Source organism: Microcaecilia unicolor, chromosome 1 (assembly GCF_901765095.1).
Source record: "Microcaecilia unicolor chromosome 1, aMicUni1.1, whole genome shotgun sequence".
Lineage (NCBI taxonomy): Eukaryota > Metazoa > Chordata > Amphibia > Gymnophiona > Siphonopidae > Microcaecilia > Microcaecilia unicolor.
This window is the reverse complement of record NC_044031.1, coordinates 7,806,600-7,950,778: the sequence shown is the minus strand read 5'-3', so window position 1 is coordinate 7,950,778 and position 144,179 is coordinate 7,806,600. Positions and strand designations below refer to the sequence as shown.

At 45.6% G+C, this 144,179-nt stretch overlaps 3 protein-coding genes and 1 pseudogene across 3 annotated transcripts; 1 reads left to right on the top strand and 3 right to left on the bottom strand.

Annotated features, from left to right (window-relative positions):
• The window catches only part of LOC115460714, a 2,222-nt pseudogene extending 1,949 nt beyond the window's left edge, over positions 1-273 (top strand).
• Positions 274-63,927: 63,654 nt separating this feature from the next.
• LOC115460712 (gastrula zinc finger protein XlCGF49.1-like) lies at positions 63,928-64,479 on the bottom strand. The gene has a single exon (XM_030190479.1). It carries the CDS (start codon positions 64,477-64,479, stop codon positions 63,928-63,930), a length of 552 nt encoding a protein of 183 aa, XP_030046339.1.
• A 128-nt stretch (positions 64,480-64,607) lies between these two features.
• On the bottom strand, positions 64,608-122,205 carry LOC115460711 (oocyte zinc finger protein XlCOF6-like). The gene is made up of 5 exons (XM_030190478.1): positions 122,150-122,205; positions 97,256-97,382; positions 77,042-77,170; positions 75,954-76,928; positions 64,608-65,484 (listed from the first exon to the last, which is right to left on the bottom strand). The coding sequence occupies exons 1-5, from the start codon at positions 122,174-122,176 to the stop codon at positions 64,646-64,648; spliced, it is 2,097 nt and encodes a 698-aa protein (XP_030046338.1). The 5' UTR covers positions 122,177-122,205; the 3' UTR covers positions 64,608-64,645.
• A 14,557-nt stretch (positions 122,206-136,762) lies between these two features.
• LOC115460710 (gastrula zinc finger protein XlCGF26.1-like) lies at positions 136,763-139,741 on the bottom strand (the record flags this gene model as incomplete). Its single annotated transcript, XM_030190477.1, has 3 exons — positions 136,763-136,795; positions 137,393-138,862; positions 139,355-139,741. Coding segments are annotated over 3 exons (1,890 nt in total), but the record flags the coding sequence as incomplete, so codon positions are not given.
• Positions 139,742-144,179: the final 4,438 nt, after the last annotated feature.

Genomic DNA, 144,179 nt, shown 5'->3' with positions numbered 1-144,179 from the left:
AGAAAATCCATACAGGAGAGAAGCCATTTATATGTAATCAATGTGGTAAAAGCTTTAGTAAAAAGGGAACACTGACCATGCACCAGAGAATCCACACAGGTGAGAAGCCATTTACATGTACTGAGTGTGGTAAAAGCTTTATTGCGAAGGAAACACTGACCACACACCAGAGAATCCACACAGGTGAGAAAGCCATATAAATGTAGTGAGTGTGATAAAAGCTTATTCGTAAAAGGAAACACTGACCACACATCAGAGAATCCACACAGGTGAGAAGCTATTTCCATGTCCTAAGCCCATCTAAGCTCAATCACTCTCAGACAATGGACTAGCAGATGTCCAGGCAGGAAGTCTTGTGATGTCATTGAGAATGTGACCTGTTGCCATGCTCCATCTCAAAGCCAGATGCCCAGAATTCAGCTACCCAGGAGCTTTCTAATTGGACCAAGGGCAACCACCTGACGATAAATGCCCAGTTCAGACACTTTAAAAGCAGGGGCTCTTTCTTTAGAAGGAGAGTTCTTCCTGGCTGTTCCTGATGCTCCTGTCCTAGTCGCCGCTGCCCTGAAGTGATTAAATCTAAAAGCAAGCTAGAATCTCCTGGAATCCTGACTTCTCAAGCTGGACATCACATCCACCTGAAAGAAACGGCTTCAAGCTCCATCAGACAGCAAATCTACAAAGAAACTTCCTGTTCCAGCAAGGATCTCCTGCATCACTCTCCATAGCAGCCTCCATCAATGTGAGTTATCCAGCTTCATTTACAATCAAGTGCAATTTATTTAAACAATACAACAATATTTATATGAGTACAAACAGCCCGACACAGGCCGTGTTTCGCCCAACTGGGCTGCTTCAGGGGCTATAAAAGATATTTAAAAATTAATTAAAATTGGTGAGTAATCTGTTATTTTGTAGCATACTTCCATTGGTAAAAGATCCTCTCTAAAATTGCCTCTCTATTGTAAATTTGTTATCTTGCCTGTATTAGAAATAAACATTTTCTTTTTAAAGTTAACTATTTGGCCTTTATATTGGTGAAAAGCACATGTCCTCACATGTGCAAGCTCCAAATGCTTTAAGCACATGTTCCAAAACGTACAGTGCAGGTTAATGTAATTAATTCAAATTTAGTGTATTTATTGGGGAATAATAAAACAGAATAGAATCAAAATATAAATACAGCACATGTTGCGACCACATGCTCTGAGCGATCCCCTCTATTCTTAAACATCATTTTGGAACTGTAACATTTCCAGTAACACCTCCAGCAAATGTTCTTTCTTTTGAAGAAGCTTAAGTAAACGGGTTACCTCCTTTGTATAGGTCTTGTGGTGCTCCACTGAGGCTAGTTTGCACAGGGCTTTTGCCACCTTAACCTGCTTCCCCAACTCCACCACCTCCTTTTCTGTACTTTTTATCTTCCTCAACCCTTTTAATCAGGCCACTGGTCGGGTCCTCTGGATCCTGAAATAGTCCGTGAAATCTTCCTCCTCTGAAGAGTCACTGTCCTCCTCCTCTGACACCAGATCTCCATTACCTCTTTTCTCTCCTCCCTCTCCTTCTCCGACCTGCTCTTCTCTGGGGCCTCCCCCAGCTCTCTCCCCCCCTCACCTGCTAGATGGTGTTTGTTTACTGTAGCCCCTGACGCAACCCTTGGTGGGCGAAACACGGCCTGTGTCGGGCAATTTGTTTACATGTGGTATCTTCAATAAAATCTTTCTGATGTTATATTGATCTGCTGGCTTCTTTTTCCATAGTCCTCCAGGTTTACTTAATGGCATCAACAGATCCCAGTTCACAAAGGGTATTAAAATATGAAAGAAAACCTCCAGAATCCTTTTGACAAGTAGAAGGAGTGGGTGAAAATCTATCGGTGCCAAAAGGGATGGAAGCAACAGAATTTGTGAAGAGAAAAAAACTTTTCAAGGAATTGGATCAGCAGGGGAGAAACAACCAATGGGATAATGTCATACCAGAGTTCAAATTATATTGCAGTGATAGGGCGGATTAAATTGGTGGAGTTATAGCACTGTATGTTAAGGAAGATTCTTGAATTGAATAGATTAAAAATTCTGCATGTCACAACGGACTTTCTCTCTTGCAGCTTTGGTCCCAGGGGGGCATTACGTTTTGTTGGCAGTCGTTTTCTCCAGATGCCTGTACTACCGGGGGTATCACTCCTCCTGTTACTGCTCCTGTTGTTCTCTCACACTGCAGTCTGCCGGCTCACTGATACTCTCTGAGGGTTCTTGTAATTTCTGGCAGTCTGCTACCCTGAAGGTCTCTGGTTTTGTGGCAGTGCAGTTCCTGCTTTCTCTGTGGAGGGGTTTGCAGTTTCCAGGGTTTTATTTCTCTCCTAGGGGAGATCACGTGATGTGCTGAAGAGAGCGGAGGTGGAATTGCTCTCCTCTCGAGCGGACCCCTCCCTGTCGCCATAAAAACGTCCGATTTAACCTCAAAATTATAAACCGAAAGCGTACAGATAGTAGGAGTGCATGGACAGCTTTGTTACACGCCTAGACACAAGGATGCCGCCGAAAAATGTAAAGAAAGAAGCTGAGAGGCCCCGCGCTGCGGAAAGCAAGATGGCGGCGTGCCCGCCGAAAGAGACGCCAGAGCCGATGTTCACAAATCAGCAACTGATACAAATAACAGAGGCGGTAAAATTGGCGCTGGATCCCTAGTTAAAACAGTTAGCCACTCAATTAACTTCAGTAGAAAACCTACTCGCCAATACGACCAGGCGCACAGGCGAACTAGAACAAAGAGTGTCCGCCATAGAAGACGAAGGAGCCGGAACAACAACACAGCTTCAGGCACTGAGATCCCTGGTGCAAAAGCAATCTCAACAAATCGACGACCTTGAAAATCGCTCGCGACGAGCCAACCTGCGAATAGTAGGCATACCTGAGAATGTATCAGAGCGCCTACTACCTTCAGTGCTAGAAAAGTGGCTGCAAAACGAGTTTGCGTTGTCAGACGGAATGGGTGCCATTTGCCTCGAGCGAGCACACCGAGTGGGGCGGAAAATGGACAATAATCAGAAACCCAGGATGGTGATGGTAAAAGTGCACAACTTCGTGCACAAGGTGGAAATTTTAAGAGGTGCCCGGCTGAAACGAGAAACCTTGGCCTTCGAGGGCTCTCCGGTGAGGATCTACCAAGATTACTCCTACGCACTGCAAGAACGGAGAAGGGCCTACAGCCAGATTTGTACAACATTGGTGGAAGCGAACAAAAAGTTCATGCTAATATACCCCGCTACGCTACGAGTCAACCACCAGGGCAAATGGCAAGTGTTCATGACCCCCAAAGAAGCTCAAGAATGGGCGGCAGAGACACTTCAGTCACAGCAAAGCAGAGATAAATAAATAAAGGACTAAAGAGAACAGACTCTGGATTTAAGCAGCAGGCAAAGCAGAGGCCCAGAGCCATCTAAGGAGGTATTGGAAAGGGGCCCACAGATAAAGTAAATGGCGGGGGAGGGGGAAACCCCACATCATTGATCTCACTATTTCTCTCCTATGTTAGGTGGGGGGAATAGAAGGGTTTGTACGGGGATGGGTAAGGAGTTAAGGGAGGGCGGGAGGGAAAGGGTGGGGCAGAAGGGTAGGAAGGGGGGAAGTAAACAAGCGTTGACCATGACACCACACATTTCTAAGAAGTCCCATAGCACAACAAGAGAGACCTGGGTAAATAGAACAACTCACAGTGTCTCGGGTGAGGCTGGGCACCTGAGGCAGACATATAAATACTATTTGCCATATAGAGTCCCACAGTCAAATGCACATTAAAACCATCAGATTTGCCTCCTGGAATGTGGGAGGTATAACGACCCCGATAAGGGCAAAAATCTTATCCAATCTAAAGAGACAGAAAGTAGATATCGGATGTCTCCAAGGGGTAGATGCATCAAGCAAACGTAAAAAAATCAGAAACGTAAAAACCTTTACCGAATCTCAAATAACGAAGCATGCTCCAAAAACACAGCCCCAAAAAGTTTGGTGCGGTATTGGAAAGAACGATGCACTAATCCCCGTCGGTAATCGGCTCGTAAAGCATGCGCAAAGCATGCTTTTTCTTCCTGTGTCCGCCCTCCTCTGACGTCAGTTATCTACGTAGATAGCTGACGTCAGAGGAGGGCGGACACTGGAAGAAAAAGGAGACATCGGAGGAGACATAAGAGCTAAAGAATAGCTGATCCATCCTGTGCAGCGCCTTCAAACATAGGTGAGAGGCGCTGCACCGACCATTATGGTGGAGGGGGGGGTCCGGTGGGGGGGGGGGGGAGCGGCGGGGACGAAATCGGGGGGGTGGGGCACGGAGGTGGAGGAGGGCAGGAGGCGGAGCATTGCCGACTAAAGAAGAGAGACACAGGAAGGGAGGGGGAGCCCAGCAACTGCAAAGGTTTCATTTTTAAAAGCTTTTATTTCACAAACGGAGCAGCGGGGAGCAGCGGGGACTTCGGGGGGGGGGGGCACAGGGAAGCAGGGAGCCACTTTTCTTGTAAAACATGCCCTTTCATCGTGCAGGGGGCAATGGGGAGATGACAGCTCAGGCTTTAACGACAGGTCTGAGCTGACGTTAAATTTCTGGTGGTAAGTGAATCGTTGCTATCATCGGTATGGTTAGTGCATTCCGAATTGTCTACATTTCAATGGTAGTTTCTCATTTGCATTCCAGTTTCGTTAGCTGCTACTGCCGTCGAAAAATAGGCTTTAGTGCATGGAAAGGATAGGAAATTCTTCCTTAAGGGCTCATTTAACGATGAAAAACGTTTAGTGCATCTGGGCCCAAGAGACAAGACTTACGCCAGAGGAGCATAACAAACTAAAAAGGCAGTGGGTGGGAGAGGTGCACTCAGCATCCTCTGGGGATCGGAAAGGCGGAGTGGCAGTGCTGATAAGAAAAGGGAGAGGTACAAAATCTGAATTAGTGAAAGCAGATCCGAAAGGGCGATATGTTTTGGTACGGGTATGGGTACAACAGAGAAACTTCCTAATTCTGGGAATATATGGACCAAATATTTATGAGGCACAATTTTATCCTAATCTTGCTCAGATGTGCCTCCCATACAAACCCGAGCAGCTTCTGGTAATGGGAGACCTCAACCTAGTGGCAGATCCAAATGCAGACTGTTCAAACCCGAGAGTTGCTTCGAGAGGAGGACCCAGAGCGCATGTACTTAATTCTTTTAAGCGCTCACTCAATTTGGTAGACACTTGGCGTAGCTTACACCCTGGGGAGAGAGACTTTACTCACCTTTCCAGAGCACATGGCACACTTTCCAGAATAGATTACATATTAATAGCCCAGTCCGCGTTTACGTGGGTGCGGGCCGCTGAGATAGGACCAGAGGAGATATCAGATCACTCCATAATATGGATAGACGTGGAAGTACCAGGGTTTTATCAGCAGGTAGGAGCTGGAGATTCCCAAACTATTTGTCCCAGAATAGTGAATTCCAAGAACATATCAAAAAGAAATGGGAGGACTATGTTCAGAATAATAGGGAACATATGGATCAGCCTGGTCTGTTCTGGAGTGCAGCTAAAGCCGTACTCAGAGGAGAGAGAATAGCCTTTGTACACGCTCACAATAAAAAACAAACAATAGCAATAATGAGACTGGAACAATCCTTAAAAAAAGCAAAAGCCAGATATATTAAGCAGCAGACTCAAGAACATAAAGACCAGCTTCGAGCAATGCAAGTGACGCTAAATGCCTTACTTCATGACCGAAGCAAGAGATACCTAGCATACCAGAAATTTAAATTTCGCAGGTTTGGAAACAGACCAGGGACGATGTTAGCAAACTTAGTTTCGGCGTGGGGACCACGCAAACCGATAATAGCCCTCCAAGATGAGACGGGTCTCCTGCAGAATAAGAGTGAAAGGATAGCCGAGATATTGACAAAATTTTTTTCTAGACTGTATAGTTCACCTGAAGACCCAGAGGAAGGAGACATACAAAAAATTTTGGAACAGGCAGAGCTCCCGAAATTAACAGACAGTGAGCGAGAAGTCCTAGAAGAGCCACTAGAGGCTAGGGAGATACAGGAGGTGGTGAAGTCACTACCACTTGGATCCGCGCCGGGCCCGGATGGGTATACCGGGGAATTTTATAAAATTCTACCACTCTCATTTTACCCTGTTATTAGCGATTACTATGAACAAGTAGTTGGGGAGGGACAGTTCCCACATCATGCAAACACAGCCTTGATCTCCCTGATCCTAAAACCTGGGAGGCCAGAGGGCCAGGCTGACTCATATAGGCCCATCTCATTACTCAATGTTGACCTAAAAATACTGGCCAGAATACTAGCAAATCGCTTGGCCGGAATTTTGCCCAGGTTAGTGGGAGAGGAGCAGGTGGGATTTGTTAAGACCAGACAAGCAGCCAAAAACGTGCGCAGATTACTATTAGCCATGGCGACCGGTCAGCTGACAAAAACCCCTACAGCCATAATTTCACTCGATGCTGAAAAAGCATTTGATCAGGTGGGGTGGACATATTTGTTCCAAGTACTGAGGCATATGGGATTTGGGGGCTGGTATTACAGAGCTATAGAATCCTTGTATGCAAATCCGTCTGCTTCGGTGATAGTAAATGGAGTTAAAGCAGAACCATTTGGAATATCCAGAGGCACCAGACAGGGATGTCCCCTATCCCCTACATTGTTTATCCTATCATTAGAACCCCTACTGAGACTTATAAAGAGAGCAGATGGAATCCCCGGGGTGAAAGTTGGGGGGATACTATAAAGGCCCTAGCGTTTGCAGACGACCTGATGATAATATCAGCCTGCCCGATGAGCTCATTGGACCAACTGCTGAGCCTAACAAAGGAATTTGGACAAATCTCTGGTTTCAAGCTAAATAAAAAAAAGTCTCAAATAATGGATGTATATCCGAGTGGAACCCAGCAGGAGAAGGAAAGTTGCCCCATAGCCAGAGTGGAAGAGAAAATTAAATACCTTGGAACCAACATACCGCAAGATCTATCTAAATTATACCAAGAAAATGTCGAGCCCTTGCTTGAGACCACTCGCATAAAACTACAGTTGTGGGAGAAATATCCGCTGTCCCTTATGGGACGAATTGCTATTTATAACATGATGATAGTGCCAAAGTGGCTCTATAAATTTCAAACCCTTCCACTTTTTCTCAAGAAAGAAGATGAAAAACGCTTGCACCGGTATAAACAGCGCTTTCTGTGGAAGGGAAGGAAAGCACGCCTCCCAGTATGGACGTTGCAAATACCAAGAGAATATGGAGGATTGGGATTGCTCAGCATCAGGTATCTTACAATAGCAAGTGGCATGCGACATATTTCTGATTGGTACAGATCAACCTCAGACTTCTCAGCAACAAATCTGGAAACAACATTAACACAGGGAATACATTTCAGTAGCCTTTTGCATGTGGGAGGCGGTCAAGCTCCTAAAGTCCTACAACAATCGCATATAATGCCCACGGCAAGGGCGGTCTGGAAGTGGGTTTGCCGACACCATCAATTTTCTGGACGAATTACGCCTTTTCAAGCAATTTGCAATAACCCACAATTCCTACCAGGAACTCTACACCGTAGATTTAACCAATGGCAGCAGAGAGGACTGGTATACTTACATCAGGTCTTGACATCAGAGGGGAGAACCAGGCCTTTCGTGGAGCTTCAGGCCCAGTTTAAATTTGATGAAAGAGATAGATTCTACTACTGGCAATTGAGACATTATATAAACAGCTTGCCCTGGGAATGCCTCACGGAAGATGTGCAGGAGGAGATTTCCTCAGCCTTTTCATTTAAGGCACAGGGCAGGGTGTCATTGACGATGCATCACAGACATTTAAGAGACATGACAGAGGAAATAGATTATGTAGCTCTGGCCCAGGCGTGGACGGAGGAACTGCAAATGACCTTAACGCCTCAAATACTACAGGAATACATTTATTCGACGCAAAAATCATCAAAGATGATCCAATATTGCGAAATGGAATACAAATTTGCATTAAGAACTTACATTCCACCAAGAAGAGCCTTCCATATGGGCATCTCTCCAGATGGAGCATGCCCAAAGTGCGGGACGCAGGGCGCGACACTAGGGCACATGTTCTGGACTTGCTCAAAAATACAAAGATTTTGGACCAGAGTAATACAAATGTCATCCAGTATGTGGGGCGCCACATGGAAGAAAGGGCCGCTGTTGCTGTTCGGAAGACCAAGGATAGTTCAACCAACTACAGCAGGCTTCAAGGGATTTACTGGTAGAGCTGTACTGGCAGCGAAAAAACTTATTCTCACAGAGTGGATTACAAACAAAGAACCGACTCTGCAGAAGTGGCGTGAGTTGTTGATGGATTACATGAAATTCGAAAAGAGATTAGCAGATTATAGAGGAGAACGGAGATTCACAGACAAAGACTTTTATAGACTATGGACCCCATTTTGGCAATCAATACCCCCAGGGGGTAGAGGACATATATTAAATATATGAGAAATGGTCAATGCTACAATCAAGCAGAATAGTCATTACTTAAAAGGGACGAGGGCGGGAGATGGGAGGAGGGGAGGGGGGATGGAGATGGGGATAGAGAGGGTGGAAGGGGGGGGGGTAAGATTTAAAGAGTTAAATTTAAAGTTTGTGACTACACAGAATACTGTACTGAGACTGGGAAGGGGGAATTTCTCTAACCAGACCTATGTATAACTTTTAGAATAGATTCGCATTGGAGAGAGAGAAGATTTTGTTAAATGTTTTATTGTAATCACATGCAAAACAATAAACAAATTTTGAAATATTTCTCTCCTAGGTACCTCTTCTGGTCTCTCTTCTTTTTGCATAGTCTCCTTCGCAGTTTTCCAACGATATTCCATGCCTGTGATGCCATTTTCCATGATTGGTTCCTATGAACCTAACCTGTACTTATATTGTCTTTAGATGAAAATAGTCTCTGTTAATGTACAAGGTTTAAATAATCCTATAAAACGTAAGAAGGTTTTGATGTATTTTAGAGGGCTGCAGGTTGATATTATTCTAGTTCAGGAGACGCATCTTCTTGCATCTGATGTGGCGGGATTCCAAGACCAGTTCTATTCTCTTGTTGCTGCCTCCTCTGCGGTGCATAAAAAGAATGGAGTTGCAATTCTTGCTCGCACCTCCCTTCCACTTTCCATTATAAAACAGTGCTCCGATACTGAGGGGAGATGGATATTAGTGAGCTTAAAACTGCACGATTCTAATTGGTTATGCACCAAATTCTGACTCTCCCTCGTTTTTTCATAATATAATTACTGAGATTGTTTCCTTTGGAGCCAGCAATATTAGAGTGGTGACTTTAATCAAGTGCAGGATGTTATCCTGGATAGGAAATCCACCTGTCCTCCCAGGCTGTTGAAATCATTGGATAGGATCCGGGATCTTAAGACCTCTCTGGGATTGGTGGACCCCTGGCGTCTTTTTCATCCCACAGAGAAAGACTTTACTTTTTACTCTCCTCCGCATGAGAGTTTTTCAAGGATTGACTACTTTTTAATCTCCTCCAATTTATTGCCACATATATGTAATTCAGAAATACTGAGTAAGGTTTTCTCAGATCACTCGCCAGTGTGTCTTAGTTTAACTGCGGTATTGCCTAGTCGGAGTGCACCACCTTGGAGATTTAATTCTCTGCTGCTGCAGGATGATCGCTTTGTTCAATTTATTAAATCCAAGATGGATGAATTTTTTCATTTTAACCCATTGGAGGAGGGTAAAGCACTCTTGTGGTGGGATGCTTTTAAAGCTACAATTAGAGGGCATATAATGAGTTATTCTGCCATGCACGCTCGTCAGCGTAGACGAGACCTGGAGGTTAAAACTGCTCAACTTAAGCTATTGGAAGACCAGTTTGTCGTTGATAATGATTCAACAACTCTTTTGTGCTTGCAGAATTTGAGGTACGATTTTAATACCACTCTTTCTAAAGATGCGCAGGAATTAATTCATGCTCATAAGTTGACATTCTACGCTGAGAGTAATAAGGCCAGCCATCTTCTTGCGCAATACCTTAAAACTAAGAGAAATAGGATTAGGGTCTCGCAAATAGTTGACTGCGCACAGGTCATATATACCTCGGATGAAGATATTGCCCAGCAATTCCAATCGTACTACCACAAATTATATGACTCTGAGGTACATTTTTCATCAGGATCCTTTGGGGACTTTGGGAACCATCTTGATAGGCCTCTACTTGATGGGTCTCAACAGCACGCTTTGGAACAACCCTTCTCCCAACAGGAAATATTGGAGGCTATTCATTCCCTCTCTAAAGGTAAATCACCAGGTAATGATGGTCTCCCTGTGGAATTTTACCGGATGTTTGCAGATCTTCTGGTGCCCAAGTTACATATTATCTATAATTCGCTCTTACATTATGAAGGTCAAACTGGCTCTTTCTATCAATCTAAGTTCATTGTTATACCCAAGCCAGATAGGGACTGTAGAAATATAAAGTGAAAAATACAGAAAAACTGTTGAAGCAGGAACTGCTGACAGTAAGTAAGACAACCTCTCATGGGACAAAGAAAGATTGTGCAGAAGTATGAGTAACACATGAGCAAGGCGCCTGACTGTCTGTGAGAGAGGAAAGGGGAACAAAGGGAAACAGATGCAGCAGGTTCTGTGCAAGATTATAAAAAAAAAAGATTTGTGGCAGAGTGTAGCTAGTGGGCCGTATCATGAGAGTATGAGTCATAGACACAGAAAAACAGTGTATAAAGCGGGATGTGAACTATGTATTGTAAGCATTCTTTTTGACTTGCCGGTATGTGTCTGCTTCCTGTGTAAACCATTGCTTTTGCACAGTATAACTTGTACAAGCTATAATAAACTATCATTGCTTCATTAGATTTTACTGTCCAGCCTTTTCTTTCCTACAACGTGGCGACCGCGGCAGGACGGGTTTAGCCGCACCTGGACTGAGGAGGAAGGACAAGGCTGAATAGTTGAGGTTGTATTTTTTAATGAGACTATTTACAGGATTCGTGAAGGTAAGCGTTGTTTAGCCTGACATTGTGTTCTCTGCTGAAGTGGGAGTGATCAACCCACTGACGCGGACATACAGGCGATAACTCCTGGGCTTACCAGAAGAAAAGGAAAACTGAGACGAAGACGCGTGAGTATTTAAGGGTGCACCGTGGTGTTTTTGTTTGTTTATTTGTTTTGCTTCATTGTGCTTTTTTACTTATTCATATTCTTTTTGGGAATTATTGTATACGCTTGCCAGTTGTTGTTGCATGATAGATATAGAAAGCCGGTAAAATTGTCACTTATAATGGAGGAGACAGGGGATAGTAAAGCAGATAAAAATCCTACTCATACGCTGTATCTTGACAGTGGAAAGAAATGTACGCCATTACAACATGTTTTGGAACTTTTTCCACTAGATAAAAAACAAATTGAGAAAACTCATGCAAAATGGGTTAAATATGACGCAAAGGACTCATTTCTGAGCTGGTCTCGAAATGGCTCTTTTGATCGTCCGAAATTATTATCTCTACTGAGGTATATTCAGGAAAATAAGAAAAAACAGAAAAGTTTAGAGAAACATTTAACTATTTGGAATTTATTCTCTGTGGCGGCTGATTTGTTTCATGCCGACGTTGATAGGATACAGCAGGAAGCTGAGATATCTAAACGAGCACAGCCTCCGCCTTATAGACAGATGGAAAGGGAGGGACAGTACCCCTTTAGGCAGGGTGACAAGGGAGGTGAAGGCAAACAAAGTACCAAACGCCCTAAACCATGTGAAGGGTTTGGCGCTTTGGATGATCCCCCTAGTAGTGAGGAAGAGGAAGAAAGGGTTGGGTGTGAGCCGCAAACGCCAAAAGTCATGGGATCCCGTCAGAAAATAAAGAATCCCGTGGCCATGTACCCAAATAGTGGCGAGTACCCAAAGATAGAGGATCTTGTTACCTCTGAAAGTTATGATTTGGCCACTCAATTTGAGGTGCAGGGGCGACTGCGGCTCTGTACTGAACCCTTAAAACCCCCCCGTGGAACAAGAAAAAGAAAGAGAGCAGACTCTACAGAAAAATAAGGAAGAAAGTAGCAAACCCCTGTCTTGGAAGCCAGCAGTGTTTAAGGGCCAGTTTGTGAGAGAAGAGTTAGAACGATTAGGGACTTTACATTTTGCCGATGAATGGTGGGGGGCAACGAAGAATTTGTTTCAGGTTGGAAAAGCTGGTTTGAAAAGATAGAGCAAGCTGCGAGTGAAGCCCGAGAAAGTTTTCAGTCTCATGGGGCAGATGTAGGGGGAGACCATAGTGTATTGGAATTACCAGTAATGACGCGCATCGATGCCACAGGTGCCCGAGTGCGCCATTACAAGCCCTATATCCCTGTGGATGTCACCACTCTAATAGCTAAAATCCCCAGCATAGTGAAAGGAGCCCGTATGTGGTTAGATGGAATAGAACAAGCAACGGCAGGGACTCAACTGACCGTTGGCGATTTTAAAGCTTTGTGTACTGCGTCTGGGATAAGTATATCACAACTGGCAGTACAATGTGGGTATCAGCGTTTGACAACCCATGGGATTGATGGAGACATATATGCAGGGAATATTAAGGCCACACTATCAGCAGCACTACATGTTATATATCCAACACCTATAGACTTTTCAGCAATAACGGCAAATAAGTGGGATCCCAAGACAGACTTTTCAGCGCATTTAACAAAATGCATCAATTTGTATAAGGCTCAAACAGGGCAAGATGTGGATGTAGACCATAATGTAGCAGTATTTTTACACCTATTCATGTCCACACTGCCTGATAATATGCGTAAGAATTTAGATGCCGTCATTGCTCTGTCCTCAAAGCCGTGGCCAGAAATAAGAGAGACGTTGATGCATTTTAGCAATGTGCATCGTAAAATGATAGAGACCCCTCAGAAAGAACATGCTAAATTAACTTCTAAGTTAATGACTATGCAGTTAAAGGATTTGGAAAGCAAGGAACAGGATAGAAACAAAAAACAAGAAACAATTATGACGCCCTCTGCTCCACCTCCACAGGTCATTTACTATGTACAACCGGGATATAGCCGGCCGTACCAACCAAGGGAACGCGGCATGGCTAGAGGAAGGGGTAGAGGTCGAGGGATGCAAGGATCAGGACCATCACCTAATAGGAGGGCACATGTACAATGTTGGGGATGTCAGCAATATGGTCACTATGCCTCAGAATGTTATCAAAATATAGGAATGCCCCAAGTACAAATGCAGACGCAGCAAGGATTGATGCCCCAAGTAGTAGGGATACCTGTGAGTGCCCCGCAGACTGCAATACAGCAGCCGGCGACGCAATCGCAGGGACCAGGGGTGGCAGTACAGGGACTGGGCACTGTAAATGCCTTTCTAACTTGGCAGAATACTCCAGACCAATGCTATTGACTGGAAGCGGACCCGTGTCAGGAAGAGGGAATGATTTTCAGGTTAGACACAAGGGAGCCCTTTATTACATTGACAATTGGCAAATATGGAACTCCTGTGAGATTTTTGATAGATACAGGGGCGAGTACCTCTGTGTTATGTGCAAAACCACAGGGAGTTAAGCTCTCAAATCAGTATAGAACAACAGTGGGATTTACGGGGATAGAACAAAGAAAAAGATTGACGGAACCAACTCTGGTGCGTTTGGAATGCCAACCGCACGGTTCAAGGGAGGTTGTGGTACCCTTCCTAGTGGCACCTGATTGCCCAGTAAATTTATGTGGTAGAGACTTGTTGTCCAAATTAGGATTGTGTTTAGATTTTGGAGATAAAGAAATACCAAGTTTGCTTACCATGGTCCAACAGCTGAATAATGAAAATAAAGTAAGGATTATGGACGGATTACCGCAACATATTTGGAGTACAAGTGATTCACCCTATGGACTAGCTGTAAATGCAAAACCCCATAAGATAGAATTGATAGAAGGGGCACAGGGGCCGAAGCAAGACCCTTACCCCATACGACCAAAATTAGTATCCAAAACCTTGGAACATCTTGGTAAATTATTGAAATGTGGTATTATTGAACCTTCAGTGTCCCCGTATAATACCCGAAAGGAGAAAACAATGTAAGGATAGTATATGATTTAAGAGAGCTAAATGAGGTTACAAAAAATCAATTTCCGATTTGTGCAAACCCTGCTACACTTTTGCACACCCAAAATATATATGCATATAACACTGTTATTGACTTATCTAATGCATTCTTTTCAATACCTCTTCATCCAGAGTCTAGGGACTTGACGTCATTTATAGTACAGGGAGAAGCATACCAGTGGACTAGGTTGCCGCAAGGCTTCACTGATAGTCCAACGGTATTCTCGAAACAAATAATGATGGATTTAAAGGATTTTATGAGTCGATTGCCTGACACGGTGTCATTGTTTGTCTATGTAGATGATATCCTACTGTCTGCTGAGACTGAAGCAGAATGCTTAGAGTGGACTAGAAAATTATTTTTGTTGTTGGGAGAGTTAGGATATAAATGTAACAAGGAGAAATGTGTTGTAGCTCAGTCTACTGTCACCTTTTTAGGACAAAATGTTTCAGCAGAACATAAGGTCATTATACCGGAAGTTATATCTATTTTAAATGAGACCCCGGTACCGCAAACAGTTACCCAGTTACGTTCTGTTTTGGGAATGTTAAATTACTGCAGACAATGGATACCAAATTATACACAAAAAGTAATGAGACTTTATAAACATTTGAAACTGCCCGCAGCCACACCAAAGAATACTCTGATTGTGTTAGAAGAGCAGGATAAGATAGTACTAGCTAAGATAGTGAAGGATTTATTATCCCCAGGACCCTTAGCAGTAATTGATATCCAGTCGCCTGTGCATTTGTGGGTCAAAGACATGGGAAACAGTTGGGCAGCCATGATTAATCAGAATAATGAGGTAAATACTCCAGTAGCCTTTCTATCAGGCTCTTTTAATCATGTGGAAAAAGGAATGGAAGAAATACCAAAGTTACTGACAGCTATAGTGGCTGCGGTAGGCAAATGGAGGGCACAAATGCCTTTTGTTCCTATTGTAATACATACCAATCACACCATTAAAACGCTGTTGAGCCCTAGCCAAACGGGATTGACCGCCACTAGATTTGGAAAATATCAAGCAGTACTCTTAGGACAAGATATAAAAATAATACCATTAACCAAAGAACAGAGAAATAAGATAGATTTGCTTTTTCCTGTTGATCAAGAGGTTGAGATCGATACTGTAGAAATCCCTACATTTCACTGTCTGACTTTTAAACCCTTATCTGATGGGTTGATATGGTTTACAGATGGAGCTTGTGAAAGGACTGTTGCAGGCTTTGCCTGCGTGCAGGTGGATGAGAATCTAACAAAGATAACACAAGTACAATATAAAACCCCTCCTGACCATACTGCACAGCATGCTGAACTTTTGGCCGTTATTACGGCCTTACAACAAACTGATATGACTCAAAATGTCACCATATATACTGATAGTGGTTACGTTGCAAGTTCACTACAGTATCATATATTAAAATGGCAACGTAGAGGGATGATAACTAGTGCAGGTAAAAATTTACAACATTACACATATTGGAATTTGCTGTTTGAAATTTTGGCAAGAAGGGAACGAGAAGGTAGGAAAACGGCAGTCGTGTGGACCCCGGCCCACACAGAGAGGCCAACATTTGAAGCGCAAGGAAATGCAATGGCTGATGCAGCAGCAACGGAGGTGGTTAAGCCAAGTGAAAAGATTTTGTATAATACTAGACAGACACAGGAAGGGCCACTTACGAATGTAGATAAGATTGAAATGTGGCAGCCGGAGGGACAGGAAAGTGAAAAATGGTTGAAGAAGGGATGTATGCAATTGGGAAGTGAATGGTTTAATGAGGAAGAAGGATTACCTTGCATGCCAATGAGTCAGGTAATTAAGGTATTGACTGAATGGCATGCAACCATGCATTGGAACAAGGACACTATGAAACAACAATTTGAGCAAAGATTTTGGACTTTAAAAATTGATAACTTGATTCAACAGGTTGTGCAAAATTGCATGGTATGCAATATTAACATACCTAAACGAGGTCCTAAAATATCACCTGGGACCCTTCCAATACCAGAAGGCCCAGCTAAGGAATGGTACATTGATTTTACTGATATGATTGTTTCAGTGCAAGGAAAAAGATATTTGTTAGTTTGGGTGGATGCTTTCTCAAGGTGGATAGAAGCATTTCCATGTAAAAGGGAGACAGCACATGAGGTGGTACAATGCCTGGTAACTCACATTATGCCAAGACATGGGTGTCCGTCTAGAATAATTTCTGATAACGGGACACATTTCAATAACAGTATTTTGAAAGAAATGGAAATGATTATGGGTTTAACACACAGGAAAGTATCAGTGTATCGCCCCACCTCCAATGGTAGTAGTAGTAGTAGTAGTAGTGGAGCGCTATAATGGCATTTTAAAAACAAAGTTAAGAGTCTTACTAAAATCTCTCAATAAAGAAATGGCGGGAAATTATATACATGGCTTGATGTATTGCCATTAGCATTAATGACAATAAGGGCCCAACCCAATGGGCGTACAAAATTGTCCCCATTTCAGATACAGACGGGACGTCAATTCTTTCCCATGCAAACTGCAAATGTGGATAGCACTATGCAGTATTGGCAAAAATTACAACCAATGCTAAATTTGACCAGTGACATGATTCGTACCAATGTGTCACATCAGGTAGGGAATAATAATGATGTTTGTGCTTTTAAAGTAGGTGATCTAGTACTATGAAAGAATTTTACACACAAAACGTGGAAAGATCCTGTGTATGTGGGACCTTTTGCTATCACGGCCCTTACTCAGACTGCTGCTCTTTTGGAAGGTCACTCCACCTGGATACACCTGGCAGATTTACGGGTGTTACCTAATAGTCTGAGCCAGGAAACAGAGAAGCTGTAAAATACAAACAGGTGTCCTCATACTTTGTGGATACATATAAATATTGAAGTGGACAAAGTATAAAACAAATACCCACGCCCCCGGAGAGACTGGAGGCAAGTCTCTATCCATGATATTGGGATGTTGTTGCTTGTTGATCTTCTCAATAGGGTGAACAATGAATACATATGAGAATAGACTTGTTACAGCGGCCAAAATATTGAATTTAACTGATTGTATCATATGTGGTCGCCGACTGACCTCATCCCTGTCCTTGCCAGCTATGATGTATGGGACTACCATGATAAAGCTGGGAGGGCACCATGCTTGTTTCCTCAATAACACTTGTACCCGGGGTGATGGAAACCTTCACTGGACCAATGAGACTATTTATAAGCACGCCTTGCTTACAGACAAGTATCCACAGACGTCATTTTGGTGTCTGATGAATAGTACAAAGACTGGAAACAACCCCCCGATAAAGTGTAATTATACATACGACATTGTGACAGGTAATTGGTCAGTGGGGGAAAGTACAATGATTATAAATACAACTGCTACCAAAGACAAGTGTGGTAATGGTACAAGCTGCAATAAGACTTTAACTCAGTGGTATGTGACAACAAATGCAGTGAATGTTAGCAGACTGGAATATGCTTTTAATCTGTGTAATTTTAATGCCACATCAGCTAACGCGATTGGACATTACCCGTATAACTGTTCATGTATGAAGACTAAGAATGATAGTGTATTTCCCTTTGATGAGGCTCATTGTCCCTACTCAAATATTACCTCTTTGGGTAAATTACGATTGGGAGATTATTTGTGGTGTGACTATAAATTATATACCTCATTGCCAAGAAATTATAAATTTTGTACTTTAGTACAACTGAATTTGTTTGATTTAATCATTCCTTTGCATAATACAAATGTAAATACCCACAGTAGAGGAAAAAGATCTGTTTCCTCATTAACAGGTGAAGAAGAAGATGAAAAAACATTGAAATTGGCTTTAGAGTATATCAATAGTACATACCCCATGACAAAGACAAGATTAGATGCTTTATCAACTACAGGGTGGCTCCCCTTTGCGGGGTCAGCTATAGCTGCAGAAATGGGTATGTCTATTCGAAGGTTACAAGCACTACTACATGTAGTGACCCACGAGTTAGACATAGCATTAGGTGCATTACAAGAAGAAATAGATGATACTGCAAGATATGCTATGCACACTAGGATGGCAGTTGATTACATGTTATCTGAATCGGGCGGTGTGTGTGGTTTGATTAATGAAACATCCTGTTGTGCAGTCATACGCAATCAATCAATAATTGTGAAAAATGCAATGAAACGTATTGTCAATTTGGCAAAACTCTCACATTCAGATTATGAGGGAATTTTAGATACCTCATGGTGGGATAACATTAAGAATTGGTTTGCAAGTTTAGCCCCAGGATTGAGAGGCCTTGTTATGGGTTGTATAGTTTTTATATGCATTGTAGGACTAATACTATGTTGCATACCATGTATGATGTCATGTTGTAGAAAAATATGTCAGGATGCATTTAAAATGACTATGGTAACTCAAATAAAGAATGAGCAGAATTATAATATGTTAGCTAGCAACATAGAACAAAGAATGATGGAAATGATTAAAAGACAGGGCCTGCAAGCGCAGTCTGCCACAAATAATGAAGGGGAGGAATAGGGATGAGTATCTAAATTGTTCCACCTGGCCTACCCATCTGACAGAAAAAGGCGCCAGCAGTGTATGTGGAAAATACAGTAAGCACATGTGAAGAAGGTGAGACCTAGCATCTAGGTCTCAAGGGAGGATTGTAGAAATATAAAGTGAAAAATACAGAAAAACTGTTGAAGCAGGAACTGCTGACAGTAAGTAATACAACCTCTCATGGGACAAAGAAAGATTGTGCAGAAGTATGAGTAACACATGGGCAAGGCGCCTGACTGTCTGTGAGAGAGGAAAGGGGAACAAAGGGAAACAGATGCAGCAGGTTCTGTGCAAGATTATAAAAAAAAAGATTTGTGGCAGAGTGTAGCTAGTGGGCCGTATCATGAGAGTATGAGTCATAGACACAGAAAAACAGTGTATAAAGCGGGATGTGAACTATGTATTGTAAGCATTCTTTTTGACTTGCCGGTATGTGTCTGCTTCCTGTGTAAACCATTGCTTTTGCACAGTATAACTTGTACAAGCTATAATAAACTATCATTGCTTCATTAGATTTTACTGTCCAGCCTTTTCTTTCCTACAGGACCCGTCTAAAGTTGAGAATTATAGGCCTATTTCTTTGATTAACATTGATAACAAAATCTATGCCAAAATCTTGGCCTTGCGCCTTCAACATATTGTGCCGGATATCATCCATAGAGATCAAAATGGGTTTACGATAGGCAGGTTGGCTAGCGATAACTCTAGACTCTTTTGGAATGTCCTTGCACATGTTGAGGGCTCAAGTGAGCCGTTTATAGCGGTCTCACTTGACGCTGAGAAAGCCTTTGACAGAATTGAATGGGATTACTTGTTTCACACTTTGGCTTGGTTTAATTTTGGTCCATCTTTTATTAAAATGGTCAAAGTTTTATATACTGATCCGATGGCTTCAATCTCAGTGAATGGTACAAATTCTCAACTTTTTCCTCTCCGGCGGGGTACTAAACAAGGCTGTCCATTGTCTCCTCTCCTTTTTAATATTGCCTTAGAGCCATTGGCTCTGGCTATCCGGGCTCATTCCAATATCTCTGGGGTGTCTGTGGGAGGAGAGGTATTCAAACTTTCTATTTATGCTGATGCTATTTTACTCTATACCACCCCAAACTCCCTGCCAATTATTTTGGATGTAATCAATTCCTTCTCCTCTCTGTCTGGCTATAAACTAAATTGGTCTAAATCAGCCATCATGCCGTTAAATTCCCTGGTGTATAGATCTCAGATATCTCAATATCCATTTGCCTGGGAACCTTCTAAACTTAAATATTTGGGAGTTTGGTATTCCAGGTCGGTGGATCAGACCATGTCTCTTATTCAGAATCAAATTTTGAATTTAACCACTTCACTCCTGGGTTTATGGTCTCCGCTTTATTTGACGTGGTGGGGACGGATTGGGGCTATCAAGATGGTTCTGGCTCCGAAGTTGAATTATATATTTAGTATGACTCCCTTCTCTTTTCCAAATTCTTTCTACGCCAAGATTGACTCCTTGTTACTTAAGTTTCTTTGGAGACAAAAACCACCTCGCAATGCACTGAAGAAGCTTAAGATGCTGACTCATTCGGGAGGTCTTAATGTCCCTGATTTTAAAAATTATCACATGGCTTTTCGCCTATCACAGTCTTTAATGTTGTTCCAAAGGGAATTCTCTCATCTGACGCCTAGGTGGCTGATTTTTGAGGCCGCCTTGGTGCGCCCTTGCCCTTTATAACTTTTACCCTTTGCAGATTTGTATCCATATACCAAGCACTTGTGGTTGTTGAAGGCCTCTGCCTCTAATATCCGTTTAGGGCTGGTCTTGGAGGTAGTGCTGCCTCCCTGGAGGATGTCTCCCTCTTGTATAACTCTAGCTTGCAGTCTGTTCACCTGCAGTCCCAAAAAGCTGAATGGTCTCGTAAAGGTATATGGCTGTTATCACACCTTTATATTGCAGGTACGTTGTTGTCACCGGATGCTTTGGCTGCACTATACGATGTTTCTTTGCTGGCCTCTCCCGTGTGGAAGGATATCTCTGCCTTTCTCTCGACCTTTCAGGTCTCTAATTCTCTGCTCACTACTCCTTCAGATTTTGTTGCCCTCTGTCTCAGTATTGTAACTGGTAAGAAGAAAGCATCTGTCCTTTATAAAAAAAACTTCAGGATTCGTGTGTTGATGCTGTTGCTCCTGTAAGAAATATAAAGTGGAAAGAGTTGAAAAGTTCACAGCAGCAGGAAGTGCTGACAGTGATTAATGCAACCTCCCCCCCCCCATGTCTTGAGAAAGAATGTGCTGAAGTATGAAGGAAAATGGGCAAGGCGCCTGACTGTCTGTGAGAAAAGGATGGGGGAGTGGTGAGGGGAACAGACGCAGCATGTTCTGCTCAAGATCAAAGATTTATGGTATGGTACAGCATGCAAATAAAATGGAAGGGAAAGGGGCAGATAAGAAAGAAAAGCCCTCTGTATACACTGTGTATTTAGATTTAGATAGTTAAAAAAAATGCACCCCTTTGCAGCACGTCATAGAATTATTCCCGTTAGACAAAAAACAGATTGAAAAAACACATGAGAAATGGGTCAAATATGATGCAAAAGATTCTTTTTTGAGCTGGTCTCAGTATGGATCGTTTGATCGCCCAAAATTGTTGTCTCTACTGAGATACATACAAGAAAATAAGAAAAAGCAGAAAAGTTTAGAAAAACATCTTACTATTTGGAATTTATTTTCAGTCGCGTCTGATTTATTCCATACAGATGTAGAAAAAATACAGCAAGAACAGGAAAATTATAAAAAACGGCCACCTCCTTATGAGTCAGGTGGAATTACATGAGAAACCCTTTGCCCAATAAGGGACAAAGGATTGAAAGGAGAGCAGAAGCGCCCTAAACCGTGTGAGGGATTTTCTGCTTTAGACGACCCCTCCAGTGATGAAGATGGTTCAAAGGGAGGGGATAATGAGGACAGCGATGTGGGGACTAGGGAACAGAAAAGAGAAGCAAAACGAGTAAGACAAAAAGAAAAGGGGAAAGGTAGCACAGAAGAAGGCAAATATCCTGATTTGAAAACTCTGGCTACGTCTGAAATGTATGATTTGGCCACCCAATTTGAAATTGAGGGACGACTGCGGATGTACTCCGAGCCTCCCATGACCACGTCAACCCCAACTCATAAGCGAACAAAAACTATGCCAACATCTTTAACTCCAGGGCCCCCCAGGCCAATTTTTCGAGGCATGCATGTGGCTGCAGAACTTATGAGACTGAATAATACTAAATATGGTGAGGAATGGTGGGGGGCTACTAGACACTTGTTAAATGTAAAACGGCTCCCCTTGCCGTGCGATGAAAATGGTCCTAGTACACATGAGGACATTCAGGAATTATTAAAGGTTGTCAACAAATATTGCCCGGGTATAGGGAGTGGAACATTTGTAAAAGAGGGATTAGAATTCTGGGATAATTGGTTCAACAAAATAAAATGTGATTTGGAAGAAGAACAAAAGCAGGAAGTCTGTGGGGCGATGGCCTCCAGCTTCAGTGAACAGGTCATGCCAGTTATGACACGGGTGGACGCGGCTGGCAACCGAATACGCCATTACAAACCATACACCCCCGTAGATGTTACAACGTTAGTTGCAAAAATTCCCAGTATAGTGAAAGGAGCTCGTATGTGGTTAGATGGGATAGAACAGGCAACTGCAGGGACTCAACTGACTATAGGAGACTTTAAAGCTCTGTGTGCGGCATCGGGCGTCAGTATACCTCAGCTTGCGGTACAATGCGGGTATCAGCGTTTGATGTCACACACAGCAGATGGGGATGTATATGTAGGAGATATCAAGGCTGCTCTTTCTGCAGCCCTGCATGTGATGTATCCAACCCCGATTGATTTTTCAGCCATAACGGCAAATAAATGGGACCCTAAAACTGATTTTTCGGCGCATTTGACAAAATGTATAAATTTGTATAAGGCTCAAACAGGGCAAGATGCGGATGTGGACCATAATGTAGCAGTATTTTTACACCTATTCATGTCCACACTGCCTGATAATATGCGTAAGAATTTAGACGCTGTCATTGCCCTGTCCTCAAAGCCGTGGCCAGAAATAAGAGAGACGTTGATGCATTTTAGCAATGTGCATCGTAAAATGATAGAGACCCCTCAGAAAGAACATGCTAAATTAACTTCTAAGTTAATGACTATGCAGTTAAAGGATTTGGAAAGCAAGGAACAGGATAGAAACAAGAAACAAGAAACAATTGTGACGCCCTCTGCTCCACCTCCACAGGTCATTTACTATGTACAACCGGGATATAGCCGGCCGTACCAACCAAGGGGACGAGGCATGGTTAGAGGAAGGGGTAGAGGTCGAGGGATGCAAGGATCAGGACCATCACCTAATAGAAGGGCACATGTACAATGTTGGGGATGTCAGCAATATGGTCACTATGCCTCAGAATGTTATCAGAATACAGGAATGCCCCAAGTACAAATGCAGACGCAGCAAGGATTGATGCCCCAAGTAGTAGGGATACCTGCGAGTGCCCCGCAGACTGCAATACAGCAGCCGGCGACGCAATCACAGGGACAGGGCACTGTGAATGCCTTTCCAACTTGGCAGAATACTCCAGACCAGTGCTATTGACTGGAAGCGGACCCGTGTCAGGAAGAGGGAATGATTTTCAGGTTAGACACAAGGGAGCCCTTTATTACATTGACAATTGGAAAATATGGAACTCCTGTGAGATTTTTGATAGATACAGGGGCGAGTACCTCTGTGTTATGTGCAAAACCGCAGGGAGTTAAGCTTTCAAATCAGTATAGAACAACAGTGGGATTTACGGGGATAGAACAAAGAAAAAGGCTAACGGAGCCGACTCTGGTGCGCCTGGAATGCCAACCGCACGGTTCAAGGGAGGTTGTGGTACCCTTTTTAGTGGCACCCGATTGCCCAGTAAATTTGTGTGGTAGAGACTTGTTGTCTCGATTAGGACTGTGTTTAGATTTTGGAGATAAAGAAATACCAAGTTTGCTCACCATGGTCCAACAGTTGAATAATGAAAATAAAGTAAGGGTTATGGAAGAATTACCGCAACATATTTGGAGTACAAGTGAGTCACCATATGGACTAGCCGTAAATGCAAAACCCCATAAGATAGAATTAATAGAAGGGGCACAGGGGCTGAAGCAAGACCCTTACCCCATACGACCTAAATTAGTATCCAAAACCCTGGAACACATTGGTAAATTATTGAAATGTGGTATTATTGAACCTTCAGTATCCCCGTACAGTACCCCATTGTTTCCAGTCCCGAAAGGGGAAAACAATGTAAGGATAGTACATGATTTAAGAGAGCTAAATGAGGTTACAAAAAATCAATTTCCGATTTGTGCGAACCCCGCTACTCTTTTGCATACCCAGAATATATATGCGCACAACACTGTCATTGATTTGTCTAATGCATTCTTTTCAATACCTCTTCATCCAGAGTCTAGGGATTTGACGTAATTTATAGTACAGAATGAGGCATACCGGTGGACTAGGATGCCGCAAGGCTTTACTGATAGTCCATCGGTATTCTCAAAACAACTAATGATGGATTTAAAGGATTTCATGAGTCGATTGCCTGACACGGTGTCATTGTTTGTCTATGTAGATGATATTCTACTGTCTGCTGAGACTGCCTAGAATGGACTAGAAAATTATTTTTGTTGTTAGGAGAGTTAGGATATAAGTGTAACAAGGAGAAATGTGTTGTAGCTCAGTCTACTGTCACCTTTTTAGGACAAAATGTTTCAGCAGAACATAAGGTCATTATACCGGAAGTTATATCTATTTTAAATGAGACCCCGGTACCGCAAACAGTTACCCAGTTACGTGCTGTTTTGGGAATGTTAAATTACTGCAGACAATGGATACCAAATTATACACAAAAAGTAATGAGACTTTATAAACATTTGAGAGAGGGTCACGTGATGCACTGAGAGAGCAAGACGTGTGTCTCTGCTCTTCGAGGCCCCAACACCCGATATCGCTATTAAAACCTCAGTAAAACCGTCTGTCGGTGAGAAGCGACCTATTACTTACTTAGTGAAGGGTTCATGGACAGATTCATCGAAACCCCGCTGAAAACGATGCCGGTAAGAGGCTCCAAAAAAGAAAAAGAAAAACCGCGGGGGGCGGAAGTCAACGAAGAGCGGGCCGCACAGCGGGTCTTCACGGCGGAACAATTATCACAGCTGACGGAGGTGGTGACAGAGGCAGTGACAAAGGCCTTGGAACCGCGGCTTGAAAAGATCTCCACACAGATCGCGGATTTTGAGACACGGCTGACAGACACGATCCATCGGACAGGGGAGCTCGAGCAGCGGATGTCCAATCTTGAGGACGAGAATACCCCAGCACAGCAGCGCATGGAAAAACTTCAAGCCACCATTGAGGCCCTGAATAACAAAGTGGACGACCTCGAGAACCGGGCCAGACGCAGCAATTTGCACATTCTGGGCATACCGGAGTCGGTGAGCGACGGGGCGTTAGCAACAGTGGTGGAGAAATGGCTGGCCTCAGAATTCGCCCTCTCTGATCATGCAGGGGCGCTGTGTTTGGAGAGAGTCCATCGGGTGGGCCGGATCCAAGATGGCCGCCAGGCTCCGCGTGCGGTAATACTGAAAGTGCATAATTACCTGCACAAGATGGAAATCTTGAGGGGCTATCGCCTCAAAAGAGATGACACTAAATATGACGGCCACCTGGTTTGCATTTTCCAGGACTTTTCAGTGTCTTTTGTTAATAATAATGAACATGCTACAGAAATATAATGAGAAACTGTTGAACAGTATAAAGTTCCTATGGTCAGTGAAGTGCAAGGCAAAGAAAGAGATATGAGTCACAAACCTGTGAAAGCAATGGGGGAGTCATAGAGCTGAGCAGCCTGGTGTAAAGCAGAGAAAGTTTGTGCTGGGAACAGAATGGAATGTTGATTGCAGACATTTGTAGATAAGGAATGAATGTGAGAACAAGCTTCAAAGAGAGAGGGTTGGTGACGTGCACACATTGGGTGCAGTGTGAATGTAAGTGTATTTAAACTGAGGAGAAGATAATTATCTTGAGCAAAGCAAGAGCCAAGCTGAGCAAGCATATATCTCTGTATTACTGCTAAGCAAATATATATCTCTGTATTATTGCTAAAAATATATTATATAAGCAGACTTTGCTCCCAGGGTGGTGTTCCCCCCCTGCCTCTGTTCGACGGAGAACAGTTGAAAAAAATAAAAATATTTTGATTATTCTTTTTATAACAGGTGTCAGTTTCTTTGTTTACACACATATAGGGTGTAAATCAACAAATTGGCGACCGCGGCAGGACGCGGCTGCCGTCGTTTGGATTAAGTTTTTGGATTTGTTATCGTGTGACTTTCTTTCCTATGATTTCCAGAAATGGCCAGCCTGGATTGAGTAGGTTATAGACTGTCAATCAGTTGAACCGTGAGTATATCTTGAAGCAAAGTCTTTTGAAAAATTGCTTCTTTATTTTTATTCTTGTATCTTTCATTATTTATATTATTGTTTGCTGTGTATTTTGCTAGCTTAGGCATTGTTTGTTATTATATCATGAGACCTTTTCAGTCTAAGAACGAACCTTCCCCTAAACCCGCTGCAGAGGGTCAGGGAGAAACATCTATCACTCCTTATGTTTTGTATGTAGATAGCCGAAAGAATTGCTCACCCCTTGTGCATGTTAAGGATACTTTTCCCTTTGAGGCACCCGTTATTCAAAAGGTCTGTGAGAAATGGGCAGGATATGCAACTAAAGGCCCATTCCTGGCATGGCCAGGCACGGGTTCTTTTGCTCGTCCCCAAATATTGTCAGTTCAAAAGTACATTCAACAGCACAAAAAGGGTAAATCCCTTCAGAAACATCTGCATGTCCTTAATCTCTTTATGGTAACAGCAGATTTGTTTCACTCTGATAAAATGAAAATAGATACACAAGCACGTGAAACCGCACGCATGCAGGCAAACGAGGACAGCCATAAGCTGCCCCCACCTTATCAAACTTCGCTGACTACACATCTTTTCTATCCCTTTACATGAGGATTCTCGTGATCTTACCTCCTTTGTTTTTCAAAATCAAGCATACCACTGGACGCGTATGCCTTAGGGTTTTACTGATAGCCCTACTGTCTTTTCAAAACAGCTCATGTCTGATCTCACTGACTTCATTTCACTTTTACCTTCAAATGTTTCCCTGTTTGTCTATGTTGATGACATTTTATTATCTGCGCCAACTCGAGAATTGTGTATCAAATATACACTTGATCTTTTTCTTTTACTGTATTCTCTCGGGTATAAGTGCAACAGATCTAAATGTCAGCTAGCCTCTCCAGTAGTTACTTTCCTCGGTCAACAAATTGGCAAAGATAGACATATGTTAGACAAAGAATTGTTAACTAATGTACAGGCTGTCACAATGCCCACTTGTCTTAAATCCCTAAGATCCATTCTTGGTTTACTAAACTATTGCAGACATTGGATACCAAATTATTCAGCACAAATTATGCCTCTTTACTCTTATCTCCAAGTACCTGCCGGTTCCTGCTCACATACCCCAATTGTTCTTACCCCGAACACCAATCTCTGTTATCCTCCATCATTGCTACTATTTCTGCTTGTGATCCCTTATCCACTGTTGATCCATCTCAGCCCGTGCATGTCTGGGTTACTGACCATACAAATACTTGGGCTGCTTTTATCAATCAAGAAAATGATCTGACTTTCCCAGTCTGCTTTTTGTCAGGGACTTTCTCAGCAGTTGAAAGGGGTTTTCCTCCCTTTTCCAAACATCTAGTTGCGGTTTGTGCTGCAATTTCCAAATGGAGATCTATTATGCCACATTCATCTATCATTCTTCACACTCAACATTCAGTTCATCATATGATGTCTGCTAGTCAGGCCGCACTCACTAGTACCCGGTATGGAAAATATCAGGCTATTTTACTAGGTCAAGATATTACTACAAAGCCAGTAACAGAGCAACAGTCCAAACAATTAGCATTGTTGTTTCCCCCCTCAGTACTGTTAACTCATCCCGACTCTAAGCCACCGTGGCTCACTTTACAGTTTACCCCGGTGGAGGGAGGATTTATATGGTTTACAGATGGTGCCAGCCATGAAGGTATTTCTGCACTTGCAGCATTACAAGTCAACACTGATTTAAAAATAATACAGAAACACCAACTATTGTGCCCACACCAGCACACAGCACAGCATGCAGAATTACTAGCAGTTATAACCGCCATACAACACACGCCGCGGCAAACGTCAGCTACAATATATTCTGACAGTTCTTATGTTATTAGCTCATTGCAGTACCATCTCCTGAAATGGCAACATAGAGGTTTTATTACATCTAATGGTAAAACTTTACAGCACCTCCGTTATTGGGAATTGCTTTTTGATTTACTTCAGGCTCGTGAGGCTTTAGGGGTTAAGACAGCTTTTATTTGGGTCCCCACACATACAGGTGCTAACAGTTTTGAAGCCCGTGGTAATCAGCTTGCTGGTACAGCGGCTACGGAAGTTGTTAGTTCTCAGGCTATTCCCTTATGCATGGTTGTTACACGCACTGGTAAAAGTACTGCCCAGACTATTTTACCCCCCACACCATTGGAGCAAGCAATCTGGAAAAATACAGGGTGTATCTCTACTTCTACCGGATGGATACATCCTTCCGGAAAAGCTTGTTTGTCCACAGCTGAAGCTATTACTAAACTTACTGCAATACATGGTGAGCACCATGACTCTATTTCAGCTTTGGTTGATTCTTTATCTTTACTGTATTGGAACCCCAATCTTAGAGAATTGGCGGAATCTAAAACATGTCTTTCTTGTGCTGTGACCATTCCCCGTAGAGGTCCAGCCATACCCACGGGATGTTTGCCTACTCCAACAGGACCAGGTATTGAATGGCATATTGACTTTACTGATATGATTCACCCCATACAAGGTAAACGCTATATCCTTTTATGGGTCGATGCTTTCTCAAGATGGGTGGAAGCATTTCCCTGTACTAAGGAGACAGCTCATGTGGTTGTACAATCTTTAATTCGACATATCATGCCAGCACATGGTTGTCCAGATAAAATTGTTTCAGATAATGGTTCACATTTTAACAATGTACTTATGCAGGAATTGCAGACTATCTTGAATATTACTCACCGCAAGGTGTCAGTATATAGCCCGACCTCTAATGGTCTGGTTGAACGATACAATGGTATACTGAAAACTAAATTGAGAACATTGTTGCATGACTTGGAGTCTGTGGCTCCACATAATAAGTACAATTGGTATGATCTACTTCCAGTGGCTCTAATGTCTATACGTAGCTCGCCACTGAGTAAATTAAAAATTTCACCTTTTCAATTACAAACAGGCAGACATATGAGAACGCCTGTTGTTACTCCGTTGCATTCGCCTCAAGTCTACTGGCAGCAATTGCAACCTGTTATGGAACTGTTTCAGTCTTTAGCTAACCCAACTCAGAAACAGTCTCGTTGGAACAGAGGTGATGATCTCTCTCTTTCCTTTTCCATAGGACAGCAGGTCTTAAGAAAAAACTTCACTCACAAAACCTGGAAGGATCCAGTTTATGTGGGACCATTCACTATCACTGAGTTGTCAGACCATACCACCTGGATACATCTATCTGATTTACGCAAGGCTCCTGATCCAGGACCACCTGAGCAAATAGAAACCACCATTGTACCCCCAGAAGGCATTGATTAATAACATTATCAGTGCAGAAGAATTATGAAGGTTTTTGTAATCTGTTTGCTGGTAGGACTTATTTATGGACTCAATACATATGTTGAAAGAATTCAACATGCCTTAAAGACTCTTAATCTGACTAACTGTATTGTTTGCACTCCACTTGTCACTTCTGTAACTACCATTCCAGCACATGTTCACCCTTATTCTATGATTAAGTTGCAAGGTATTCATAACTGTTTCAGTAATGGTACCTGCTATTTGGGTCTGGGTCATGAGCACAGGCAATATTGGATCAATGTTACTGGTCAACGCCTGCCTTCCTTATTTGCTCATACTATTCCTGCATTAAACTATTGGTGTCTGATAAATTCTAGTTCACTTCAGGGTGAGAAACCTAATGTTTTATGTAATTATACTTATGACATACAATCCCAGAATTGGACTGTGTTACAGGGATCCTATGTCATAAATCAGACTGCAACGTCTGTGGCCTGTGCTCACAAAACAACTTGTAACCAGACACTGACAACCTCTTATGTTACCTCTACTAACCTTACTCTCACCAATTTGACTTTCTTCTTTTCATTATGTCAATTTAATGCCTCTTCCATGCAAGCCATTACTGCTGTGCCTACTGCTTGTTCTTCAGTTAAGGAACCAAATAATCCTATTTTTCCTTTTTCCTCAAACATATGCTTTATATCATAACCTAACTTCTCTACAGTCTTTACGGTTAGGGGATTATTTGTTATGTGATAATATCCTGTACACTTATCTTCCTTCATGTTATAAGTTCTGCACTCTTGTTCAACTAAATTTATTTGATTTGATCATTCCATTAAATGCCACATCACATGGTTCTAATAGTCAGAAACGACGTAAAAGAGATGTTTCCAGTACCTCCTTTAGTGCTTTAACAGGAGATGATCAAGCTTTACAATTAGCATTAGATTATATTAACAGTACCTATCCTATGACCAAGAAACGTCTAGATGCCTTGTCAGCCACTGGATGGATTCCATTTGCAGGATCTGCCATTGCAGCTGAAATGGGTATGTCAATCAGACGCTTACAATCACTACTACATGTTGTAACACATGAATTAGACATAGCTATAACAGCAATTCAAGAGGAAATTGATGATACAGCGAGATATGCAATGCACACACGCATGGCAGTTGATTTCATGTTAGCCCAATCTGGAGGAGTATGCGGAATAGTGAATGATACATCATGTTGTGCAGTTGTTAGAAATCAATCAATAATTGTGAAAAATGCAATGCAGCGCATTCTTTCTCTAGCAAGAATTCAAGTAAGTGATTATGAAGGGATATTGGACACGTCATGGTGGGATACCATAAAAAATTGGTTTGGAGGATTAGGTCCATGGTTAAGAGGGATTGTGACTGGATGTATTGTTTTCATATGTGTTGCAGGACTCTTATTATGTTGTTTGCCTTGTTTGCTTGGTTGCTGGAGACGAACATGTCAAGATTCATTGAAAATGACCATGGTAACTCAGATACAAAATATAATGCCTGACACCAGTGACTATGAACCAAACTGTCCTGGGTTACTGATGACTCCCAAAAGTTCTGTGGTTTGATAGAAAATGTTTGTCATTGCCAGGACGGCCTGAGGTGTTACCTATTTATAGGATGATGCCCAGTCTAACAGTGATGAAAACTATAACCATGAAATTTTTGGTGAACCTTGCTCTACAAGGTTCAAGGGAGGATTTGTTAATAATAATGAACATGCTACAGAAATATAATGAGAAACTGTTGAGCAGTGTGAAGTTCCTATGGTCAGTGGAATGCAAGCATTAAAGGCAAACGAGATATGAGTCACAGGCCTGTGAAAGCAATAAGGGAGTCATAGAATTAACCTTGAGCTGAGAAGCAGCCTGGTATAAAGCAGAGACAGTGTAAGAAGGGGGAGGGGAGACAGTCTGTGCTGGGGCATAAGGAATGTGCTTGCAGACATTTGTAGATAAGAAATGAATGTGAAAACAAGCTTCAAAGGAAAGGATTGATGACGTGCACACATTGGGTGCAGTGTGTTTGTAAGTGTATTTAAACTGAAGAGAAAATAAGTATCTCAAGCAAAGCAATAGCAAAGCTGAGCAAGCATATATCTTTATATTACTGCTAAGCAAATATATATCTCTGTATTATTGCTAAAAATATAAGCAGACTTTGCTTCTAGGTGGGTGTTCCCCATCTGCCTCTGTTCGACGGAGAACAGTTGAAAAAATAAAAAATTTTTGATTATTCTTTTTATAACAGGTGTCAGTTTCTTTGTTTACACACATATAGGGTGTAAATTAACAATTTGTATCCCACATTTTCCCACCTATTTGCAGGCTCAATGTGGCTTACATATTTTCGTAATGGTGGTTACCAGTTCCGGAAATACATAGTTAAGGTAGAGCAGACAGAATGGAGTAAGTATTCAGGAAGGAAAGTTCATCTCTATATATAAAAGGCACCACCAACGTTCTAATGAAGCCTCCAGCCGGAAGTGTGAAGCGCCAGAGACATCCGGTTTCCCCATGAGTGAAGGAAAACAGCACAGCACGAAATCCCTCTCTCTGTAACAGTGAAGGACTCAGAGGGGGGAGGAGAGAGAGACGCCCTCACTCTCTCTGTAACACAAACAGAGAACAGCAGGAAACTTAACACTGGACTCGGAGGGGGGAGGGGGAGGACAGAGGGCAGGGACACACACACTCCCACATGCACACTCTGAAGAAAACCTTGCTAGCCCCCGTTTCATTTGCATCAGAAACGGGGCTTTTTTACTAGTCTTATAATAAAAATCGGGATAACTTAGCTTGAAACAATCATGAATATTAAACGTCAAAATAGGAGTGGAGGAGTGGCCTAGTGGTTAGGGTGGTGGCTTTTGATCCTGAGGAACTGAGTTCAATTCCCACTTCAGGCACAGGCAGCTCCTTGTGACTCTGGGCAAGTCACTTAACCCTCCATTGCCCCAGGTACAAATAAGTACCTGTACACAATATGTAAGCCGCATTGAGCCTGCCATGAGTGGGAAAGCATGGGGTACAAATGTAACAAAACAAAAAAAGAATTAGATACTGTGAAAGTCTAGTGTACATCTTCTAAATTGACAATTAGTGTGTGTTATTATGGTAAGCTTTCTTGAATAAATTGGTCTTCAATAATTTACAGAAATTTATTATGTTGTGGGTTTTTATGGTTTTTGGTAGTTCATTCCAGATTTGCGTGGCTATGTAGGAGAAATTAGATGCATATGTTAGTTTATATTTTAGTCCTTTACAGTTGGGATAATGTAGATTCAGGAATGTATGAGATGAGCTAGTAGAAACCTCTACTCCTCTTGGTCAACAGAAGTTGGATTCATTTGTGCTTCCGTAGCCGGCAGGAAATGAGGGTGAGATCCGGCTCGGCGTTGGACAAAGGGAGAGTCCCAGCTTTTGGGAGGGACATCTTTGACCCCTCAGACCAGGTTGCTCCACCACTTTGACAACACCATGGAGGAGGCTGTGAGGACTCCGAAGTAAGATGCGACATCTTCAGCAGCCACTGTGGGGGATTCTCCTGGGTGAAACCACCAGGCCTTGTTTCTGACTATCCCTTTTTGCTGGATGGATATTTTGGTTTGTTCACCCACTAGCACCCTTGGATCGTGTGATTCCTTTTACCTTCAGGTGGGTCTCCCCACTGGATAACCTGAGACAGATTCTGAGATATGGTCACCCTTAGGGATCTCACTTTTTAATTAATCTAAATAGTCATCTAAAGGAGGGTTCCACTCACCCTCCTTGCTCACAAAACTCACAGAGTCTGTATTATGATAAAGACAGTGCTCTTGAAAAGTGTCAAGAACCCTGTACAGTTCTGACCTGCATTCGCAATTATAAAAGAGTAACCACAGAAAGGCAGTATATCAAATCCCATTCCCTTTCCTCTCCTACACCTCAACATTAAAATTGTTTCAAATTCCCTTCCATTACAACCATTTTTTAATCTGTTTTCTACTCCTGCACCTTTGGCCTCTTCATTTTGTGAATGTTTTCAAACTCTGTCAAAACAATGTAGTATTTCTTCTCAAAAAGCATGGGAAAAAGATACTGGTGAACATTTGTCAAATAAAGAATGGTCTCTCTCCTGGTTAAATAGCCCGAGATCCTCCCTGTCCTGTTTTTTTTACAACACAGAGCTCATTGGACTCCTACTAAATCCTTTAAAAGTAAATTATCTCTCAATGATTTATGTTGGTCTTGCTGTATCAGAAAGGTACAATAATGTCTATACATTTTGGCTGGATATTTGGCCTAAAATATTAGATATCGTACAACTTTCTAACTCATTTCCTGTATCTTTTAAGCATTTAGGGGTCCTTTTTAAGAGCGGGGTAAGCCCAGTGTGGGCTTACTGCTCACCCTTCAGGGACTACCACCAGCCCAACAGTAGCTCTACCCTGAGGGCACACCATTTCTTGGGGGGAGAGGGGAAAGAAGACCCTCAGAAATGGCTTGCTTGGTGGTAATCGGGCTTAGCGCGCTGCTACCGCTGGGCCCCTCGTCCCGCAGCTTAGTAAAAGGACCCCTTAGTTTGGAAATGTATTGCCCTTACAAACTCTCTTTCTTTCTGATGAAGTTGCTTCTTTATTTGATGTTTTAATTTGCATTGCTCTTAAATTGACCATTCAACATTGGAAGGATAATTCCAGTTTATCCATTTTCATCTGGTGGAACACAGTTTTATTATTTAAGAGATATGAGGATATTTCATTACAATTTCCTGCTACACGTAAATGCAAGTGGGGTAAATTAGATCAATATTTATCTGTTTATTCATTAATGAATCTTTGTAATTGATGCTCAGATGTTTTATTGGGTTTATTTTGATTTTGCTCACACCTTTTTCAGTAGGTAGGTCAAGGTGAGGTCAAGGTGAAGGCGGTAATTGGGAAGCAAAACCGGTGCTGGGCAGACTATGGTCTATGCCCTGATTGTAACTGAATAGAGATGGGTGGGCTGGAGTGTAAATTTTAAGGGGCTTCGATGTTAGCTTCAGAACTTTTAGTACAAGAACAGTGCAGGACAGACTTTTACGGTCTGTGCCCTGAGAAATGCAAGGAGAAATCAAACTCGTATCACATACAGTGGCTTACCGAGCACGGGGCGGTCCGCCGTGTGGCTGTCAGCTCCGCTGGTTCCCTGCCCCCTCTGCCTTGGAACAGGTTGCTTCCTGTTCTAGGGCAGAGGGAGCAGGGAACCAGTGGATCCGACAGCCGCGCGGATGCTGCCAGCAGGTAAGAATGCAACCAGGGGGGGGGGGGGGACACAGCTGCACCCGTTGTGGGTTTGTGCAGCGGCGATCTGCCCCGGGTGGCTGTGGCGTTTCTAGGGGGGCTGACACCCGGGGCGGATCACCGATGCGCCCCGCCCCCCAGGTGCAGCGCCCCCCCTCCCAGTGCAGCACAACTCCCGGCGAAAGAACCCCCCCCCCCCCGTGTGCACGCTGCTGGTGGGGGGGGGGTGCTGCGCGCCACTCAGCTTCGTAATGTATAATTATGGTACAGCCAGAGACCCCCCCCACTGGAATGGTGGCGGGCCCAGTCATAGAGCTCAGGCTATTACAGACCTTGGCTTGAGGCAGCCTGGACAAAGAAATCATATTTGTTAATTCTATTTTAACTTTTCAGTCCTGCAAGTGATGGAATGCCATCTGGGTTTAATTTACTCAGAAGTCTAGCTTTTGCTAGACTAGAGGTTAGAAAGGTCAGAGAGAAGTAATTATTTACCACATCTGGATGCCATTATAAGCAAGGCATACTGGACAGTTTCGCAGGCAGTTTAAAGAATTAGGCTAATGCTGGTTAGAAGGAGATAGTTTAGATATAGATATTCTAGATGAGTTAGAATTTGTCTTATAAGGAATTCTGATTTCTGCTTATTTTAGAATATGTTTTATTCTGTGTAATTAATAAGTTCTATTTCTATGTAGAAAATCTTTTCAATTCAGTGTTACATCTTTGCCTGACTTTTCAAGTGAGCTTTGTCTGCAGTTTGAATTATCCACAGTCCTAGCGAGTTCTGTGTAGGAAGCTAATAGGTGAAAGAGGTCAGGGAAAGTCTTGATTAATTATAGCTAAGTGTAGGACTGGCCCCTTGGCCCTTGACCCCTTAATGAATGCCAGAGTCCAGTTAGCAGTTAGTATGAAGTTAGCTGGGAACCTAAGAATGTAATAATAATAATAAAATGCAAGAAATAGGTGCCACATTGTCTAGTGTGAGAGGCCCCAGGTCATAGGTCAGTTTAGGAAATATCTCAAACCTATGTAACTGATATTTTGGAGTAAATGTATAGAGATAATTAGTTCAAGACAGGGTAATCAATCTATTCTTTACCATCTGGTGAGAAAGGGGGGCTAGAGAGGTGTAAGACCCTATATAACTGAGAGCAGAAGCAGCTTACGTCAGAAGAAGAGAGGACAGACAGGAGACGCAGGATCCAGAGAGCTGAAGAAGAGAGCTAGAGCTGATGTCCTACTTTGTTTGCTGGCAAATAAAGAAGATTTCTCTCTCACTCTGGTGTGTGGTGTTTGACTCCTGAAGTACCACAGATTCTGCTAACAATAGTGGTAATTCCTGCAATAGGCTGAGTCAGAAATCTGATGGGTGACATAACTGGGAGCTTACTGGAAAAGTATGGCCTAGTTTGTAGCCCGGATTGAGGCCTAAATAAGCTAAATTAGGAAAAGTTAGGTCAATAGATATGGAAACAAAATGGAGGATTTCAGCACAAAATGGAAGCCGTATCTGTTGCAAAGGTAAAATTATGTATAATCATACCTGATAATTTTCTTTCCATTAATCATAGCTGATCAATCCATAGACTGGTGGGTTGTGTCCATCTACCAGCAGGTGGAGATAGAGAGCAAACTTTTGCCTCCCTATATGTGGTCATGTGCTGCCGGAAACTCCTCAGTATGTCGATATCAAAGCTCCATCCGCAGGACTCAGCACTTAGAGAATTACACCCACGAAGGGACACTCTGCCCAGCTCACCACCGCCGAAACGGGGGAGGGGAATTAACCCAGCTCATCCCCACACAAGTGGGGGAGGGGAATCCGTCCAGCTCATCCCCGCGGAGCGGGGGAGGGACACCACACCCGCCGATGCGGGGGGATCTGGCTTATCCTGCAACCGCAACCGCGGGAGGAGCTGACTGACCCGAACACCGCCGAAGCGGGAGGGGTACAAAGCTGCCCTACAGCCGCACGAAGCGGGAGGGAGTGCCGGCAGAATTTTAAGTCTCAATCCAGCCCCGTAAAACGGAGGGGAGAGGAATGCAGCAGCTCACTGTAACACAAACTCGTCTTAACTCTTGAAGAATCCAAGTGAAAAAACTTGAACACGAAGTCTTTCTGAAGTAACTGAAGACTAAACTTGAACCTGAAATGCAACCAGAATAAAACAATACAGATATCTGGGAGGGGCTATGGATTGATCAGCTATGATTAATGGAAAGAAAATTATCAGGTATGATTATACATAATTTTACCTTCCATATCATCAAGCTGATCAATCCATAGACTGGTGGGATGTACCGAAGCAGTACTCACCCAGGGCGGGACATAGAAATCCCTGACCGCAACACTGAAGCTCCAAACCGGGCCTCCGCCCGAGCAGCCACAGTCAAGCGGTAATGCTTGGAGAATGTATGGGCCGAAGCCCAAGTTGCCGCCTTGCATATCTCTTCCAAGGAGACGGAACCGGCCTCTGCCATCGAGGCCGCCTGAGCTCTTGTGGAGTGAGCCTTCAGCTGGATAGGCGGCACCTTCCCCGCGGCCACATAAGCCGCTGCAATGGCTTCCTTGACCCATCTTGCCACTGTAGGCTTAGCAGCCTGCAGACCCCTACGAGGACCTGCAAACAGGACAAACAGATGATCCGATTTCCGGAAGTCATTGGTCACTTCCAAGTATCTGATGATGACTCGCCTCACATCCAGATATTTAAGAGCAGAGTACTCCTCTGGGTAGTCCTCCCTACGAAAGGAAGGGAGACAGAGCTGCTGATTCACATGGAAGCGAGAAACAATCTTGGGCAGAAAGGAAGGCACTGTGCGAATAGTCACTCCTGCCTCAGTGAACTGCAGAAAAGGCTCTCGACATGAGAGCGCCAGGAGCTCGGAAACTCTTCTGGCTGAAGTGATAGCCACCAAAAAGACTGCTTTCAACGTCAGGTCTTTCAGAGATGCCCTTGACAAGGGTTCAAACGGCGGCTTCTGCAATGCTCTTAGCACCAGGTTGAGATTCCACGCAGGCACCACTGAGTGCAGAGGAGGGCGCAGGTGATTAACTCCCTTGAGAAAGCGCACCACATCTGGCTGCGAAGCCAGGGAAGCACCCTTCAGGCGGCCCCTGAAGCAAGCCAGAGCCGCTACCTGGACTTTAAGGGAACTGAGCGACAGGCCTTTGTCCAGACCTTCTTGCAGGAACGCCAACACTGAAGAAATTGGAGCAGTGAAAGGAGAAAGAGAGCCTGCTTCACACCACGCTGCAAAGATACGCCAAACCCTGGCGTAAGCAGTAGAAGTAGAGCGCTTCCTCGCTCTCAGCATAGTGGCGATGACCTTGTCTGAGAAGCCCTTCTTCCTTAGACGCTGCCGCTCAATAGCCAGGCCGTAAGACCAAAGGGGGAGGGATCCTCCATCACCACGGGACCCTGATGCAACAGGCCCTGCTCCACTGGCAGCCGCAGAGGATCGTCGACTGAGAGCCTGATCAAGTCCGCATACCAGGGACGTCTGGGCCAATCCGGACCCACCAGGATTATCCTGCCGGGATGCTTTGCCACCCGGTCTAGCACCCTGCCCAACATGGGCCAGGGCGGGAACACATAGAGAAGCTCTTGTGTCGGCCATTGTTGGAGAAGAGCATCTACTCCCAGGGATCGAGGGTCCCGTCCTCTGCTGAAGAAGCGCGGCACTTGGCAATTGGCCGACGACGCCATCAGATCTAGGCTCGGCTGGCCCCAGCGCTTCGTGATGTCCAAGAACGCCTGAGCAGATAGCTGCCACTCTCCGGGCTCCAAGGTATGGCGACTGAGAAAGTCCGCCTTGACATTCATGACTCCGGCAATGTGGGCCGCTGACAGCTGTTCCAGGTTCGCTTCCGCCCACTGGCATAGACTCATAGCCTCCTTGGCTAGAGGGGCGCTCTTGGTACCTCCCTGGCGGTTGACATAGGCCACAGCCGTGGCATTGTCCGACAGGACCCGTACAGGCTTCAACACCAGTACCGGGATGAACTCCAACAGTGCCAACCGAATGGCTCTGAGTTCCAGGAGGTTGATAGACCACTTTGCCTCTGCAGGAGACCAGAGCCCCTGCGCTGTCCTTCCCAAGCAGTGGGCTCCCCAGCCCGACAACGAGGCGTCCGTCGTGACGACAATCCACTCTGGGGTCACCAGAGGCATTCCCGCAGACAACTTGTCTGTCTGCATCCACCAGCTCAGCGCCTTGCGCACTGCTGGATCCAAGGGAAGACGCACCGCATAATCCTCCGACATCGGAGTCCAGCGCTGCAGCAGAGAGTGTTGTAGCGGTCTCATATGAGCCCTGGCCCAGGGCACTACTTCCATCGTGGCCGTCATAGAGCCCAACAGCTGCACATAGTCCCAAGCCCGAAGAGGAGAGGCTCCTAGGAACTGTTCCACCTGAGCCTGAAGCTTGACAATCCGATTGTCTGGCAGGAACACTCTGCCCACTTGGGTGTCGAATCGAACTCCCAGATACTCCAGGGACTGAGTCGGGCGCAGCTGGCTCTTCTCCCAGTTGATGATCCATCCCAGGGAGCTCAAAAGAGCAACTACCCGGTCCACAGCTTTGCCGCACTCTGCATAAGAGGGGGCTCGGATCAACCAGTCGTCCAGATAAGGATGGACTTGTACTCCTTCCTTTCGCAGGAAGGCCGCTATGACCACCATTACTTTGGAAAAGGTCCGCGGAGCAGTAGCCAACCCGAACGGGAGGGCTCTGAACTGGAAGTGTCGTCCCAGGACTGCAAAACGCAGAAAGCGTTGATGAGGAGGCCAGATGGGAATATGCAGGTACGCTTCCTTGATGTCCAAGGATGCCAGGTACTCCCCTGCCTTCACTGCCGCTATAACAGAGCGGAGAGTCTCCATGCGAAAGTGCCGCACTTTCAAGGCCCGATTGACCCCTTTGAGGTCGAGGATAGGCCGGACAGAACCTCCTTTCTTTGGTACCACAAAGTAAATGGAGTAACGCCCCTTGCCAAGCTGACTTTCTGGCACCGGAACGACCGCCCCCAGGCGGATCAGATTGTCCAAAGTCTGCTGCACTGCCACAGCTTTGACCGGAGACTTGCAGGGAGAGAGTACAAACCCGTCTCTTAAGGGTCGGCAGAACTCTAGCTTGTAGCCGTCTCTGATGACTTCCAGCACCCAAGCGTCTGAAGTGATTGTGGTCCACTCGCCCAGAAACGAGGACAGCCGTCCTCCAATCTGTACTGGGGCGTGGACCAAGACCCCGTCATTGGGTACGAGACCCTGGGGGAGGACCGGAGGGAGCACCTCCGGGACGGCGGTCTCTGCGAAAGGAATGCTGCTTGGGGGAGAAATTCCTCTTAAAGGAAGAGGGGGCAGAAACACCCGACCTGCCCGGGCGGTACCGACGGGCTTCCTGAAACCGTCCTCTGGAGGTACCGGGACGAGCACTAGCCCGAGCCCTGACCTCCGGTAACTTCTTGCCCTTAGACGTGCCGAGATCGGTCACGATTTTGTCCAGCTCGACCCCAAAGAGCAGCTTGCCTTTAAAAGGCAATTTAGCCAGGCGGGATTTAGAGGCATGGTCAGCAGACCAATGTTTCAGCCAAAGCCACCGCCGCGCAGAGACTGTCTGAGCCATGCCTTTAGCTGAGGCTCTCAAGACATCATACAGCAAGTCTGCCAAATAGGCTAAGCCCGATTCCAGGGCTGGCCAATCAGCCCCCAAGGAATGGTCCGAGGGGGAAGCCCGCTGCACCATAGTAAGGCACGCCCTGGCCACGTAGGAGCCGCAAACTGAGGCCTGCAAACTTAAAGCAGCCGCCTCAAAGGACGACCTTAAGGCCGCCTCCAATCTCCTGTCTTGGGCGTCCTTCAGGGCCGTGCCACCTTCCACCGGCAATGCCGTTTTCTTAGTCACCGCAGTGATTAAAGAATCCACGGTAGGCCACAGATAGGCCTCACGTTCACTCACAGCCAAAGGATAGAGGCGGGACATAGCCCTAGCCACTTTAAGGCTCGCTTCTGGGACATCCCATTGAGCTGAAATTAAGGTGTGCATGGCATCATGCACGTGGAAGGTTCTAGGCGGGCGCTTCGTCCCCAGCATAATGGCGGAGCCAACAGGGGCTGAGGGAGAGACGTCCTCCGGAGAGGATATCTTCAAAGTGTCCATGGCCTGTAACAACAGGTTGGGCAGATCCTCTGGGCGAAAAAGCCGCGCTGCAGAGGGGTCATCCGCTCCATCCGAGCGGGGATCCGTCTCCTCCAAGGAATCCGCAAAGGACCGTTGGGAGACCTCAGACACGCTGCCCTCATCTACATCGGAGGAGACAAATTCCTCCAAGGCCTGGGAATCAACCCGAGGGCGTTTACCTCTGGGGACCTCAACCTCTTACCAGACGAGGGAGCAGGGGCAGCGTTGTGCATGAGGAAGGCCTGATGCAACAGCAAAACAAACTCGGGGGAGAAACCCCCCAGACTGTGCACTTCCGCAGCCTGGGCAACAGCCCTAGGCGCACTCTCAACCGGCGCTCGCAACAGCGGGGGAGAGACATGCTGCGCATCCAAAATGGCGTCCGGCGCGAAACTCCGCGAAGGAGCCGCGCGGGAAGAACGGCTCTTAACTTTAGCCGCTTCTGTGCCGTCGCCCAAATTAAGGGCGTTCATGGCATTAATGTCTCCAACCTCAAGGGCGGCCCAAGAAGAAGCCGTCCGAGCCGCGTGGCCGGCCAAGATGGCGGAGGCGAGGAGCGGGGGATGGGCGTTTATGGCGGGAAAAACCGCCACGCCGGAGGAAGGACCAGGACATTCATCGGTCGCGAAACTGTCACCCAACAAGGGCGAATCAGGCTTTAAGACCCCCGCATCCCTAGAAGCGCTCAAGCGACCCGGGGAGCGACCCTTTGCGCCCTCGCCCTCCGACGCCATGTGCCACAAGGAGAAGAATCGGGGAACCCCCGCCCGCTATAAAAAGGTAAAATTACCTGCTGTCCGCTCCGAGTTGTAACGACCTGGTGTCTCAGTGAGTAGCTGCAATAGACGCTTAAATAAACGTCGAAATAAACGCCTTTGAGGCCGTTCAAAATTTTTTTTTTTTTTTTTTTAACGGAGCCAGCGGGAGGGGGGAGAAAAGGAGGGACCTGGCACCACCAGGTTTGCACTTGCTCAAAAGAGCCCTCAACCCCAGGCACTCAACAAAACCTAAAAATTAGGCTTGGAGGCCTAGCCAGAGCTGCTGCTGTGTGTGACCACCACCTGCTGAGATAGAGAACATACTGAGGAGTTTCCGGCAGCACATGACCACATATAGGGAGGCAAAAGTTTGCTCTCTATCTCCACCTGCTGGTAGATGGACACAACCCACCAGTCTATGGATTGATCAGCTTGATGATATGGAAGTGGAATTTTCTTTAATGCAAGTTAGAAAAACAAGTTGAGAAATGAGTGAGTCATGCCAGGAGTAGCTGGATGCAGGGTCTTGCTTAAGATTTGTGGTTAAGCGAGCTAAAGACAAAACCATGTTAGCAAGATAGAAGCTACTGATTAGCATGAGCCAATCAGTGGTAACCATGACATTAGCATAGATGCAATCAGGTATATCTACTGTCATATTATCCATATCCTGAGGGCACCTATAAAAATCAGAGTATTTCCTGGTTTAAGTTAGAGAAAAGGGTTGCCACTCTCTCTCTCCAAAGGAAACCAATGTGTCCAGCAGAATTGACAAATTACCTAATTGCTTTCCCTTGTAAAACCTCTAATTGGTAAAAGAAATTATAAAAGATTAGAAACTAATTAACACCTGTTTGCAGCTGGATTATTATATTCCTATAACTAATTGATTGTACGTGCCTGTTGTCAATCACTGATTTGACTTGTATCTTGGCAAATAAACTCCACATCCCAAATGATGCTGTGGGCTTCACTTAATGATGAAAGGCTGTAAGTATAAATGCTTTTGCTGTATCAGGCTATCTTTCGCTGCATTGTATAACCTGTAGCCTAAATCCAGTTTGTCATAAGGCTGGTATCTATTCCTTGCCAGTGCTGAGAGGCGGACTAATGCGGGTCCCTTAGACCTAACGTCTCAGTGGCAATTCCTTTCATAACTCCTTGATTACCCCAGTACTAGTGCTATTTAGAGATGGAGTCAGATTTAAGGTCACTTCAGCCTTCTTGGGTGTCTCTGAACCCCTAAATTTTTCAGAGTGGGGTAAGCCCAACAGTAGCTCTACTGGGAGGCGGGGCTGGTGTTTGGGAGGGGGGCCTGAGGGCACACTGTTTCTGGGGGGGGGGAAAGAAAACCCTCAGAAATGGCATGCGTGGTGGTAATCAGGGTAAGGGCTCCCCACCGCATGGCCACTTGGTAAGAGTTCTCTCACTGTGTGGCCATTTTTTTTGAGAGGGGGCTTTTACCGGCTGCAGGATAAATGCCCCCCCCCCTCCCCCGCTGCTACCGCTGGGCCCCTTGTCCCGGAGCTTAGTAAAAGGACCCCTTAGTTTGGAATTTTATTTTTTATTTATTTTTGTTACATTTGTACCCCGCACTTTCCCACTCATGGCAGGCTCAATGCGGCTTATGTGGGGCAACAGAGGGTTAAGTGACTTGCCCAGAGTCACAAGGAGCTGCTATTCCACTAGAAGTCGGCCCTTGCAGATCACCAATGTGGCTGCGCAGGCTTCTGCTTCTGTACGTGCAGGACGTCAGACTCACAGAAACAGAAGCCTGCCCAGCCTTCTACATGGAATGTTGCTAGCAACATTCCATGTAGAATCTCCAATAGTAGCAACAGAATCTCAATAGTAGCAACATTCCATGTAGAATCTCCAATAGTATCTATTTTATTTTTGTTACATTTGTACCCTGCGCTTTCCCACTCATGGCAGGCTCAATGCGGCAGATTGTAAGCTCTTTGAGCAGGGACTGTCTTTCTTCTATGTTTGTGCAGCGCTGCGTATGCCTTGTAGCGCTATAGAAATGCTAAATAGTAGTAGTAGTAGTAGTAGTAGGTTAAGTGACTTGCCCAGAGTCACAAGGAGCTGCCTGTGCCGGGAATCGAACTCAGTTCCCCAGGACCAAAGTCCACCACCCTAACCACTAGGCCACTCCTCCTCCTTTTATTTTATTTATTATTTAGATTTTGCTCACACCTTTTTCAGTAGTAGCTCAAGGTGAGTTACATTCAGGTACACTGGATATTTCTCTGTCCCTGGAATTTTGCGGAACGCAGTGGTATATTATAAAAATGCACCCGATATATTTTATTACTATTATTTAAAAAAGACAGATATTGACAGATGAAGTGAAGATGTGTTAACATTTCTAGAGCGCTACTAGGGTTACAAAGCGCTGTACAAGTTAACAAAGAAGGACGGTCCCTGCTCAAAGGAGCTTACAATCTAAAGAACGAAATGTCAAGTTGGGGCAGTCTAGATTTCCTGAGTACTGGTGGAGTGGTTAGGTGCCGAAGGCGACATTGAAGAGGTGGGCTATGAGCAATGATTTGAAGATGGGCAGGGAGGGGGCCTGGCGTATGATTCCAGGTGCCCCAATGAAAGGAACGTTTAGGAGTCCTTTTATGAAGACGCTCTAGCAGTTTTAGGATGCGGTAATAATTAGTGCTCGCTAATCGCTAGCACCACCCATATAAATACATGGGAAGCTGTTTAGCATAAGTACATAAGTATTGCCATACTGGGAAACACCAAAGGTCCATCGAGCCCAGCATCCTGTTTCCAACAGTGGCCAATCCAGGTCACAAATACCCGGCAAGATCCCCAAAATGTACAAAATATTTTGTACTGCTTATCCCAGAAATAGTGGGTTTTCCCCAAGTCCATTTTCTAACAGTCTATGGACTTTTCCTTTAGGAAGCCGTCCAAACCTTTTTTAAACTCTGCTAAGCTAACAGCCTTTACCACATTCTCTGGCAACGAATTCCAAAGTTTAATTACAGGTTGAGTGAAGAAAACGTTTCTCCGATTCGTTTTAAATTTACTACATTGGAACATCTTATTGGTTGTGTTTTTCGCGTGACTCTCAAGTGTTTGGTGTCTATCAATGGTGACTCCAATAATTTTTAAGGAGTCCGAAATTGGAAGATTCAGTTTTGGTGTGTTAATGGTGGTGAATTTGTTCGTGTTATGTTGAGAGGTGAGTATTAGGCATTGGGTTTTTTCTGCATTGAGTTTCAGCTGAAATGCATCCGCCCATGAATGCAAGATATGTAGACTTTGGTTGATGTAATTGGAAATTTCCTTTAAATCATGTTTAAATGGAATGTAGATCGTTACATCGTCTGCATATATATGTATGGGTTGAGGTTTTGGTTTGATAGTTTTGCCAAGGGTATCATCATTAAATTGAAGAAGGTCAGTGAGAGGGGGGATCCCTATGGAACTCCGCATTCAGGTATCCGTGTGGCTGATATAGTCGAATTAGATGTCACTTGCTATGATCCTGTGGTTAGGAACCCCTTGAACCAATTGAGAACATTGCCTCCAATTCCGAAGTACTCAAGGATATGTAATAATATTCCATGATCAACCATGTTGAAGGCGCTCGACATGTCAAATTGAAGAAGTAGTTTGTTCTTGCCAGTTTCAATCATTTGTTTGAATTAAGTCATGAGAGTAACTAGTACTGTTTCAGTTCTGTGGTTAGACCGAAATCCTGACTGGGAGTCGTGTAATATTGAGAATTTGTTTAAATAGTTTGCGAGTTGTTTGGTCACCATCCCTTCCGTTAGTTTGGTTATTAAGGGAATGGATGCTACTGGCCTGTAGTTGGTTAGTTCACTAGCATTTTTCTTTGCATCTTTGGATATGGGGGTGAGTAGAATTTTTCCTTTCTCCTTCGGGAAGAGTCCATTTTGTAACATATAGTTCAAGTGATTCATTAGGTCTGTTATAAATTGTTTAGGGGCATACAGTGGTGGAAATAAGTATTTGATCCCTTGCTGATTTTGTAAGTTTGCCCACTGACAAAGACATGAGCAGCCCATAATTGAAGGGTAGGTTATTGGTAACAGTGAGAGATAGCACATCACAAATTAAATCCGGAAAATCACATTGTGGAAAGTATATGAATTTATTTGCATTCTGCAGAGGGAAATAAGTATTTGATCCCCCACCAACCAGTAAGAGATCTGGCCCCTACAGACCAGGTAGATGCTCCAAATCAACTCGTTACCTGCATGACAGACAGCTGTCGGCAATGGTCACCTGTATGAAAGACACCTGTCCACAGACTCAGTGAATCAGTCAGACTCTAACCTCTACAAAATGGCCAAGAGCAAGGAGCTGTCTAAGGATGTCAGGGACAAGATCATACACCTGCACAAGGCTGGAATGGGCTACAAAACCATCAGTAAGACGCTGGGCGAGAAGGAGACAACTGTTGGTGCCATAGTAAGAAAATGGAAGAAGTACAAAATGACTGTCAATCGACAAAGATCTGGGGCTCCACGCAAAATCTCACCTCGTGGGGTATCCTTGATCATGAGGAAGGTTAGAAATCAGCCTACAACTACAAGGGGGGAACTTGTCAATGATCTCAAGGCAGCTGGGACCACTGTCACCACGAAAACCATTGGTAACACATTACGACATAACGGATTGCAATCCTGCAGTGCCCGCAAGGTCCCCCTGCTCCGGAAGGCACATGTGACGGCCCGTCTGAAGTTTGCCAGTGAACACCTGGATGATGCCGAGAGTGATTGGGAGAAGGTGCTGTGGTCAGATGAGACAAAAATTGAGCTCTTTGGCATGAACTCAACTCGCCGTGTTTGGAGGAAGAGAAATGCTGCCTATGACCCAAAGAACACCATCCCCACTGTCAAGCATGGAGGTGGAAATGTTATGTTTTGGGGGTGTTTCTCTGCTAAGGGCACAGGACTACTTCACCGCATCAATGGGAGAATGGATGGGGCCATGTACCGTACAATTCTGAGTGACAACCTCCTTCCCTCCGCCAGGGCCTTAAAAATGGGTCGTGGCTGGGTCTTCCAGCACGACAATGACCCAAAACATACAGCCAAGGCAACAAAGGAGTGGCTCAGGAAGAAGCACATTAGGGTCATGGAGTGGCCTAGCCAGTCACCAGACCTTAATCCCATTGAAAACTTATGGAGGGAGCTGAAGCTGCGAGTTGCCAAGCGACAGCCCAGAACTCTTAATGATTTAGAGATGATCTGCAAAGAGGAGTGGACCAAAATTCCTCCTGACATGTGTGCAAACCTCATCATCAACTACAGAAGACGTCTGACCGCTGTGCTTGCCAACAAGGGTTTTGCCACCAAGTATTAGGTCTTGTTTGCCAGAGGGATTAAATACTTATTTCTCTCTGCAGAATGCAAATAAATTCATATATTTTCCACAATGTGATTTTCCGGATTTAATTTGTGATGTGCTATCTCTCACTGTTACCAATAACCTACCCTTCAATTATGGGCTGCTCATGTCTTTGTCAGTGGGCAAACTTACAAAATCAGCAAGGGATCAAATACTTATTTCCACCACTGTATGTCATAAGGCTGTTTGGGCATATGTCTAATTTGCAATGAGATTTGGCAAATCTTTTGAGCGTTTGGGAGATGAGTTTCTCCGATACTATCTCGAAGTTGGTCCAGGTTCTATCTCCTGGGTATACACCAGGATCTGGATCTAGACAGTCAAGGATTACGGCGTAGTCGATGGTACTGACAAGTATTTTAAGTCGTAGTTGTACGATTTTCTCATTAAAGTATTTCGCAAGATTGTCTGCTCCTGGTGTATCTTTGCTGTATATGATAGAAAAGTGGAGATCAGGACAAACTGACATAACTAATGGAAAGGAAGGTGGTTTGGAGCAGCAGAACTTTAGCTAGGCATATTCCAGATGACAGTTTGTCACCTGTAACAGAAGTGTCATGTGGTAATGTGTCATCTGATCATGTATTTTAGCCAGCCCCTTAGCTTGTATAAACATGTATGATTTCTGCATAAGGGTAGGTAGTTCCTTCTCTAGCCAAGGAACTGGCTAGTGTGGTCGTATAAGTCTCTGGTGAGGCCTCATTTGGAGTACTGCGTGCAGTTCTGGAGACCGCACCTACGGAAACATATAAACAGGATGGAGTCGGTCCAGAGGGCGGCTACGAAATTAGTAAGCGGTCTTGAATGCAAAAATTATAGGGACAGGCTTATGAACCTCAACATGCATACGCTGGAAGAAAGGAGGGAGAGAGGAGACATGATAGAAACGTTTAAATATCTCAAGGGCATTTATGTACAAGAAAAGAGCATTTTTCAAATGAAGGAGATCTCTGGAATGAGGGGGCATATGACAAAGTTAAGAGGGAATAGGCTTAGGAATAACCTAAGGAAGTATTATTTCACAGAAAGGGTGGTGGAGGTGTGGAATGGCCCCCTGGTGGAGGTGGTGGAGTCTAGGACTGTTCCAGAATTTCAAAAGGCATGGGATAAGCATGTGGGATCGCTTAGGAACAGGAAGAATTAGGGGTTACAGAGGATGGGCAGACTGGATGGGTCATATGGCCTTTATCTGCCGTCATGTTTCTATGTTTCTAGGATGCCCCACCTAAACCACCTAACCTGTGTGCTTTGTTATGCCTCTTTTGTCTCTGTATTAGTATCTACCCACTATTAAAGTAGAAATATTTCTTTTTCTTAGCAGCACCTCGTGTTTCATTAGTTTTTGTTTCTTAGGTAAAAAGTAAGTTCTGATATAAGAATTGGTGAGTAATATATATGTATATAAGTATTGTGGTACCTCGGTGAGTGAGTCTTGTGGGTGTTAGGGACATAGTGTGATTTCTCCTCCAGTTGGGAGACTCACTGCTGCCCCCTAGTGCTTACAGTTAGTGGCAGAGGATGGTTTGTTAGTCCCTCAGAATACCCGTCGTGCGCACCCAGGCGAAGTGTTTGGTTTCTGAACCATTGGGAAGTACTTTTCGGTCCTAGGTGAGTCCGAGAAGAGGTATAAGGTCCTAGGAGAGTCCAAAGTTGTGGTTCTGGACTCAGGAGAAGTCCAAACAGTGTGTGGCCAACACAGAAGTGGTCCCCAAGTCCTGGTGAGTCTGGAAGAGTGACATATTACTGGACTTTGGTCCCAAGTGAGACTGAGGAAGGGTAAATCACTGATTTGTGGAGTGGAGGAGTGGCCTAGTGGTTAGGGTGGTGGACTTTGGTCCTGAGGTACTGAGTTCGATTCCCACCTCAGGCACAGGCAGCTCCTTGTGACTCTGGGCAAGTCACTTAACCCTCCATTGCCCCATGTAAGCCACATGAGTGGGAAAGCGCAGGGTAAAAATGTAACAAAAATAAAATAGATACTATTGGAGATTCTACATGGAATGTTCCTATTCCACTAGCAACATTCCATGTAGAAGGCTGCGCAGGCTTATGTTTCTATGAGTCTGATGTCCTGCGCGGCCACATTGGTGATCTGCAAGGGCCGACTTCTACATGGAATGTTGCTAGTGGAATAGCAACATTCCATGTAGAATCTCAAATAGTAGCAACAGTGGAGGAGTGGCCTAGTGGTTAGGGTGGTGGACTTTGGTCCTGGGGAACTGAGGAACTGAGTTTGATTCCCACTTCAGGCACAGGCAGCTCCTTGTGACTCTGGGCAAGTCACTTAACCCTCCATTGCCCCATGTAAGCCGCATTTAGCCTGCCATGAGTGGGAAAGCGCGGGGTACAAATGTAACAAAAATAAATAAAAAATTTTGTTTTTAAATTTTACTGTTTATGTAATGGCTTTTCCCTGTATTTTCCCCTTGCCACTGTATGGGTTCTGTTGTTTATTTTTAGTGAATAGTGAATAGCAGTGAATAGCAGGTTAGAAATTGTTGAAAAAGAGAAAAAAATGGTGTAAGCTATTTACCATCTTAGAAATGCATCACTTCATACGATAGTGATTCTGCCCCAAAGTAGAAGCCATTAGTGGCCATAGAATATAACATCCCATATTCAAGTCCCCTAAGAACAAGAGTAAGTGGGTGGTAGCCACTGGAATACAAATATGAAAATAAACCAACTCTTAGCTGTTGTCTATTATCATTACAGCTAACTTTGGTTCAGGATTTAAAAATGACAAAAAAAGTTTACAGGCCTGTAACTTTAATTTGAACTCTGGCGGTCCAGTAAATCTCCTGAGCTATTGGGACACAACCATGCAGCAAAATGAGGAAGGGGCTAGGGTGCAAAAACCTCAAAAACAGGATGGTGCGGTTTACCAACAGGGCAGAGTCAGTTACACCCAAGAAGATATGGTCAGAAATGTAGAACTGAGTGGTCTCGCAAGAAGATGACCAAGCTTTCCGAGCAATGCTAAAAAAAAAAAAAAAAAAAAAGCCAAGCATGTACGGTAAATGGTACCATATGTGGTCACTAAGGTGGTGACTACAATATATTATATCCAATAAGGTGTGTTACTGTCATTTTGTCTGTATCCTAAATGGGCATATAAAAATGAGTGTACTTCCTATTTCTTTGGCGAGCCAGTACCTTTGTGCAAGCAGGGCTGCTCTCTCTCATGAGAAACCAATCAGTTGTATCTGCATTGGCAAGTAATCCTATTGCTTTCTCGTAAGTAGTTTTGAATCTTTTATACATATATTTGGAGAATAATAAATAAAAGCATTTGATTGCGTGTATATTCTTTGGAGTCTCAGATATAGCAGTAATTTTGTGCAGCAATGTTCTGTACTCCCAGTGAGATATCACTGATCTGCTAATTGTACAAATACTTGATAAGAAATAAGGTATCTAAATAAATTCCTAAAGAGACGCAGCCTTGGGTGATTTATTTCTTCCTAGGTATTGGTGGGTAAACCACCATATTGGGAGGGATAAACTGACCCTAAAAAAAATACACTGTTCATTAGTTTTAGTTTTTAACATTTTTATTAATGACAGAGAGCCAAACATAATATGCAACAGTAACAAAATATAATTGCCTGACATCAACATTTTACTATTTTCATCCCTGCCCTCACCCACCCACCCACCCTCCCGAAACTTGCATAACGCAACAGTAAGAACATGCATAAAGACATACCCCTCCAACCCCCCCTTCCACTTCCAATTCCCCACCCTCCCAAGGTGTGATGGTCAAACTTCCATTAGTGGTTGCAAACCCCAACCTCACCTTCACACTGACTACAATAAATATGGAGACAGCCTGTGTCTTGTACTCTCCCTACAACTCAGTTTAGGAGCCCAACCTCCAGAGCACCAGTACTGTCCAAGGAAAAAACATTCTCAACCACCCATAGCCTCCAAGGACCCCAAATCCACACAGAACTTACATAGGAGATAGTGTTTGCAGATGTAGGCCCGAAGTTTGTAAATACCATTGTTTGTGTTTAGGTGAGGCCCTAGCGTCTTTAGCCTCCCACACCGTCAGGAGGTGGATTTGATTTCTACAGTGCCAAAAATTAGGTGGATCATGGGAGGTCCAGTATTGCATAATACATTCCCACGCTACCAAGCAGAACTTCCTCAAACATAAACTCACCTGTCCTTAGAAACCTATAAAGGCCCCCGGCCGACCTAGGCGCACCTGATCAATAGTACCAATGTCCCCTCTACCCAAAACAAAGGAGGAGTATTCCACCAGGTAAAAAATCTGCACCAAAGGACACCTCCAAAGAGCATGATTATAAGAGTTATCCTTGGAGCTGCACTTCACGCAGAGAGGCAAGTGTGCTCCCTCTGCATGATACAACTGCGTTTGGGCAAAGTAAGTCCATAGAAGTATACGATAATAGCTCCCCTGCAGCCAGGCGCACCACACCAGGACAGGTATTCTCCGAAGATTAACAAACATATCCCAACCCGTGAGGTCTCTCCCTGTCAGGAGCCAGCGCTCCTGAATACCTCTTAAGTCTTCAGGAGGGGTCAGCTGAAGGAAAGCCTAATGTGCTCCCGAAACACTGATTCCCCTATCAGAGATGGCATCAAAAAAGGTCCGCAGTTTCCTTCCCAAATACATACGAAGCGACTCTGCAGCCAAGGAGGCTATATAATGTTGAATCTGGTCCCCCAGACTCTCCCAACTCTCCACTGGAGTATCTCACATTCAAGGAGATGTCCCATCTCTCCCAACAGGTGTTCCAGACGTGTCACCCCCCCCCCCTACTTTCTCAAGACCTAAAAATGGAGTTGTCTCGCCCCAGCTGAAAGGAAGCATTCCCCCTAAGCGGGAGCTGGTTGGTTACTCAGCCCAAACCCCTCACCAACAACTGCCATATAGCCCGCATTAGGGATAACAACAGCCATAAAAGGCTCTTTCAATGTCCACAGGAGTAAAACAGAACTTCCCACATAACCAGTCTCGCAAACGACGAAGGAGACATGCCCGGTTCTATCATTTTAAATTTGGCATTCCGAACCCCCCTTGGGCCCAACCTCCCATCAGCATATGAAAATTTTTTTTACATGTATTTATTTTACGCAATTTACAAATTTAAGTTCCAAGAATAAATCTTGATACAGAAAAGATGAATATTTCCAATTCGGATTTCTAAATCACCAAAAGAAAAAACAATCAACATATTCTATTTCTCATCTTTAGTACAAGTAAGAGGGGGAAGCAAGTCGCAATGCCTGCAGAAAAAAAATAAAGAAAAACTCTACAATTCAGAGATTAAGAGGCTGGAAAGGAGAGGGTCAGGATTATTACTGATTAAAATTACGGAGTAGATGTAACTACAACTCTTGGCTGTGCGGATGGAGTTACAACAGTCTTAGAATCTAAGAAAGAACTTAATTGTATAGGATCATAAAAAACATATTTCACTGAATTTAGTTTCAACACACGTTTACAGGGGAAATTCAACCAGAAAAGTCCGCCCAGTTGTATAACTTGTGGGCCAAGTTTAAGGAAAACTTGGCGCCTCTTTTGGGTCGCTTACTTTACATACATCCGGAAACATTCTAACCTTACAGCTCAGAAAAAGCTCTGCTCTGGCAGAAAAATGGTTTCAGTCTCTATCAGGCTGTAATATGTCACTATCAATGTTGCAGGTTTTAAACCCAAATTATCATCTTCAAGTGTCTGTGTAAGGTCTAAGCTCGCAAAGGATACTTCAGTCCCTTCAGCAACAGGCTGTTCAATATTCTTCTTAATATAAGGTAATACATTTTTGAAACTGGAGGATAAGCTTGTTCCGGAATCATCAATATTTCAGACAGATGTTTTTTTAAGGTTATAAGAGGGGTAATTGAAAGCTGTCTAGGATAGTTTATTAATAGCAATGTGTTAGACCTCTGTTGACTTTCCAAATTCTCAATCTTATTCTGAAGCAGCGAATTCTCTTTAATCATATTTACTTGTATTTGTTGAAGAGATTGGACATCCTTTTTTTTTTTTGTTACATTTGTACCCCGCGCTATCCCACTCATGGCAGGCTCAATGCGGCTTACATGGGGCAATGGAGGGTTAAGTGACTTGCCCAGAGTCACAAGGAGCTGCCTGTGCTGGGAATCGAACTCAGTTCCTCAGGACCAAAGTCCACCACCCTAACCACTAGGCCACTCCTCCACTGTTGCTACTATTTGAGATTCTATGTTGCTATTCCATGTAGAAGTCGGCCCTTGCAGATCACCAATGTGGCCGCGCAGGCTTCTGCTTCTGTGAGTCTGACGTCCTGCACGTACATGCAGGACGTCAGACTCACAGAAACAGAAGCCTGCGCAGCCTTCTACATGGAATGTTGCTAGTGGAATAGCAACATTCCATGTAGAATCTCCAATAGTAGCAACATTCCATGTAGAATATCCAATAGTAGCAACAGAATCTCAACATTCCATGTAGAATCTCCAATAGTAGCAACATTCCATGTAGAATATCCAATAGTAGCAACAGAATCTCAACATTCCATGTAGAATCTCCAATAGTAGCAACATTCCGTGTAGAATCTCCAATAGTATCTATTTTATTTTTGTTCCATTTGTACCCTGCGCTTTCCCACTCATGGCAGGCTCAATGCGGCTTACATGGGGCAATGGAGGGTTAAGTGACTTGCCCAGAGTCACAAGGAGCTGCCTGTGCCTGAAGTGGGAATTGAACTCAGTTCCTCAGTTCCCCAGGACCAAAGTCCACCACCTTAACCACTAGGCTATTCCTCCACTGTTGCTACTATTCCATGTAGAAGTCGGCCCTTGCAGATCACCAATGTGGCTGCGCAGGCTTCTGCTTCTGTGAGTCTGACGTCCTGCACGTACGTGTTACTAGTGGAATAGCAACATTCCATGTAGAATCTCCAATAGTAGCAACATTCCATGTAGAATCTCCAATAGTATCTATTTTATTTTTGTTACATTTGTACCCTGCGCTTTCCCACTCATGGCAGGCTCAATGCGGCTTACATGGGGCAATGGAGGGTTAAGTGACTTGCCCAGAATCACAAGGAGCTGCCTGTGCCTGCAGTGGGAATCGAACCCAGTTCCCCAGGGCCAAAGTCCACCACCCTAACCACTAGGCCACTCCTCCACTCTCTTGGGGGTACTGAGTACCGGCATCTTTTCCATTGTCTGCTAAAATTGACCCATGGAACACAAGTTTTAATGAAAGAGCTCAGGCGGTACACACCAATTCTGCCTTGTCATAGATTCTCTGACTGGTTGCAGGGGGCCTGGCTATTGTGGGATGGGTCCCTCAGTGATCACCCCACCCCTGAAGGGTGGCCTCGCATTTGAGTACCGGCACCTTTTCCATTGTCTGCTAAAATTGACCCATGGTCTCCAAGTTTTAATGAAAGAGCTCAGGCTCTACACACCAATTCTGCCTTGTGATAGATTCTATGACTGATTGCAGGGGGCCTGGCTATTGTGAGGTGGGTCTCTCAGTGATCACCCCACCCCTGAAGGATGGCCTAGCATTTGAGTACCGGCACCTTTTTTGCTAGAAAGAACGCACTGGTAATAACCAATTCAGGTAATAATTAATTGTTTGAGATATGGTCGTTCTTTGTGAGGGTTTGCTTGAATAGGAACAATTTGAGGATTTTGCGGAATCTAGCATATTCCTGGTTCCTAAGTAAGTGAAGTCTGCAGTTTTGTAGATCATTTTTTTTTTTTTTTTTGCAATTTGGGAGGTGTAATCCGAGATAGTTTCTTGCCTCATATTTAGAGTTTCTTTGAGGTAAGCTTATTAATGGTACCATATAGTCTGGAGCTGTGCCATTTAGGATTTGAAAGATAAAGGTACATAATTTGAAGGTGATTCTCACTTTGATGGGAAGCCAGGATTAATAAAGGGGAGGCACTTTCAAAACGAGTGGAGGAGTGGCCTAGTGGTTAGCGTGGTGGACTTTGGTCCTGGGGAACTGAGTTCGATTCCCACTTCAGGCACAGGCAGCTCCTTGTGATTCTGGGCAAGTCACTTAACCCTCCATTGCCCCATGTAAGCCGCATTGAGCCTACCATGAGTGGGAAAGCGCGGGGTACAAATGTAACAAAATAAAAAATAAATATATGAAGCTGACTGCAGTGTTTTAAGCTGTTTGGAGTTTTTTTTCAACAGGTACTCCTTACAGCCAGCATATATGGCATTACAGTAATCGAATTGGGATAATGTTAATGATTGCACCAATAGTCTGAATGTTTCTGATGAGATATAGGGTCTGATCCTTTTTAGTTTCCAAAGAGAACTGAAAGATTTTGTGATTACTGAGGAAACTTGAGTATCAAATGTTAGATATACCTAGAATTTTCAGATTATTGTCGATGGGGAATGAAGTGTTGCCAGTTGTGAAACTGTTGAAGTTGTTTTTGTCAAATAGGTTAGTAATGACCATGAATTTAGTTTTTTCTTTATTTAGCTTCAGTTTGGATCCTGAGGCCCAAGTTTCAATCAAATTTAAGCCAAGTTTTGCCTTTTGTAAGGAAGGGATCCTCAGGAGCTTAGCCTTGAATGGGTGGCAGAGATGGTTGGGAGGCGGGGCTAGTGCTGGGCAGACTTATACGGTCTGTGCCAGGGCTGGTGGTTGGGAGGCGGGGCTAGTGCTGGGTAGACTTATACGGTCTGTGCCAGAGCCGGTGGTGGGAGGCGGGGCTGGTGGTTGGGAGGCAGGGATAGTGCTGGGCAGACTTATACGGTCTGTGCCAGGGCTGGTGGTTGGGAGGCGGGGCTAGTGCTGGGTAGACTTATACGGTCTGTGCCAGAGCCGGTGGTGGGAGGCGGGGCTGGTGGTTGGGAGGCGGGGATAGTGCTGGGCAGACTTATACGGTCTGTGCCAGAGTCGGTGGTGGGAGGCGGGGCTGGTGGTTGGGAGGCAGGGATAGTGCTGGGCAGACTTATACGGTCTGTGCCAGAGCTGGTGGCGGGAGGCGGGGATAGTGCTGGGCAGACTTATACGGTCTGTGCCCTGAAAAGGACAGGTACAAATCAAGGTAAGGTATACACAAAAAGTAGCACATATGAGTTCATCTTGTTGGGCAGACTGGATGGACCGTGCAGGTCTTTTTCTGCCGTCATCTACTATGTTACTATGAGGCTCATTTTCAAAGCACTTAGCCTCCCAAAGTTCCATAGAAACCTATGGAACTTAGTCTCCCAAAGTGCTTTGAAAATATGCCTCTAAGTCTTTAATGTTCTTTTCGAAGGTTATGTATATGGTAAAACACCATCAGCATATATGAATGTTTTGAATCCTGCTGTTTCTAGTCTGTTGCCTAATGGTGACATCATTACATTAAACAGAATGGGCGATAATGGAGAACCCTGAGGGACGCCACAGTCCGGTGACCAAGGAGAGGATAAGGTTCCTTTCATTTCCACTTTGTAAGATCTTGATTTCAGGAATCCTTGAAACCATTTGTGGACTGTGCCACATATACCAAAGTTGTCTCGTATGTTTAGTAGAATAAGTACATAAGTAGTGCCATACTGGGAAAGACCAAAGGTCCATCTAGCCCAGCATCCTGTCACCGACAGTGGCCAATCCAGGTCAAGGGCACCTGGCACGCTCCCCCAACGTAAAAACATTCCAGACAAGTTATACCTAAAAATGCGGAATTTTTCCAAGTCCATTTAATAGCGGTCTATGGACTTGTCCTTTAGGAATCTATCTAACCCCTTTTTAAACTCCGTCAAGCTAACCGCCCGTACCACGTTCTCCGGCAACGAATTCCAGAGTCTAATTACACGTTGGGTGAAGAAAAATTTTCTCCGATTCGTTTTAAATTTACCACACTGTAGCTTCAACTCATGCCCTCTAGTCCTAGTATTTTTGGATAGCGTGAACAGTCGCTTCACATCCACCCGATCCATTCCACTCATTATTTTATACACTTCTATCATATCTCCCCTCAGCCGTCTCTTCTCCAAGCTGAAAAGCCCTAGCCTTCTCAGCCTCTCTTCATAGGAAAGTCGTCCCATCCCCACTATCATTTTCGTCGCCCTTCGCTGTACCTTTTCCAATTCTACTATATCTTTTTTGAGATACGGAGACCAGTACTGAACACAATACTCCAGGTGCGGTCGCACCATGGAGCGATACAACGGCATTATAACATCCGCACACCTGGACTCCATACCCTTCCTAATAACACCCAACATTCTATTCGCTTTCCTAGCCGCAGCAGCACACTGAGCAGAAGGTTTCAGCGTATCATCGACGACGACACCCAGATCCCTTTCTTGATCCGTAACTCCTAACGCGGAACCTTGCAAGATGTAGCTATAATTCGGGTTCCTCTTACCCACATGCATCACTTTGCACTTGTCAACATTGAACTTCATCTGCCACTTGCACGCCCAATCTCCCAGTCTCGCAAGGTCCTCCTGTAATCGTTCACATTCCTCCTGCGACTTGACGACCCTGAATAATTTTGTGTCATCGGCGAATTTAATTACCTCACTAGTTATTCCCATCTCTAGGTCATTTATAAATACATTAAAAAGCAACGGACCCAGCACAGACCCCTGCGGGACCCCACTAACTACCCTCCTCCACTGAGAATACTGGCCACGCAATCCTACTCTCTGCTTCCTATCTTTCAACCAGTTCTTAATCCATAATAATACCCTACCTCCGATTCCATGACTCTGCAATTTCTTCAGGAGTCTTTCGTGCGGCACTTTGTCAAACGCCTTCTGAAAATCCAGATATACAATATCAACCGGCTCCCCATTGTCCACATGTTTGCTTACCCCCTCAAAAAAATGCATTAGATTGGTGAGGCAAGACTTCCCTTCACTAAATCCGTGCTGACTTTGTCTCATCAGTCCATGTTTTTGTATATGCTCTGCAATTTTATTCTTAATAATAGCCTCCACCATCTTGCCCGGCACCGACGTCAGACTCACCGGTCTATAATTTCCCGGATCTCCTCTGGAACCCTTCTTAAAAATCGGAGTAACATTGGCTACCCTCCAGTCTTCCGGTACTACACTCGATTTTAGGGACAGATTGCATATTTCTAACAGTAGCTCCGCAAGTTCATTTTTTAGTTCTATTAATATTCTGGGATGAATACCATCAGGTCCCGGTGATTTACTACTCTTCAGCTTGCTGAACTGACCCATTACATCCTCCAAGGTTACAGAGAATTTGTTTAGTTTCTCCGACTCCCCCGCTTCAAATATTCTTTCCGGCACCGGTGTCCCCCCCCAAATCCTCCTCGGTGAAGACCGAAGCAAAGAATTCATTTAATTTCTCCGCTACGGCTTTGTCCTCCTTGATCGCCCCTTTAACACCATTTTCGTCCAGCGGCCCTACCGACTCTTTGGCCGGTTTCCTGCTTTTAATGTATCTAAAAAAATTTTACTATGTATTTTGCTTCCAACGCTAATTTCTTCTCAAAGTCCTTTTTTGCCCTCCTTATCTCCGCTTTGCATTTGGCTTGGCATTCCTTATGATCTATCCTGTTACTTTCAGTTGGTTCTCTTCTCCACTTTCTGAAGGATTGTTTTTTGGCTCTAATGACTTCCTTTATCTTACTGTTTAGCCACGCCGGCTGACGTTTAGTCTTTTTTCCCTTTTTTCTAATACGTGGAATATATTTGTCCTGAACCTCCAGGATGGTGTTTTTAAACAGCATCCACGCCTGACGCAAGTTTTTTACTCTGCGAGCTGCTCCTTTCAGTCTTTTTTTCACCATTTTTCTCATTTTGTCGTAATCACCTTTTCTATAGTTAAATGCTAGCGTACTTGATTTCCTAGTTTCACTTCCTTCAATGCCAATATCAAAACCGATCATATTATGATCACTGTTATCAAGCGGCCCTCGTATCGTTACCCCCTGCACTAGATCATGAGCACCACTAAGGACTAAGTCTAGTATTTTTCCTTCTCTTGTCGGCTCCTGAACTAGCTGTTCCATGTAGCTGTTTCTTATTATTTTCAGTCTTTTCCTTCTTCCATTTTCTGAAGAATTTTCTTTTAGCTCTAATAGCTTCCTTCACCTCACTTATTAACCACACCGGCTGTCGTTTGGTCTTCCGTCCTCCTTTTTAATACACGGAATATATTTGGCCTGGGCTTCCAGGATGGTGTTTTTGAACAGCATCCAAGCCTGATGTAAATTTTTGACCCTCGCAGTCGCTCCTCTTAAGTTTTCTTTTCACCGTTCTTCTCATTTTATCATAGTCTCCTTTTTTAAAGTTAAACGCTAACGTATTTGATTTCCTATGTATACTTACTTCAAAGCTAATATCAAATCCGATCATATTATGATCACTGTTATCAAGCAGCCCCAGCACCATTACCTCCCGCACCAGATCATGCGCTCCACTAAGGACTAGGTCTAGAATTTTTCCTTCTCTCGTTGGCTCCTGTACCAGCTGCTCCATAAAGCTGTCCTTGATTTCATCAAGGAATTTTACCTCCCTAGCGTGTCCCGATGTTACATTTACCCAGTCAATATCGGGGTAATTGAAATCACCCATTATTATTATGTTGCCCAGTTTGTTTGCGTCCCTAATTTCCTTTAACATTTCTGCATCCGTCTGTTCATCCTGGCCAGGCGGACGGTAGTACACTCCTATCACTATCCTTTTCCCCTTTACACATGGACTTTCAATCCACAGTGATTCCAAGAAGTGTTTTGTTTCCTGCAGAATTTTCAATCTATTTGATTCAAGGCTCTCGTTAATATACAATGCTACCCCTCCACCAATTTGATCCACCCTATCACTACGATATAATTTGTACCCCGGTATGACAGTGTCCCACTGGTTATCCTCCTTCCACCAGGTCTCAGAGATGTCTATTATATCTAATTTTTCATTTAGTGCAATACATTCTAACTCTCCCATCTTATTTTTTAGGCTCCTGGCATTCGCATATAAACATTTCAAACTGTGTTTGTTGCTCCTATTTACATGATGCGTAGTACTTGACAGTATTAATTTGCAATCTTTTGTTTGATTTTTAGTTTTATTTAGGGACACCTGATCTACTACGGCCTCTTTTGCAACCTCACTATCAGGATACCCTATCTTCCCTGTTTTAGTGATATCTTTGAAAGATACCTTTTCCCGAACCATGCGCTTTTGAGCGACTGTCGGCCTTCCCCCCATTTCTAGTTTAAAAGCTGCTCTATCTCCTTTTTAAATGCCGATGCCAGCAGCCTGGTCCCACTCTGGTTAAGATGGAGCCCATCCTTTCGGAATAGGCTCCCTCTTCCCCAGAATGTTGCCCAGTTTCTAACAAATCTAAAACCCTCCTCCCTGCACCATGGTCTCATCCACGCATTGAGACTCCGGAGCTCTGCCTGTCTCTTGGACCCTGCGCGGGGAACAGGTAGCATTTCAGAAAATGATACCCTAGAGGATTTGGATTTGAGCTTTCTACCTAAGAGCCTAAATTTGGCTTCCAGAACCTCTCTCCCACATTTTCCTGTCATTGGTACCCACATGTACCAAGGCAGCCGACTCCTCCCCAGCACTATCTAAAATCCTATCTAGGTGACGCGTGAGGTCTGCCACCTTCGCACCAGGCAGGCAAGTCACCAGGGGATCTCACGTCCACCAGCCACCCAGCTATCTATATGCCTAATGATCGAATCACCAACTACAACAGCTGTCCTAACCTTTCCCTCCCGGGCAGCACTTGGAGACATATCCTCAGTGCGAGAGGATAGTACATCCCCTGGTGGGCAGGTCCTGGCTACAGGCGTACTTCCACTTCACCAGGGTGATGCTCTCCTTCTAGGAGACCTCCCTCCTCCAAGGTAGCACAGGGGCTACCAGACTGGAGGTGGGACTTCTCTACAACATCCCTGTAGGTCTCCTCTATGTACCTCTCTGTCTCCCTCAGCTGCACCAAGTCTGCTGCTCTAGCCTCAAGAGAACGGACACGTTCTCCGAGAGCTAGGAGCTCTTTGCATCGGGCACGCACATATGCCATCTCACCAACTGGGAGATAATCATACATGTGACACTCAATGCAAAAGACTGGATAGCACCCTTCTCGCTGCTGGACTGCTGACTTCATCTTAGTGTTTTTGAGTTTTTCAATAATTTAAAACTTGCTTCAGTATTAAGGATATTAGCCTAATATCGAGTGAGCTAGACATATCAAACTGCATTATTAAGATCTTAGACCCTATGCTAATTTATTTTCTGAGATTTGATACTAGGGTAGTAAGGCCAGTCTCGGTGCTACAGCACGGTCTGAAACCTGATTGTGATTTGTATAGTAGGGAGAAATGTGAAAGGTAGTTTGTGCTGCTATTATTCTTTCCATCGCCTTTATCATCAAAGGAATGGAGGCAACTGGTCTGTAGTTTGTTACATCAGTTATGGTGATTGAATTGCCTTTTGGTATTGGTGTTAGGATAATAGAACCTTTATCATGGAAAGTGCCGTGGAATACTAGGAAAGAGATATGCTGCTGAAGCTGATTGATGAATGTATTAGGAGCTTCCTTCATAAGGTAACCGGGACTAGGATCTAGTATGCATTGTGAGTTTGAATGTTTTAGGAGGTAATGTTTTACTGTGTCATGGGTTGGTAGTTGGAAGGAAGACCAGATTCTGTTGGTGGCTATTCCTGTATGTGTGTCTGACTGTTTTTCGTAAATATCTTGATGGTTGACTTTTAATTTGAGGACTCCTCTGATTTTAACTATTTTTTTGTTTGAAAAAAGTAGCTAGGTGCTCTGCTGTTGGTGGAGACTCTATGGTTGTGGTTATTTCTTTTGTGGATAATAGGCTTTTTATCAGATTGAAAAGTTTACTGGTATTAAGGAAATTACCACCGATTATTTTGTTATAATACCATAGTAAATGATGGCAGCTAAAGACCTAAACGGTCCATCTAGTCTGTGCAACAAGATAAACTCATTTTACATGGTATGTGATACTTTATATGTATAACCAAGTTTGATTTGTCCCTGCCTTTCTCAGAGTACAGACCGTAAAAGTCTGCCCAGCACTGTTCTTGTACTAAAAGTTCTGAAGCTAAAGTCGAAGCCCCTTAAAATGTACACTCCGGCTCATCCATATCTATTCAGCCACGATCAGGGCGCAGACCGCAGAAGTCCGCCCATCGCTGGTTTTACTCTCCAATAATTACCAGCCCTCCTTGGTTCCCCCCTGACCAGGTTGAATGTTTTCTTTCCTTCAGCAGTTCGTTTGCCTTTCTGGTTGTTCCCCAAAGGGAAAGGAAAGGGACGGGACTCCATATACCTCTTTTTGTGGTTACAGTCAAAGCAGTTTATATATTATATACAGGTATTTATTCTGCACCTGGGGCAATGGAGGGTTAAGTGACTTAACCAGAGTCACAAGGAGATGCAGTGGGAATTGAACCCAGTCCTCCAGGTTCTCTAGGCTATGAGAGTACAGGAATCGCAAGCTGGTTGGTTCTGGTATCTTATTCTTTGATCTTAAAGCACTTTTCAATATCAATTTTTATCTCCTGTAATACTGCTGGTCTCTTCTCTCGGTGCTTTATGCTGGATTGTTGCTCCTTCCACGACTCCTAGTTCTTTATATACACCTTCCTGTTCAAGTTCCTTGATGGCAAAGTCATCAGTCAAAAAGATGCTTTTAGTTTTCCTCACGTCTCCTCCTAAAAATGTTACCTTAGCTCATTTGTAGATGCCAAAAGTCATCCTGATGTCTTGATTGCTAGGATTGTAAAGCTTCCATTCATCCACAAATAGAAGGTGTGATGTTACCTCAGGATCTTTGCCGGTTCTAGGATTAAGGTTAAAACCATAACCCAGAGGAGTTTCTCTCTGGTGTAATTAAATTAATTCTTAAAAAAAAAAAAAAGATTTCCACTCAAAACGCTTGATAAGAATCTTTGTGTAGCCATTAAAAATAACATTACAGTGATCCAAACTGGACAGGATCAGTGCTCGAAGTAATAGTCTGAACTTGGCTGGTTCAAAATAGTTATGAATCATCCTTAATTTCCTCAGAGTGTGAAATGATCTCCTAATAATGATTCGACATGGCTAGAAAAGGTTAATAGGCTATCTACTTCCACCCCCCCCCCCCCAAAATTCTGGAACAGAATTCGAAAGTGAAAGTGTTTGATCCAATAAATAAACTACAACAGGAATAGACCTCACTCTTAAGCCAGGGTATGTGGAGTATGTGTAGAACATGATCGTGCTTGACAATTTCCCTGTGGCGTTCATAAGATGTAACATGTAGGCAACCTATCCAGGTGTGCTTGCAAATTCTTTTTGACCAAACCTGTGGTACCCAAAAAGGATGAGAAATATTTCAGTATCTTTCTGACTCAGATTCTTTGCCTTGCACTGCATTTCTGGGTACTTGAAGATTTTCTCTCTCTTTCTCTAAATTATTTTTACGAGGGTAAGTTTAAGTAAAGTTTTTTTTTCATAATTCTGATTTCCCTTCAGTGTGAATTTTAACATGGTTTCTTAGACAAGATTTTAAAGGGAAACTTGTACTTCCTACAGAACATTTTAAACTGTTTCTCTCAGGGGCAGTTTTCTCCAAATGGGTTGGGTTTGTGCATACTACGACAGAAATGAATCTCACTCCTAAGCCAGAGAAGGTGGAGTTTAATGTCAGTCTCTCAAATGTACTGCTAACGTTCACTGTAGTACTTGTAATTTGTCTAAGAGCTTCTCTCTGGAGTTCATAAGCTGTAAAATGTACAGGCAGTTTATCCAGGTGCACTTGGAAGTTCTTTTTAATCAAACCTGTGGCACCCAAAATGATGGGAAACATTTCTGTATTTCTCTGCCACGTTTTCTTAGTCTCGGACTTCATTTCTTGATACTTGAGGATCTTCCCTCTCTCTCTCTCCAGAGTGGCTTATTTCATGCTTTCTTACCTCATATTTTCTGTGGAAATGTTTATCACAGTGAGAACATTTAAAGCGTTTCTTTCCACCGTGAATTACCTCATGCTTTCGTAGATCAGAGTTTGTGTAGAAATATTTGTCACAGCCAGAACATTTATAGCGTTTGTCTCCAGTGTGAATCAGTTGGTGTGTTTTCAGATATGGCTTGAGCCGAAAGCATTTTCCACACTCAGAACATCTGAATGGTTTCTCCCCTGTATGGGTCGTACGATGGTCCTCCAGCTGTGACTTAACTGAAAATTGTCTTTCACACTCAGTACATTGAAATGGTTTCTCTCCCGTATGGATCCTGAGGTGCTTTTCCAACTGTGATTTTACATAAAACTTTTTATCACACTCTGTGCACGAATAACATTTCTCCTTTAATGATGGAATCGTTTTATGATTACTTAGGTGTAATAGTAATAGATCCTTACGAATGAACTTCTTCCCACATTCCATGCATGGAAATGGTTTCTCTCCTGTGTGATTTCTCAGGTGATACTCTAGGCTTGTTTTCCTGGCGAATTTTTTATCACATTCTGTGCACTGAAAGGCTCTCTCTCCAGTGTGGGTTCTTTGATGTCTAACTAATTCTGTGCGTCGAACAAACTGCTTCCCACATTCACTACACTGAAAGAGTTTCTCTCCCCGTGTGGATTTTAAGATGGTCTTTTAGGCGTCTTTCCCATGAGTAACATTTACCACATTCAGTACACTGAAAAGGTTTTTCTTGCAAGGCAAGGTCTCCAGATGGGTTTGCATTCTCTCTCATGTGGCTCCTACTATGTTTCACTAGTTCACACTTCAAAACAAAACATTTCCCACATTCGGTGCATTCAAAGGGTTTCTCACCTGTGTGGAGTTTCTGGTGAGTTCTCAGGATATACTTATGCCGGAAACATTTCCCACATTCAGTACATTTAAATGGTCTCTCACCTGTGTGGAGTTTCTGGTGTCTTCTTAGGTTACCAATATGACTGAAAGATTGACCACATTCAGCACATAGACAAGACAGCAAAGATCTTTCTGGGGTAATGTCTCCAGACCTTGCTGCAATGTGTGTTTTCAGGTGTGCGGTTAGTGAATACTTATAAGAGAAATGTCTTCCACATTCAGTGCATTGAAGAGACCTAGAAAGCCCTTCCAAGAGGCCAGTCCTCTCTGCTCCATGAGGTTTCTTCCATTTCCGCTTTCTGTGATTTTGGAAGGGTGTCTCTGCTCTCTGCTGATTGTGGTGCTCAGGGATGTTCGTTTGCTTCTTGTCACTTCTCTCACTCTCATTAACTCCATCCAGTGACTCTCCTACAGGGTCTCTCTGTTGCTTCTGTGATTCCTGCTCACTTCTCCCAGGTTCTCCGCCCTCTGTCCCTTGGGAAACAGTGGCACGTCTTGGTCGCAGGTTACGTTTTAAACGACCTTCTTCTCTAGTCTCCTCTTTCCCGTCTTCCTCTGTCACCTCATTTTCTGCTGGACATGAAAAGATATTAAATATATTTTAGTAACCAGGAATAATACTTTATCCAGTGCCAGCCCAACTGCCCAAGCTCCCCTGTTTTCAGCACTGGCCTGACTTTCCTGACTCCTGTTTTCAGCCTCTTGTGCCAGATCGACTCCCTCCCTCCCTCCATGTCTATCTAAAGCTCAATTAAATTTGTTGTTTATATCTTGCCTTTTGAAAAACTTGTCCAATGCGGTTTCAGTATACAAACACAAAACAATTTTGACAACATTCATGACTGTAGCTAAGAGAAAGATATAATACGATTTTTAGAGCCCTTCCCGACAGAGAAAAAAAAAATCTTCACAAATATGATGAAACTTTAACTATACAGGAGAATGGAGCTATTGAGCAGTGAAAGGCACATTGCTGACATAGCCAAGGTTGCAGGAAAGCAAAAATAACTGAAACAACAACTTCAGAAACTGGGCCTTGTCTAAAAACATTTTTTTTTTATTACAGCCGCTAACAGCAATTTTCTCTAACCTCCACCCTGATAGTTTTTAGAATAGTGGCCCAAGCAGTTTTACTTCCATGCTCAGATTACGGCAACTCGCTTTAGAAATGACTAATAAAAAAGGCCCGTTTCTGACACAAATGAAACGGGCGCTAGCAAGGTTTTCCTCGGCTCCCCTGCAGCCACCCATGTCCAGCGACCCTCCTCTCCCCCCGCGCCCACTGCAGCCACCCATGTCCAGTGAACCTCCTCTCTCCCCTGCCCCCCTCCTGCCACCCATATCCAGCGACCCTCCTCTCTCCCCTGCCCCCCTCCAGCCACCCATGTCCAGCGACTCTCCTCTGGACATGGCTCAGCTGCGAGGCATGTTTCCCCCCCCCCCCCCCCCCGGGTTCTGAAGTTGACATCATAATGGCTACGGTGATGTCAGCCTGATCTACGGAGCCTAGCAGACCAACTTGGAATGAGCCACGGTCCCAGGCAAGTCAGAACGTTGGAGGTGAGAATTATTATATAGGACTAGTAAACAAAGGCCAGTTTCTGAGAGCAATGAAACGGGCGCTAGCAAGGGTTTCTTGGTAGTGTGTATGTTTGGGAGAGTGTGTGTGTGAGTGACTGTGTGAGAGAGAGAGAGACACAGAGTGAATGCGGTAGTGTGTGTGGTTGTTTGACATAGCATGAGTCTGTGTGTGTGAGAATGAGAGTGCGTGGCAGGGTTCCCCCTCCTTCCTTTCCCCCTCTGTGTTCCCTCCCCACCCCCGTCATTCCCCCCCCCTTTCCTCCCCTCCCCCCTTCCCTGCCTGAGGGTGGTGAGTGCCATTCCCTCAGCCTTTCAGGGTCATCCGTCGCATTGTGTTGTTCAATCTGGCTCCCTCCCTGCTGCCACTGCCAGCATGATGCATCTGGCTCCCTCCCTTCTTCCCTTGCACCACGTTGAGGCTGGCTGGCTCCCTCAGAAGTTGAGGCTGGCTGCCTGCTCGCCTGCCTGCCTCCCTCTGACCTTTTGGATGTCTCCGTTTCAGGGGGAAGATGTGTTTGTTTTTTGCAGGAGCGGGGTCATGTTGTTTGTGAGTGTCGTGTGTGGCGGGGGGAGGGAGCAGGACCGTCATCCGCGCCGCTGCTGTTCCTTGGGGGGGGGGGGGCCCGACGTGGTTCTGGCCACGGGTGGCTCATTTCTGGTGAGGGGCAGGAGCGACATGGTTTGTTAGCCCTGCATGGCTCGTCGCGGTTTTACCTGGTTCATGCGCCGCTGTTGTTTCCATTGTCGTAGCTCTGTGTGGGTGGCGGTTTTCATGCCCCGCCCTCAACGTCGTCGCGTTTTGACGCGAGGGCGGAGCAGAGCTACAGTGTGGAAATCCGGAGTTTGTGGCCTAAGTAGAACGTTGGAGGTGAGAATCTGCTCCGCCCTCAACGTCATAACGTTTGACGCGAGGGCGGGGCCCAGAGACTGTGATTTTCGTGGCTTCAGAGCTTCGAACTTACGAACCTTGGCTTCAATGACGTCAGACAATAGAACGTTGAGGGTGAGTTTTATATATATAGATAAGTAGTAGTAGTAGTCTTACTAAAAAGTTGCTACAAAGGGTTCAGTTTCTGCACAACACAGTAGCAAGATTGGGGAACATACGAAAGAGCGTTCCCCTTATTAAAAGAATTACATTGGTTTCCTGTCTACTCAAGATTATAATTTAAGCTTGCTTGTACAATGCATAAATTGTTGTTTCCTTGTCATCAGCAGCAGATGAATCCATTAACTGATGGGTTGTATCCTCCTACCAGCAGGTGGAGATAGAGAACACTGAAGAACCACAGTGACCCATGGACGGCTAAGCCCCATCTGCCTTCAGTATTTCTCTATCTCCCTGGACGTAGCTTGATCAACTCCTGGATTTCTGCCTGGGGTGGCTCCTGTGCTTTGCCAGTTGAGCAGGGGTGTTGTGGTTGGTGGTGCCCACTTTAAAGGCATATAGGTTTGCCCTTTCCCTGCCTTACCCATTCCCCCCTCCTCCCGGAGTCCCTCTGTTGCTGCCTGCATCCAACTTTCCTCACAGCGTTAAAAAAAAGGGCGCATTTGTACAGCGTTGCTATTTCTGAGGCTTTCTCCAGAGATTCTGGTGCAGTGCAGCTTGACCGGAGCTCGTTGACTCGGTCTTCTGAGGTGAGAGTGGTGCCCAGCTACTCCGGGGAGGTTCCCGCGGACAGCGTTCCGAGCGGGGTAAGTTTTGGTGCAAAGCTGCCATTTTGTTGCTATATTTCCGTCCAGTCGGGACGATGGCTGCTGAAGGAGTTAAGCGCTGCTCCCGCTGTGGTAAATGCAGGTCAGCAGCGGGGCTTTGCAGTACGTGCTCCTTAGACACTTGAGCTAGTACGAGCATGGCGAGCGGTGATTCTTCCCGCTCGATGGAGCTGGCAGCGGGTGCCATTTTGGAAGCGCCGCATGACTCGACCCTCGCGGTGGCGGAGGAGTCTGAGTGCAGGGGGACACCTTGTTTCGAGGCTGCTAAAGGAGCTCCAACCTCCATTTCTCCTAATTCGGGGATGGAGGGTCAGGGTGAGTTTTTCTCCCCTGAGTTTGTGCTACTGATGCATAAGGCCTTCATGCTGAAAAGAGCTCTGCCACAGGTATCTGACACTGCGTTGCATTCTGGATTCCCTCCGGGTGTCGATGGCCCAGGGATGGCTACAGATGTTATTTCTTCCCCTGAGCGTTAGAAAGACGCTATACATAGACGGGTAAATTCCCCGTCTGAAAGTGGCGCATCTCCCTTTTCCCCCCCGTGGTCAGGCTGTGGGGAGTCTGAGGGATCTGGTAGGCCCTCATGGATGGATGATCCATAGGAGGGTGCCTGTTTGCCACTGGATTCGGATGATCCCAATGCGGTTCGGATTTTCCACCGCGACGAGCTGCCAGCTCTCATTGCTGACGCCTTGCAGGCCCTCTCGATTGATGATCCTGCCGAGGGCGATGCCTCCTCTGTTAATCTTAGGATGGCGAGTACTAAGAAGCCTACTCGAGCCTTTCCTGTGCATGACTCCATCCAGGAGCTTATTTCAGCTCAATGGTCTGACCCCGATGGGCCTTTGAAAGTGGTCAGGGCTATGGGTCAGCTTTACCTTCTGAGTGAGGATCACTTGGCCCTTTTTGGGATGCCTAAAGTGGACGCGTTGGTCACGGTGGTGACTAAAAAGACCACTCTCCCAATAGAGGAAGGGGTCGCTTTGAAAGACATGCAGGACCGGCGGCTACAATCCGCGCTGAAGCGGTCCTTTGAAATATTGGGCCTTGCCTTAAGGGTGTCTAGTTGCAGTTCCTATGCAGCCTGGGCCTGTCTTTCCTGGTTACAACAGGCAGTGGATCAGCCCACGGATGGTGCGGGGTCCCTCTCCGAGGTTGCCCCACAGATGGAGTCGGCCCTGTCATTTTTGGCTGACGCCCTTTATGATCTGGTCAGAGCTTCGGCTAAGCAGATGTCTGTGGCGGTTTCCGCCCGCCGCCTTCTTTGGCTGCGCCATTGGGCGGCTGACATGGCCTCTAAGCAAAGGCTGGTGAGGTTACCCTTTCGGGGCCTCCTGTTATTTGGAGAGGATTTGGAGAAGATTGTTAAAGACCTAGGGGACTCTAAGCCCCAGCGGTTACCTGAGGATAGGCCGAGGCCTTCTTCCAAGGGTCCTGTGTTTCCTTCCTCTTCCAGACCTCGCTTCCATGAAGCTCGCAGGTATCGCCCGGGGCGCTCTGCTGGGTTTTCTCATCATGCCCGTTTTCAGCAGAGGAACTCCTTTCGCTCGGACAAACGCTCCGCAGCAGCTGGGTCACGGCCAGGAGTTCAGGGGCGTCCTCCACAATGATGGGACACCGGTCCACTCCTCAATTCCTGCAGTAGGAGGACGTCTTTCCCTCTTTCTCGAGGAGTGGACCAAGATTACTTCAGATCGGTGGGTCCTGGACCTGATCAGAGAAGGTTACCAATTGGAATTCGGTGCCCCGGTGAGAGACGTGTTTTTGGAGTCCCGATGCGGCACTGCCGTCAAACGGGCAGCGGAGGAGGAGATCTTGCAAGTCTTGCTGCACCTCGGAGTGGTGATCCCAATGCCTCCCGCCAAACGCGGCTGCAGCTGCTACTCCATTTATTTTGTGGTGCCTCGAAAAGGCGGGTCTTTCAGACCGATCCTCGACTTACGGAGAGTCAACGAGGCTCTAAGAGCGCGTCATTTTCGCATGGAAACCCTGCGCTCTGTCATTGCGGCAGTACAGCCAGGAGAGTTTCTCATGTCTCTGGACCTAAAAGAAGAGTATTTGCACATTCCTATTTGGCCCCCGCATCAGCAGTTTCTCCGGTTTGCGGTGTTGGGTCAACAATTCCAGTTTCAGGCCTTGCCTTTCAGCCTAGCCACAACTCCCCGTACCTTTTCCAAGGTAATGGTAGTGGTAGCTGCCTATCTCAGGCGAGAGGGTATCAGAGTTCACCCTTATCTCGACGACTGGCTCATCAGAGCGGATTCGGCAGATGAAAATCATCTTGTCACAGCCAGAGTGGTTACAGTCCTACAGACGCTAGGCTGGGTGGTCAATATACCCAAAAGTCACCTGACCCCCTCTCAGTCTCTCGAGTATTTGGGGGTCTGGTTTGACACAGCCTCGGGGTTTGTCTTTCTCCCCGACCACAGGCGGTGCAAGCTTCAGAATCAGGTCCGTCTGCTCCTGCGGATGCCTCGCCCTCGAGCTTGGGACATGGTCCAGCTGCTGGGGTCGATGACGGCTACCTTGGAGGTGGTTCCCTGGGAGAGAGCGCATATGAGGCCACTGCAGATTGCACTGCTCCATCAATGGTCTCTGATTTCCCAGGAATATTAATGCAGACTAATGTGGCTCCCTGCGGCCCAGCATTCCTTGTTGCAGCATCCTGTTGGAGAGCCACCAATCCATACTGCTCGCGCTTCCTTCTTGGTGTCTGGTGATAACGGATGCCAGCCTTTTGGGCTGGGGAGCGCATTGTCAGAGAAGCTATGCTCAGGGTCAGTGGACACCCGTGGAACTGAGAGTGATATTCCAGGCTCTTATGGCTTTCCACAAGTCTCTGAAGGGGCTTGCTGTCCGGGTTCTGTCAGACAACACGATAGCGGTGGCCTACATAAATCATCAGGGCGGCACTCAGTGCAGGGCCCTGGCCACGGAGGCCGCTCAGATTTGCCACTGGGCCGAGCTCCACCTGCAGCTTCTGTCAGCAGCTCGCATAGCAGGTCAGAGCAACGTGCAAGCCGATTTTCTCAGCAGGCATCAAATCGACCCAGTGGAATGGGAACTGGCAGAAGAAGTTTTTCTTCAGATTTGTGCCAAATGGGGGACTCCCGGAATGGATCTAATGGCGTCAAGTGCAAACGCCAAAGTCCCTCGCTTTTTCAACAGACGGAGAGATCCTCGCTCGGCGGGGTTGGATGCTCTGGCTCAACCCTGGTCCTCGGACCTCCTGTATATGTTCCCTCCTTGGCCCTTGATAGGGCGAGTCCTCCTGCGGATTCGACTGCATCGAGGATTGGTGATTCTCATCACTCCAGATTGGCCAAGGTGTCCATGGTATGCGAATCTCCGTCAGATGCTGGTGGAGGCTCCACTTCCTTTGCCTCTGGTGCCAAACCTGTTGGTTCAAGGCCCGGTGAGACTATGGAGGATCCCTGGCACTTGAGAGGGCGCAATTGAGAGATAAGGGCTACTCTAACAAGGTCATCTCCACTCTCTTGCAGGCCCGCAAGCGGTCTACGTCCGTAGCCTATGCTCGGATATGGCGTAAGTTTGAGGAGTGGTATGTCCCAAAAGAGGTCACACCCGCGCGGGCTACGGTCTCGCTGGTCCTGGACTTTTTGCAGGATGGTTTACAAAAAGGCCTGGCTTACAATTCCCTTCGGGTGCAAGTGGCAATGTTGGCATGCTACCGAGGGAAAGTCTCTGGCTTGTCCCTTGCTGCTCATCCGGACATTGCCTGATTTCTCAGAGGGGCGCTTCGGCTCCATCCTCCCGTGCGGTTGCCTTGTCCGGCCTGGAACCTGGGGCTGGTATTGAAGGCTCTCCAGCGTTCGCCGTTTGAGCCGCTTTGGCGAGCTTCTGAGAAGGATGTGACTCTCAAGACAGTCTTCTTGGTGGCCATTACATCGGCTACACGCGTATCTGAGCTTCAGGCGCTTTCCTGTCGGGATCCTTTTCTACAGTTTTCGGAGTACAGAGTAACGGTACGTACAGTGCCTTCCTTCCTGCCCAAGGTGGTGTCAGCGTTTCACCTGAACCAGCCCATTTTTCTGCCCTCCTTTTCTAGGGAGGATAATCCAGATTCCTTTGGGCAATTGCGTCTTTTGGATGTCCGCAGGGCTCTGTTGCAGTGTCTGCAGATGTCAAATTACTTCAGGACTTCTGATCACCTTTTTGTATTGTTGACAGGTCCTCGACGCGGGTGCCTGGCGTCTAAGGCCACTATAGCCCGTTGGCTCAGGGAAGTCATTTTTTCTGCGTATTTGCTGTCAGGACGGTCTCCGCCTGAAGCGTTTAAGGCGCATTCCACGAGAGCGATTTCCTCCTCGTGGGCTGAAACGGTTGTGTCCTTTCTCTTCAAGAGATCTGTTGTGCGGCTACTTGGGCTTCTCAGCTCTCGTTTGTGCGACATTACAGGCTGGATGTTGAAACGAGCAAAACGCGCACGTGCTGGCGCGCGGCGTGGGCTGTTCCCACCCTATGTAGGGATTGCTTTTGTACATCCCATCAGTTAATGGATTCATCTGCTGCTGAAGACAAGGAAGGGAAAATTAGGTTCTTACCTTGGTAATTTTCTTTCCTTTAGTCACAGAAGATGAATCCATGATCCCTCCCTGTCTGACTTTGTTTTGTTGTTCAGATCTTTCATGCACATATTGTATCTCATCAGGAGGAGTTGAAGACCAGCTCTCAGAGCTTCTACATGCTGTTCTATTGCAGGAGGTTGAGTTCGTCCCTCCTTTGTGTGGTTATTGCTCTGGTTCTGGGGCGTTTGTTCGCTATGAGAAAAGTTTATGTTATGTTACCTATCTTCTTCACTCTGCTTTGGAAATTTCAAATACTGAAGGCAGATGGGGCTAGCCGTCCAAGGGGGTCACTGTGGTTCGTCAGTGTTCTCTATCTCCACCTGCTGGTAGGCGGATACAACCCATCAGTTAATGGATTCATCTGCTGTGACTAAAGGAAACAAAATTACCAAGGTAAGAACCTAATTTTCCCATGGTGATGGTTCTGGTAATTTGATTATTTGGATTTTCCATCATCTTTTTCTTTGGCTAGGTCAGAACGTAGTTTGAAATTAAATTATCCTTCTTTTAAGGGTGTTTGAAAGAAATCCATGTTACAGTTGTCCTTTTTACATCAGGGAATGGAGCTTCGGAACAGATGGCTTCTCGAAATCCGGAGAATACCATTACAGTATTTTATTTATTTATTTATTTATTTGCTTATTCATGCATTCTTGTATCCCACATTATCCAAAAACAAGTTTCAGTTCAAGGTGGCTTACAATTATCAGTTAGAAGGTGTTACATTCTTTTGTAATTATCGTTTTCCAAGGACAAGCAGGCTCCATTATTCTCACAAGTGGGTAGACGTCGATCTACGTCACCCAGTCCGGCATTTATGCCAAAGTAAAAAAGCAGAACTTTGTGAAGCATGAGGTGTCCTCCACCACTCATGGGCGAGTGCCTTCCCGTCCGTCGCGTGAACGCGATCTCAGTTCTCTTTTTTCCATGTGAGGTGAAACTGTGTCTTTTTGGTCCTCTCCTCACTCACCCGGATCAAAGAACTTTTAGTGCCTTTCAGGTTTTTTTCTTTCCTATTTTCATTGTGTTTTTTTATTTTTTTACCTTGTAAAACACATCCTTTATTCTACTACCGAGTTTTGTGAACTAGGGAGAATATTTTGAACATGATGCGTTCTTTAAGTGGGAGCCAGTGTAGTTTTTCTTGTAGGGGTTTAGCACTTTCATATTTTGTTTTACTGAATATGAGTCTAGCTGCAGTGTTCTGGGCTGTCTGAAGTTTCTTGATTATTTGCTCTTTACAACCAGCGTAGAGTGCGTTGCAATAGTCTAGATGACTGAGCACCATTGATTGTACCAGGTTACGGAAAACAGTCCTTGGGGAAAAAAGGTCTTACTCTTTTTAATTCTTGGTTGTGTTTCTCGCGTGGTTCTCGAGTGTTAGGTGTCGGTCGATGGTAACCCCAAGAATTTTTAGAGTGTCTGAAATTGGAAGGTTCAGGTTTGGTGTGTTAACGGCAGTGAATTTGTTCTTATGTTGAGAGGTGAGTATTAGGCATTGAGTTTCAGCCGAAATGCATCCGCCCATGAATGCATGATCTGGAAACTTTGGTTGATGTCATTGGAAATTTCCTTTAGATCTTGTTTTTCATCAAGGAATTTTACCTCCCAATCGTGTCCCGATGTTACATTTACCCAGTCAATATCGGGGTAATTGAAATCACCCATTATTATGTTGCCCAGTTTGTTTGCGTCCCTAATTTGCTTTAACATTTCTGCATCCGTCTGTTCATCCTGGCCAGGCGGACGGTAGTACACTCCTGTCACTATCCTTTTCCCCTTTACACATGGAATTTCAATCCACAGTGATTCCAAGAAGTGTTTTGTTTCCTGCAGAATTTTCAATCTATTTGATTCAAGGCTCTCGTTAATATACAATGCTACCCCTCCACCAATTCGATCCACCCTATCACTACGATATAATTTGTACCCCGGTACGACAGTGTCCCACTGGTTATCCTCCTTCCACCAGGTCTCAGAGATGCCTATTATATCTCATTTTTCATTTAGTGCAATATATTCTAACTCTCCCATCTTATTTCTTAGGCTCCTGGCATTCGCATATAAACATTTCAAAGTATGTTTGTTGTTCCTATTTACATGATGCGTAGTACTTGACAGTATTAATTTGCAATCTTTTGTCTGATTTTTATTTTTATTTAAGGACACCCGATCTACTACGTTCTCTTTTGCAACCTATCAGGATACCCTAACTTCCCTGTTTTGGTGATATCTTTGAAAGATACCTTATCCTGAACCATGCGCTTTTGAGCGACTGTCGGCCTTCCCCCCGTTTCTAGTTTAAAAGCTGCTCTCTCCTTTTTACATAGTAACATAAGTAAATAACGGCAGATAAAGAACTGAACGGTCCATCCAGTCTGCCCAACAAGATAAACTCATTTTACATGGTATGTAATACTTTATACGTATACTCGAGTTTCATTTGTCCCTGCCTTTCTCGGGGCATAGACCGTAAAAGTCTGCCCAGCACTGTTCCTGTACTAAATGTTCTGAAGCTAACGTCGAAGCCCCTTAAAATTTACACTCCAGCCCATCCATATCTATTCAGTCACGATCAGGCCGTGTGACTTCACCAGTGATTTTCTAAGCCTTCTGTTCTTGCAAATTTTTATGGTATTCTGTGCATGGAAACTTTCTCTCTCCACTGTGGGTTCTTTGAAGCCTATCTAATTCTTTGTGTCCAACCAACTGTTTCCCACATTCAGTATTCTGAAAGGCACATTTTGTTCCACCTCCCCACCGCAAACCCCCAGGACCCACCAGCGCTGTTTTGATGCTACGCCGCCTGACCTGCTTCCCCAACCTATGAGTGAATGCTCAGTTTTAATAAAATAGCTTGCATGAAGACTTACGCATGCTCAATTTCACTAAATCCAAGCATGCGGGCGTGGGGTGGGGAATCAGGGCAGGCAGTGCGCCCACGAACAGCGCTGGAGGTAGTCTTCTGCTGGTGGGACTTGGGGACCTTCATCAGCCAAACTAGCAGACCTTGGGGGGACCCAAATCCAAGGTCCCCCCTCCCCCCCCCATTGGCTATACCACAGGGGTTCTCTGATGTACCACTAGTTGAGATTTCAAAAAAACAAAACAAAACCAAAAACTCACTTTCACTACATTGAAATGGAATCTCACCTGTGTGGGTTTTCTGGTGGTATCTCAGATAATTCTTCCGACTGAAACATTTTCCACATTCAGTACATCGAAAGGGTTTTTCTCCAGTGTGAATTGTTTGATGATTTTGCAGGGAATGCTTATGAGTGAAACATTTCCCACATTCAGTACATGGAAAACGTTTTTCTCCAGTGTGGATTCTAAAATGTTCTATTAGTTTTGATTTTGAAAGAAAGCCTTTTCCGCATTCAGTGCACTGAAATGGTCTCTCACCAGTGTGAATTTTCTGGTGAGTTTTCAGGTAATGCTTCTGACTGAAACATTTCCCACATTCAGAACATGGAAAACGTTTTTCTCCAGTGTGGATTCTAAAATGTTGCACCACTTTTGATTTTGAAAGGAAGTCTTTCCCACATTTAGTGGATTGAAATGCTCTCTCTCTTGTGTGGATTTTCTGGTGTCTTCTCAGGTTACTAACATGACTGAAAGATCGACCACATTCAGTACACAGACAAGAGATCAAAGATGTTTCTGGGGTGATGTCTCCAAATGCTGCTGCTGCAGTGTGTCCTTTCAGGTGTGCCATTAGTGAATGCTTATAAGAAAAATGTCTGCCACATTCAGTGCATTGAAAAGACCTAGAAAGCCCTTCTAAGGGGTCGGTCCTCTCTGGTCCAAGAGATTTCCTCGGTTTCCCCACTCTGTGATGGAGGACAGAGGTTGTTTGCTCACTGTTATTATTTTGGGAGTGTATCTCTGCTCTCAGGTGTCTCTGGGGCTCAGGGATGTTTGTGAGCTCCCTGTCATTTCTCTCACACTCGGTGACTCCATTCAGCGTGTCTCCTGCAGGGTCGCTCTGTGATTCCTGCCGACTTCTGCCAGATTCTCCCCTCTCTGTCCCTTGGGAAACACAGACTTGTCTTGGGTGCAGTTTCCATTTTAAAGGATGTTCTTCTCTATTTGTCTCCTTCGCCTCTTCTTCTGTCACCTCATTTTCTGCTGGATATGAAAACAAATATTAATTACTAGTAAAACATGCCTGTTTCTTGCGGCAATGAAACGGGCGCTAGCACAGTTTCTGTCCGGACCCCCACCCCCTCCGTACTCACCCCGTCGGCCAGATTCTCCCCTCTCTGTCCCTTGGGAAACACAGACTTGTCTTGGGTGCAGTTTCCATTTTAAAGGATGTTCTTCTCTATTTGTCTCCTTCGCCTCTTCTTCTGTCACCTCATTTTCTGCTGGATATGAAAACAAGTATTAATTACTAGTAAAACATGCCCGTTTTTTGCGGCAATGAAACGGGCGCTAGCACGGTTTCCGTCCGGACCTCCCCCCCCCCCCTCCGTACTCACCCCGTCGGCTTTCGTTCGCCATTGTTGCGGACCTCGGCATGCCACCGTGAATCTGCTGACATTGTTGCGCCCGGACCTCCCCCCTCTCCCTACTCACCCCGTCTGCTTTCGTCCGCCGTTGTTGCGGACCTCGGCACGTCGCCACCGTCAATCTGTTGACATTGCTCCGCCCTCGACGTCATCACGTTTGACGCGAGGGCGGGGCCCCAATACAGTGTTTTCGGTGGCTTCACCACCACGAAGGCTTCGAACCGGAAGGAAGTGCCCGGAGGACCTGACAGTGACGTCAGTGTCCTCAGAACATTGAGGGTGAGTTTTATTATATAGGATTATTTAGTAACCAGAAATCAGACTTTATCCAGTGCCAGCCTGACTCTCTCCCCAAGCTTCCCTGCTTTCAGCGCTGGCCTTTCTACCTGTTTGGTCACCTTAAGATTCATCACATACGATCACAACCAAGTCCTCTTTCGTACACAAACGTTCTTCACCCCCTAAACTGTACCTTTCCCTCAGGTTTCTGCAGCCCAGATGCATGACCCTGTACTTTTTTTAGCATTAAATCTAAAATTCCAGATCATTCCTCTAGCTTCGCTAAGTCCTTCCTCATGTTATCTGCATGTGAAAATGGGACGACTAGGAAGGTAAGCAGATGTAGAGGGAGTGAGGACTGTTGGAAGAAGGAGAAATAAATTCTAGCTATAGGGTGATGAAAAGGTAGACAAGAGAAACGGAGGAAAAACCAACAGAAAGATCTGTGTCAGAGACAGAGGCCAAGAAAAGGTTTCTCTCCCGTGTGACTTCTCTGGTGATTTTCAAGGCCTTCTTTTCTTGCAAATTTTTAATGACATTCTGCGCATGGAAACTCTCTTTCTCCAATGTGGGTTCTTTGATGTCTAACAAATTCATTGTGTCCAACCAAAGTATACTGAAGGGGTTTCTCATACAAGGTTATATCTCCAAACAGGTTAGGGTTCTGTCTGATGTACCACTAGTTTGTTTTTGTTTTTTTAAATCTCATTTCTCATATTCAGCGCATTGAAACAGCATCTCACCCGTGTGTTTTTTCTGGTGATTTCTCAAATAATCCTTCCGACTGAAGCGTTGTCCACATTCAGTACATCGAAAGGGTTTTTCTCCAGTGTGGATCTTCTGGTGGGTTCTCAGGGAATGCTTCTGACTGAAATGTTTCCCACACTCACCACATGGAAAACGTTCTCCAGTGTGGATTCTAAAATGTTCCACCAGTCTTGATTTCAAAGCAAAGCATTTTTCACATTCAGTGCATTGAAATTTTCTCTCGCCTGTGTGGATTTTCTGGTGAGTTATCAGGGAATGCTTCTGACTGAAACATTTCCCACAATCAGCACATGAAAAGCGTTTCTCTCCAGTGTGGATTCTAAAATGTTGAATCAGTCTCGATTTCGAAGCAAAGCCTTTTTTACATTTAGTACACTGAAATGGTCTCTCACCTGTGTGGATTTTTTGGTGATTTCTCAGAGAAGACTTGTGAGTGAAACGTTTCCCACATTCAGTACACGAAAACCGTTTTTCTCCAGTGTGGATTCTAAAATGTTTCACTAGGTTTGATTTCCAAAGAAAGCCTTTTCCACATTCAGTGCATCGAAATGATCTGTCACCTGTGTGGATTTTCTGGTGAGTTCTCAGGGAATGCTTCCGACTGAAACATTTCCCACATTCAGTACATGGAAAGCGTTTTTCACCAGTATGGATTCTAAAATGTTTCACTAGGTTTGATTTCCCAAGAAAGCCTTTTCCACATTCAGTGCATTTAAATGGTCTCTCACCTGTGTGGATTTTCAGATGTGTTCTTAGGGAAAGGTTATTATTGAAACATTTACCACATTCAGCACATGAAAGAGAGACCAAAGAGCTTTCAGGGGTAACGTCTCCAGATGTTGTTGCTGCTGCTGTGTGTGTTTTCAGGTGACCTGTGAGTGAATCCTTAGACAGGAAGCCTCTTCCACATTCAGTGCATTCATGAGACCTAGAAAACCCTTCTAAGGGGTCTGTCCTCTCTGTTCCAAGAGATTTCCTCCGTTTCCCCTCTCTGTGATGGAAGTTAGAGGTCGTTTGCTCACTGTTATTATTTCGGGAGGGTATGTCTGCTCTCGGGTGTCTCTGGTGCTCAGGGATGTTTGTGAGCTCCCTGTCACTTCTTTCACACTCAGTGACTCCATCTGGCGAGTCTCCTGCACGGTCTCTCTGCTTCCTCTGTGATTGCTGCCGACTTCTGACAGATTCTCCCCTCTCTGTCCCTTGGGAAATACTGACACGTCTTGGGCGCAGTTTCCATTTTAAAGGACGTCCTTCTCTATTTGTCTCCTTCACTTCTTCCTCTGTCACTTCATTTTCTGCTGGATATGAAAACAGACATTAAATAATTTTTAGTAACCATAAATCAGACTTTATCCAGTGCCAGCCTGACTCCCCCCAAGCTTTCCTGCTTTCAGTGCCGGCCTGAGTTTCCTAACTCCTGTTTTCAGCCTCTTCTACCATATCAACTCGCCCCCACCCTTCCATTTCTACTTCTTTTACCCTCCTCTGTCAGCTTCATGTTTAATTTAATATGATGTTTATATCTTGCTTCTTGAAAAACATTTCCAATGTAGTTTCAATATACAAAACACTTGACAGCACCCTTGAGCACAGCTAAGATAAAAACATAAAACACAACTTCTAAATCGTTTCCCAACAACCAGACAAAAAAAAAAAAGAACAAATATCTTCCCATATATAAAGCCAGACAAAACATAGTAACATAGTAGATGACGGCAGAAAAAGACCTGCATGGTCCATCCAGTCTGCCCAACAAGACAACTCATGTGTACTACTTTTTGTGCATACCCTACTTTGATGTGTACCTATGCTCTTCAGGGCACAGACCCTATAAGTCTGCCCAGCACTATCCCCGCCTCCCAACCACCGGCTCTGACACAGACCGTATAAGTCTGCCCAGCACTATCCCTGTCTCCCACCACCGGCTCTGGCACAGACTGTATAAGTCTGCCCAACACTATCCCTGCCTCCCACCACTGGCTCTGGCACAGACCGTATAAGTCTGCCCAGCACTATCCCCGCCTCCCAACCACCGGCTCTGACACAGACCGTATAAGTCTGACCAGCACTATCCCTGTCTCCCACCACCGGCTCTGGCACAGACTGTATAAGTCTGCCCAGCACTATCCCCGCCTCCCAACCACCAGCCCCGCCTCCCACCACCGACTCTGGCACAGACCGTATAAGTCTGCCCAGCACTATCCCTGTCTCCCACCACTGGCTCTGGCACAGACCGTATAAGTCTGCCCAGCACTATCCCCGTCTCCCAACCACCAGCCCCGCCTCCCACCACCGACTCTGGCACAGACCGTATAAGTCTGCCCAGCACTATCCCCGCCTCCCAACCACCAGCCCCGCTTCCCACCACCGACTCTGGCACAGACCGTATAAGTCTGCCCAGCACTATCCCCGCCTCCCAACCACCAGCCCCGTCTCCCACCACCGGCTCTGGCACAGACCATATAAGTCTGCCCAGCACTAGCCCCGCCTCCCAACCACCAGCCCCGCCTCCCATCCACCGGCCCTGGCACAGACCGTATAAGTCTGCCCAGCACTATCCCCGCCTCCCACCACCGGCTCTGGCACAGACCGTATAAGTCTGCCCAGCTCTATCCTCGCCTCCCAACCACCAGCCCCGCCTCCCAACCACCAGCTCTGGCACAGACCGTACTAGTCTGCCCAGCACTATCCCCGCCTCCCAACCACCAATTCCACTTCCCACCAGCGGCTCTAGCACAGACTGTATAAGTCTGCCCAGCACTATCACTGCCTCCAACCACCAGCCCCACCTCCCAACCACCGGCACTGGCACAGACCGTATAAGTCTGCCCAGCACTAGCCCCGCCTCCCAACCACCAATTCCACTTCCCACCAGCGGCTCTAGCACAGACTGTATAAGTCTGCCCAGCACTAGCCCCGCCTCCCAACCACCAGCCCCGCTTCCCAACCACCGGCTCTGGCACAGACCGTATAAGTCTGCCCAGCACTATCCCCGCCTCCCACCACCGGCTCTGGCACAGACCGTATAAGTCTGCCCAGCACTATCCCCGCCTCCCAACCACCAGCCCCGCCTCCCAACCACCTTTTCTATACAGGAGACAGGAGTGGCAATCAATTATAAATTAATGAGAGAAAAGATAAGTAAAAAAAAAAATATTACAGGTAATTAAAATTGATACTGAAAAGTACTTTTATGTAACGGTAAACTGGCTTCTTAAAGATCGTGAAAAACTGCACGTATGAAGAAGAAAAGTTCTCCATTACCCAGTTATTCAGACACTAGACCCAGGTCTAATCCTCCTTGGAATGCCTCCATAGCATTTCGCTTATCAGCCAAAGTTTGCACTGCACAGAAACGGAAAGACCCGGTTTTTACCTTCCAAACGTTTTTGGTTAAAGTTTGGAGAATTGCTGGAATGGAAAGATTAGTCCTCACTCCCTCCCACTCCTCTCTAGTCCTTCCATTTTCACATGTCTCTAATTTCTAGACATACAGAATTGGTTATTGGTTCCATCTTGCAGCCTTCCTGAAAACACTTGTACAATTTTTTCTTTATTTGCTGCATTATCATTGTTCTGGTTAGTATGATAATAAATACAATTATTTGAAATCATCATTTGCAAATACACAGAAAAAGGCACATTTTAGATACTTTGTTTATGTGCTGGGATCCAGAAGTGTCCACGTAGAGACCGGCTGCATTGTTTTTGAAGAGCAGGGTTGAACTTGTAGTTACGATGTAAAAATCAACCTCTCTCTGCTCCCTGGAGTACATAAGTAAATTAAAAATAGCAAAAAACAAGTCCAGCTGAAGGCAGACGTGAAAGGCGTCCATAATAGGATCATTTCCACATATAGAATGCTGAGGGGGCTGAGGCCGAATGACTAGTACATTCTTTCACTGGGTTTCCGATCTGACGAAGAAGGGCAACCTTCGAAAGCTAATCAAGAAATGTATTAAGTTATGTCCAATAAAAAAGGTGTAATCTTATTTTCATTTCACTGGGTTTGAAACTGGGGCTTGGGGATGACGCTGGGGCATGATGCTGGCAAGTGGCAGTGGGAGAAGAGTGGTAATGACGCAACAGGGACTGAGAAAGAAGAGGCGTTGCAAGCAAGGGCATATGGAGGGGACGATGAGTGGAGGAGTGGCCTAGTAGTTAGGGTGGTGGACTTTGGTCCTGGGGAACTGAGGAACTGAGTTGGATTCCCACTTCAGGCACAGGCAGCTCCTTGTGACTCTGGGCAAGTCACTTAACCCTCCATTGCCCCATGTAAGCCGCATTGAGCCTGCCATGAGTGGGAAAGCGCAGGGTACAAATGTAACAAAAAGAAAATAGATACTGTTGGAGATTCTACATGGAATGTTGCTACTATTGGAGATTCTACGTGGAATGTTGCTACTATTGGAGATTCTGTTGCTACTATTGGAGATTCTACATGGAATGTTGCTATTCCACTAGCAACATTCCATGTAGAAGGCTGAGCAGGCTTCTGTTTCTGTGAGTCTGACGTCCTGCACGTACGTGCAGGACGTCAGACTCACAGAAGCAGAAGCCTGCGCGGCCACATTGGTGATCTGCAAGGGCCGACCTAGTGGAATAGCAACATTCCATGTAGAATCTCAAATAGTAGCAACAATGGAGGAGTGGCCTGGTGGTTAGGGTGGTGGACTTTGGTCCTGAGGAACTGAGTTCAATTCCCACTTCAGGCACAGGCAGCTCCTTGTGACTCTGGGCAAGTCACTTAACCCTCCGTTGCCCCATGTAAGCCGCATTGAGCCTGCCATGAGTGGGAAAACGCGGGGTACAAATGTAATAACAACAACAACGATGGAAATGAAGAAGAGGGATGGATGCTAGGGCAATGGGGAAAGGAAGAGAAAATGAATATTTGGGGAGGAAGGAGACGTGTAGATGCCATGGAAGGGGGTATAAGGGAAGAGCTGGGGCATGATCACTGGATGCTAGAGCAGAAGAAGAAAGGGGATGATGGCGATATACATAAGTACATAAGCATCGCCATGCTGGGACAGACCAAGGGTCCATCGAGCCCAGCACCCTGTCACCGACAGCGGCCAGAAGAACAAGCAATCTGTCCCACCCATCCTAGAAATACTGCATTCCCTCGTCCATTTAATAACATTCTATGGCTTTTTCCTCCAGGAAGCCATCCAACCCTTTTTTGAAGTCCGCTAGTTAACCGCCTTAAACGCTGGAATTCGCTGCCGGAAAAGGTGGTTAACTACGCGTTGAGTGAAGAAAAATTTCCTCCGATTCGTTTTAAATTTACCACACTGCAGCTTCATCGCATTCCCCCTTGTCCTAGTATTTTTGGAAAGCGTAAACAGACACTCCACATCGACCTGTTCCATTCCACTCATTATCTTATAGACCTCTATCATACGGTATCTCCCCTCAGCCGCCTTTTCTCCAAGCTGAAGAGCCCCAGCCTCTTCAGCTCATCCTGATAGGGAAGCCGTCCCATCCCCTGTATCATCTTTGTCGCCCTTCTCTGCACCTTTTCCAATTCCACTATGTCTTTTTTGAGGTACGGAAAAGGTGCATATCTTTGAAGAAGGTTTGAGGGGGTAAAAATGCCACATCCCCACTGCTTCCTGACACAAGGGGTAGGATCCTGTACCCCACTGCCTGTTCACACAGAACATTGCAACCTGATTGTCAGAGTGAATGAGAACAATTTGGTTCTGTAGCTGATCGTTGAAAGTCCTTAGAATGTTCCAAATGGCCCAGAGCCCGAGGAGGTTGATGCAGACATCTGTTTCCCAAGCAGACCAAGTCCCCTGGGTGTGAAGCCCATCCTCATAAGTTCCCCATCCCAGGTGGGGTGCATCCATGGTCAAAACCTTTTGAAGAACAGTTGGAATTTGGAACAGTAGTCCCTCTGTCAAATTGGTTTGTAGTGTCCACCAGAGAAGGGCATGAGCCTAACTCTGGAGGAATCCGGATTACATCCGCCAGATTCTCAGCTGCCTGAGACTACTGGGAAGCTAGGGTCCACTGAGCCTCTCTCAAAATGGAGATGTGTCAAGGGAGTGCACCGTGGAGGCTATGTGGTCCTTTAATCTCAACATTGGCCAAGCTGTTACCTGCATGCTGACCTGGACCTGCGAGGCGAGTGTCATTAAGGTCTCTACTCTTGCCTAAGGAAGGAAAGCTTGAAGCTGCAACGTATCTAGCAGGGCTCCTATGTATTCCAACCGCTGGACTGGGAGAAAGAGGAACTTGGGTAGTTTACGATGAAACCTAGTCAACACCCAAACAGGCTCATCGACTTTTGTCATCATCCCCCTCCTGTGATGTGATCTTGATGAGTCAATCATCCAGATAGGGAAACACATACACTCCCAGCCTGCATAAGTACACTGCTACTACCACTAGACATTTGGTAAACACCCTGGGAGCTGACGTGAGGCCAAACGGCAGAATGCGGTACTGGTAGTGGTGTTTCCCTATCTGGAATCTGAGATACCTCCTGTGACAAGAAAGTATCGAGATGTGAGTAAAGGCATCCTTTAAATTCAGAGAGCATAGCCAATCATTTTCCTGATCATGGGCAGAAGGGTGCCCAGGGAAATCATATGAACTTTGCTATGACCAGGAATCTTCCCATCTTCTTGGACACAAGGAAGTACCTGGAATAGAATCCCTTTCCTTCTTCGCCTGGTGGCACAGGCTCGACCACGCTTGTCTTTAGAAGAATGGAGATTTCCACTACAAGTACCTGCTTGTGCTGAGAGCTGATGAACGATGGTTTCGGTGGACAATTTGGTGGTCTCCGACGCCAATGCAAGGAATAACTGAGACGGGCTATCTGAAGAACCCACCGGTTAGAAGGAGTGGAGGAGTGGCCTAATGGTTAGTGCAGCAGGCTTTGATCCTAGCAACCTGGGTTCGGTTCCCACTGCAGCTCCTTGTGAACTTGGGCAAGTCACTTGAACCTCCATTGCCCCAAGTACAAAAAAAATTAGATTGTGAGCCCTCTAGGGACAGAGAAACTACCTGCATATAATGTGTACAGCGCTGCATACGTCTAGTAGCACTATAGAAATGATTAGTAGTAGTAGTAAGCTGTCTGGAAGGGCTACTTTGAATGTGAATATGCTCTCCTAGAGCCAGTCAAAAGCTCATCCCCTGCTGGATGTGGCTGGAGAGGCCTAGAACGCTGTGCCTGAGAGTTCTGGGTAGACCAAAGCGGAGGAAGGGTACCTACACCTGTATGAATAATAGGGCCGCCACCTAGGCCCACTCATAAACCTCTGGGAGGAGAAGGTTGCAGCTGGAGAGTGCCGAGAGAGAGTTTGGAGGGTGTCTGTATGCTTTTTGATGTGGTCAGTGACCTCCTCCACCTTATCTCAAAACAAATTGTCACCTCGGCAATGAATGTCCAATAGCCTCGCCTGAACCACTGGTTCCAGGTCAGAGAAACATAGCCATTAAGAGTCCGCACATCCCCACACCCATGGTGGAGAGCCTGGATGCCATATCAAAAAAATCATATGCGCCCCTGGCCGGATATTTCCTACACTCCAGCTGCTTATTGGCCAACTAGCGAAGCTCTACCGCCTGCTCCTGAGAGAGAGAATCCGTAATAGTAAGTGTACTGCGGAGCAAAGTCTGTAAGTAGAGCTAGTAGAACTGGATGTTCATTAACTGGGGGGGGGGGGGGCAGGGGGAGAAATCAATACCACAGCTTTGTAAAAGGAGCCCTAAATGTTGGCTCCATCTTTATAGAAATGCTCGCACTGTGACGGGGCTCACAGGGTTATCAGGTGCAATTAGCTATTTCAAAGGGTTTCTATTTTTTTGTTTCTCCCCTTGTAGCATGGACTTGATATAAGTTGTAGCACTGGATCGAATCCTTTTTTTTTCTCTTTTAAAACTAAGGTTATTTATTTATTTATTACTTCAAAACAAGGTCTTTCACGATAAAAGCAGAGAGATACAAATTCAAACACAAAGTGCCACAACTTGAGAACAAATTCTCGTGTAAAGTACAGCTATAAAAACAACACCCTAGAAAACAAGGCAAAAAAAGCACACCGCCTTACATTTGTTTTATGTTATTAGTTTTTAAACTATTTCTATATCTGACCTGCTGAGTGAAAAGGTACCAAAAGTGGAGTTGCAAATGACAGATTAAGAATAGACAAGTTTGGAGGGGCAAGGAGAAATTAATTCTTACCTGCTAATTTGCTTTCCTTTTAGCCCCTCCAGACTGGCCCAGAACATGACTGATGGGTTGTGCTCTGTGCAACCGGGAAACTTGAGCAGCCACCAAAGACATATCAACGAGCGTGTGCCTCTTGCCTAATGTGCCTGTTGCAAAAGTAAATATACTTGCTGAACATTTTTTTTTTGTTGTTGTTGTTGTTAACAACAACAAACCTACAAATGCACAAAGATTCTCCCGTAAATATCTCAACCTGCACTTCCCCAGTTGCAAAGGACTGAAATACAAACTGACACACGCCACCACCTTTTCCTACTTGAGCTGTGGAATGATCTTCCTACAGACATGAAAGCTAGTGACGAAGTAACTAACTTCTGCAAATCTCTGAAAACTCATCTCTTCCAAAAGGCATACAAGGAAAATACATAGCCTACAAACCACTTCAACAGTTCACACAATCACCACAGCTCACCTCTAACTGACCTAACACTTCCCTGTCTATCCTCCATTACCCAATTTTAAACAGCAATAATTGTACTTGTCATCAGGAAACGATTATGCGTATCTTCTCTTAACAACATTCAAACTATAAGAAATGTACCTGTTAATACGAAATGATTATGTCATAACCACACTCTGTAAGCCACTTTGAGCCTACAAATGCGTGGGAAAAGGTGGGATACAAATGCAATAAATAAATAAATAAAGCAGCTCTATCCGATATCCAAAAACCCAAAAGAAAAAAAAAAATCAAACTTCATCACTTCAAATAACAGGGAGGGATCTGGCCCAGTCTGGAGGGACTAAAAGAAAGCAAATTAGCAGGTAAGAACTAACTTCTCCTTCCTTAGCGTCCCTCCGGACTGGCCCAGAATGTGACTGATGGGAAGTAACAAAGCAGTATCTAAGTTCGCACCAAAAACGACACTGAACATCCAATCTGTAATGTTTAATAAACAAATGCAAGGAGGACCATGTTGCTGCTTTTACAGGTTTCTAAAGGAGGTACCAAAAAGCACTCCGACCATGATGCAGCTTGGCCTCTGGTAGAATGGGCTTTCAGTCCTTCTGGTATAGGTTTCCCGGAAAGTGGGTAAGCAGAAGTAATAATCTCTTTAAGCCACCTAGAAATAGTGGATTTAGAAGCCGCCAAGCCTTTCCGGGAACCTCGAATCAGCAGGAACAGACGATGTGTCGTCTAAATTCCTCCATAGTCTTCAAATAGTGATTAAGAATTCTCCTGACATCTAGGTACTGAAAACATCACTGATCCTTCGATCTGGAGGAACAACCTAAAAACAGGCAAAACTACTGATTGGGACAAATGAAACCGCGACAAGACCTTAGGGAGAAAGGAAGGGGCAGGGAGTAGAACTACCCATCCTTACAGAATTCTAAAAACAGAGACCAACAAGAAAATGCTTGCAACTCCAATACTCTCCTTGATGAAGCAATGGCTACCAAAAATACTGTCATGAGCATCAAATCCTTCAGAGAACAGGACGCCAAGAGCTCAAAGGGAGACCTAGTAAGAACCGAGAGAACCAGATTCAGGTCCTAAGCCGGAAAGATGGCACTAGAAGGAGGACAAATGAGACCCGCTCTGCAAAGGAACAAAGAAACATCCGGATGGCTAGCCAAGGCCTTTCCTTGAATGCGGCCCCGAAAACAAGACAGGGCCACAAGTGGCACTAAGAGAAGTTAGTACCATGTCATTATCAAAACCCCACTGTAAAAAATCCAAGACCTCAGCCACTGAAGCACGAAATGGAGAAATGTCCAGATCTGTACACCATGCCTCAAAAAAACTCACCAAGTCCTGATATAATTCAGAGAAGTGGAACGACGATGCGACTGAAGCATCATGGCAATCACATTAGCAGAGTAACCCTTCTTCGTCAACCGAGCCTGCTCAAGAGCAAAGCCATAAGATAAAATCAAGCCGGGTCTGAGTGAACCCAGGGCCCTGCACTAGGAGACCATGAGATCAGCAAACCAAGGCCTGCGGGACCATTCCGGTGCTACCAAGATTACAAGACCCTTATGCGCTGCAATCCTTTGAATTAGGCACCCCAGAAGAGGCCAAGGAGAAAAAACATACAGAAGCCCAGACGGTCAAGGCTGGAGAAGAGCATCGACGCCCTTCGCTTTAAGATCTCTTCTTTGACTGAATTATTGAGGTACTATTGCATTGAGATTTGAGGCCAATAGATCCATGACCGGAAGCCCCCCCAGTGATCTACAACTGCTTGAAATGCTGTTGCACCAACAGCCCATTCTCCTGGGTCTAGAGTGTGTGTGCCACTTCCTGTTCCAACAGGTGACTCCTCGTCTCTCCTTGCTGACTGACATAAGTTACCGCTGTGGCATTGTCTAAAAGGATGTGTACCGATTCACCGACTAACAAAGGTTTCCAGCGCCAACCGAACTGCTTTGGTCTCCAAGAGGTTGATCATGCAGGAAGTCTCCAGCTGAGACCGCAGACTCTTTGCATACCGTCCTTGACAGTGAGCTCACCAGCCCCTGAGGCTGGCATTCGTTGTGATTACAATCCACCTTGGCAGATCCAGAGGCATCCCCCTTGGTCAGGTTGGTTGTCCGAAGCCACCAATGGAGGCTGCTGCACTCCCGAGCTCACAATGCCAATTTCACCTGTAGGGAATCTCTCTGCGGAGACCATCTGGACAGAAGGGACTTCTGCAGAGATCTCATGTGTGCCCTGGCCCACGGCACTGCTTCTATCGTCGCCGCCACGGAGCCTAAAACTTGAAGATAATCCCTTGAACATGGTACCAACCTGTGCAGAAATGCTTGAATTTGAGCCTACAACTTGTGAATCCTGGTCTGGGGAAGAAACACTCAACCCTGAATTGTATCGATGGAGACCCCTACGTAGTCAACGGACTGAGATGGAACCAGACGATTCTTGAGAGAGTTGACCACCCAACCGAGGGATTGAAGGAACTGAACGACTCAAGCTGTTACCTGTAGTCTTTCCTGATATGCCTTTGCCCAGATTAGCCAATTATCCAGGTAGGGACGAACTAGAATACCGTCTTTCCTGAGAGCTGCAGCTACCACCACCATAACTTTTGTGAATGTGCGAAGGGCCACAGTGAGTCCGAAAGGTAGAGCCCAAAACTGATGCTTGCCCAAAACTGCAAAGCAAAGAAAACGCTGGTGCATGGGCTGAATCGGAATGTGCAGATAGGCCTTTGTTAAGTCCAGTGCAGTTAAAATCTCCCCAGACATGACCGTCACTATGACTGAACAAAAAGAGTCTCCATACGAAAACTGGTGACCTTGAGGGCCCGATTGACAGCCTTGAGATCCAGAATCGGTCGGAAAGATCCTTCTTTCTTTTTTTGGGATGACAAAAGTAAATGGAACGACAACCCTGTCTTATCTCTGAGGAGGGAACTGGCCAAATAGCCCAAAGATGGATGTCTTTTCAGAGTATCCCAGACCGCGCCCACCTTCAGACAAGAATGACAGGGAGACTCCAGGAAGACATCTGGAAGATGCCACGCAAACTAAGGTGTACCCATCTCGACTAACCTCCACAGCACCCACTGATTGGAGATAATCTGGGCCCACCTCCAATAGAACTGTATTAACCGTGCTCCCACAGGAATCAGAGGCTGGACCCGGAAACCTTCATTGGGCAGGACGGGCTGTGAATGGGAGAGAAGCTCCTGATTCTCTGCCTACCCTGCAAGCCCCTCGAAAGGACATTTCTCTGAAAGAAGTGGGATCACTGAACCAGAGCCACTCTACCTGCCCTATACCAATGAAAATCTCGTCCCCAACCTCATCCAGGAAGCCGGGCACGACTCAATGCCCTAGGCCTGTCTTCAGGAAGTCGAGGCACCTTAGTATCACCCAGACTGTGGGCTAACTTGTCTCTCTTCTCCAGAGAGAAAGGATCCCTGAAACGGGAATTTACTCAACTTTGATTTAGAAGCTCCTTCCTGCCATGAACCCTTCCCCATTCCTCTTATGCGCATCCCGTCTTCGTCGCCTTCGTCGCCCTACCTCCCCCACCCTCCTCCGCACTCTCCTGCTCCTTCTCCTGCTATCCGCGGGAGACATCAATTTATTTTATTTTATTTATTGCATTTGTATCCCACATTTTCCCACCTTTTTGCGGGTTCAGTGTGGCTTACAATATGAGTTGAATGTTGGAAACACAATTTGTTACAGATAGTTAGGGATTATATTATGCAGGGTTAAGCGAAACAATTGAGGTGTCGTTAAGGGATGTAATAATGGAACATAGGCATTGCAACTTTGGAAGGAAACAATGGTAGCTTAGGGGCGATAAAAAGACATGAAGTCATATGGTATATAACTTTCTGTGAGTAAAGGTATGAGTGATGTGATAATACGGGAGTGGGAGTTCCGAGATGAATCCCAACCCAGGTCCCCCATACCTGTCCTCGTCTCATCCATGCAAACGCTTGCACGATGTCTCCAATCTCATCGCTATTCCCCTCTTCCCCCCCCCCCCTTCTCCCTCCCCTTCTCGTGTGCCCTGTGGAATGCCTGCTCGGTCTGCAACAAGCTTTCCTTCACCCAAGATCTCTTCATCTCACGTTCCCTTCAACTGCTCGCCCTAACTGAAACCTGGCTCACCCCTGACGACTCTGCCTCAGTCGCAGCCCTATGCCATGGAGGTTATCTTTTCTCCCACTCTCCCCGCCCAGTTGGCCGCGGTGGCGTCGTCGGGTTACTACTTTCGCCCTCCTGCAGTTTTCAACCTCTCCTCCTACCGCAGTCTCACTGCTTCTCATCCTTCGAAGTTCACTCCATCCCGCTGCCACTCAGAATTGCAGTCATTTACCGCCCCCCTGATAAGTCCCTCTCTTCCTTCCAAACCTACTTCGATGCTTGGCTCTCCATTTTTCTTGAGCCCTCATCCCCATCCCTCATTCTTGGAGACTAACATACACACTGATAACCCATCCGACTCATACGCTTCTCAGTTCCTCTCTCTAACCTCCTCCTTCAACCTCCAACTGAGCTCCACTACCCCTACTCACCAATCGGGCCACGGTCTTGACCTCGTCCTCTCCTCTACCTGCTCACCCTCCAATGTGCCTCAGCTCTTCCTCTCTCTGACCATCAGCTGATCACCTTCACACTTCATCACCCTCCCCCTCAGTCCCGCCCAACAGTAACCACTACTTCCAGGCATCTCCAGGCTGTCGACCCTCCCACCTTATCCTCTAGTATCTCTGATCTCCTCCCTTCCATCATGTCCTCCGAGTCTGTTGACAAGGCTATCTCCACTTACAATGCCACTCTCTCCTCTGCTCTGGACGCCCTTGCACCATCCATCTCCCGTCCCACAAGGTGTACTAATCCCCAGCCTTGGCTGACCCCTTGCACCCAATACCTTCGCTCCTGCGCCCAATCGGCTGAACGCCTCTGGAGGAAATCTCGCACCCACAATGATTTCATTCACTACAAATTAATGCTTTCCTCCTTCCAGTCCTCCCTATTCCTCGCCAAACAGGACTATTACACCCAACTGACTAATTCCCTCAGCTCTAACCCTCATCGCCTCTTCGCCACCCTTAACTCCCTCCTCAAAGTGCCCTCCGCTCCCACCCCCCCCCTCACTCTCTCCTCAATCATTGGCTACTTCCGCGACAAGGTGCAGAAGATCAACCTTGAATTCACTACCAAACTATCTCCTCCTCTTCACCCTATAACCCACTCCCTCAACCAAACAACCCAGGCCTCTTTCTCCTCTTTTCCTGATATCACTGAAGAGGAAACCGCCCATTTTCTTTCCTCCTCGAAATGCACCACCTGTTCCTCAGACTCCATCCCCACCAACTTACTTAACACCATCTCTCCTACTGTCACCCCTCCCATCTGTCATATCCTCAACCTCTCTCTCTCCACTGCAACTGTCCCAGACACCTTCAAGCATGCTGTAGTCACACCACTCCTCAAAAAACCATCACTTGACCCTACCTCTCCCTCCAACTACCGCCCCATTTCCCTCCTACCCTTCCTCTCCAAGATACTTGAACGCGCCGTTCACAGCCGTTGCCTTGACTTTCTCTCCTCTCATGCCATCCTCGATCGGCTTCAATCAGGCTTTCGCCCCCCACACTCGACTGAAACGGCACTATCTAAAGTCTGCAATGACCTGTTCCTTGCCAAATCCAAAGGTCACTACTCCATCCTCATCCTCCTCGACCTATCCGCCGCTTTTGACACTGTCAATCATAATTTAATTCTTGCCACACTGTCCTCATTTGGGTTCCAGGGCTCTGTCCTCTCCTGGTTCTCCTCTTATCTCTCCCACCGCACCTTCAGAGTACATTCGCATGGCTCTTCCTCCACCCCCATCCCGCTCTCTGTTGGAGTTCCTCAGGGATCTGTCCTTGGACCCCTTCTTTTTTCGATCTACACCTCCTCCCTGGGCTTCCTGATCTCAGCACATGACTTCCAATATCATCTTTATGTTGACGACACCCAGCTTTATCTCTCCACACCAGACATCACTGCGGAAACCCAGGCCAAAGTATCGGCCTGCTTATCTGACATTGCTGCCTGGATGTTCAACCGCAACCTGAAACTGAACCTGTCCAAGACTGAGCTTATTGTCTTCCCACCCTGTAGCAAATCCAGGGTTTGGATATTGCTTTAAAGATTGTTTTATTCACACATCAATAGACACACACATATTACATAACACTCTTATGCAGTTCACACATCAATAGGCACCCACATATTACATAACACTCTTATGCAGTATACATACATCACCACAGGATTGTAGCCTTCATCTGAGCTGTAACAGCAATGGGGGAAGCACCGATGACTGCCCAGAGATTCTGCGGGACAATTCCACACTGGATAGAGGCGTCCCTCAAACCAGGTACAGAGCTTCTGTTTCAGCCAGGGCTTCACCTCTTTTTATAACAGCTCACAAACAAGTGTGCCTAGAACACAACAATGAGTGGCCAATCTGCATTCCTCTCTCCTAGGTACCCTCTGATGAAAATACCAGCCTTTGGACTTGTTTCTCAGCACAGTCCTGTAGTGAGTTACCCACCGCAACGGAGCGTTGTGGTAGCAACCTGTCAAACAAATATTCTGGTAGCAACAGGTCAAAATAAACATTCTGCATGTCAGAAAACAAAATATTCTGGATCAGCATAAGTATCATATCATAAGTATTATACTCCAACACACACCCAAACCCACTTCTCCTCTCCCTCCACTCTCTATCTCAGTTGATAGCACACTCATCATCCCCATCTCATCTGCCCGCAACCTCGGAGTCATCTTCAACTCCTCCCTCTTCTTCTCCGCGCATATCCAGCAGATAGCCAAGACCTGTCGCTTCTTCCTCTATAACATTAGCAAAATTCGCCCTTTTCTCTCTGAGCACACCACCCGAACTCTCATCCACTCTCTCATCACCTCTCGCCTTGACTACTGCAACCTACTCCTCACTGGCCTCCCGCTTTGCCATCTATCCCCCCCTTTCAGTCCGTTCAGAACTCTGCTGCACGTCTTATCTTCCGCCTGGACCGGTATACTCATATCACCCCTCTCCTCAAATCACTTCACTGGCTTCCGATCAGGTACTGTATACAGTTCAAGCTTCTCCTACTAACCTACAAATGCACTCGATCTGCAGCCCCTCCTTACCTCTCTACCCTCATCTCCCCTTACGTTCCTACCCCCAACCTCCGCTCTCAAGACAAATCCCTCCTTTCAGTACCCTTCTCCACCACCACCAACTCCAGGCTCCGCCCTTTCTGCATCGCCTCACCCCAAGCTTGGAATAAACTCCCTGAGCCCATACGCCAGGCCCCCTCCCGGCCCATCTTCAAATCCTTGCTCAAAGCCCACCTCTTCAATGTCGCCTTCGGCACCTAACCACTATACCTCTATTCAAGATATCTAGACTGCCCCAAATTGACATTTCGTCCTTTAGATTGTAAGCTCCTTTGAGCAGGGACTGTCCTTATTGTTAAACTGTACAGCGCTGCGTAACCCTAGTAGTGCTCTAGAAATGTTAAGTAGTAGTAGTAGTAGATTTAGAAGCTGCATCCGCCCCACAGCCAAAGCAAGCGCCTTGTGGCTACACAAGGCCATGGACTTAGAAGAAGCTCTCAGCAAATCGTACAAAGAATCTGCCAAAAAGGTGGAACCCATCTCAATCTTAGCCACTTCGGAGTCTATCAAAGCCAAATCATCTGAAGTTCTATCCAAGAATCTCTCAGACCAGCGGAAACAAGCCCTAGCCACCAAGGAACCACAGATAGCTGCCAGAACCACCAAAGCGGAGACATCAAAACTGCTCTTTAACAAAGCCTCCATACGTCGATCCTGAATGTCTTGAAGAGCCGTGCCTCCATCCACCGGTACAGTATTTCTCTTAGTAACAGCTGAGACCACCACACCTACTACTGGAGACTGGAGACTTGAGACTTGAGAAGGGACTTGTCTGAATCAGGGACTGGACAGAGACATACCATAGACCTAGCAAGCCAAAAAGGAGAATCTAGCACATCCCACTGAGCCTGAATAATATCTCTGATATCCTGGTGCATAGGGAAGGTCTTATCCGGTCTTCTAATGCCCTTCACTAGGAGATCCACCTTATGGCCCTCCACAGCCATGGGCTCCTCTTCCTCAAAATGTAAATTAGTAGCCACCAAAGAAATAAGCTCCTGTAATTCTTTGTGAAAAATTCTGAACACCGATGGATCCTCACCTGGGAGTAAAGACTCTGTACCTGAGTCCACTGGACTGGAGTCCTGAGAAAGTAGTCCTTCTCCTAAATAATCAGCGCCCTGCAGAGAGGGCATTCTCCTGATCTGGCTCCGAAACTAGATCCTCCTCGAGATCCCAGGATCCCCTAGGACGCTTTGCTGAGAATTCTTGCTTCTTTAAACACCCACCTAAAGGGGCTGGAGGACCTGACTTCTACAACATGAAGACCTTGTACATCTGCAGGACAAACTCTGGAGTGAAATCCCCCTCCAGCAGCCACGATTACGCCGGAAGAGCTAATCCTGAGTGCTCTGGTGAATGAAGCTACGGAGAAGCAGGCTGCTCCTCTACCACAGACTGAGATGATAAAATGGCGGTGTTTCCTGCCAAAACGGGAGCCGGTGATTTATCTTTACCAACCCCCAAGTCCTGCGCCGTGGACACTGAAGAGGAAGCGAAGCAAGAGGGACCAGCCTCTGCCAAAATCTCTACGGTGGTGTACTACTTATGGACACTGCTAGCTGCAATACCCTGCCGCTGGCAAACAGCACAATGGCGGAGTTTCTCTGCCATCACGATGTCCTCTGAAGCGCTGGAGTGGCTTTTTTTTTTCCAAGCGGTAATCCGAAACCGAGGCCTAGAGCTACAAGAAAAATCAATACCACCGCAAACACAGGCAGAAACAGAGCTGTCCTGCTCGTTCGCACCTGATTCCGGGTTTGTTTGTTTTTTTAATGCGGCTGTCTCTCCCAGGCCTCAAAACATTCTTCCCTCGAAGAGGCTGAGGCAAGCTTCCAACCCACAGCCACACACAGCCCTGAGGGATTGTGGGGAGGGACCCGACCACCCGAGTTTGATACCCCCAGGCTTAGAGAGACCCTTGTGGGCCCAAGCCTCCAGATACAACAAGAGACACCAGTACACAGAAATAATAAACCCTAAAAATAAAACCTAGTCTGCAATAGAAATACTCTCCATCCTAAATAACCTTTCTTTTTTTTTTCTTTTATTAAACCAGAAAGAAAGAAAGGAGAGCAGAGAGAAAAGAGACTAAAGGGCTCAACACCTTCCATCTGCTGGAGACTGAGAATATTGAATCTAGTTCTAGTTAACAAGGGCTCTTATTGACTCTCTGCAGGAAAGTGTGCACAACCCATCAGTCACATTCTGGGTTCATCCGGAGGGACACTAAGGAACTTTCATTTGTGAAAATTTTGAGTACTATATGGTCAGTGTTTCATGTTAAAAACTGTAGGTACCTAAAGTGAGGTATGTGATTTCTGGGGTTAAATACTTTCATATAATATCCCTCCATCTTGTGATATAAATAAGTCACATACCCCACTTTTGGTACCTTTTCACTTGGTCGATCACACTACAACTTTTTATTTTATTTTTTAAAGACAAAACATTTTAAACAATAAAATCAAATCAGAAAAACAAATGTCTGTTATGTACCAGGTTCAGTTAATCAATTCAGCAAACTCAATATATACAGAGAGATCTTAGAGAGAAGGTGAGAGGAGAGGTGGTTATTGATAACTGGGGATCCATACAAGAAGGAACTTGCAGAGGGGGATAGAGAAGGAGAGGGGATCTCAGACTGGGGAAGGGAGACAGAATCTCAGGTAGAAGAGAGGAGAGGAAGAGGGAGGAGGATCTGGGGTCTTGTGTACCCCCTAGTGGTTAGTGTTTAGAGTGGGTCATCTCTCTATCACTCTATCTGGTGTAGACATCACTCAGGCTTCCTGTACTGAGACTCACACACTGCCAGTCACTCATCACAAACACAGGATTAATACTCAGAGGCTGGTCTCAGGAGAAAAGACCCAAGAAAGGTACCAACCCAGACAAAGAGCAATGCAGGAGCTGGAGTCAAAGGAAAAGTCACAATTGGCCTTTAGTAAATCAGTCCCTGTGTGTGTTAAACCCATAGAAAATGAAATCCTTACCTAGAAACATCAGGGTCTCATAATTCTCCTTCATCACCTCCCTGTAAAGCTCCTTCTGTCCTTCATTTAAATACTCCCACTCCTCCTGGGTGAAAGAGATAGCAATGTCCTCAAACGTCACCCGCATCTGAAATACAAACCAGAAAGTAGTACAAAAAACAGAAGAAACCAGTCTTCGCAAGAAAATCAACAAGAAACAGAACAGCGAAGATGACTAACAAAAACAAAAACATAAAAATAAAAATAAAAAATATATACCAAAACCGACAAAATTTAAAATTAATCATAAAATATGTATTTAAAAGATAAGTCCATCAAAATCAAAAATTACATAAAAAAAGACGACACTTTGGATGTAAAAACGAAGAATCAACTTTATTAGCCAAAATGTAGCAGGGAGAAGGGGACTCGACACAGCTGTGTTTTGGCCGCACTGGCCTGCGTCAGGAGTCTATACAAATCAAAAAACATAAAGAATGTAAAACAAACAATGGCGTATGGTCACGTAAAGAGACAATACAGAAATATAAACAATATCTCAAACATGAGATAAAAGTCAAATAAACATAAAACCAACCACAGTGATAAACTAAACCTAAATAAAGATCAGTAATAATTGTATAAATAATAAACCTAAAATTTTTACATTCAATTCCAGTGTACATACACAGGATTATATGAATATCTCTCTTTAAAATTATCCAACACACTGACAATAAAAATTACACCTGTCAATCATTGAAAACTCATAAATGTAAAATCAATATTCAATCTCAAAACATAAGGTTAAATAAGATATTCACAAACTTTTTAAAGTGAGACTTTATATGAGCAGTATTTAATCATGTATATATTAGAGATAAATTATATAGTTAAACATTAAAAACACAAGCAAAATCAAAAATGCAGTAAAATGTTCATGAATTTTTAATTTTAAAATAGAATATCCACGTGAGCAGTATTCAAAACTGTATATTGAAAAATAATGAATGTTTCAGATCAAACATAGGCATATAAACTATATAAAAAGAAGAATGTATTTTGTTACCTTCTCTGCCGTCTGTTGATTATTAATTCTATCCAAATGTAAAAACAATAAGAGGCTTATTTTCAAAGCACTTAGCCTCCCAAAGTTCCATAGAAACATATGGAACTTAGCCTCCCAAAGTGCTTTGAAAATATGCCTCTATGTGTGTCTACAAAAGATTATGACATAAAGGAAAAATATCATTAAGACCTATGAAATATATAAAACTAGTAAAAAAGGCCCGTTTCCGTAACAAATGAAACGGGCGCTAGCATGTGGTTTGGGGTTTGTTTTTTTTGTTTGTTTTTCCTGTTTGATATTAAGGGATATAAGTGTTTTCAAAAAAGAGCTTTACTATAAAAACATGTTTGTCGGGTTTAGGTAAAAATCCTTACCAGTCACATAGTTTCAAACAACCTTTGGAGAGTGTGTGTTGAGATGGTCTGTGTGAGAGAGAGTGAATGTGCGTTTTGTCTGTGTGTCACAGAGAGAGACAGAGACTGGTTGCCAGCATGTGTGAGAATGAGAGTATGTGGCAGGGTCCCCCCTCCCTCCCTCCCAGTTCCCTGGTCTTTATGTCAGTTGCAGGGATTTCCCCCTCCCCCCTCCCCAGGCTTGCAAAGTGTCATGGAGCAGAGTGTGGCTTTGATGGTGTTTATGGCTGCAGAGATGATATAGAGTGATTCAGATTGAGTGTGCATGTATTTTTGTTTACATTCTGTGGTTTTTTTGGGGGGAGGGGTGTTTCTGTTAGTTAATGTATGTGTTTGTGGTGCATTGTCTGTGCATGTGTGACAGAGTTAGTTTGTGTGTGTGGGCAGGTTGTTGGTGGGGGTTTTTTTTTTTTTACTTTTGTTTTTGGGGAGGGGGTTGGGGGATGTGCTGTGCTTGCAAGCTGTTTCTTTGTCTGTGGGGTTTGTGTAGGTAGATCTTTGTTTTGGTGAAATGTAAGGGTGTTTGTAGGGGGGTCAGTGTTTGCAGAGTGCTGGATAGATGTTTCTCTTTTTTTTAAGCTTCTTTGGTGTTGTGCTGAGGCAGCAGTGTTTGTTTACGTGGGCGGAAGGGAGGTTATTTTTGCAATCGTTTTTTTTTTTTTGGCCTTTTAGGGCTCCTGTAGGTTTTCCTTTGAAAAGAAAAGCAGTGTGTGAAGCAGAGCTGGAGGCATTATCAGTGGGATGGCTGCCTTCACCACCACGAACTTACGAACCCTTATCGTTCTGCTGTGACTTCATTACCTTTGTCCTCAGAACGTTCAGGGTGCGTTTTATTATAGTAGATATATGTATATATATATAAGAACTCTATTACCAAATAAAATTAAAAATGAAATCTCGAAGGGGTTGTCTAATGCAATGAACATTAACGTTATAGTAAGGGAGCTTTAACTAAAGATGGCAAACTGCACTGTTCTGATGTTAGAAACGCATAATGAAACCTAGCACATAAAATAAAGTATTGTCGTTGGGAGCCACTCTCCTTGTCTTACTCCTGGATAAGTGGCACTAAACACTACTCGAAGTAATGGTCAGCAGGAAAACATATTTAAACTCTGCTGACAAACGGAATGAGTGTCCGAAAGCAACTTTCCACTGCGACCGTTCCTGACGCCTTCAAACATGCCGTGGTCACTCCATTCCTTAAGAAGCCTTCACTTGACCCTACCTGTCCTTCCAACTATCGACCCATCTCCCTCCTCCCCTTCCTCTCCAAGGTACTTGAACGTGCCGTTCACCGCCGCTGTCTTGACTTTCTTTCATCTCAAGCTGTTCTTGACCCACTCCAATCTGGCTTTCGCCCTCTTCATTCAACTGAAACTGCAATTACAAAAGTTTCCAATGACCTGTCACTGGCCAAATCCAAAGGTCTCTATTCTATCCTCCTCCTTCTCGATCTATCCGCCGCTTTTGACATTGTTGATCACAGCTTACTCCTTGATACGTTGTCTTCACTTAGATTCCAGGGCTCTATTCTTTCCTGGTTCTCCTCCTACCTCTTGCTTCACACCTTTAGTGTACACTCTGGTGGATCCTCTTCCACTTCTATCCCGCTGTCAATCAGTGTACCTCAGGGTTCTGTTCTCGGTCCTCTCCTGTTCTCCATCTACACTTCTTCCCTTGGCTCTCTGATATCATCCCATGGCTTTCAATACCATCTCTACGCTGACGACTCTCAGATCTACCTCTCTACCCCCAAAATCTCAACCAGCATCCAGACCAATGTATCAGCCTGCCTGGATGTCTCAACGTTATCTGAAACTTAGCATGGCCAAAACCGAGCTTACGAACAAAAAAAAAGCAACATTGGGCCTTTAGGACTGAGACAGCTGAAGTTCTTTATTAATGAGTGAGCCGACACGGGCCGTGTTTCGGTGTTAAACAACGTCTGCCTCAGGGATCAAAGAGAAACTCTATGACATACACGTGGTGTAGATTCAATGCCCCAAAATCAATCGTTATAATCGCAGTTCGTCGTACTCGCGAAGGTGAAACTCTGTAAAGAGCCTTCTGGTTAGCACAAAAGCGCTTCTCATCTTTCCCCCTAAACCCACCTCTCCTCTCCCCCGTTTCTCTATTTCTGTGGATGGCACTCTCATTCTCCCTATCTCATCAGTACGTAACCTTGGGGTCATCTTCGACTCCTCTCTCTCCTTCTCTGCTCACATTCAGCAGATTGCCAAAACCTGTCGTTTCTTTCTCTATAACATCAGCAAAATCCGTCCCTTCCTCTCTGAGCACTCTACCAGAACCCTTATCCTCACTCTTATCACCTCTCGCCTAGATTATTGCAACCTGCTTCTCACCAGCCTCCCACTTAGCCATCTCTCTCCTCTTCAATCAGTCCAAAACTCTGATGCGCGACTCATTTTCCGCCAGTCGCTATGCTCACATTAGCCTTCTCCTCAAGTCACTTCACTGGCTCCCTATCCGTTTCCGCAATCAATTCAAACTTCTCTTACTGACCTATAAGTGCATTCACTCTACCGCTCCCCAGTACCTCTCCACTCGTCTCTCCCTACGCCCCCCCCCCTTGGGTACTCCGTTCTGTGGATAAATCTCTCGTCTGTCCCCTTCTCCTCTACTGCTAATTCCAGTCTCCGTTCCTTTTATCTCGCTGCACCTCACGCCTGGAATAGACTTCCTGAGCCTGTATGTCTAGCCCCATCTTTGGCCGTTTTCAAATCCAAGCTAAAAGCCCACCTCTTTAACGCTGCTTTTGACTCCTAACCACTACTCACTTGCCCTGTACCCTCTTATCCCCACCTCTTTAATTCCCTTACCTCTTAGTTGTTCTGTCTGTTTGCCTGTCCTATTTAGACTGTGAACTCTTTGAGCAGGGACTGTGTTTTCATGTATGGTGTACAGCGCTGCGTATGCCTTGTAGCGCTATAGAAGTGATTAGTAGTAGAAGGGCAACGAAAATGATAAAGAGGATGGGTCGACTTCCCTATGAGGAAAGGCTAAAGCGGCTAGGGCTCTTCAGCTTTGAGAAAAGACAGCTGAGGGGAGATATGATAGAGGTCTATAAAATAATGAGTGGAGTGGAACAGGTATATGTGAAGCGCCTGTTTACGCTTTCCAAAAATACTAGGACTAGGGGGCATGTGATGAAGCTACAATGTAGTAAATTTAAAACGAATCTGAGAAAATATTTCTTCACTCAACGTGTAATTAAACTCTGGAATTCGTTGCCAGAGAATGTGGTAAAGGCGGTTAGCTTAGCGGAGTTTAAAAAAGGTTTGGACAGCTTCCTAAAGGAAAAGTCCATAGACCATTATTAAATGGACTTGGGGAAAATCCACTATTTCTGGGATAAGCAGTATAAAATGTTTTGTACATTTTTGGGATCTTGCCAGGTATTTGTGACCTGGATTGGCCACTGTTGGAAACAGGATGCTGGGCTTGATGGACCTTTGGTCTTTCCCAGTTTGGCAATACTTATGTACTTACGTATTTATGAGCTGGGCGAATAGGGATATGAAAGTACACCTCTGTCAGATCCAATGAAGACAGGAATTCTCCAGGCTGCATGGCTAGAATAACAAAGCGAAAGGAGAGCACCTGAAGCAAGTGATTCACTCCCTTGAGATCCAGAATAGGCCAGTAGAAACCCTCTTTCTTTGAGACCTCAATATAGATGGAATAGTAAGCCCTGCCCTGTTCCACCTTCGGTACGGGAACCACTGCCCGTAAATCCACCAGCAGACAAAGAGTCTGCCGAATCGCCCGCACTTTCCAAGGGGCTTGACAAGGAGACACCAAGAAAGCACTAACCAAGGGACAGGTAAACTCCAGCGCATAGCCATTGCGAACAACCTCAAGCACGCACTGATCCGAGATAATCCGGGTCCACTCCTTGTACAAGTCCTGCAGCCTCGCCTACACAGAAACCAAGGACTGCACCCCGATACCTTCATTGGGCAGATCTTGCCGAGACAGCTGCCAAGGCCTGGAATTCCAGTTGCCCCGGCAGCCCCCTCAAGAAAAAACTACACTGAGGATAACTGCCTCTACCAGACTTGTAGCAACGCGAGTCTCTAAACCTAGATTTCCTGTACACATCTCTGCCCACTGCAATAGACCTATCCTACAGAAGATGAGGAACATTGGATAACAGAACCGGTAGTGGGAGGCGGGGCTGGTGGTTGGGAGGCGGGGATAGTGCTGGGCAGACTTATACGGTCTGTGCCAGAGCCGATGGTGGGAGGCGGGGATAGTGCTGGGCAGACTTGTACGGTCTGTGCCCTGAAAAAGACAGGTACAAATCAAGGTAAGGTATACACAAAAAAGTGGCACATTTCTTGGGCAGACTGGGTGGACCGTGTAGGCCTTTTTCTGCCGTCATCTACTATGTTACTATGTTCATCTCCCCCAACTCTTGACCAGCTTATCCAGACCTTTTCCAAACAAGGAGCTGCAGAATTTATTTATTTGTTACAATTGTATCCCACATTTTCCCACCTTTTTGTAGGCTCAATGTGGCTAACATTTTACCGTTAACAGTGTTAGCCGATTCCGGTCTGAACAAATACATGGTATGAATGAATACAAAGGTAAAATTATGTATCATACCTGATAATTTTCTTTCCATATCATCATGCTGATCAATCCATAGACTGGTGGGTTGTGTCCATCTACCAGCAGGTGGAGATAGAGAGCAATCCTTTTGCCTCCCTATATGTGGTCATGTGCTGCCGGAAACTCCTCAGTATGTCGATATCCAAGCTCCATCCGCAGGACTCAGCACTTAGAGAATTACACCCACAAAGGGACACTCTGCCCAGCTCACCACCGCCGAAACAGGGGAGGGGAATTAACCCAGCTCATCCCCACACAAGTGGGGGAGGGGAATCCGTCCATCTCATCCCCGCGGAGCGGGGGAGGGACACCACCCCGCCGATGCGGGGGGATCTGGCTTATCCTGCAACCGCAACCGCGGGAGGAGCTGACTGACCCTAACACCACCGAAGCGGGAGGGGTACAAAGCTGCCCTACAGCCGCACGAAGCGGGAGGGAGCGCCGGCAGAATTTAGGTATCAATCCAGCCCCGTAAAACGGAGGGGAGAGGAATGCAGCAGCTCACTGTAACACAAACTCGTCTCAACTCTTGAAGAATCCAATTGAAAAAACTTGAACACGAAGTCCTCCTGAACAGGAACTGAAGACTAAACTTGAATCTGAAATGCAACCAGAATATAAACAGTACAGATATCTGGGAGGGGCTATGGATTGATCAGCTATGATTAATGGAAAGAAAATTATCAGGTATGATACATAATTTTACCTTCCATATCATCATGCTGATCAATCCATAGACTGGTGGGATGTACCGAAGCAGTACTCACCCAGGGCGGGACATTGAAATCCCTGACCGCAACACTGAAGCTCCAAACCGGGCCTCCGCCCGAGCAGCCACAGTCAAGCGGTAATGCCTGGAGAAGGTATGGGCCGATGCCCAAGTTGCCGCCTTGCAAATCTCTTCCAAGGAGACGGACCCGGCCTCTGCCATCGAGGCCGCCTGAGCTCTAGTGGAGTGAGCCTTCAGCTGACTAGGCGGCACCTTCCCCGCGGCCACAAAAGCCGCTGCAATGGCTTCCTTGACCCATCTTGCCACTGTAGGCTTAGCAGCCTGCAGACCCTTACGAGGACCTGCAAACAGGACAAACAGATGATCTGATTTCCGGAAATCATTGGTCACTTCCAAGTATCTGATGATGACTCGTCTCACATCCAGATATTTGAGAGCAGAGTATTCCTCTGGGTAGTCCTCCCTACGAAAGAAAAGGAGACAGAGCTGCTGATTCACATGGAAGCGAGAAACAATCTTGGGCAGGAAGGAAGGCACTGTGCGAATAGTCACTCCTGCCTCAGTGAACTGCAGAAAAGGCTCTCGACATGAGAGTGCCTGGAGCTCGGAAACTCTTATGGCTGAAGTGATAGCCACCAAAAAGACTGCTTTCAATGTCAGGTCTTTCAGAGATGCCCTCGACAAGGGTTCAAAAGGCGGCTTCTGCAAGGCTCTTAGCACCAGATTGAGATTCCACGCAGGCACCACTGAGTGCAGAGGAGGGCGCAAGTGATTAACTCCCTTGGGAAAACGTACCACATCTGGCTGCGAAGCCAGGGAAGCACCCTTCAGGCGGCCCCTGAAGCAAGCCAGAGCCGCTACCTGGACTTTAAGGGAACTGAGCGACAGGCATTTCTCCAGACCTTCTTGCAGGAACGCCAGCACTGAAGAAATTGGAGCAGTGAAGGGAGAAAGTGAGCCTGCTTCACACCACGCTGCAAAGGTACGCCAAACCCTGGCGTAAGCAGTAGAAGTAGAGCGCTTCCTCGCTCTCAGCATAGTGGCAATGACCTTGTCTGAGAAGCCCTTCTTCCTCAGACGCTGCCGCTCAATAGCCAGGCCGTAAGACCAAAGGGGGAGGGATCCTCCATCACCACAGGACCCTGATGCAACAGGCCCTGCTCCACTGGCAGCCGCAGAGGGTCGTCCACTGAGAGCCTGATCAAGTCCGCATACCAGGGACGTCTGGGCCAATTCGGACCCACCAGGATTATCCGGCCCGGATGCTTTGCCACCCGGTCTAGTACCCTGCCCAACATGGGCCAGGGCGGGAACACATAGAGAAGCTCTTGTGTCGGCCACTGTTGGAGAAGAGCATCTACTCCCAGAGATCGAGGGTCCCGTCCTCTGCTGAAAAAACGCGGCACTTGGCAATTGGACGATGACGCCATCAGATCTAGGCTCGGCTGGCCCCAGCGCTTCGTGATGTCCAAGAACGCCTGAGCCGATAACTGCCACTCTCCGGGATCCAAGGTATGGCGACTGAGAAAGTCCGCCTTGACATTCATGACTCCGGCAATGTGGGCAGCTGACAGCTGTTCCAGGTTCGCTTCCGCCCACTGGCATAGATTCATGGCTTCCTTGGCTAGAGGGGCGCTCTTGGTACCTCCCTGGCGGTTGACATAGGCCACAGCCGTGGCATTGTCCGACAGGACCCGTACTGGCTTCAACGCCAGTACCGGGAGGAACTCCAAAAGCGCCAACCGAATGGCTCTGAGTTCCAGGAGGTTGATAGACCACTTTGCCTCTGCAGGAGACCAGAGCCCCTGCGCTGTCCTTCCCAAGCAGTGGGCTCCCCAGCCCGTCAAAGAGGCTCCAGGGTCACAATAGGCATTCCTGCAGACAACTTGTCTGTCTTCAGCCACCAGCTCAGCGCCCTGCTGGGTCCAAGGGAAGGCGCACAGCATAATCCTCCGACACCGGAGTCCAGCGCTGCAGCAGAGAGTGTTGTAGTGGTCTCATATGAGCCCTGGCCCAGGGCACTACTTCCATCGTGGCCGTCATAGAGCCCAACAGCTGCACATAGTCCCAAGCCTGAAGCGGAGAGGCTACTAGGAACTGGTCCACCTGAGCCTGAAGTTTGACAATCCGATTGTCCGGCAGGAACACTCTGCCCACTTGGGTGTCGAATCAAACTCCCAGATACTCCAGGGACTGAGTCGGGCGCAGCTGGCTTTTCTCCCAGTTGATGATCCACCCCAGGGAGCTCAAAAGAGCAATCACCCGGTCCACAGCTTTGCCGCACTCTGCATAAGAGGGGGCTCGGATCAACCAGTCGTCCAGATAAGGATGGACTTGTACTCCTTCCTTTCACAGGAAGGCCGTGATGACCACCATTACTTTGGAGAAGGTCCGCGGAGCAGTAGCCAACCCGAACGGGAGGGCTCTGAACTGGAAGTCTCGGCCCAGGACTGCAAAACGCAGAAAGCGTTGATGAGGAGGCCAGATGGGAATATGCAAGTACGCTTCCTTGATGTCCAAGGATGCCAGGAACTCCCCTGCCTTCACTGCCGCTATAACAGAGCGGAGAGTCTCCATGCGAAAGTGCCGAACTTTCAAGGCCCGATTGACCCCTTTGAGGTCGAGGATAGGCCGGACAGAACCTCCTTTCTTTGGTACCACAAAGTAAATGGAGTAACGCCCCTTGCCAAGCTGACTTTCTGGCACCGGAACGACTGCACCCAGGCGGATCAGATTGTCCAAAGTCTGCTGCACTGCCACAGCTTTGACCGGAGACTTGCAGGGAGAGAGTACAAACCCGTCTCTTAAGGGTCGGCAGAACTCTAGCTTGTAGCCGTCTCTGATGACTTCCAGCACCCAAGCGTCTGAAGTTATTGTGGTCCACTCGCCCAGAAACGAGGACAGCCGTCCTCCAATCTGCACTGGGCCATGGACCAGGACCCCGTCATTGGGTACGAGACCCTGGGGGAGGACCGGAGGGCGCACCTCCGGGACGGCGGTCTCTGCGAAAGGAATGCTGCTTGGGGGAGAAATTCCTCTTGCAGGAAGAGGGGGCAGAGGAGCCCGACTTGCCCGGGCGGTACTGACGGGCTTCCTGAAACCGTCCTCTGGAGATACCGGGGCGAGCACTGGCCCGAGCCCTGACCTCTGGTAACCTCTTGCCCTTAGATGTGCCGAGATCGGTCACAATTTTGTCCAGCTTGACCCCAAAGAGCAGCTTGCCTTTAAAAGGCAACTTAGCCAGGCGGGACTTAGAGGCGTGGTCAGCAGACCAATGTTTCAGCCAAAGCCACCGCCGCGCAGAGACTGTCTGAGCCATACCTTTAGCCGAGGCTCTCAAGACATCATACAGTAAGTCTGCCAAATAAGCCAAGCCCGATTCCAGGGCCAGCCAATCAGCCCTCAAGGAAGGATCCGAGGGGGAAGCCCGCTGCACAATCGTGAGGCACGCCCTGGCCACATAGGAGCCGCAAACTGAGGCCTGCAAACTTAAGGCAGCCGCCTCGAAGGACGACCTTAAGGCCGCCTCCAATCTTCTGTCTTGGGCGTCCTTTAGGGCCGTGCCACCTTCCACTGGCAACGCCGTTTTCTTAGTCACCGCAGTGATTAAAGAATCCACGGTAGGCCAAAGAAAGGCCTCCCGTTCACTTTCAGGCAAAGGATAGAGGCGGGACATAGCCCTAGCCACTTTGAGGCTCGCTTCCGGGACATCCAATTGAGCCGAAATTAAGGTGTGCATGGCATCATGCACGTGGAAGGTTCTAGGCGGGCGCTTCGTCCCCAGCATAATGGCGGAGCCAACAGGGGCTGAGGGAGAGACGTCCTCCGGAGAGGAAATCTTCAAAATGCTCATGGCCTGCAATAACAGGTTGGGCAAATCCTCTGAGCGAAAGATCCGCGCTGCAGAGGGGTCATCCGCTCCATCCGAGCGGGAATCCGTCTCCTCCAAGGAATCCCCAAAGGACCGTTGGGAGAACTCAGATACGCTGCCCTCATCTACATCAGAGGAAACAGAGTCCTCTAAGGCCGGGGAATCCACCTGAGGGCGTTTACTTCCAGGGGCCTCAACCCCTTTATCGGACAAGGGAGAAGGGGCAGCGTTTTGCATAAGGAAGGCCTGATGTAGCAGCAAAATAAACTCAGGGGAGAAACCCCCCAGACTGTGCACTTCAGCAGCCTGGGCCACAGCCCTAGACGCACCCTCAACCGGCGCTCGCAGGAGCGGGGGAGAAACATGCTGCGCATCCAAGATGGCGTCCGGCGCGACACTCCACGAAGGAGCCGCGCGGGAAGAACGGCGCTTAACTTTAGCCGCTTTTTTGCCGTCGCCCAAATCAAGGGCGGCCATGGCATTAACGTCTCCCAGCTCAAGGGCGGCCCAAGAAGAAGCCGTCCGAGCAGAGTGGCCGGCCAAGATGGCGGAGGCGAGCAGCGGGGGATGGGCGTTTATGGCGGGAAAAACCGCCGCACCGGAGGAAGACCCGGGACACTGACCGGCCTCCAAACTGTCACCCAACAAGGGCGAATCAGACTTTAAGACCCCCGCATCCCCGCTAGAAGCGCACACGCGGTCCGGGGAGCGATTCTTCGCACCCTCGCCCTCCGACGCCATAGGCCACGTGGAGATCGATCGGGGAACCCCCTGCCCGCTATAAAAAGGTAAAAATTACCTGCTTCTCGCTCCGAGCTGTAACGACCTGGTGTCCCAGTGAGTAGCTGCAATAAACGTTTAAATAAACGTCGAAATAAACGCCTTTTTTTTTTTAACGGAGCCAGCGGGAGGGGGGAGAAAAGGAGGGACCTGGCGCCACCAGGTTTGCACTTGCTCAAGAAGAGCTCTCAACCCCAGGTACTCAACAAAACCTAAAAATTAGGCTTGGAGACCTAGCCAGAGCTGCAGCTGTGTGTGACCACCACCTGCTGAGATAGAGAACATACTGAGGAGTTTCCGGCAGCACATGACCACATATAGGGAGGCAAAAGGATTGCTCTCTATCTCCACCTGCTGGTAGATGGACACAACCCACCAGTCTATGGATTGATCAGCATGATGATATGGAAGTGATATTGTGGTAGAATAAGGTACATGTATGGTAGGTAATTGGGGGGAACTTAGAGAGAGAGAGGAGAGGAAGAGTCAGGTAATGTCCAATACAGTCTTTGGTTCCATTGTGTCATAGTAACATAGTAGATGACGGCAGAAAAAGACCTGCACGGTCCACCCATTCTGCCCAACAAGATAAACTCACATGTGCCATTTTTTGTGTATACCTTACCTTGATTTGTACCTGTCTTTTTCAGGGCACAGACCGTATAAGTCTGCCCAGCACTATCCCCGCCTCCCAACCACCAGCCCTGCCTCCCACCACCGGCTCTGGCACAGACCGTATAAGTCTGCCCAGCACTATCCCCACCTCCCAACCACCAGCCCTGCCTCCCACCACCGGCTAAGCTTCTGGGGATCCCTTCCTTCTGAGCAGGATTCCTTTATGTTTATCCCACGCATGCGTTCAGGTATTTTATGTTGGGTCGGTGGGATATGCTCTTCTGAACAGGTCTGTCTTTAGTGCTTTCCGGAAATTTAGGTGGTCGAGCTTAGTTTTTACTGCTTTTGGCAGTGCGTTCCATAGTTGTGCGCTTAAGTAGGAAAAGCTAGATGCATAGGTGGATTTGTATTTGAGTCCTTTGCTGCTTCGGTAGTGGAGGTTTAGGTATGATCGTGTAGATTTTGTGGTGTTTCTGTTTGGTAGGTCGATGAGGTCTGTCATGTATCCAGGCGCCTTGCCGTAAATAATTTTATGAACAGTCGTGCAAATTTTGAAAGTGATCCGTTCTTTCATTGGTAGCCAATGCAGTTTTTCTCGGAGTGGTTTGGCGCTGTCAAAACGCATTTTTCCAAATATGTCTGGCTGCTGTGTTTTGGGCAGTCTGAAGGTTCTTTATGATTTGATCCTTGCATCCCGCATAGATTCCATTATAGTAGTCTGCGTGGCTTAGTACCATTGACTGTACCGGGTTACAAAATATTTCCGTCGGGAAGAATGGTTTCACACGTTTCAGTTTTCACACTGAGAAAAACATTTTCTTTATGGTGGATTTTGCTTGGGTCTCTAGTGATAGGCTACGGTTGATTGTTACTCTGAGAATTTTCAGGCTGTCTGAGATAGGGAGGGTGTATCCTGGGGTGGTAATGTTTGTGGGTTTGTACGTATTGTTTTGGGAAGAGATGATGAGATAGTGTGTTTTTTCTGTATTGAGTTTTAATTGGAATGCATTTGCCCATGAGTTCATGGTGTTTAGGCTAAGCTTGATTTCGTTGGTGATTTCTGCCAGATCATGTTTGTAGGGGATGTATAATGTAACGTCATCAGCGTAGATAAATGGGTTAAGGCCTTGGGTGGATAAGATCTTGGCTAGTGGAGTCATCATGAGGTTGAAAAGAATCAGTGATAGTGGTGATCCTTGCGGTACTCCGCAGCCTGGTTTCCACGGTGACGATATGTTTGTTTTTGATTTCACTTGATATGTTCTTGTGGTTATTTATTTATTTATTTATTGCATTTGTATCCCACATTTTCCCACCTTTTTGCGGGTTCAGTGTGGCTTACAATACATTATGAATAATGGAAATACAATTTGTTACAATTCAGGTTATGGATTACATTGTGAAGAGTTAAACGAGTCAAAATCAAATTCGTTAAAGGAGTAAATCAATTAAAGAACATTGAGACATTGGAAGGAGACAACAGGAAGTTAAGGGGCGTTATATGAAGCAAATGGTATACATTTTCTGCGAGTAAATGTTTGGGTGTAGTGAGATTAGGGTTAAGAATTCATAAGTAGATGTATTGATGTGTAACTGAACAGTGAGTGTGAGCTTTATGTGTTGTGGTTTTTTCCGTAGATTTTATCAAAAAGATGTGTCTTTAGTGATTTACGGAAGTTGGTTTGTTCGTAGATCATTTTCAGGTTCCACGGTAGTTCATTCCAGTACTGCGTGCTCGTGTAGGTAAAGGTTGATGCGTGCAGCGTCTTGTATTTCAGGCCCTTGCAGTTAGGGAAGTGGAGGTTGAGGAAGGTTCGGAATGATCTCTTAGCGTTTCTGGGTGGTAAGTCGATTAACTCAGACATGTAGGCTGGGGCTTCGCTGTGAATAATTTTGTGGACTAATGTGCATACTTTGAACGTGATTCGTTACTTGAGTTGAAGCCAGTGTAACTTCTCTCGTAAGGGTTTTGCGCTTTCATATTTTGGTATTCCAAAGATGAGTCTGGCTGCTGTATTCTGGGCTGTTTGAAGTTTCCTCAAGATTTGCTCTTTGCATCCGGCGTACAGTGAGTTGCAGTAATCCAGGTGGCTGAGTACGAGGGATTGTACTAGGCTGCGGAAGACGGATCTTGGGAAGAATGGTCTTATTCTTTTCAGTTTCCACATGCAGTAGAACATCTTTTTGGTTGTGTTGTTTGCATGGGTTTCGCCTGTTAGGTGTCGGTCAATAGTAACTCCAAGGATTTTTAACGTTTCTGAGATTGGAAGGCTTAGGTTAGGTGTATTTATTGCAGTGAATTCGTTCGTGTTGTATTGGGAGGTAAGTATCAGGCATTGGGTTTTTTCTGCATTTAGTTTCAAACGAAATGCATCTGCCCAGGTGTTCATGATGCGTAGACTTTGGTTGATTTCATTGAATATTTCTTTGATGTCTTGTTTGAAAGGGATGTATATTGTTACATCATCGGCATAGATATATGGGTTGAGGTTAGAAAACCCTTGATCCAACTGAGAGTGCCACCACCGATTCCGAAGTATTCTAGGAGTCTTAGCAGTATGTTATGGTTAACCATGTCGAATGCACTCGACATGTCAAATTGGAAGAGGAGAATACTCTTGCCTAATGCTATTTCCTGCTTGAATTTGGTTAGGGCAGTAAGTGGTACAGTTTCGGTGCTGTGTAGGGGTCGAAATCCTGATTGTGACTCACGTATTATAGTGAATTTGTTTATGTTGTGTGTAGTAGTTTATTCACGAGGTGGTATAGTTTTTGCGTGTTTTTGTAGTCCGGCCCAATTTTAGTTTTGTAGTATGACCTTTTGGTCTGTCTTATTGCGTATTTGTATTTCCTTTGTAGTTGTTTCCATGCGTTGAGAGTTTGTTCGTCTTTTATTTTTTTCCATGCGCATTCCAGTTTCCTAGATTGTGTTTTTAGTTTTTTCATGGAATGGAAAGAAAATTTGCTGAGCTTAGACTTGGAACCCACATCTTCCGACCAACCACAGAGCCACGACGACAGCTGGGCTGCCACACCAAGGGCCATGGACTTAGAAGATGCGCACAGCAGGTCATACAGGGCATCCGACAAGAAAGAAGTGCCCATCTCCAACTTGGCAGCCTCCTGATCCACCAAGGTCCAATCATCTGTCCAAAATACGCTCAGCCCAACGAGAAGAAGCCCGTGCTGTTAAACCCCCCACAAACAGCTGCCTTCATGGCCAAGGCAGCCACATCAAAACTCTGCTTAAGCAGTGATTCTAGCCAGTGTCACCTTCCTCGGGCACCGTATTCTTCTTAGTGACAGCAGAGACTACAGTGTCCACCATGGGTGGCTGCAAGGAGTCCCGATTTTGCTCCAGAATGGGATAAAGACGGACCATCAACATCGCAACGTGAAAGTGAGGATCAGGAGTAACCCATTGCGCCTGGATAACACCTTGAATATCCTGGTGCATGGGAAAGGACAGAGAGGACTTTCAAGAAGCGGTTCCACTGTTCTAGGGGCCTCCAGAGGAGACTCCTCGAACCGCAGAACTGATGACACCTACGAAATGAGCTCCTGGAGCTCCTCACGATGAAAAATATGCACCACCAAGGGGTCCTTCCCGGGGGGCAGCTCCTCTCCTGGTCCCCGAGATCTTCATCCTCAGAACAGGCTGGCAAAGCCTAAGACAAAGGAGACACACACTCCATGAGGTCAACCTCGTCCCCCCAAGTCCCTTGACAATACTTAGATGTAGAGAAGGAAGAGGGTTCTCCCTGCAGCACAGCCCCCGTTTGCTTCAAACAACAGGCCTTGTACATGGCCAGAACAAATTCAGGAGGAAAATCAACTCCCAAGTGACCCGGCAAGGCTGGCCAGATTAGCAGAACCCCAAGGGACGAGACGAGCTCCAAAACGCAGGGGAAGATCAGGACCAGATGCGCTATGAGGCTGCCACCCACACGAGCTCACCCGAGGTGAACGGTCCCACCGAGGCCCCAGAGATGGACGCTGGTACTGCCGCCTGTCCTGACTCCACACTTCAAGCCTCAGACCACTCCAGAGCCACAGAGGCCACAGTGACCTGCCGAATCCACCCCTGGTGCTGACAAATGGCGCAGTGCTTGAGCCGCTGTGACACTGCTGCCCGAATCCGCAGTAACCCCGCAACACCTTGCAGAGCTACACACAGCAAGAGAACCACCAGGGCATCAAGAAGCAGACTGCTAAAGGCAAGGAAAGGCAAAACCACCTTGCCACGTTGTGGAAGAGAGACATAAGGCAGACCCAACAGCACTCAAAACTGTTGGTCTGCCAACAGACAGAACCACACATTCAAGGTTCACTGAACCAAGGCACCCCAAGAAGGGTCCAAGTGGAGGCAAAGACCTGGCCACCCGGGTTTGGCACCCAGGGGGTGAGATAGAGCCATGCGAGCCTCAGCCCCTATCCAGCAGTCAGAAAAAAAAAAGAGAGAATTTTCTCTTTGCACCAAACACCAGCCCCAGAAGAACTAACCAAAAACAAAATCCCAGGGCCGGTAAACTAACTGGACTGCACAGGCTTAGCACTGTTACCATCTGCTGAGACTGAGAACAGACTGGCTGGCTTTCTGGGGACTGCAAACCCACTTACAGGCTTACTTGAAGTTCAGGTTTGTTCCGAGTCTCCATCTTTTGGTAAGAGTGAATAACCATCTGTGCAGGTTTAGAGGGACGTAATGAATTATTATTATGCCTCTGTATCACTCCATGCTGTGACCTCACCTTGAGTATTGTGTTCAGTTCTGGTCACCGTATCTCAATAAAGATATATAGCGGAATTAGAAAAGGTTCAAAGAAGAGCGACCAAAATGATAGAGGGGATGGAACTGCTCCCATATGAGGAAAGGCTAAAGAGATTGGTTTTCCAATCTGAAGGGCCCTATTTACAGCTTTTGCAAAACACTGCTGCTCACTTGATATTTGGCTTGGCAAAGTATAACGAGGTGAGCCCTTTATTACACCAACTCCACTGGCTAAAAAGAGAAGCGCGTATTAAATTTACAATCGTATGCCAAGTTCATAAAAGTGTTTATGGGAAGAATTTGATTATGGGGAGACAATTGCTACCACGTGTAGGTGCTAGAGAGCACTTGAGAAGCTCGGAAAACTTGACACGATATACCTATTGTATGGAATTTGAAGTTGAAATCAATTTAGGAACATTCTTTTCCTTTCAAGGTCCAATTATTCCAGTTTCTATACAGACAATAGTTAATTCTAGTCTATTTCAGAAAGTTTTAAAATCTGTTTAAATGTATATTAGTAGTCTATTGTAATATTGTCAGTCATGTCGCAAAAATCCGAGGGAACGGTACAGTATAGGGGGTGAAGTGCTTCAGTGTGCGAAGGAAGAGCGGGACTTGGGGGTGATTGTGTCTGATGACCTTAAAGCTTTCAAACAGGTAGAAAAAGCGACGGCCATAAAGACGGTGCATAAAGAGAGGCATGACCAGCAGGAAAAAGGAGGTGATAGTGCCGTTGTATAAGTCTCTGGTGCAGTTCTGGAGACCGCACCCACGGAAAGATATAAACAGGATGGAGTTGGTCCAGAGGGCGGCTACAAAATTAGTAAGCGGTCTTGAATGCAAAAATTATAGGGACAGGCTTATGAACCTCAACATGTATACGCTGGAAGAGAGGAGGGAGAGAGGAGACATGATAGAAACGTTTAAATATCTCAAGGGCATTTATGTACAGGAAAGGAGCCTTTTTCAAATGAAGGAGAGCTCTGGAATGAGGGGGCATATGACGAAGTTAAGAGGGAATAGGCTGAGGAGTAACCTAAGGAAGTATTATTTCACAGAAAGGGTGGTGGAGGCATGGAATGGCCTCCCAGTGGAGGTGGTGGGGTCGAGGACTGTTCATGGGCTAAGCATGTGGGATCGCTTAGGAACAGGAAGAGTTAGGGGTTACAGAGGATGGGCAGACTGGATGGGTCATATGGCCTTTAACTACCGTCATGTTTCTATGTCCATCTAGCATATTCTCTTGCTTTTAAAATACCTTGAAGACAATGTTAAAAGCAGTATAGAAGTATCGAAATAGAATACGATTGAGGCCTACAAAATCCTGAGTAGTGTGGAGCGGGTGGAGGTGAATTGATTTTTCACTCTTTCAAAAACCACAAAGACTAGGGGACACTCAATGAAACTGCCTAGAACTACTTTTAAAACAAATAGAAGGAAATATTTTTTCACTCAAAGAATAGCTCTGGAACTCACTGCCGGAGGATGTGTCAACTGCAGTTAGTTTGGATAAGTTCCTGGAGGAAAAGTCCACAGTCTGTTATTGAGATGGACATGTGCTAGCTAGGCAGATTTCTATGGTCTGTGCCCTTATTTGGATTGGCTGGAGTGGGTTTTGATGACTTCAGTAGTTGGAGAACAAAGCTAGTGCCAGGCAGACATCTAAAGATGTACCCTAAAGATAGCAAGGACAAATCAAGGACCATCCACAGTCAGAGAGGGAGAGAGGAAAGAGAATGTAAACAGACAGTGAGAGGTCCTAAAGCAGGAGGAGCAGCTGCTGTGTGAAGGGAGGAGGATCAGGAAGAGGATCAGGAAGACCGCACCTCAAATACTTTGTGCAATTCTGGTCACCGCATCTCAAAAAAGATACAGTAGAAGGGCGATGAAAATGATTTCACTCTGGAATGGCGATTGCCATGATGGAACATTGTAAGCCACATTGAGCCTGCAAATAGGTGGGAAAATGTGGGATACAAATGCAACAAATAAATATGTAAAGGGGATGGGCCAACTTCCCTAAGAGGGCACTTCAGCTTGGCGAAAAGATGGCTGAAGGGAGATATGACAGAGGTACATAAAATAATGAGCATTTGTATCCCACATTTTCCCACCTATTTGCGGGCTCAGTGTGGCTTACAATACATTATGAGTGATGGAAATACAATTTGTTACAGTACGCTTATGGGTTACATTGTGAAGAGTTGTGGGAAGACAGAGTAAAGTCAGGATATCATTTGGGAATAGAACAATGGGGAGTTGAGGGGCGATAAAACAGTATTAAGGGAACATAAAGGTCTAACAATTTTATCTGTGGGTAGAGTTTTAAGAGAGTTGAGGATACGGGGGAAGAGAATTCAGAAGAGAGTGTGTTGATGCGTATCTATTAGTGTGTATGGACTTCATGTGTTTTGATCCTTGCTGTAGACGTGAATCGCTTGTTTACTCTTTCCAAAAATACTAGGACTAGGGGGAGCGCGATGAAGCTACAAAGTAGTACATTTAAAACAAATCAGAGAAAAGATTTCTTCACTCAACGTGTAATTAAAGTCTGAAACTTGTTGCCAGAGAATGTGGTAAAAGCAGTTAGCTTAGCGGGGTTTTAAAAAGGCATGGATAACGTTCTAAAAGAAAAATCCATAAGCCATTATTAAGATGGACTTGGGAAAATCCACTGCTTATTTCTAGCATAATGTATGAATGCAAATATAAAAGTCTTAAGGGCTGTTAGACTAAAGTGAGGAAGAGTCTCATATGTAATACACAATGATATTTCTTTCACTCAACAGGTGAATCCATTGCACGTGTTCATGTCTTAATCATTGACTCAGCCTCCACCATCCCAATTATACTAGCAAAAAAAGACTTGCACAACTTTTTAAATGTACTTCTCAATAATGCTCACTGCACTTATCTTAGGCAGGTTGGTGCGCTCTTAAAACCCTGACAGGTCCCCGTTTTGTATTGACTTTATCAAGAGAGAGTGACACCAATTCTGTCAATAAGGGAAAGAAAGAGAACAGGCAAAAAAGAAATCAAGTCTCTTGCATATAAACCTTAACCCCATTTAGAGAAGTTAAAATAATGGGGTTAAGGTTTATATGCAAGAGACTTGAGTTCTTTTTTTCTGTTCTCTTTCTTTCCCTTACACGTTGAGTGAAGAAATCTTTTCTCTGATTTGTTTTAAATGTACTACTTTGTAGCTTCATCGCGCTCCCCCTAGTCCTAGTATTTTTGGAAAGAGTAAACAAGCGATTCACGTCTACAGCAAGGATCAAAACACATGACAGCCCTTAAGACTATCATATTTGCATTTACACATTCTGGGAATATTTTTTGATATTTTGCTTTATGGGACAGAGTGACGGTCTAAAATTATTTAACAGTTAGTATTTCTAGCATAAGTAGCATAACATGTAATTGTACTGTTTTGGGATCTTGCCAGGTACTTGTGACCTGGATTGGCCACTGTTGCAAACAGGATACTGCGCTTGATGGACCTTTGGTCTCTCCCAGTATGGCAACACTTATGTTCTTATAAGAGCATATACAGTATGGGATTTACGTTCCAAGACGTATGAAGAGAGGCTTGCTGACCTGAACATGTACACCCTGGAGGAAAGGAGGAACAGGGGTGATATGATACAGACGTTCAAATATTTGAAAGGTATTAATCCGCAAACGAATCTTTTCCGGAGATGGGAAGGCGGTAGAACGAGAGGACATGAAATGAGATTGAAGGGGGGCAGACTCAAGAAAAATGTCAGGAAGTATTTCTTCACGGAGAGAGTGGTGGATGCTTGGAATGCCCTCCCGCGGGAGATGGTGGAGATGAAAACGGTAACGGAGTTCAAACATGCGTGGGATATGCATAGAGGAATCCTGTGCAGAAGGAATGGATCCTCAGAAGCTTAGCTGAAATTGGGTGGCGGAGCAGTTGGGGGGAAGAGGGGGTGGTGGTTGGGAGGCGAGGATAGGGGAGGGCAGACTTATACGGTCTGTACCAGAGCCGGTGATGGGAGGCGGGACTGGTGGTTGGGAGGCGGGAAATACTGCTGGGCAGACTTATACGGTCTGTGCCCTGAAAAAGACAGGTACAAATTCAAGGTAAGGTATACACATATGAGTTTGTCTTGGGCAGACTGGATGGACCATGCAGGTCTTTTTCTGCCGTCATCTACTATGTTACTATGAGCCTGAGGGGCTGTAGGAAATAAAGAGCCCCAGGAATGGATTGAGCAGTGCCAGGCTCATTTCTTCTTGTGTGTGTGTGTATGTGTGTGTGGCATTGCCTGGCACTGCATCCCCTGCTGCCCACCTCCTGCCAGTGAGGGGAGGAGAATGAGGAAGAAGAGCCTGAGTGGCTGCAGGGAATGGATTGAGCAGTGCCAGGCTCATTTCTTCTTGTGTGTGTGTGGCATTGCCTGGCACTGCATCCCCTGCTGCCCACCTCCTGCCAGTGAGGGAGGAGAATCAGGAAGAAGAGCAGCAGCTGCTGTGTGAGGGGAGGAGAATGAGGAAGAAGAGTCTGAGGGGCTACAGCAGGGAATGGATTGAGCAGTGCCAGGCTCATTTCTTCTTGTGTGTGTGTGTATGTGTGTGTGGCATTGCCTGGCACTGCATCCCCTGCTGCCCACCTCCTGCCAGTGAGGGGAGGAGAATGAGGAAGAAGAGCCTGAGTGGCTGCAGGGAATGGATTGAGCAGTGCCAGGCTCATTTCTTCTTGTGTGTGTGTGGCATTGCCTGGCACTGCATCCCCTGCTGCCCACCTCCTGCCAGTGAGGGAGGAGAATCAGGAAGAAGAGCAGCAGCTGCTGTGTGAGGGGAGGAGAATGAGGAAGAAGAGTCTGAGGGGCTACAGCAGGGAATGGATTGAGCAGTGCCAGGCTCATTTCTTCTTGTGTGTGTGTGGCATTGCCTGGCACTGCATCCCCTGCTGCCCACCCCCACCTCCTGCCAGTGAGGGAGGAGAATCAGGAAGAAGAGCAGCAGCTGCTGTGTGAGGGAAGGAGAATGAGGAAGAAGAGTCTGAGGGGCTACAGCAGGGAATGGATTGAGCAGTGCCAGGCTCATTTCTTCTTGTGTGTGTGTGGCATTGCCTGGCACTGCATCCCCTGCTGCCCACCTCCTGCCAGTGAGGGGAGGAGAATCAGGAAGAAGAGCAGCAGCTGCTGTGTGAGGGGAGGAGAATCAGGAAGAAGAGCAGCAGCTGCTGTGTGAGGGGAGGAGAATGAGGAAGAAGAGTCTGAGGGGCTACAGCAGGGAATGGATTGAGCAGTGCCAGGCTCATTTCTTCTTGTGTGTGTGTGGCATTGCCTGGCACTGCATCCCCTGCTGCCCACCTCCTGCCAGTGAGGGGAGGAGAATGAGGAAGAAGAGCCTGCGTGGCTGCAGGGAATGGATTGAGCAGTGCCAGGCTCATTTCTTCTTGTGTGTGTGTGGCATTGCCTGGCACTGCATCCCCTGCTGCCCACCTCCTGCCAGTGAGGGGAGGAGAATGAGGAAGAAGAGCCTGCGTGGCTGCAGGGAATGGATTGAGCAGTGCCAGGCTCATTTCTTCTTGTGTGTGTGTGGCATTGCCTGGCACTGCATCCCCTGCTGCCTACCTCCTGCCAGTGAGGGGAGGAGAATCAGGAAGAAGAGCAGCAGCTGCTGTGTGTGGGGAGGAGAATGAGGAAGAAGAGTCTGAGGGGCTACAGGAGGGAATGGATTGAGCAGTGCCAGGCTCATTTCTTCTTGTGTGTGTGTGGCATTGCCTGGCACTGCATCCCCTGCTGCCCACCTCCTGCCAGTGAGGGGAGGAGAATCAGGAAGAAGAGCAGCAGCTGCTGTGTGTGGGGAGGAGAATGAGGAAGAAGAGCCTGAGGGGCTACAGCAGGGAATGGATTGAGCAGTGCCAGGCTCATTTCTTCTTGTGTGTGTGTGGCATTGCCTGGCACTGCATCCCCTGCTGCCCACCTCCTGCCAGTGAGGGGAGGAGAATCAGGAAGAAGAGCAGCAGCTGCTGTGTGTGGGGAGGAGAATGAGGAAGAAGAGCCTGAGGGGCTACAGCAGGGAATGGATTGAGCAGTGCCAGGCTCATTTCTTCTTGTGTGTGTGTGGCATTGCCTGGCACTGCATCCCCTGCTGCCCACCTCCTGCCAGTGAGGGGAGGAGAATCAGGAAGAAGAGCAGCAGCTGCTGTGTGAGGGGAGGAGAATGAGGAAGAAGAGTCTGAGGGGCTACAGCAGGGAATGGATTGAGCAGTGCCAGGCTCATTTCTTCTTGTGTGTGTGTGGCATTGCCTGGCACTGCATCCCCTGCTGCCCACCTCCTGCCAGTGAGGGGAGGAGAATCAGGAAGAAGAGCAGCAGCTGCTGTGTGAGGGGAGGAGAATCAGGAAGAAGAGCAGCAGCTGCTGTGTGAGGGGAGGAGAATGAGGAAGAAGAGTCTGAGGGGCTACAGCAGGGAATGGATTGAGCAGTGCCAGGCTCATTTCTTCTTGTGTGTGTGTGGCATTGCCTGGCACTGCATCCCCTGCTGCCCACCTCCTGCCAGTGAGGGGAGGAGAATGAGGAAGAAGAGCCTGCGTGGCTGCAGGGAATGGATTGAGCAGTGCCAGGCTCATTTCTTCTTGTGTGTGTGTGGCATTGCCTGGCACTGCATCCCCTGCTGCCCACCTCCTGCCAGTGAGGGGAGGAGAATGAGGAAGAAGAGCCTGCGTGGCTGCAGGGAATGGATTGAGCAGTGCCAGGCTCATTTCTTCTTGTGTGTGTGTGGCATTGCCTGGCACTGCATCCCCTGCTGCCTACCTCCTGCCAGTGAGGGGAGGAGAATCAGGAAGAAGAGCAGCAGCTGCTGTGTGTGGGGAGGAGAATGAGGAAGAAGAGTCTGAGGGGCTACAGGAGGGAATGGATTGAGCAGTGCCAGGCTCATTTCTTCTTGTGTGTGTGTGGCATTGCCTGGCACTGCATCCCCTGCTGCCCACCTCCTGCCAGTGAGGGGAGGAGAATCAGGAAGAAGAGCAGCAGCTGCTGTGTGTGGGGAGGAGAATGAGGAAGAAGAGCCTGAGGGGCTACAGGAGGGAATGGATTGAGCAGTGCCAGGCTCATTTCTTCTTGTGTGTGTGTGGCATTGCCTGGCACTGCATCCCCTGCTGCCCACCTCCTGCCAGTGAGGGGAGGAGAATCAGGAAGAAGAGCAGCAGCTGCTGTGTGTGGGGAGGAGAATGAGGAAGAAGAGCCTGAGGGGCTACAGGAGGGAATGGATTGAGCAGTGCCAGGCTCATTTCTTCTTGTGTGTGTGTGGCATTGCCTGGCACTGCATCCCCTGCTGCCCACCTCCTGCCAGTGAGGGGAGGAGAATCAGGAAGAAGAGCAGCAGCTGCTGTGTGTGGGGAGGAGAATGAGGAAGAAGAGCCTGAGGGGCTACAGCAGGGAATGGATTGAGCAGTGCCAGGCTCATTTCTTCTTGTGTGTGTGTGGCATTGCCTGGCACTGCATCCCCTGCTGCCCACCTCCTGCCAGTGTGAGGGGAGGAGAATAAGGAAGAAGAGCAGCAGCTGCTGTGTGAGGGGAGGAGAATCAGGAAGAAGAGCCTGAGGGGCTACAGCAGGGAATGGATTGAGCAGTGCCAGGCTCATTTCTTCTGTGTGTGGCATTGCCTGGCACTGCATCCCCTGCTGCTCACCTCCTGCCAGTGAGGGGAGGAGAATGAGGAAGAAGAGCCTGAGGGGCTACAGCAGGGAATGGATTGAGCAGTGCCAGGCTCATTTCTTCTTGTGTGTGTGTGGCATTGCCTGGCACTGCATCCCCTGCTGTCTACCTCCTGCCAGTGTGAGGGGAGGAGAATGAGGAAGAAGAACCTGAGGGGCTGCACCAGGGAATGGATTGAGCAGTGCCAGGCTCATTTCTTCTTGTGTGTGTGTGGCATTGCCTGGCACTGCATCCCCTGCTGCCCACCTCCTGCCAGTGAGGGAAGGAGAATCAGGAAGAAGAGCCTTCTGTGTGTGTGGCATTGCATTCCCTACTGCCTAACTCCTACCTTCTGAGCAGAAAGCCCTGCAGCCATTCTCCTGCCCTTCTGCACACCGGCCACGACTCCTGTGAGGCAGATTAGGAAATTCTCCCCTAATCAAGAAGGGGCTATTTTAAAAAAACGTCATTTCCTGCACTTGATGAACAACAAATAGGGAGGGAGCATCTTTCCTTCTAGCACGTCCTCTATTAGAGCAATCCCGCCCTCGGGAGTCTTCTGACCAATCAGGGAAATAAGAAGCGGGGTCTAGGACAAGGACTGAAGTGACATCATATCGTTGAAGCCACGTAGGGTAATCTCTCTTTCGCCTTTTCCGCACATCCGTCATCTCTAGTACACTCAAAACAAAGCAACACTCCATTTGGTTCATCTCACATATTTGCAAACTTGCCGGCTTGTGCAGTATACAGATGGACACAGAGGAAATATAATAACGGAATACCTTTATAGAGATAAACATTAGGAGGGGCTGGTTAGGCTAAGCTCCTTAGGATCCATTCCTTCTACACACACTCTACTATGTGTTTTTATTTATTTCTTTATTGCACTTGTATCCCACATTTTCTCACCTATTTGCAGGCTCAATGTGGCTTACAAATTAGAGAGTTGCACGGGGACAGAAATCCTACCCATCCCCGCCCGTCCCTGCTGGAATCTTACCCATCCCCACCCATCCCCGCTGGAATCTTACCCGTCCCCACCCATCCCCGCAAAAATTAAAACCATCCCAACCCGTCCCCACCCGTCCCCGCAAGAATTTAACCCATCCCCATCCATCCCCGTAAGAATTTAATAGTACATAAAAGAAAGTTCCAGTCAGCTCCCTTTCTGGATTTGAGCCACAGCACTGTAGGCAAGGAAGGAATGGAAGTTGGAACTTGGAACACTCTGGTGCGCACATGTAAGATTTGTCTCTGATTCACTGGCAGTGTGTGCTGAGGATGAGTCCATTCACGCCACATGCACGCGCCAGTAGGTCAGGTGACATCTGATTCTCGTGCCTGTGTCAGAGCTGAGGTCTGTGCACCAGCCTGGGAGCAAAGAGGATTAACAGTAACATAGTAAGTGACAGCAAATAGACCTGAACGGTCCATCCACTCTGCCCAATAGTCACACTCATGATCAATTCATCATTAAATCAACGAGTGTGATATTATATACTTGATTATGGTCTTTCTTTCGTGTTTCTGGAACAAAGACCACAGGAGTCTATCTGGCCCCATCCTTATGTTCCAACTGCTGGAGTTGCCATCGAAGCCCACTCCAGCCTATTCATGTTCTCATTTGTGGGACACAGACCGTAAAAGTCTGTCCAGCACTGTCCTTATGTTCCAGCCACTGAAGTTGCTGTCTAAGCCCTTTCCAGCCCATCCTACACCAGATTGCCATGTATGAGACACAGACCATACAAGTCTGCCAGGTATCAGCTCTAGTTCATCACAGCCAGAGTCACCATCTAAGTGTCACTTGACACATCCACACACATGCAGCCATTTAAGGTTAGCTTTTATATAACTTCCATTTTCTAATTAGAGATCCTCTGTGTTCATCCCACGCCTTTTTGAATTCCGTCATCATTTGTGACTCTACCACCTCCTTAATGGAAGACTTTCCACATTTATGCTGTTAAAGCAAGGAAGAAGAGGAGGAGGAGACAGCACTCAAATAAATTGGTATTCGGTAGATGAGAGGCTGGTGCAGGTGCAGCTTACACTTCCACGGGAAGCCCACAGAACTGGTTCCATCCCCGCGGGAACCCCGCAGGAACTGCCTCCGTCCCCGCGGGAACCCCGCAGAACTGCTTCCATCCCCGCGGGAACCCCGCAGGAACTGCCTCCGTCCCCGCGGGAACCCCGCAGAACTGCTTCCATCCCCGCGGGAACCCCGCAGGAACTACCTCCGTCCCCCTTCCCGCGGGGACGGAAGCCGTGCAGCTCTCTATTACAAATGCCTGTAATGGCAACACCATTTCAGGGTACAGAAATACAATTGGTGTTAGAAAGATGACAAGAATAGTAATCAAAGAGTTGTAGAAAACAAGACATTCATAATCAGGAACGCGTGGTGGTGTGTTGTAGTTAGTTATGGATTTTCCTGGTAAGCTTTGGTGAAGAGAGAGGTTTTCAACGATTTCATTGATTGCTTTTAGGTGTTTTGGACGTGCATTCCACAACTGCGTGCTCATGTAGGAAAAGCTGGACGCGTGTGTCAGTTTGTATTTTAATCCTTTGCAGCTGGGGAAGTGCAGATGAAGAAAGGTACGGGCAGATCTTTTGGCATTTCTGGATGGGAGATCCACTAGCTCAAGCATGTATGACGGGGCATCTCCGTAAATGATTTTATGGACTAACGTACAGATTTTGAACAAGATACGTTCTTTAAGAGGGAGCCAGTGTCGTTTCTTTCTTAGGGGTTTTGCACTTTCATATTTTGTTTTTCCAAATATAAGTCTATACCTGTACAGAGATTTATTTTCTCCTGGTAAAGAGCCACTAAAACAAACATCGTTATGAGAATCAATATTCAGTGTTTCTATCTAGCAATTTATTTACTTATTTATTACATTTATAACCCACACTAAACACGAATTAGGTTGAAACTTGGGAGCATTTAAAATCTTTTTTTCTCCCCCTGTGCTTAGATCAAAAGAAAAAGATGGCATGTGGGAACTTGTTCTTTTGTTTTGTGGATTGCAGTTGTATATTATAAAAATGCACTGTTAATTAAAAGACAGATATTGAATAATGAGGGCGGAGCTACCTTCATGCAGAAGTCCAGAGCCAGTCTAAATGTGCCAACATTGTCCAGTTCAGCACACTATTAGCAGCCAAGTTCATACAAAGTTAATTATGTTCAATGGAAAATAAATCTGTTGGCTCAGGCTGCTTCCTATGTGAATTTTCCATCACTGTTTTATGATTGCTACCAAGTATTACATATTAAGGGCATTTGCTTAAATTTTGTTTTAATTTGTTTATCCAGACTTACATGCACATGGTATTGCTTTTTAAACCCAAAGGTGTTGTTTCTGACTTTACTTGTTTTGGACTGTTTTGGTTTCTGCTGATTTGTAGTATATCTGCTGCCTGGAATTTGGGAAGATAGAAATGAGAAAATAAAAATTAAGTTTTTCATATACTCTGTACAAGTTGTTTACTTTTACAGTGTGTGTATGGATGCTTGTTCTAGGGTATGCTTGTAATAATATTTGAATAACTGTCTACACTTATGGCTATGATTTACGAACATTTGGCATTTATTTTATTTATTCTTTTATTGCATTTGTATCCCACATTTTCCCACCTCTTTGCAGGCTCAATGTGGCTTACAATACATCATGGATAGTGGAAATATAATAGAAAAATAGGTATTTAGTGTTATAGAAAAATTTTGGCAACATGATAATGATAAGACATAGTAGTATGACAAACAGATATTATAAGACATTTCTAACTACATGTGGAGGATTTATGTATATTCACACTGGTTGATTTTTGTGGTAAGCCTTGCTGAAGAGATGGGTCTTCAGTAGTTTGCGGAAGTTCGTTAGTTTGTAAGTCATTTTTAAGTTGCGCGGCAGTGCGTTCCATAACTGTGTGCTTAAGTAGGTGAAATTTGACACGTGCATTACTTTGTATTTTAAACCTTTGCAGTTAGGGAAGTGCAGATCAAGGAATGTGCGGGATGATTTTTTGGCATTCCTGGGTGGTAAGTCTATCAGGTCTGACATGTAGGCTGGTGCATCTCCATGAATGATTTTGTGAACTAGGGAGCAAATTTTGAACATGATGCGTTCTTTTAGTGGGAGCCAGTGTAGTTTTTCTCGTAGGGGCTTGGCACTTTCATATTTTGTTTTTCCGAATATGAGTCTAGCTGCAGTGCTCTGGGCTGTCTGAAGTTTCTTGATTATTTGCTCTTTACAGCCGGCATAGAGTGCGTTGCAGTAATCTAAATGACTGAGCACCATTGATTGTACCAGATTACGGAAAACATTCCTTGGGAAGAAAGGTTTTACTCTTTTTAATTTCCACATCGAGTGGAACATCTTCTTGGTTGTGTTTTTCGCATGGCTTTCGAGTGTTAGATGTCTATCGATGGTAACTCCAAGAATTTTTAGGGTGTCTGAAATAGGAAGGTTCAGATTTGGTGTGTTAATGGCTGTGAATTTGTTCTTGTTATGTTGAGATGTGAGTATTAGGCATTGGGTTTTTTCTGCATTAAGTTTCAATCTAAAAGCATCCGCCCATGAATGCATGATATGGAGACTTTGGTTGATGTCGTTGGAAATTTCCTTTAAATCTTGTTTAAATGGGATGTAGATCGTTACGTCGTCTGCAAATATGTATGGGTTAAGGTTTTGGTTTGATAGTAGTTTGGCTAAAGGTATCATCATTAAGTTGAATAGGGTCGGCAATAGGGGGGATCCCTGTGGGACTCTGCATTCAGGTATCCATGTGGCTGAAGTAGTCGAGTTGGATGTCACTTGATATGATCGTGTGGTTAGGAATCCCTTGAACCAATTGAGAACATTGCCTCCAATTCCGAAGTATTCAAGGATATGTAGTATTATTCCATGATCAACCATGTCAAAAGCGCTTGACATGTCGAATTGTAGAAGTAGTATGTTCTTTCCTGTTGCGATTGTTTGTTTTAATTTAGTCATGAGGGTGACTAGTACTGTGGTTTGACTGAAATCCTGATTGGGAGTCATGGAGTATTGAGAATTTGTTTAGCTAGCTTGTGAGTTGTTTGGTCACCAACCTTTCCGTTATTTTGGTTATTAATGGAATGGATGCTACTGGCCTGTAGTTGGTTAGTTCACTGGCGCTTTTCTTTGCGTCATTTGGCATCATTAAAGGACAGACTTTTAAATGCCCAGTTGGATATATATGCTAATCTCAACTTTGTTAAATGTTTCAGACATATCCACTTGGTCCCAGAATATACCTGATTTCTATTCTGTCATACTGTATTTTCGAATGTAAGCCACATTGAACCTGAGTTTGTGTTAGGTCTCAAAGCAGCAACTAGGTTTGTGAGCCCTTGGGCCACTGCCAAGTTGCGGCAGTGGCAGGCAAAACCACCCCAACCAGCACTGGGCTAACACACACATAAAGCAGGGACTGCAGACAGGGATAAGCAAAGCAGGAACACACTGGACAAGAACACTTGGACTGGAACACAGGACTGGAGCAAGGCTTCACCTGCACTTGACCACCCTTCTCCAGGAGTTGAGCCCCTGGGTGCAGGCGGCCGGCAGGACTTACCGGACTGGGCAGGAACTGGATACCAGCAGGAAACACACAACAGAGTCAGGACTAAAAGCTGCCAGGCAGCCACTAAGACAGAAACACAGACAGGTGAGAGTCAGGACTGAAAGCTGCCAAGCAGCCATGAAAAAGAAACACAGGCACAAGACAAGGGAATGCAAACCAGAAACAAGAATAGGAACTAAGCAATAAAACGAAAGCTAACTACATACAAACAAACTAGAATCAGGCAAGAAACTCAGGCTAGAACTGGACTAGGCAGAAGTGCACAGAGCACACCCACATACCAGGGACCTTAGACAATGCAAAGGCAAACATAGAAGTTTCTAGGTGATTAATAAAGCCCATCAGCTGCAGCAATCACAAGGCAACTACGGGTGCTGTTACTACTACTACTACTTGACATTTCTAAAGCGCTACTAGGGTTACGCAGCGCTGTACAATTTAACATAGAAGGACAGTCCCTGCTCAAAGGAGCTTACAATCTAAAGGACAAATGTACAGTCAGTCAAATAGGGGCAGTCTAGATTTCCCGAAAGGTATAAAGGTTAGGTGCCGAAAGCAACATTGAAGAGGTGGGCTTTGAGCAAGGATTTGAAGATGGGTAGGGAGGGGGCTTGGCGTAAGGGCTCAGGAAGTTTATTCCAAGCATAGGGTGAGGCGAGGCAGAATGAGCGGAGCCTGGAGTTGGCGGTGGTGGAGAAGGGTACTGAGAGGAGGGATTTGGCCTGTGAGCGGAGGTTACGGGCGGGAACGTAAGGGGAAATGAGGGTAGAGAGTTAATGAGGGGCTGCAGACTGAGTGCATTTGTAGGTAAGAAGGAGAAGCTTGAACTGTATGCGGTATCTGATTGGAAGCCGGTGAAGTGACCTGAGAAGAGGGGTGATATGAGTATATCGGTTCAGGCGGAATATAAAACGTGCAGCAGAGTTCTGAACAGATTGAAGGGGGGATAGATGGTACAGGTACAGGTACAAACAGGTTCAACAGGGAAAGCAATTCTGGCAGCCCGGAAGATCTGGACTAAACTGGGCAGAAGTCTGGAACAGGTGACAGTAAACAGACAGTCCATTTCAGCCACCAAGTCTGGCCACCAGAGGGCGAGGTGAGCACAGACAAGGAAACGTTTGCTTGGAATAATGTGGGATTTAAATGTAAAAAAAAAATCCTTTATCCTCCACCTTTTAAGACACTGCCTATGCAGCTGGATGGTGACGGCACCAGGAAAGGAAGTTTGGTCCAGTGAAGACTATCTCCAAATAGCTGGGCCCTAGTATTACCATATTGAAAATGCAACCATAACATGCCTTTGTGGTTATGTTCCACTAATAAGTTAAATGATTAACTGGATTTCTTGAAAGGATTATATAACCTTTGGATGCATGACTAGAGACACAAACATACACTTATTTATTCACTATCACAACTCCTCGTGTACAGCCACAAAACAACCTTTTAGGGTGGTTAGGGTTCACAATTAACTGCTTTTATTATCCACCAGATAGAGATAAGAGTTTTCAGTTTGGGCACAGTATAAGTCATCACAAGAACAAAATATAAGAAAACCAATGGACTTATAGCCCATTGAGCTATGTTTATGTTTAAATATATTTTATTGAAGAGACAACTTCCATTTTGCAAAGTAACACATGGAAAAAAGAATAACTTCGCTCTCCAAGAACATTTTACATTCCCCCCCTTCCTCCCCCCTCCTCCTCCTTAAGGTTTCAACAGTTTTATTGATGGTAATTCAGAAAGAACATTTCCAAGTAACAGATGGAAATAAAATATACAGCTGAAATTTGTGTGCAACTCTAACAGAATAGTAGAATCTACCATCAAACATTTCTCCCAACGTTCTCCTCCCCCCTCCCAAAAGTCCCTCTTACACCGCTCAACTCATTGTATTGAAATCCATTTATGACCATCTAGAATAAAAACTATATTGCAATACTGCAAAAACCATAAATAGTGGAACCTTCAACTATCACTGCAGTATTTAGAAATTACTCTGATGACACCCCACCCTAATTATGTAACCGACCCTGTCCAATCCCTAACTAGTAACGCATGTTCCCATTCCCTGTGTCTTGACCCTCCCTGACTATTCACCTTACCATCAAAAGGCCAAAACATTAAATTAAAAAACAAACAAACAAAAAACACACATCTTCCCTTTCAGAGCTTGTTAAATATTAAACTGCGAGCTTTATGTGACAAGGATTGTATATAGGGTTCCCACACTGCCAAAAATGCTTTCCTCCTTTTGGGGGAAGACCCAACTCCCCTGCGTTCCAGTAAGAGAAGTTCATGTAATTTGTTCCTCCAATGCCAGAAATCTGGTGGGGACTCACTCGTCCAAGCGCCCATTATGAGCTTCTTCCCGACCAGACTTGCCTTACGAATAAGCTGCTGGGTCCCCTTACCATGAAGTCGAAATACTTCATACTTATCCAATAATACCCCCTGTGGTGAGAATGGAATCCGAAGATTCACCAAAGACTCTAGATAGAGAAATATCTGCCTCCAAAATGCCTGAATCTTATGGCATGTCCAAAGGGAATGCATTAGCGTACCCTCCCCCTGCTCACATTTCACACAAAGCGGATCCACAACCCCCCCAAATTTGAACAATTGACTTTTGGCCATATACGCCCTGTACGTTATACGGTATTGACACTCCCAGAGGCCTGCATTTACCGACAACTGGGGAATACGTGATATCAGTTTAGGAAAATCTAACTGCAAATTTGGTTGTCCCAAATCTACTCCCCATCTTTGGCGAATAGCCTCTGTATCTCTCTTTCCCTCCTGCACCCCTAAAGCTTTCTGCAGGCCCGATACCGACAACCTATCTCCGGGGATCATCCCAAAAAAGGCCCTAGTTCTACGCCCATGTCCACTTTCCAGCTTACTTTGGTTCAGAGAGCGTACGTAATGAGCCAATTGATGATATGCGAATAAGTGATTCATACAAATACCAACTCCTAAGGCTCCTAATGTTAGGATCTTCCCCCTTGTGTCCAAAACATGCTCAAGCCTCGTGATCCCCAGGTCCGCCCATCTGCGAAATATTTTATTTTCAGACCCTGGGGCAAATTATGGGTTGTCCTGCAGTGGCAGTAAGTCTGATACATCTGCCTCCAAGTCCCATATCCTATTCAAGTCCCTCCAGACCTCCCGCAAGGGGCCCAACAGCAAGCTATTATGTATGTGTATCGGAATTGCTCTCCTGTCACAATGCAATAAGTAATGTGGATGGAACGGTTTAAAAAACTCATATTCCATATCCCGTGGTGTATAATCCTGCCTCCCCATTAGCCAGTCCCCCAAATGGCGCAGCAGACAAGCTTGGCTATATCTGCGGATATTAGGAAGTCCCATACCTCCCTCCCTCCATGAGCCCATGAGTAAGCTCAATGGAAGTTTCGGTTTAGTATCTCTCCACACAAACCTCCTCAGATAGCGATAAAGCTGACCTAAGTCTTTACGCCGAAGCCACAGGGGTAGCACCTGGAATGTATATAGCCGCCTCGGGAATTCAACCATTCAAAACAAATGTATCCGCCCGTGCAACGTAAGCGGTAACATCCCCCACAAACTCATTGAGCTATGTTTAAACAAAAGAGATCTGCATGAAATAAAATATTTATTCTTATATTTGACTTATAAAAGCACTTGCTCCTGAAACATGTTCAAAAGCAGAATCCATTTGTGTATCTAAAATGTAAACTTCTACAAAACAGATGAAGTGAAGATGTGATTCCATGTGCCCCAATGAAAGGAGAGTTTAGGGGTCGTTTTAGTAGAGAGGTGGGGTAGCCGTGTTAGTCCACTTTTAAAGGCAATCTATAGAAATAAAACATGGAAAAGAAAATAAGATGATACCTTTTTTATTGGACATAACAATACATTTTTTGATTAGATTTCGAAGGTAGCCCTTCGTCAGATCGGAAATAAGCAAATGTTGGTAGACAACAGTATATATAAGTGAAACATGAAAGCATTCCAGTGACAGTCTAACAGGATGGGGGTGGATACGTGAGAGACAGGAAGAGGGACAGGGAGATATGCATGGAGACAGGAGGGTGACAAAGCAGTACAATTTTATGGCTTATAATGCGCTAGAAAATCCAGATCTTTGTTAAGTCCTGTCTGGTGGGTGTCAAAATATTTAATCATTTTGACTTCAAAGGTCTTACATTCCTGTATTGTTGTAAAGTTCCCTTTTAGGATCCTTACCATGAAATCACTGGTATAGTGTTCTGGTTTTCTAAAGTGCTGTCCCACAGGCGTGACATCTTTGTTTGTACTGACATTTTTCATATGATGTCTATGTAAATTAAATCTCTTCTTTAGCATCTGACTTGTTTCTCCAGTGTAGCAGCCTTCGTTGCATTTTTTTACACTGAATGATATATACCACATTTTAAGAACCCACATATGAGGTAGGACTGACTTGGGAGGGAAAGATGCACTCCTTGAGCATAAGCACATACTATTTCTGATGCAGAGGATTCTCCTCTACAGAATTTCCCTGCCCCACTAACCAAACAGGATTTATAGCTCATGTTCAAAGACTCATAAGAAAATTAAGAAGTCATGGGATAGAGGGCAATGTCCTTCTATGGACTGAAAATTGGTTATTGGACATAAAACACTGGGTAGGATTAAATGGACATTTTTCTCAATGGAGGAGGGTGAATAGTGGAGTGCCACAGGGATCTGTACTGGGACTGGTGCTATATAACATATTTATAAATGATCTGGAAATTGGAATGAGTGAGGTGATTACATTTGCAGATGACACAAAAATACTCAAAGTTGGCAAACTGCATGTGGTTTATGAAAATTTGCAGGAAGACCTTAGGAAACTGGAAGACTGGGCATTCAAATGGCAGATGAAATTTAATATGGACAAATGCAGTGATGCACATTGGGAAGAATAATCCGAATCATAGTTACCTGATGCTGGGGTCCACTTTAGGAGTCAGCACTCAAGAAAAAGATCTAGGTGTCATTGTAGACAATACACTGAAATATTTTGCCCAGTGTGCGGTAGCAGCCAAAAAAACAAACAGTATGCTAGGAATTATTGAGAGACAGATGCAAAATAAGACCAAAAATATTATAATGCCTCTGTATCGCTCCATGGTGCGACCTCACCTTGAGTATTTGTCCAATTCTGGTCACTGTATCTCAAAAAATATATAGTTCAAAGAAGAATGACCAGAATGATAGACAGGATGGAACTGCTCCTGTATGAAGAAAGGCTAAATAGGTTAGGCCTCTTCACATTGGAAAAGAGATGGCTGAGGTGGAATATGACTGAGGTCTACAAAATCCTGAGTGGTGTGGAGTGGATGGAAGTGAATCAAAGAACCCGAATTTTAGCTACGTCATGCAAGGTTCGATGTTAGGAGTTACAGACCAAGAAAGGGATCTGGGTGTCGTCGTCGATAATACACTGAAACCTTCTGCTCAGTGTGCTGCTGTGGCTAGGAAAGCGAATAGAATGTTGGGTATTATTAGGAAAGGTATGGAGAACAGGTGTGAGGATGTTATAATGCCGTTGTATCGCTCCATGGTGCGACCGCACCTTGAGTATTGAGTTCAATTCTGGTCGCTGCATCTCAAGAAAGATATAGTAGAACTGGAAAAGGTGCAGCGAAGGGCGACAAAAATGATAGCGGGGATGGGACGACTTCCCTATGAAGAAAGACTAAGGAGGCTATGGCTTTTCAACTTGGAGAAGAGACGGCTGAGGGGAGACATGATAGAGGTATATAAAATAATGAGTGGAGTGGAACAGGTGGATGTGAAGCGTCTGTTCACGCTCTCCAAAAATACTAGGACTAGGGGGCATGCGATGAAACTACAGTGTAGTAAATTTAAAACAAATAGGAGAAACGTTTTCTTCACCCAACGTGTAATTAAACTCTGGAATTCGTTGATGGAGAATGTAGTGAAGGCGGTTAGCTTGGTAGAGTTTAAAAAGGGGTTCGACGGTTTCCTAAAGGGCAAGTCCATAGACTGCTACTACTTGGGAAAAATCCACAATTTCGGGAATAACATGTATAAAATGTTTGTATGTTTGGGTAGCTTGCCAGGTGCCCTTGACCTGGATTGGCCGCTGTCGGGGACAGGATGCTGGGCTTGATGGACCTTTGGTCTTTTCCCAGTATGACATTACTTATGTACTTATTCCTGCTGAATTTTGTTTATTTTCTAGCACTGCCCTTACTACAGTTTCGTAAATTAAAGAGCGAGATCTCTAGGGGTAAGCATATCGCGCAGTTTGTCTCGGCCGATCCTAAAACAAATGGGTACAAAATATCCATCCAGCAAAAAGGGATAGTCAGAAACAAGGACCAGTGACGACCCAGGAGAATCCCCCACAGCGGCTGCTGAAGATGTCACATCTTTCTTCGGAGTGTTCACAGCCTCCTCCATGGTGTTGTCAGAGCGGTGGAGAAACCTGGTCTGAAGGGGACAAAGATGTCTCTCCCAAAAGCTAGGACTCTCCCCGTGTCTAGTACTGAGCTGGGATCTCACCCTCATTTCCTGCCCACTGCGGACGCACAAACAAATCTAACTTAAGTTGACCAAGAGGGGTAGAGGTGGTTTCAGGGGGATAAAACCTCACCTTACCCTTATGCTTAGAAGGCATGTGTCACCTGGTCTCCCTTCCACTGACAGCCAGGGTCGACCCTGTTCAGCTTGAAGGATTCTATGCACTCCAGGACACTCGGGTTACAATCTTGGTCTTACTCCAGACCTTCAATTTCTGCAGCTCCTTTCAGTAAACCGCTGCACCAGCTGTCCTTATGGTAGTAGTTGAACAAAACGGGCAGCAGCTCCAATACTTTTATAAGTCAAAAGGTTTTTATTTACAAAGGTTAAATCACACATTCTTATTCTTGTTCCAGCTTCATCATCACAGGACAGCTCCACACCTGAAGCTTCTCCAGCCCCATCTCCTCTACTGCCTCCTCCCCACCTAGTTCTCGCAGCTGATCCTCATCTCCCAGTCCTGCCCCTCCCCCTCTATCTCCTGAGAGTCCTGCCTAAGGCCAGGTGGGTTCTGGGGATGGTAGTTCTTACTGCTAGTTAGTATGCTGGTTGGTCTTTTGGCCACTAGGGGGCGAATTCCATGTTTATAAGGTTATCAATAGAAATCAAACAAAATAAAACATGGAGAAGAAAATAAGATGATACCTTTTTTATTGGACATAACTTAATACAGTTCTTGATTAGCTTTCGAAGGTCGCCCTTCTTCCTCAGATCGGAAATAAGCAAATGTGCTAGCTGACCGTGTATATAAGTGAAGACATTCAAGCATTATTATGACAGTCTGACAGGGTGGGAGGATGGGGGTGGGTAGGAGGTATGCATGGGGACATCAAAGCATATCATTGATATTCTAACAGGGTGGGTGTGGATAGGTGAGGGGTGGGGTGATCAACAGAGACATACAGCTTTATGGTTTATAATGGGCTAGGAACCCCAGATCCTTGTTAAGTCCTTTCTGTTGGGTGTTAAAATATTCAATCATTCTGACTTCACCCTCCCCTCACCTGTCCACACCCACCCTGTTAGAATACCAATGATATACTTTGATGTCCCCATGCATACTTCCTTCCCACCCCCATCCTCCCACCCTATCAGACTGTCATAGCAATGCTTGAATGTTTTTCACTTATATACACTGTCAGCTAGCACATTTGCTTATTTCCGATCTGAGGAAGAAGGGCAACCTTCGAAAGCTAATCAAGAAATGTATTAAGTTATGTCCAATAAAAAAGGTATCATCTTATTTTCTTTTCCATGTTTTATTTTGTTTGATTTCTATTGATAACCTTAAGAGTGGACTAACACGGCTACCACACTCCTCATGTTTATAAGGAATGTGAACGAAATTTGATCTTCCTCAAGAGCACACCTTCCTTCTGCCTCTGCCTTCGCCCTCCTTGAAGCGGACTCCTCTCAAACCTCTTACACATGATAGAGCAGATTCTCGTGTGTCCTCTCAGCCATATTCCTCTGCTCCCCCCCCCCCCCCCATGTAATTTTTTGACCTTTGCAGCTGCTCTAAGTTTTTTTTTCGCCCTTCTTCTCATTTTATCATAGTCTCCTTTTTGAAAGTTAAATGCTAACATATTGGATTTCCTGCGTGTACTTACTACAGAGCTTATATCAAATCTGATCATGTTATGATCGCTGTTATCAAGTGAACCCAGCACCATTACCTCCTGAACCAGATCATGCTCCATTAAGCACTAGGTCTAGAATTGTTCCCCCTCATGTAGGTTCCTGAACCAGCTGCTCCTTTACTTCATCAAAAGAAAAATTGGCACACGTCCATTTTGGGCCTGACACCTTACCGCCACCCATTGACTTAGTGGTAGGGTCTCAAGCGTTAACCGGGTGGTAATGGTCTATGTGCATAGAATGACGATTACCGCCCAGTTTCTGCCATGCACCAAAAATAGAAATAATTTTCTGACGTGCGTAGTGGACACACTTAAAAATCAAAATGACCACCCAGGCCATGATGACTCCAAATTGACGCACACTGGGTGCTCGTAGGCGTCTACGCAGCTTAGTAAAAGCGCCCCCAAGTTTTTGCAGGTGTTTAAGAGGAAGGTCTCATTACCAAAACAATATGAGAGTGCAGGAACCTTCCTGTGTGGATCATTCAGTGGTTTCTACTACTACTACTTATCATTTCTATAGGTTCTTGAGGTTTACCTTCTAACAGAAGCTTTTATTACACTCAGTGCATGTAAATGGATTAACACCTGTGTGAATTCTCTGGTGCATTATCATGTATTTCTTCAACCTCGGTGCAGATAAATGGTTTAATTCCTGTGTGGATTCTCCAGTGTCTGTTCAGTGTTCCTTTTCAGTAAAGCTTTTACCACACTCAGTACATGCAAAAGGCTTCACTCCTCTGTGGATTCTCTGGTGTATTGTCATGTATTTCTTTGTGAAGCTTTTGTCACAGTCAGTGCCCAGAAATAGTTTTCCTTGTGAATGTATTCTCTGGTGTATGGCGAGTGTTCCACTCTCAATGAAGCTCTTCCCACACTCACTACATGTAAATGACTTCACTCTCATGTAAAAGTTATGGTGCCTTGTCAGGTTTCCCTTCTCACTGAAGCTTTTACCACACTCAGTACATTTAAATAGCTTCACTCCTGTGTGGATTCTTTGGTGCTGTATCACGTATTTCTTCAACTACTACTACTATTTATCATTTCTATAGTGTTACAAGGCATACACAGCGCTGTACACTAGGCAACCTGAAGCATTTGCCACACTCAGTACATGGAAATGGTTTTACTACTCAATGGCTATTCTGGTTCATAGTAAGTGTTTCCTTGTCAATGAATGTTTTACCACACTCAGAGCATCTAAATGGCTTTTTAAAATTTATTTATTTATTTATTTATTTTTATTACATTTGTACCCCGCGCTTTCCCACTCATGGCAGGCTCTATGCGGCAGGCAATGGAGGGTTAAGTGACTTGCCCAGAGTCACAAGGAGCTGCCTGTGCCGGGAATCGAACTCAGTTCCTCAGTTCCCCAGGACCAAAGTCCACCACCCTAACCACTAGGCCACTCCTCCACTGGTGTTCTGTGAGGTATTGCTTCTGGCTTCACTCCTGCATGGATTCTCTGGTGTTTTGTGAGGTTTTCCTTCTGACTGAAGCTTTTATTACACTCACTGCAGATGAATGGTTTCATTCCTGTGTGGATTCTCTGGTGTTCTGTGAGGTATTGCTTCTGACTGAAGCTTTTATTACACTCAATGCAGATGAATGGTTTCACTCCTGTGTGTGGATTCTCTGGTGTTCTGTGAAGTGTACCCTCTGAATGAAGCTTTTATTACACTCAGTGCAGATGAATATTTTCATTCCTGTGTGAATTCTCTGGTGTCTGGTGAGGTTTCCCTTCTGCCTGAAGCTTTTATTACACTCAGTGGAGATGAATGGTTCATTCCTGTGTGGATTCTCTGGTGTTCTGTGAAGTGTACCCTCTGAATGAAGCTTTTATTACACTCAGTGCAGATGAATGGTTTCATTCCTGTGTGGCTTCTCTGGTGTATTGTGAGGTTTCCCTTCTCCCTGAAGCTTTTATTACACTCAGTGCAGATGAATGGTTTCATTCCTGTGTGGATTCTCTGGTGTTTTGTGAGGTTTCCCTTCCGATTGAAGCTTTTATTACACTCAGTGCAGATGAATGGTTTCACTCCTGTGTGGATTCTCTGGTGTTCTGTGAAGTGTACCTTCTGGCTGAAGCGTCTGTTGCACTCAGTGCAGATGAATGGTTTCACTCCTGTGTGGATTCTCTGGTGTTTTGTGAGGTTTCCCTTCCGATTGAAGCTTTTATTACACTCAGTGCAGATGAATGGTTTCACTCCTGTGTGGCTTCTCTGGTGTCGTGTGAGGCTTATTTTCTGACTGAAGCTTTTATTACACTCAGTGCAGATAAACAGTTTCACTCCTGTGTGGATTCTCTGGTGGTTGGTGAGGTATTCCTTCTGACTGAAGCTTTTATTACACTCAGTGCAGATGAATGGTTTCATTCCTGTGTGGATTCTCTGGTGTGTGGTGAGGTGTCCCTTCCGACTGAAGCTTTTATTACACTCAGTGCAGATGAATGGTTTCATTCCTGTGTGGATTCTCTGGTGTATTGTGAGGCTTGTTTTGTGAGTGAAGCTTTTATTACACTCACTGCAGATGAATGGTTTCACTCCTGTGTGGATTCTCTGGTGCATTGTGAGGCTTGTTTTCTGACAGAAGCTTTTATTACACTCACTGCAGATGAATGGTTTCACTCCTGTGTGGATTCTCTGGTGTATTGTGAGGTTTCCCTTCTCCCTGAAGCTTTTATTACACTCAGTGCAGATGAATGGTTTCATTCCTGTGTGGATTCTCTGGTGTGTGGTGAGGTTTCCCTTCTGACTGAAGCTTTTATTACACTCAGTGCAGATGAATGGTTTCATTCCTGTGTGGATTCTCTGGTGTATTGTGAGGCTTATTTTGTGAGTGAAGCTTTTATTACACTCAGTGCAGATGAATGGTTTCATTCCTGTGTGGATTCTCTGGTGTATTGTGAGGCTTGATTTGTGAGTGAAGCTTTTATTACACTCAGTGCAGATGAATGGTTTCATTCCTGTGTGGATTCTCTGGTGTATTGTGAGGCTTATTTTGTGAGTGAAGCTTTTATTACACTCAGTGCAGATGAATGGTTTCATTCCTGTGTGGATTCTCTGGTGTATTGTGAGGCTTATTTTGTGAGTGAAGCTTTTATTACACTCAGTGCAGATGAATGGTTTCATTCCTGTGTGGATTCTCTGGTGTATTGTGAGGCTTGATTTGTGAGTGAAGCTTTTATTACACTCAGTGCAGATGAATGGTTTCATTCCTGTGTGGATTCTCTGGTGTATTGTGAGGCTTATTTTGTGAGTGAAGCTTTTATTACACTCAGTGCAGATGAATGGTTTCATTCCTGTGTGGATTCTCTGGTGTATTGTGAGTTTTCCCTTCTCCCTGAAGCTTTTATTACACTCAGTGCAGATGAATGGTTTCACTCCTGTATGGATTATCTGATGTATTGTGAGACTTGTTTTCCGACTGAAGCTTTTATTACACTCAGTGCAGATGAATGGTTTCATTCCTGTGTGGATTCTCTGGTGTATTGTGAGGCTTATTTTCCGACTGAAGCTTTTATTACACTCAGTACAGATGAATGGTTTCACTCCTGTATGGATTATCTGGTGTATTGTGAGGCTTGTTTTCCGACTGAAGCTTTTATTACACTCAGTGCAGATGAATGGTTTCATTCCGGTGTGGATTCTCTGGTGTTCTGTGAGGTTTGTTTTATGACTGAAGCTTTTATTACACTCACTGCAGATGAATGGTTTCACTCCTATGTGGATTCTCTGGTGTTGTGTGAGGTTTCCCTTCTCCCTGAAGCTTTTATTACACTCAGTGCAGATGAATGGTTTCATTCCTGTGTGGATTCTCTGGTGTTTTGTGAGGTGTACCTTCTGACTGAAGCGTCTGTTGCACTCACTGCAGATGAATGGTTTCACTCCTGTGTGGATTCTCTGGTGTTGTGTGAGGCTTATTTTATGAGTGAAGCTTTTATTACACTCAGTGCAGATGAATTGTTTCATTCCTGTGTGGATTCTCTGGTGTTCTGTGAGGTTTGCCTTCCGAATGAAGCTTTTATTACACTCAGTGCAGATGAATGGTTTCACTCTTGTGTGGAATCTCCGGTGTTTTGTGAGGCTTGTTTTATGAGTGAAGCTTTTATTACACTCAGTGCAGATAAACAGTTTCACTCCTGTGTGGATTCTCTGGTGGTTGGTGAGGTATTCCTTCTGACTGAAGCTTTTATTACACTCACTGCAGATGAATGGTTTCATTCCTGTGTGAATTCTCTGGTGTCTGGTGAGGTTTCCCTTCCGACTGAAGCTTTTATTACACTCACTGCAGATGAATGGTGTCATTCCTTTGTGGTTTCTCTTGTGCATTGGGAGGTTTCTTTTCCAGCAAGCACTTGTACCACTGTCAGCAGAAGTACACAAGTTTTCATTTTTCTGAATTTTCTGGTAGTTTGAGAGGTCTGTCTTTCTGCAAAAGACTTTTTCAGGTTTAGTAGTAGTCATTGATTCTTCACCAGTCTGAGGTGTTTTATGATCTGTTAATTCTTCTCTATGGCTGAATTTTTTCTTACATTCAGCACTTGAAACTAGTATCTCTTCTGGCTGGAATTTTGCATTTCTTATGACATTTTCTTCCTGTCTGAAGCTTTTGTCATGACTAGAACATGCAGATAATCCCTCATCAGTGTCATTTTTCTGGTATTTTGTAACGCTTCCTTTATTGATAAAGGTTTTCTCATCTACTGTCGTTGTACACACTCTAGTTTCTTTATTATTGTTCTCATGTTTCTCTTTCTTCCTACTGAAATCTTTCCCACACTCAGAACCTATACAGTGTGTCTCTCTTATGCATGTTTTCTGCTGTAGTTCTCTCTTTTGACTGAAGGTTTTCCCACAGTCCGTACCTGTATATGGTCTCTCTTCAGTATCGGATCTCTGATGTGATTTCAGAGTTAAATGATCATTAAGGAATATCTCACATCCATCACACAAACATTTCTGAACTCTCATTGGGTTTGTCTGTTCTTCCACTGTTTGTGTGATATTACTGGTACAATGTTCACACAGAGCTGAGCTTCCTGTTGAAGGTTTTTGTTTATTTTGATTTTTTCCCTTTTCTCCCCAGTCAGAACAGGACGAAGTCTCTTCTTTCTCTCTTTCTGAGAACATCTTTTCCTCTTCAGGCTTCTCACTGAGCTTCCATTTATGTGTCTCTGCATTACTGTTCTTAGGGTCATCTTTTTCTAAATAAATAAAAAAAGAGCATTGTATAGTACTGTAGGAGAACAGCAGTTTAACGAGTTCAATAAAAAATCTGTATAATTAATTGTAAATTTTCCACCCCCTCCTGTTGGGAATACATTTCCAAGCTAATCACTACCAGGGATGAATACAGAATATATGATTATATTCAAGTTGATATTTAAAAGCACATTTTGGTCTTTGTACATAGATATCGTTTAGCCCTATAACTGCTCTTTATCAGACAGGCTGCAAGATGCAAGACTAAACCTTCAGGGTGCTTGTTCCCCAGATAAACTAAGTTGGGCGTTAGCTGATCCTGAAGTTCACAGGAAAAGATTCACCATTAGCCAATCATACCTCCCGCTCCCATGTCCCAACTGCCCGCCCTCTTCCCCCCCCTCGCATCCATGCTCCTCTCTCCCCTGACCTCCCGCTCCCATGTCCCAACTGCCCGCCCTCTTCTCCCCCCTCAACATCCCTTTTCTTTTTTATTCCTTTTAAATTTACCTCTGTCCGGCAGCGCAGGCGCAGCGTCAGTGAAGGAGGCGGCGCTCCCGACGTGTCTAGCCTTCTCTTCGCTTAGTGCCCCGCCTTCTTCTGATGTCATTTCCTTGACGTCAGAAGAAGGCGGAACACTGAGCGAAGGGAACGCTAGACATGTCAGGAGCGCCGCCTCCTTCACTGACGCTGTGCTGCCAGACGGAGGTAAATTTAAAAGGAAAAGAAAAGAAAAGGGATGTTGGGGGGGAGAAGAGGGCGGGCAATTGAGCAATGGGAGCGGGAGGGCGAGCGAGGTAAGCATGGTGCGGCGGCGCCGCACCCCAGAGGACGGCGCCCCCCCTGCTGTGCTTACCCCGCTTACCGTGTTGGCACGGCCCTGCTGACTGCAAATTCTAACCAATCACCACTAAATTGCAGGACTGAACACTAACCTACGCTCGCTCCAACTGCACTATACAAACTATCGCCAACATGAACACTAACAAATTACTCCTAATCATCTATTGTCTCTCCCTAATCCACCATGCACTGACGACTCCTCTCACAGACAATAATCTACCTACAGGACACAAACCATGCACACAACCCAAAAACAATACACCCACCCAAAAGATTAAAAAATGGAATGGAAAACCTACCACCTACGAACACAACCAACAGAAAGGAAAAAAAGGGACAAAACAAACTCAAATACCAAGAGGACAGACAACTAATAAAAATCATCACATCTTCGACCCCAACCGAACCCCACCAACTAATACACATGGGTTATATAAATGTCAGATCGGTAGTTAACAAAACTACAACTCTAACCGATTGGATCACAACAGACAATCTCGATTTCTTATTTAAGTACATAAGTACATAAGTAATGCCATACTGGGAAAAGACCAAGGGTCCATCGAGCCCAGCATCCTGTCCACGACAGCGGCCAATCCAGGCCAAGGGCACCTGGCAAGCTTCCCAAACGTACAAACATTCTATACATGTTATTCCTGGAATTTTGGATTTTTCCGTTTAGTAGCGGTTTATGGACTTGTCCTTTAGGAATCCGTCCAACCCCTTTTTAAATTCTGCTAAGCTAACCGCCTTCACCACTTTCTCCGGCAACGAATTCCAGAGTTTAATTACACGTTGGGTGAAGAAATATTTTCTCTGATTTGTTTTAAATTTACTACACTGTAGTTTCATCGCATGCCCCCTAGTCCTAGTATTTTTGGAAAGCGTGAACAGACGCTTCACATCCACCTGTTCCACTCCACTCATTATTTTATATACCTCTATCATGTCTCCCCTCAGCCGTCTCTTCTCCAAGCTGTATAGCCCTAGCCTCCTTAGTCTTTCTTCATAGGGAAGTCGTCCCATCCCCGCTATCATTTTAGTCGCCCTTCGCTGCACCTTTTCCAATTCTACTATATCTTTCTTGAGATGCGGCGACCAGAATTGAACACAATACTCAAGGTGCGGTCGCACCATGGAGCGATACAACGGCATTATAACATCCTCACACCTGTTTTCCATACCTTTCCTAATAATACCCAACATTCTATTTGCTTTCTTAGCCGCAGCAGCACACTGAGCAGAAGGTTTCAGTGTGTTATCGACGACGACACCCAGATCCCTTTCTTGGTCCGTAACTCCTAACGTGGAACCTTGCATGACATAGCTATAATTCGGGTTCTTTTTTCCCACATGCATCACCTTGCACTTGCTCACATTAAACATCATCTGCCATTTAGCCGCCCAGTCTCCCAGTCTCGTAAGGTCCTCTTGTAATTTTTCACAATCCTGTCGCGATTTAACGACTTTGAATAACTTTGTGTCATCAGCAAATTTAATTACCTCGCTAGTTACTCCCATCTCTAAATCATTTATAAATATATTAAAAAGCAGCGGTCCTAGCACGGACCCCTGAGGAACCCCACTAACTACCCTTCTCCATTGTGAATACTGCCCATTTAACCCCACTCTCTGTTTCCTATCCTTCAACCAGTTTTTAATCCACAATAGGACATTTCCTTCTATCCCATGACCCTCCAATTTCCTCTGTAGCCTTTCATGAGGTACCTTGTCAAACGCCTTTTGAAAATCCAGATACACAATATAAACCGACTCCCCTTTGTCCACATGTTTGTTCACTCCTTCAAAGAATTGAAGTAAATTGGTCAGGCAAGATTTCCCCACACAAAAGCCATGCTGACTTGGTCTCAGTAATCCATGTCCTCTGTAATTTTGTTTTTAATAATAGCCTCTACCATTTTCCCTGGCACCGACGTCAGACTCACCGGTCTATAATTTCCCGGATCTCCCCTGGAGCCTTTTTGAAAAATGGGCGTTACATTGGCCACCTTCCAATCTTCCGGTACCACTCTCGATTTTAAGGATAAGTTGCATATCACTAGCAGTAGCTCCGCAAGCTCGTTTTTCAGTTCTATCAGTACTCTAGGATGAATACCATCCGGTCCAGGAGATTTGCTACTCTTCAGTTTGCCGAACTGCCCCATTACGTCCTCCAGGTTTACCGTGAAGCGAAACCTGGATCCAAGACCTCAAAGAACCCATAATTTTAGAGCTATGCCCTCCAGGGTACAAAATTACCCACTGGACAAGGAATGGAAAAAGAGGAGGAGGCATAGCTATAATCTATAGATCCCAATTCACCGTCACAACAACAGCCGAATCCATACTTCCCCAACTCGAAATTGCTTCAGTTAGAATCAACCACCCAACCCTACACGACCACCTAAACATTATCCTGTTCTATAGACCACCAGGTAACTGGCAAGACTGCCAAACACATTTTATGTTTTAACAGTTTTTATTAACATTGCAGCATATTAAA

What these genes read in the sequence shown, in the direction of transcription:
- LOC115460712 (XM_030190479.1), bottom strand. Translation starts at nt 64,479, where the DNA reads ATGGAATGTGGGAAGAAGTTCATTCGTAAGGATCTATTACTATTACAC.
- LOC115460711 (XM_030190478.1), bottom strand. Translation starts at nt 122,176, where the DNA reads ATGGCTGCAGGGCTTTCTGCTCAGAAG. An exon ending in CAGGGCTTTCTGCTCAGAAG is followed by an intron (nt 97,383 to 122,149) that starts GTAGGAGTTAGG and finishes TTTGTATTTCAG; the next exon opens with ATGCGGGTGACGTTTGAGGA. An exon ending in TGAGACCCTGATGTTTCTAG is followed by an intron (nt 77,171 to 97,255) that starts GTAAGGATTTCA and finishes TTTCATATCCAG; the next exon opens with CAGAAAATGAGGTGACAGAA.